At 38.0% G+C, this 106,066-nt stretch overlaps 10 protein-coding genes, 1 long non-coding RNA gene and 7 other non-coding genes across 26 annotated transcripts in view; 12 read left to right on the top strand and 6 right to left on the bottom strand.

Moving 5' to 3' along the window:
• The window catches only part of LOC136236799 (protocadherin Fat 4-like), a 5,716-nt gene extending 3,064 nt beyond the window's left edge, over positions 1–2,652 (top strand). The window contains exons 2-10 of the mRNA XM_066027032.1: positions 1–178; positions 228–316; positions 370–583; positions 632–888; positions 941–1,200; positions 1,796–1,935; positions 1,990–2,046; positions 2,099–2,216; positions 2,275–2,652. The exon at positions 1–178 is cut by the window's left edge and continues 92 nt beyond it. Of these exons, the coding sequence (XP_065883104.1) occupies positions 1–178; positions 228–316; positions 370–583; positions 632–888; positions 941–1,200; positions 1,796–1,935; positions 1,990–2,046; positions 2,099–2,216; positions 2,275–2,509 (1,548 nt within the window). The 3' untranslated portion in view covers positions 2,510–2,652. The remainder of the gene's footprint in view (positions 179–227; positions 317–369; positions 584–631; positions 889–940; positions 1,201–1,795; positions 1,936–1,989; positions 2,047–2,098; positions 2,217–2,274) is intronic.
• An 18,309-nt stretch (positions 2,653–20,961) lies between these two features.
• On the bottom strand, positions 20,962–31,272 carry LOC136236798 (tetratricopeptide repeat protein 21B-like). Its single transcript, XM_066027031.1, is given in 18 exon segments — positions 20,962–21,103; positions 21,165–21,232; positions 21,285–21,405; positions 21,461–21,520; positions 28,510–28,563; positions 28,612–28,686; positions 28,688–28,729; positions 28,779–28,868; positions 28,871–29,019; positions 29,122–29,246; positions 29,349–29,395; positions 29,397–29,539; positions 30,100–30,210; positions 30,398–30,414; positions 30,477–30,487; positions 30,566–30,749; positions 30,939–31,112; positions 31,158–31,272. Coding segments are annotated over 18 exon segments (1,659 nt in total). The 5' UTR covers positions 31,268–31,272; the 3' UTR covers positions 20,962–21,025.
• Positions 25,589–27,409, top strand: LOC136269133 (uncharacterized). Its single transcript, XM_066064614.1, has 5 exons — positions 25,589–25,727; positions 26,164–26,224; positions 26,378–26,496; positions 26,550–26,688; positions 26,750–27,409. Exons 1-5 carry the CDS (start codon positions 25,651–25,653, stop codon positions 27,275–27,277), a joined length of 924 nt encoding a protein of 307 aa, XP_065920686.1. The 5' UTR covers positions 25,589–25,650; the 3' UTR covers positions 27,278–27,409.
• A 658-nt stretch (positions 31,273–31,930) lies between the features above and the next one.
• Positions 31,931–33,767, top strand: LOC136269132 (uncharacterized). The gene is made up of 5 exons (XM_066064613.1): positions 31,931–32,080; positions 32,530–32,590; positions 32,671–32,789; positions 32,847–32,985; positions 33,050–33,767. The coding sequence occupies exons 1-5, from the start codon at positions 32,004–32,006 to the stop codon at positions 33,575–33,577; spliced, it is 924 nt and encodes a 307-aa protein (XP_065920685.1). The 5' UTR covers positions 31,931–32,003; the 3' UTR covers positions 33,578–33,767.
• A 3,667-nt stretch (positions 33,768–37,434) lies between these two features.
• On the bottom strand, positions 37,435–52,721 carry LOC136269123 (tetratricopeptide repeat protein 21B-like). Its single transcript, XM_066064598.1, has 33 exons — positions 52,618–52,721; positions 51,448–51,577; positions 51,284–51,394; positions 50,946–51,112; positions 50,788–50,882; positions 50,550–50,586; positions 50,340–50,497; positions 50,204–50,288; positions 50,056–50,154; positions 49,840–49,932; positions 49,510–49,609; positions 49,365–49,462; positions 49,178–49,306; positions 48,968–49,060; positions 48,410–48,539; positions 46,124–46,281; positions 41,321–41,441; positions 40,917–41,097; positions 40,699–40,872; positions 40,302–40,485; positions 39,989–40,142; positions 39,811–39,937; positions 39,553–39,721; positions 39,305–39,497; positions 39,058–39,208; positions 38,831–38,955; positions 38,489–38,727; positions 38,326–38,439; positions 38,224–38,277; positions 37,934–37,993; positions 37,758–37,878; positions 37,638–37,705; positions 37,435–37,576 (listed from the first exon to the last, which is right to left on the bottom strand). Exons 1-33 carry the CDS (start codon positions 52,642–52,644, stop codon positions 37,499–37,501), a joined length of 4,023 nt encoding a protein of 1,340 aa, XP_065920670.1. The 5' UTR covers positions 52,645–52,721; the 3' UTR covers positions 37,435–37,498.
• Positions 41,664–45,748, top strand: LOC136269134 (uncharacterized). The gene is made up of 5 exons (XM_066064615.1): positions 41,664–41,798; positions 42,626–42,686; positions 44,729–44,847; positions 44,904–45,042; positions 45,105–45,748. Exons 1-5 carry the CDS (start codon positions 41,725–41,727, stop codon positions 45,630–45,632), a joined length of 921 nt encoding a protein of 306 aa, XP_065920687.1. The 5' UTR covers positions 41,664–41,724; the 3' UTR covers positions 45,633–45,748.
• LOC136269124 (cytoplasmic dynein 2 intermediate chain 1-like) lies at positions 52,715–88,788 on the top strand. Of its 3 annotated transcripts, none has more exons than XM_066064600.1 (25): positions 52,715–52,853; positions 52,969–53,019; positions 53,123–53,181; positions 53,238–53,274; positions 53,609–53,764; positions 53,820–54,026; positions 54,185–54,243; positions 54,317–54,380; positions 54,772–54,969; positions 55,378–55,623; positions 55,806–55,919; positions 76,847–77,071; positions 77,433–77,562; positions 77,799–77,884; positions 77,930–78,003; positions 85,177–85,252; positions 85,335–85,525; positions 85,572–85,662; positions 86,448–86,499; positions 86,565–86,634; positions 86,686–86,843; positions 87,378–87,436; positions 87,488–87,654; positions 87,713–87,839; positions 88,527–88,788. In XM_066064600.1, the coding sequence occupies exons 1-25, from the start codon at positions 52,839–52,841 to the stop codon at positions 88,641–88,643; spliced, it is 2,829 nt and encodes a 942-aa protein (XP_065920672.1). In that variant the 5' UTR covers positions 52,715–52,838; the 3' UTR covers positions 88,644–88,788. The 3 variants fall into 3 exon arrangements, with proteins under 3 accessions (XP_065920672.1, XP_065920671.1, XP_065920673.1); XM_066064599.1 differs by having other exon boundaries at positions 53,817–54,026; XM_066064601.1 differs by lacking the exon at positions 52,969–53,019 and having other exon boundaries at positions 52,720–52,853; positions 53,817–54,026.
• On the top strand, positions 58,463–58,546 carry Trnay-gua (transfer RNA tyrosine (anticodon GUA)). The gene is given in 2 exon segments: positions 58,463–58,499; positions 58,511–58,546. It is a non-coding gene; the product is annotated as a tRNA-Tyr (tRNA).
• On the bottom strand, positions 58,661–58,744 carry Trnay-gua (transfer RNA tyrosine (anticodon GUA)). The gene is given in 2 exon segments: positions 58,661–58,696; positions 58,708–58,744. It is a non-coding gene; the product is annotated as a tRNA-Tyr (tRNA).
• On the top strand, positions 67,396–67,479 carry Trnay-gua (transfer RNA tyrosine (anticodon GUA)). Its single transcript is given in 2 exon segments — positions 67,396–67,432; positions 67,444–67,479. It is a non-coding gene; the product is annotated as a tRNA-Tyr (tRNA).
• On the top strand, positions 70,318–70,401 carry Trnay-gua (transfer RNA tyrosine (anticodon GUA)). The gene is given in 2 exon segments: positions 70,318–70,354; positions 70,366–70,401. It is a non-coding gene; the product is annotated as a tRNA-Tyr (tRNA).
• Positions 71,072–71,157, top strand: Trnay-gua (transfer RNA tyrosine (anticodon GUA)). Its single transcript is given in 2 exon segments — positions 71,072–71,108; positions 71,122–71,157. It is a non-coding gene; the product is annotated as a tRNA-Tyr (tRNA).
• On the top strand, positions 74,995–75,078 carry Trnay-gua (transfer RNA tyrosine (anticodon GUA)). The gene is given in 2 exon segments: positions 74,995–75,031; positions 75,043–75,078. It is a non-coding gene; the product is annotated as a tRNA-Tyr (tRNA).
• Trnay-gua (transfer RNA tyrosine (anticodon GUA)) lies at positions 76,030–76,113 on the top strand. The gene is given in 2 exon segments: positions 76,030–76,066; positions 76,078–76,113. It is a non-coding gene; the product is annotated as a tRNA-Tyr (tRNA).
• Positions 82,976–84,088, bottom strand: LOC136269143 (uncharacterized). The gene is made up of 3 exons (XR_010707233.1): positions 83,913–84,088; positions 83,730–83,856; positions 82,976–83,686 (listed from the first exon to the last, which is right to left on the bottom strand). It is a non-coding gene; the product is annotated as an uncharacterized lncRNA (long non-coding RNA).
• Positions 88,620–95,682, bottom strand: LOC136269127 (ataxin-7-like protein 3). 6 transcript variants are annotated; one of them, XM_066064605.1, is made up of 15 exons: positions 94,948–95,647; positions 94,810–94,900; positions 93,636–94,495; positions 93,435–93,451; positions 93,203–93,380; positions 92,495–92,574; positions 91,744–91,805; positions 91,591–91,692; positions 91,492–91,540; positions 91,419–91,444; positions 89,393–89,498; positions 89,221–89,269; positions 89,127–89,161; positions 89,049–89,076; positions 88,620–88,997 (listed from the first exon to the last, which is right to left on the bottom strand). In XM_066064605.1, exons 3-15 carry the CDS (start codon positions 93,863–93,865, stop codon positions 88,814–88,816), a joined length of 1,146 nt encoding a protein of 381 aa, XP_065920677.1. In that variant the 5' UTR covers positions 93,866–94,495; positions 94,810–94,900; positions 94,948–95,647; the 3' UTR covers positions 88,620–88,813. The 6 variants fall into 6 exon arrangements, 4 of the variants coding, with proteins under 4 accessions (XP_065920677.1, XP_065920679.1, XP_065920680.1 ...); XM_066064607.1 differs by having other exon boundaries at positions 89,127–89,158; XM_066064608.1 differs by having other exon boundaries at positions 91,744–91,790.
• A 116-nt stretch (positions 95,683–95,798) lies between these two features.
• Positions 95,799–98,517, bottom strand: LOC136269138 (protein AKTIP homolog). The gene is made up of 8 exons (XM_066064618.1): positions 98,300–98,517; positions 98,037–98,101; positions 97,884–97,984; positions 97,734–97,822; positions 97,586–97,684; positions 97,427–97,531; positions 96,048–96,108; positions 95,799–96,000 (listed from the first exon to the last, which is right to left on the bottom strand). Exons 1-8 carry the CDS (start codon positions 98,401–98,403, stop codon positions 95,890–95,892), a joined length of 735 nt encoding a protein of 244 aa, XP_065920690.1. The 5' UTR covers positions 98,404–98,517; the 3' UTR covers positions 95,799–95,889.
• LOC136269139 (uncharacterized) lies at positions 98,492–105,833 on the top strand. 2 transcript variants are annotated; one of them, XM_066064619.1, is made up of 8 exons: positions 98,492–98,583; positions 98,628–98,681; positions 102,402–102,464; positions 102,517–102,612; positions 102,664–102,738; positions 102,792–102,840; positions 104,131–104,284; positions 105,539–105,833. In XM_066064619.1, exons 1-8 carry the CDS (start codon positions 98,569–98,571, stop codon positions 105,699–105,701), a joined length of 669 nt encoding a protein of 222 aa, XP_065920691.1. In that variant the 5' UTR covers positions 98,492–98,568; the 3' UTR covers positions 105,702–105,833. The 2 variants fall into 2 exon arrangements, with proteins under 2 accessions (XP_065920691.1, XP_065920692.1); XM_066064620.1 differs by lacking the exon at positions 98,628–98,681 and having other exon boundaries at positions 98,513–98,583.
• The last annotated feature ends 233 nt before the right edge of the window (positions 105,834–106,066 follow it).

The raw sequence follows: 106,066 nt of genomic DNA, 5'->3' as shown, positions 1-106,066 counted from the left end.
CCAACAGTGACCTTCTTTTATGGTTCCAGTGAAGTTGAGCTTGACAGTCGGATCACACAAAGAGGACACTCCTTAACCATTAATACAGCACTACTAAGTGACAGTGGTGAATACTTCTGTGAGGCAGCAAACTCAGCTGGGACAGCTCGCTCAAATCCAACCACATTGGTTGTGTTTAGTAAGTATTTTACTAAATCACAATTTGTTTTATTACTATTAAACTACAGGTAGTGCTGAGGTAGTCACAACAAAAGTATTGTTAGATAATCCCGATGATCAAGGAGCCTGCCACGACTTGGATGTTCAAACGATAGAGGTATTAACAGGATGAACATATATGTGTATTGTTACTTTTAATATTCTGCTTAGAATATTTTGGAAGAAACAACTGAATATGAAGCAACAGTGGTTGGAGCTGAAGGAGATAATCTTTGTGACAGTGGACCATGTTATCCCAATCCATGCATAAATGATGGAAGGTGTTTCAGGAATGATAACGCAAGTGGTGGCTATGAGTGTACCTGTCCTGATACATTCACTGGAAGGAATTGTGATGTTGACATTGATGAATGTTCTGTGGAAGGTAAGTCTCCATCATTCAATGGTAGTAATATTGTCATTGATGTAACAGCTCCATGCATTGTGGGAACTTGTACAAACACTCTTGGAAGCTTTCAGTGCACATGTCCCAGTGGTAGGAGGGGGCACAGATGCCAGTATGATGTGAGATGTGACAATGACAGCCTCTGTACTGAAGGAGAGTGTGTGGAAACTCTCGCAGACATAGATGGATACATTTGTGATTCTACACCTGATGATATGGCTGCTACCATAAATTTAATGGCTGGAGTTACAGCAGACCAATTAGAAGAAGCAGTGTATGATTTGGTATGGTAAACATGTTAATGTAGTATCCATATAATACCAGTAATTTTTGTAGACTGATGCATTGCTACAACTGGCTGGTACAACATCTACTGACGTCTGTGAACCACGTTTTATTCCTGTCACTGATGGTAGCTCTGAGACACTCAAATTGATATGGGCATGTCCTGATAATACCACATCACCTTCACTGCAAGTAGAAGATCTAATTTGTAGCACATTGTTTACCAGCAACATTGTCACTAAATGTGTGTTCTCTAATGGACAAGATTCCACTCCCCCACCTACCTTCCCACCACCTTTGGATCCAACAGAGTATGTGAAACATTTGTTATTACCATATGTTGTGAACTAGATTTTATTGCATGTAAAATTCAAAGAGCTTTTAGAAATTGTCTTCTTCATATTGTTCTGTTGGGTTGTGACATACTAGAACACTTTTAGTAATACCAGGGCTGATTGCAGAAGTAATTCCTGATCCCAGGCATCTGGCAATCAAGTCGCCAGAAGTCTATGTTTTTTTCTGCTTTTTAATGAGCCAAGAATCTGGCTCATATTTTTTATGATCTAAGTTTGTAAAAAAATGCTGAGGTTTATATTTGTAAAATGATTGAAATGCTCTAATAGAATGTTCTACTAGAACAGTTTTCAAAATTTAGACCTCACAGAAAGATCATGTTTCTTGCACACCAATGCACTGTAGCTTGATATCCAGTGTCCCCTAACCTAAAAGGAAATCTCTCTCCTATGCCTTTGTGGGTCCCAGATGCTGTGTGTTCTCATGGGTACCTAGTAGGATGGTATGTAATCAATGTTGTGATATAGTCCGTCGAGCCACAATAGGTATATATTCCATCCATACATGTATGCCCTTAATATCATAATAATAACAATGTTCCTTCTCTCTCAGGGTGGTTGTGACATTCATAGTGCTAGATCCAGTCACCTCTGACCCATTAGATGGATCTGATGCATTAAAGGTTCTGGAAGAAGGAGAAACACTAGATGCTCTACAAAATGGAGGGTTTGATGCAGATAAATTCCAAGCAGGTTAAGAAGTACAAATGCATTTTATATTTGACTACTACAATTCATTTCTTATAGATGAAGACACTAGCCCTACAGGTGGAGGTGGAGACAATGATGGATCAAGTTCCAGTGGTGAGCCACAGCCCAAGTGACAAATTCATTTTATGATCTAATGTCTTCACAGGACTTGGTGTTGGTGCCATAGCTGGAATAGTAATCGCCTTATTAATTGTTGGAGCATTGGTCACTGTTGGGGTTGTAGCAGCACTTTATATTTATTACAAGAAACATGACACATATGGGTATGTACAGAGTAAAACATTTAATTTTAGTAGATATAACATGTTGTTGTTTATACAGAATAAATGAAACTAAAAATGTTACCACATGGCAACGTAACATGGAAGGTGGAGCAGTTGTGGAGAACCCTACGTTCCGCAGAAGTGTGATGATGGAGGACAGCTCAGCTAAAGTGTTCAATAACCCAGCCTATGAAGATGCACCAAACATCACCAAATTAGATGGTAACACCAAAGTGGCTGACCGAAGTGCTATCAACCGAATGTACTCTACAACTAGTGTGACAGATGAATGAGACAAATGACATAGTTACATATATAATGTTATAATTTTTACGTTGCATATAATTCATATTTCTGCAGGGCGGAAAACTAATGTACTTCATGTAAACTTTGTTTTGTAATATGTATGTGTATGTTTTCTACATTGTACTGATGATAAATATGGTCTATAATACAAGAAGCAGTGTAGTGCATGGAGGGGAGTTTGATGTTGATATTATTCTTTTTCTCTTCTTGTATTTCTGGGGAATTATAGATCCTTAAAACTAACTCTCTTACTGCTGTAAGAACTCTAAAAATGCAGTCAATTGGAATTTGGAGGAATCATATAGTTCAACATGCATGCGAAAGAACAAAAGAGTATATAGAAGTTTAACTCTGTTTATTTATAAATATATGCATGCACTGAGCTAATGTAGTGCTACATTAGCTCAGTACATAGTGTACCAATAGAAACTTCTACCATTCTGAAATCATATACATCAATGAAAAGTGGGAGTGTGTGGTAGCTAAAGCCTAGGAATGGAAGTAAATTGTAAATACAAGAGACAACATAACTATTGACATGTTCATAAAGCTAAAATTACAACCACAACAAAAATTGAAACCATATGCAACTGACATGTTTATTTTAACCTTGTCAATAGCTACTTTGCTCATTAACTCAACTGTTTCAAAAATTCAGATAGAAACTAAAAAAGTCCATCTACCCTTGCTGGATATCTACTTATCAACACCTCTGCCTCAATAACTACAATATTTTTTAGGAACGCATACATTATCTATGGTGGCAGATACTACAACATATACATGTGTCCAATGGTAGGTCCAACTACAGTATAAGACAAATGCCTCCCCTCTTCCATGTCATACTTTGTTACGATACATAGAGATTACAAGAGCAGTATACTGACTATACTTACAGTACTTTGTGTATCATTAGGAAACTGCAGGGATTGAAAGGTAACACGATGATATAGCCCAAATTCAAACTTACACAGACAACTACCCAACATGACCATTGTGATCACCATGCACAGACACCAAGCTGAGACTTCACTATTTTTACTCAGATAATAATGTGACAACAAATTTATGGTCTCTGTATACAATTTCTTCTTGTTATATCCTGTACCTTGGACTTAATTGCAGGACGTGTCCCTTCCCTTACCATGCAGCTTCAGGATCAAACTTTTAACCTAGATATTGTTTGCAATAGAAACATGATAAGTGACATGACATGAATATTTGCTTCGTTTAGAATTGATAAAAAGTGTATGTACTGTATAGCTAGAGCTAACATGCATTGGAGGTGTGTCTTTGTCTCATTGAACATAATAGTTAGAGGATCAGTCTTCAATTTCGTCCATCACTTCCATGAAGGATTCTCGATAGTGAACAGCATTGTCAACATCATATTCAGGATGGTGTCTAAATATAAATCAAAACAAAATCATAACATGGTAATAACGATGATATGAATACTGATACACAGCAATCTGAGCATTAATACATAAGTAACAAGTTCACAATCTTGAGAGGCCATTATGTGAATTTTGAGGAGGGTTTAACTTAGAATTATAGTCTGCACAAATAGCCATAATACTCAAGTCTTAACTGATCACTTGGTCTTCAATCATGTAACCCATAGTTATATGTCTGTATCAGCATATGTAGGTAAAGTGTGTATAGTTCAAAAGTCTTAAGAGTGTATACCGTGCTTGATGTGCATGAGGCTTGTGCTATTGTTATATTTGTAAATATATTCTTACATTTCACATATGGTAGCATTCTTCCTCATGCTATCATCAATTATGATGGAAATACCATTATCATACATGGGTGGTACACCATTGCTATCTTTAGTAGTATCAGGTTTGGGTCTGCAACATGAAGCAATCCTCTTTACCAACTCTTTGTATACCACCAACTGCATTACAACAAATGCCACTAAGGGAAGTGTTACTAAGACAATTGTAATGGCTGACACCACTCCTGAACCAAAGTTGCTAAAGAATGATATTACTGAAGCAAAAATCATTATGTACAAAACTATTCCATCAAAAATATTAAGAGTTTTGTTCTTATATGGCTTGACCATTAGGTACATCAATAGTAAGAGGGTACTTGTGGTGAGCAGTAAAATTTGGGTAGTGTAACTGTTGGAGGAAGTAATAACTATTATCAAAATTATCAGTAGCCGACAAATCATGTAAAAAGCTGCAAAGGACCTATACTTGTCTTTGTAGCATCCTTGAAATTGATCCAATAACGGCTTTAACCTAGTAAAGTTGATCCTTCGATTAAGGAATGGTTCGAGTAGAAGTAGAAGTGGTAGACCAATCACAATCACTATTGTACATAACACTGCCACAATGAAATATGGTAGATGACGACCATGACAGTACTCTATGTCTGGTGATAGGTAAGTGTAAACCTTATTCACATTATCAAATGTCAGTGATCTCAATAGCAGTAATGAAGTAGTTGCCACAGAGGTGTATGATAACAGCAAGAGAAAACATATAACATGGATAATTCCTCTACTTACAAATGATGAAAATCTGTAAGACATCCTTGCTAATAGACAGATTATTGCTATAACAGTTGTGACAGCAAGTGGATGTACATAATGAATGAACTGTTGGTCAATTCCACTCATTTCTTGTACGAAGCAGAGTTGTCCTAAAAACTGCGGGGTGATTTTAGCAATACTAGACATGATACTAATAGCAGTAAACAGTCCTTGTGATGCATACAAATTATGATCTAGTAAAATATCCAACATACTGTAATAGTATGTAATAGCATACAAATAGCCAATCCCGACATGATAATATGTCACAATGAACACTACTACAACCATCACTACTACAACTACAGCCATCCAGTATATCATTGATAAAGTGACTACCAGTATTGTCTGTCCAGTTGTACACTTATTAACACTGATGCATTCTGAAGAATCAAATGAGAGAGTATAGTCTTCTTCACAACTACCACAAGTAGTACCAGATCTGTGTGAACTACATTGGTTAGTTCTCACTGGTGAGAGCTGATAGAATCCATTAGTTTTTTCACAACATGTAAAATTGCAATAATTGTTAGGACAAACTGTGACAGTTGATTTACCATCAACAATACCAAACCAGTAGCCTCCTTTAATAGATGACGTACTACCGGAACAAGATATAATGTCATTATCATTATAACATACACAACTCTGAGTAGTGTTATCATAAATAAAACCAGGGTGACATGGTGATAGTTCTGCTATCAGTCCAACAGAAATTTCTGCCTCATTGTTAGTATATGATGTAATAATCATTGAGAAATTAATTTTATCAGAAATTTCTTTGCCTAATACACTAATGCCTTCAAATAGTTTACAAGTAATTGGGACAAATCTTGTACCATCAAGGTGGTGATGTTGACTTCCGCCACTTACTACAAAGTCCACTCCTCCAGCCGATTGATTATATAAGCTCAGTACACAGGCATCAATTTTAATATCTTGACCGAGCATTATATTAGGTACAAAGTAGGTATCGCAATCACCTATTGGTTTGGTAGCATCAACACAGGTCGCTGGGGCATGCAAAGCTAGGTGATGAGGAGGATTGTTGTGAACCACTGTTACTCCTACTATACTGCTGTTCAGACAAGTTTCATCACAGGACGATGCTACATCTACATAAACATCATCACCAATAAGAGCAGTATTCCTGATAAAATTAATGCCTCCATTGTAGGATAAAAGTTTGCTCTGGTTAGTTTGATTCAGTTTACCATAAATGGCTCCACCATGGAGAGTGGCATTGTTCTGGTGAAATGTGATATGCGATCCATTAGTGAATGTTAAGACAAAGTTATTCTCAAGATATACTGCTCCACCACTCTTACTAGCTAAATTATAATTGAATATGGCAGATGAATGAATTGTAAACTTTATACTTGACTGTCGGATGTTAATAGCTCCACCATCCATGGCTTGGTTATTATTAAAATTAACATTGGAGGTTCCTTTAAATAACACAAGTGAGCGTTCAGTACAAAACATGGCACTACCTTCAGTTGCTACATTGTTATCAAATGTCACTGTTGAATTTCCATCAAATGTTATACTACAATTGTCATGGGAGATAATAGCTCCACCTGTATTACTAGCTTTGTTACCTTTAAATGTAACCACTGTGTTGCCATTAAATGATGTATCAGAACTGCCCAGAGAAAATAGTACTCCTCCAGATGAAGCCTCATTGCCATTAAAAGTCACTAATGAGTTTCCGTGAAATACTGTGCTACAATTGTTTAAAGAAATAACTGCTCCACCTCTTTTACTAGCGTAATTATCTTCATATGTCACAATTGTGCTTCTGTTGAATAATATATTAGAAAATTGTTCTGAGAGGATAGCTCCAGCATGTATTGCTCTGTTATCAACAAATGTGACTTTTGAGTTACCATCAAATGTGATACTGCAATGCTTAAAAGAAGTGATAGCTCCACCAACTTCACTAGCACTATTACCTTTGTATGAAACTGTTGAGTTTCCATCAAACAATACATTAGAGTTTAGTTCAGAGTATACAACTCCCCCATATGTAGCACTATTGTTATTGAACATCACAACTGTGTTTCTGTAATATGATATGTCACAATTTTGTACAGCCATCAAGGCCCCACCATATACAGCTCTATTGTATGAGAAGGTGACTGTTGAGTTTCCATCAAATGATGTAAACGAGAAGCTTAAAATGTACATGCCTCCTCCTAGGTTAGCTCTGTTTTTATCAAATCTCACAGTAGTGTTTTTATCAAACTTGACACTGCAGTTCTTGTAAATAAGAACAGCTCCTCCATTTTGTTTGACAGCATTATCTTTGAATGTTACTCTTGAGTTTTCATCAAATGACATGAAACAGTTCCCATCAAGACGTATGGCTCCTCCATAGTTTGCGCTATTATCAGTAAATGTTACAAGTGAGCTTTCAACAAATGAGATATTGCAATTGTCATCTAAATTGAGACCTCCTCCAAGTTTATTGGCAATATTACCATTAAATGTCACTATAGTGTTTGCACCAAATAACATAATTGAATAATAACTAGAGTACACAGCTCCCCCATGTTTAGCTCTGTTGTTATTAAATGTCACATTTGAGGAACCATTAAATATTATATCACAGTGAGTATCAAAGCAGACTGCGCCACCAATGTCAGCTCTATTGTCAATAAATATTACAACTGAACTCTCTATAAAAGTGACATTAGAGTTGTCGTGGACACAAAATGCACCTCCATTTCCACTGGCGTAATTATCTGTAAATCTCACTTTTGATTTTCCATCAAATAACATATTAGAATATCGTTCAGACCATATAGCTCCTGCATTTATGGCAGTGTTGCCATTAAATATCACATTTGTGCTACCATAAAATACAATCACAGAAAAAATTGAAGAAGCCACCCCCCCTCCATTTGTGTCTGCCTTGTTTTTGCTGAAGGTCACCACTGTGTGTCCATTAAAATTGATAATACAGTCATATTGGGAATTAACTGCTCCTCCATTCTTGCTGGCACTGTTACCTCTAAAACTTACCACTGAGGTTCCATCAAATGATATTTCAGAATCACTTCTGGAGTATACAGCTCCTCCTCCAAACTCAGCTATGTTGTTAGTAAATGTCACGACTGTACTATCACCAAACAATAAAACTGAATGACTATAAGAACAGATGGCTCCTCCAAACTTAGCCTTATTGCCACTAAATGTTACCTTTGAGTTTTCATTAAATAAAGCACTGCAATTTTCACAGTATATAGCTCCACCTCGTGAACCAGCTTTGTTGCCTTGAAATGATACTACTGACTGTTCACCAAATGACACGATGGACTTGTTAAAAGAGAGAGCACCACCATGTGAACTTGCATTGTTGTTTTTAAAATGAATGAATGTGCTACCTTCAAAGCATATTTTGGAATGATTAAGAAAGATTGCTCCACCACTGGCATTTGCTAGATTGTTACAAAAGCTGAAGTTAGAATTGCCTTTAAAGAAAATAATCGAGTTGTTGCTAAAAAGTGCTGCCCCATCAGTTGCTATGTTATGTTCAAACAACACAACTCCCTTAAGATGCAGTGCAGTATTTGATATGTAAAGTGGTACTCCTTGGTTGTGACTAAATACAGAGTCTTCTACACTTAGAGGGTTGTTGGTTAGACTGTCAATGTAGACCACACTTTTAGCTGCTCCATTGTAAGAGAAGTTACAGTTATTAATGATCAACCCTAAATGTAAATCATTTTCAATTCCATTTGAATGATGTATCGCAATACCATGGCCTCTGGATTCAGCACTATCTGTAAAATTACACTTGTTAATAGACATGTTTCCTGACACTTTTGACAGTACAATAGCTTGTTCTATTGAGCGATGGAAGGAACAGTTTAGAATCACAATATTGGATGAACTATGAAACTCAATTCCTGGATAAGTTGACTCATTGTTTGAGCCACACTTCTCCCAATGAATATCTCTAATGGTTACATTGTTGCAGGAGACAAACTTTATTGCTCCAATGCCATTGCAACTCACAGTCGAATTTCCTTGTCCAATTATTGTGATGTTATCAAGACCTTCTAATTTCACCTTCAAAGACAGCACAGTACCTTCTGTAACAGTGACTATGGAATTGCTAGTGATATTAGTGATTGCAGCATTGAAACACTGAACACATTGATCATGATTTTCAGTTAAACAACAGGATAGTCCATCATTTTCACCATGTATGCCTGCAGCTTGGGTGCTGTTATCAACCCTACTCCTTAAAAATAGAGTTAGTAGAGCAATACTTATGATCCTCGACACTAGCATTATTACTCACATATTTCACAGTACCAGTCAAAGCACTATTTATAGCATAAGAAACCATATGATGAAAGCCACACCTGTCTATGTTTGTTATCACACAAAAACCATATGACAACAATGAAGACACAACCAAGCTATGCATTTGAGTACATGTACATATATAGTTCTTTAGTTTTATAAATTACTGTATGGAGGGAAACTTTGGTGCCATTAAAATTTGGCGAATGACCATGAATTCGCCAAATTTTTCCTTCTCCAAAGTTTTCCTCCGTACGGTAGGTTTACATTGGTACAATTTAAATCAAGTTAATTTACGAAGCAGATGAGGTAATTTGGTAAACAAAAAACAGTTGTGGTTAGGGTGTACGTATGCACAAAGTTATAGGCACATGATCATTTTCTGTCACCTTGACACGATGTTGGGACTACTCCAGCTTTCAGCTGCATGGTTCCTTTCCAACCCACTAAAGGCATTGCTGACCACTCCTGGCATATGAGAAAGGTATGTAGTATCTCAGTTTGTAACATAGGTGGTAAGCATTGTATTCATAAGTACTATATAGGTACGCATTATGCAATACACAAAAATCTAGTTAGATTTTGCAGCTAATCAATGGCTACAATATTGTTCACAGTTTTTTTCCGATAGTAATGACCGCTCCATTCACGGCAAGCAGTATTTTGCAGTGCAAATCTAATGCATATATGGCAGTGTAATAATTTATAGTGTGTGTTAAATCACCACCAGGTAATTCATTGGTACATATGTTTGAGGTTCAATGAGGTGTTTTCAATTCCTTCTGGTTTAAAACAGTTCATAATAAATAAAGGTGTCAAGTATGTGTGGGAGCCTACCAGTGCCGTCGACTGACTGCTCAGTTGGTATCTTCATCTTGCATGTTACAATTGTCAATAATCTCTGGCTGAAAGCATGTGCTTTTACACCTCACATTATCTGGAGCTTCAACCTCTGCCGGGTGACCTTCTAGAATTATTGTAAGATGGAAAAGTAAGACTAGTGTGCAGATCACGAAAACTATGGAAAATTCTACATACATACTGTAATCATGTCACCACATAAATATCTGTACTTCATGGTAAGTTAAGTATTTTAATTGATGGGAGTCCAACAATGAATTTTACAGCATTTTCTATGGACACATTCCTGGCCTAGAGTATAGAATGGTTCACAGACCCATCATTGAAATGTGTGAATAATTGTTTTGTAAGTAAATGTTTCCTATGTTTTTTAATATACTACAAAGTGCATATCACTACACCTAGGAGCCCCAAGCACATTATCAAATGACGAGAAACACTATTGACAACTTTCATCTGCATACATGCACATTGTTTGCTACTAGTAAAGCTATATACATACTGTTGGTCTTATAAAGTCATTTGTCTACATAGCTTACCAGCCATTTCTCTGACCACAGGAAAAGTTGTTAATCTCTTAATTGCTGTATTATGAACTTCCAAGTACTTGCGCTCAAGATCTTGGCGTAGCCAACACAGGGTTTTGTATTTCTTTTGGTAGATCATTTATGTATAGGTGGACCTAATACAGACCATTTGGGATACTATGCTGCTGGTAATATCAGACCAAGCAGAGAATGACCCATTTACAACTATTCTATTTGCAAGGAAGCATAATGCAATGTATAGGTTCATCTACTGGGTTATATTAGCAGCCTTCAGAGTTGAATGTCTTTATAAAGTAATATATTACATCTACATGTTGTAGTGTTCTAACCAATGATCTTGTTGCTTGCAAATACTAAGTAATGCACGTGCATGTAGAAGAAAACCATTCTACTCCTTTGACATTGTGTGGTTGGCAACATTATCTTAAATCAAAATATTGTGGATGTAAGATGATTAGTCGGTAATTACTGGGTTGATGATGATCTTCTTTCTTTTTGTAAATAGTTATACATTTGACACTTTCTGGTCTTGAAGAAGAACCCCTTAATTCTACGAATAATATTATGCAATAGAACATGATTAGATACAAATTCCCCTGCTGTCTCCTTAGTTAGAACAATGGACAAATTTCATAATAATGAAAAATTCAACTGTTGCCCCTAACATTTAACATTATTTGTAGGTGTCAATGTCTTAAGCCACCTCTCCAAGTTTAAAAAGGATAGCATATAAGTCATGAGATATGACATTTTGAAGTTGCAATTTTCCCATACATTGTCAATGAGAGGGGCAACAGTTGCCCCTTCTCAGTAATCACACAAATCATAGGATTCAAGGTGTAGTATCTATGGTCATACCTTATGACCTATATACACTATCCATTTAAAACTTGGAGAGATTATTGTTGACATTCACACCTACAAATTATGTAAAATTGAGATATATGTATTTTTGAATTTTGGTTTTTGCATACATTGAAATACCTCATTTTTGTGATTACCCAGAAGGGGCAACTGTAACCCTCTCACAAAGATATGTATGGGAAAACCACAAATTTCAAAATGTCATATCTTATGGTATGCAAATATATGCTATCCTTTCAAAATTTGGAGAAGTTACTTTAGACATTATCACCTAAAAATAATGGGAAATTTAGGTTGCTAGGGGCAATGGTTATTTCTATATGCTATAAAGCCTTATTATGGAATTTGTCTATTAAGTGCAACTTCTCTGTATGCATATTTTAAATATATACGGTTTGTAATTAGCTACATAGGCTAAAATAGGAAGTTAATTTGCATTGATAATCCTTTATAAAATTCCAGTAACGTTTCCCTACACTTGTATTCAAAATGTATGCATGTGACTGACACATGTAATATTGCATGGAGCAAAGATAAACTATATGTATGCACCACTGTTACACACTATATCATTAAAAAACTATTACACATAATATGAATGCTGTATCAATGTAGTGTGAACAATAGTTAGGCATGTAGTTGGCAAACAATGATAAATATTGTAATGCCTACACAAAAATCAGGATCAAGACACACGGTAGTGTGTCGTGCGGCCCAAGAAGCCGGCGCGCCACACCGTGAGTATATTGACAGGAAGAAAGAAAACGTCATTTTCACACTTTTGTATCTCGGTGATGGCTTATCCGATTGAAACCAAATTTGCTGCAGAGTTGCCCGCCAGCTAGGAGAGTCTACATTCCAAATTTAAAGCAAATCGCTCAAGCCATTTCCGAGATATGAGCGGCCAAAGTTTCGTTTTTTTTTCTTCGTTTTTTTTTTCTTCTTCTTCTTCTTCGTCTTTTCGCACACTTGCAAAAATTGCTATAAAACGCAAACGCGTGCTCCGATCGCCTTGAAATTTGGCACACAGAAAGGGAGTCCAAAGGCGCATCCTAGCATCAAATTTGGTGCACATCTGATGAATGGTTCAGGAGTTATGACCGATTATTCGCGTAAAACAAGATCGATTTGTTGTCACGCCTACAGGGTAAACCGCTTCATGGAATGAGCTGAAAATTGCTATGTAGATGGAGTAACCATCGTAGGAGTGCCTTTTGGTGGTTTGAAAGGAATCGAGATTAAGACCACGGAGATATGACACAAAACCCAACCTGTGTCATAATTACGCAATCGATTTTTAGTAATAAAAAAGTATTAGTTTTCACGCCTACTAGGCAAACCGCTAAGAGCAATGAGCTGAAAATCGGTGTATAACTGGAATAATCTTCATAAAAAGTCCTTGCAGTAGTATAGAAGAATTGGATTACAAACCACTGAGTTATGATTCGAAAGCCAACTCTGTGTAGCAAATGCGAGATCGAGATACTCTAATAGAACAGTCACCCTAATAGAGCATTCAGCTAATTTATTTACTCCATTATAGAATTCTATTACATTACAAGTTAATCTGTAGGGACTTCAGCTGCAAAAAGTTAATCTTATAGACAGTTCAGCAAGAAGCAAGTCACCCTGTGGAGAGCTAAGCTACAATTATATCACTGTAGAGATTCAGAACATTACAAGTCACACTGAAGAAAGTTCAGCTATAAACAAGTCATGCACCTGTAGAGAGTTCACCTACAATTAAATCACTCTCTAGAGAATTCAGCTACACACAAATCACTGTGCAGAGAGTTCAGCTACAAACAAATTATCCTGTAGAGAGATCAGCTACAAACAAAACACTTTGCAGAGAGTTCAGCTACAAACAAATCAATCTTTAGAGTGGTCAGCAACAAACAAATCAACTTGTTGAGAGATCAGCTAGAAACAAATCAACCTGCAGAGAGATCAGCTACAAACAAATCAGCTTGCAGAGAGATCAGTTACACACAAATCAACCTGTAGAGAGATAAGCTAGAAACAAATCACCCTGTAGAGAGTTCAGCTAAAACAAATCAACCTGCAGAGAGATCAGCTACAAACATACCACCTTATAGACAGTTCAGCTACAAACAAGTTACCCTGTAGAGAGATCGACTACAAACAAATCAACTTGCAGAGAGATCAGCTACACACAAATCAACTTGTAGAGAGATCAGCTAGAAACAAATCACCTTGTAGAGAGTTAAGCTACAAACAAATCAGTGTGCATGGAGATCAACTACAAACAAATCACCCTGTAGAGAGATCATCTAGGAACTAGACACAATGTAAGGAGTTCAGCTACAAGCAAATCACCCTTTAGAGAGTTCAGCGACAAACAAATCAACCTGCAGAGAGATCAGCTACAAACATACCACCTTATAGACAGTTCAGCTACAAACAAGTTACCCTGTAGAGAGATCGACTACAAACAAATCAACTTGCAGAGAGATCAGCTACACACAAATCAACTTGTAGAGAGATCAGCTAGAAACAAATCACCTTGTAGAGAGTTAAGCTACAAACAAATCAGTGTGCATGGAGATCAACTACAAACAAATCACCCTGTAGAGAGATCATCTAGGAACTAGACACAATGTAAGGAGTTCAGCTACAAACAAATCACCCTTTAGAGAGTTCAGCGACAAACAAATCAACCTGCAGAGAGATCAAATCATCTTATAGAGAGTTCAGCTACAAACAAATTGCCCTGTAGAGAGATCAGTTACAAACAAATCAACCTGCAGAGAGATCAGCTACACACAAATCAACTTGTAGAGAGATCAGCTACAAACAAATCACACTGTGGAGATCAGCTAGAAACTAGACACAATGTAAGAAGTTCAGCTACAAGCAAATCACCCTGTAGAGATTTCAGCTGCAAACAAATCACCCTGTAGAGAGATCAGGTAGAAACTAGACACCATGTAAAGAGTTCACCTATAGAAGAGATCACCTTATAGAGAGTTCAGCTACAAAGAAACCATCATGTAGAGAGTTCAGCTGCAAACAAATTACTCTGTATGGAGTTCAGCTAGAAAAAGTCACCTTGTAGAGAGTTCAGCTACAAAGAAACTGCCATGTAGAGAGTTCAGCCTCAAACAAATTACTGTGTAGAGAATTCAACAACAAGCAAATCGTCCTGTAGAGGGATCAGCTAGAAGAAGTTACCTTGTAGAGAGTTCAGCTACAAAGAAACCATCATGTAGAGAGTTCAGCTACAAAGAAAGCACCATGTAGAGAGTTTAGCTGCAAACAAATCACCTGTAGAGAGTTCAGCTAGAAACAAATCACGCTGTAGAGAGATCAGCTAGAAGAGGTCACCTTGGAGAGAGTTCAGCTACAAAGAAATCACCACCTAAAGAGTTCAGCTACAAAGAAATCACCCTGTAGAGAGTTCAGCTAGAAGAAGTCACCTTGTAGAGAGTTCAGCTACAAAGAAACCATCATGTAGAGAGTTCAGCTACAAAGAAAGCACCATGTAGCGAGTTTAGCTGCAAACAAATCACCTGTAGAGAGTTCAGCTAGAAACAAATCACCCTGTAGAGAGATCAGTTAGAAGAGGTCACCTTGTAGAGAGTTCAGCTACAAAGAAATCACCACCTAAAGAGTTCAGCTGCAAACAAATCACCCTGTAGGGATCAGCTAAAAGAAGTCACCTTGTAGAGAGTTCAGCTACAAAGAAACCATCATGTGGAGAGTTCAGCTACGAAGAAATCACCCTGTAGATAGTTCAGCTAGAAGAAGTCACCTTGTAGAGAGTTCAGCTACAAAGAAACCATCATGTAGAGAGTTCAGTTACAAAGAAACCACCATGGATGTAGAGAGTTTAGTTGCAAACAAATAACCTGCAGAGAGTTCAGCTAGAAACAAATCACCCTGTAGAGAAATCAGCTAGAAGAGGTCACCTTGTAGAGAGTTCAGCTACAAACAAATCACTCTGTAGAGAGTTCAGCTACAAAGAAACTGCCATGTAGAGATTTCAGCCTCAAACAAAACACCTTGTAGAGAATTCAACCACAACAAATCACCCTGTAGAGAAGAAGTTACCTTGTAGAGAGTTCAGCTACAAAGAAACCACCATGTAGGGAGTTGAGCTACAAAGAAACCACCATGTAGAGAGTTCAGCTAGAAACAAATCACCCCGTAGAGAGATCAGCTGGACGAAGTCACCTTGTAGAGAGTTCAGCTACAAAGAAACCATCATGTAGAGAGTTCAGCTACAAAGAAACCACCATGTAGAGAGTTTAGTTGCAAACAAATCACCCTGTAGAGAGAACAGCTACGTAGAAGAGGTCACCTTGTAAAGAGTTCAGCTACAAAGAAACCATCCTGTATATAGTTCAGCTACATTTCAAGTCACCCAGTAGAGAGATCATCTGCAAAAAATATCCTGTGGGGAATAATGGGCATGTAATTAATATGTATATAATTTGTATAATTACTAATAAAATCAAAAATAATTGAACTATTACAAATCTTCTTTAAGTTCTTTTCTTCTTCCTGTGGTAAAGAAAAAAACACATGGGTTAAGAAAGCCCCAAAGCCAGCCATAGGCCGGCTTTGCAGTATACAAATACAAAAAGAAGTGATATCTAATCAAAAACAGCCAAGCTGTAAAAAAAGGTGCGGCCCCCCCAAAAGGCCATGGTGAAAAAAGATGTGAAATCCAAGGAGGCGGCCAAGAAATGGCTGTGATGGTAGGTTAATGGTTACATTTTAATAATGACAATTCAGGTGAATTTGGTGCCAAGACCAAGCGGCACAAAATTCACTTGAATTGTCGTTATTAAAATGTAACCATTAACCTACCATCACAGCCATTTCTTGGCCGCCTCCTTGGATTTCACATCTTTTTTCACCATGGCCTTTTGGGGGGGCCGCACCTTTTTTTACAGCTTGGCTGTTTTTGATTAGATATGAATATTACATTATACAGCACTTAAATGGCTGTGTGGATATTAACCAGGAACTGCACTTATATAGATCAAAATGGTTTCAGTTTACAGGATGTATATAGTCACATAATTATGCACACACTAATTTATCCACCAGATATAATATGCACTAATCAGTATCTGTGTAGATTTTATACACATTTGTGCATCTATACATAGAGCATATGTACCTCTTATAGCTGTATTCCTATAGACCCTTGCTATTTTAAGCTATGTAAGTGTGTATAGAGAAAATTAAATTCTATTACTATAACAATTGTGTAATCATAAGATTTTATTTGTCTTGTTGGATGCCAGCTGCTATTCTAGTAAAGAGCAGGTGTGACTCACCGGACATGAGAAAAAGAAACAAGATAAGACTTATAGTAATTGTGACCAGATCTGCAAGAAACCTATATTATTTGTTTGCACATGGGAACTTAATCGCCAAATATTTTGAGTTAATGTATCTGTAACAATTTTTAATCTTATTCAATTTATGACACATTGCTAAACATTTACACTGCATACTGTTATGGCTCATTTAATAGTATTTCAGTATTGCACATATAATAATAACAGTTTCTAGCAGAACTTTATAGCCCTGGTTCGGCTATGTCACTACTGTATATATATTCTTATATGCAGCATAGTTATTTTTTCCCAGAGCTATTGATGCAGCCTGTAAATGAGTAAGGCCTTTGTTACTGGAGACTTTTGTGGAGCATAGTTTAACAGTATATAAATATGTATATGCATGTGGATCAGCATAGGCGGATCTAGGAGGCATTGTCAGGGGGGGCAAGAAGTTTTAATGTACAACAGTGTTTATTTCACTAAGAGGAATTCTAGTGCATAAGTTATATCTATATTCAGTTGTTTTTCAGTATAGCTGGATGAATGATAGACATGCAGTTTTAACACTGTAGTTAGAGAAAATTTTTTAAAATTAGACCTCCTTGGTTTGAATTTGGGAGCATTTTTGATAATATTTAGCTAACGAAGTGTATGCTTGCAATGCATATAAAGATTAGTTAGCCTATCTGAGATAAAACCTGTTTGATGGTAGTGTACTAATTAAATCAAAAATAAGGTATAGCTAGTATTGTTATAATGACATTAGAATTGTGACTGCATGTTCTATACTTCTATTAGAGTAGTGACTGCTCTATTAGAGTATCTCGATCTTATCACAAAAATTCAAACTTATTTGCCTCACTTTCTTTACAATGTACAGTATAACTTTAAAGTACATTTATAACTGTTCTCTTCTATTTGCCCATTGGCTTTTTATACTTCTTAATACAGTGTGAATGCACGATTCCAGTTTCTGGTATCAATATAGTACTGTGAGTCCAAGGGGGGCAAGAGAAGGGGCCATGCAGGGGGGCACAGCACCCCTTGTCCCCCCCCTCAGATCCGCCTATGCTGGATCAGATTGCCAGTGTACTCATTCATAACATTATTCAGATGGTTTGTATTGATAATAAGTTTGAAGGATGCAGGAAGAGAAACACAAAACTAGTATGGCTTTGGACAAGTCATAATATGAGACCACAGACATCTACTACCCTTTTGTAATTTCTGAAAATCATGACTCATTTGCATAAGTAAGAGGAATGCAGTAAGTATTTTTTGTGAAGTGTCATTCATTGTGTGTGCTATCATCACAATTTCTGAAATTGTGTGTCTAAACTTCACAATGACATTGTTGTACACCTATTCCTACGTATATACACAACTATGCAGGTTAATAAGAATCAATAAGATGTAACCTGCAGCACTAGAGTGTAAAAGCCTGGAAACAGGAATTCACATTATGCAGCCATTATGTACTTAAACACATATTTAAATTGTTTGCAAACGAAATCTAATCATTAGATCCTTCTAAAACAATCAACAATAAGCACGCACATTCTTTCTGTGGTTATACTTTATTCCTTAGCTTGCATGGTCTTGATCTAGTTGTTAGATTGGATGTACTAACAACTTTGAATGTCTTTTCAAACCAATAATTCCCTGGTGTATAAATGGGTGCAACCTCAGCCAGCATGTATGGGGTTTAAACAGTATATGAAACCAAAGTGGCAGCCTACATTACACATTGCTGGTCTGATTGCTATCAGCTGATGAGATATGCATAAATTATGATATAGCTATATATGTGGTTTATTAGAGTCTATAAAGTAAAAGTCTGGATTTTAGGGCTTTTTGTATGAGTTTACATCTGTAGGTATAATAGAAATACTAAGATTATAGTAGTACATTGAGTAAATTTATGTAAGTTATCCACTGCATTCATTGTATGTAGGCAGTGGATTCAGGAAGGAGTTATATAAGGTGGGATTGTTGGGCTACCCACCCTATAGCTACACAGTGATGTTTGAAGTACATAATGCATGCATTGGTATGCGTGCTATTCTAAGTGGTTTGGGAGCACAATTATGTCCGTATAGAAATCGACACTGCTGAGACTACATAGCATTAGTCTGGTAGACTGTATCATAGACAATTTAGGTTAGGAGGGTGGAGTATGCATACCCTATTTTCACCACTATTACATGGTATATAGCTACAGGCTGTAGTGATACTTGCATGTGCAAGTGAACTATCCAAATTCTTACTACTAATTTGGTTCCAAAACAATGATAATTATTATTTTGCATCAGTGACTCTAGTAAGAATGCCAAGTTTTCTCTTGTCGTAGTCATTAGTTCAATGATTGCATGATCCAAATTATAGTATATTAGTTGTGAGAATTTGGATACTTCATGCATGTACGTATGCTTCACTGAGCCAGTGATGCTATATGCTATACATTAGTGCATGAGGTATACTCCCAACTTAAGTATATAGAAATCAAAATACTGAGAGAAAATGCATGGTCTACTCCTTATGGATATGTTCCTGGACTTATTCAGAATAGCATGCACACTGCAGTGTATGCTTGTTGTGTATTTTGTATTTCAAACATCACTGTCTAGTGTTCGCCAAAGTTGATTCCCAACTTTTAGCTCCTTCCACTGGAACTGTTGGTCTGCATGTTTACTCGATCACACCATTAGAGCAGTTTTTCACACATTAGCTACATGGTTATTTTCTTTTGATCACCAAGTACTGCTGGCATGGCAGGTTGGACTCATGTAGATTTTATCTCCTGACACCAAATCTCTTTAGCATGTCATCATGTATTCCTGTGGTGGACAGAAAAAGCATTTGTCTGTAACATTGCAACAGCCAAAGCAGTAACCTGGTGGCTGCCATGCCTTGGTCTGATAATATGTGAAGCCTTTGGGAATGCATCAGCAGTACCAGATGATCATGAAGCAATTTCAGCTTGTGTTGGTGCATTGGTCCATCCATGCTGGATGCGTCCATGCATAGGTTACAGATCACTATGACACGCATAGTTCACAGGGATGCAGGCTTTAATAATTCAAATTGAGTTTTTGTAGTGCAGCCACACCTTTTGTGATGCCAGGCCAAGCTACACATATGTAACACTAGCTAGGTGATATTTATGTACAGGGAATTGAAATCATACCTTAGTGTACATGTGCAAAGCACACTAGCATCCAATTATCTACCTAGGGAATGTTCCCTCCTCCCAAAGAAGACATTTTCTGACCAAAAATGGTGTTCATCCGAACATTCTTTTCCATTATAATCGGACAATGCCCATTCATAATGCACTCAGAAAATTCACCCAGAAGCTGCATTCTCTGAAATTGTTTGTATGACAGCTCTATTAGGGTATCTTGATCTTTTCATTACTAGTGGGAAGCCTTAAATGTATGAAGCGGTTCCTAGCATGGGTAACATATAGGAAAAATCTGGTGCTTTTGTGTGGAACGTACACATTTCTTAAAAATTGGCCATTAAGCTGCCTGACTATCTAGAATTGATTCACAAACCCTTGCACATTCTTTAAGCACTGGACATCACTATAGGAAACCAACAAGATGAAGAAAATCAGCAAGCTTACATAGCATAATGTATTTTTTCTAGGATGAGCTGTCCTAATGCTCACAGCCTACTGTGGATCCTTACAGCTTTTATATTGCCAGGGTTCTGCTTACACTGGTCAGCAGTGGCCAAAGTGGTCAAGAAAAAAACCAATACTTACAACTTACAATTGGTAATAACTTACAATTGGTAATAACTTACAATTACAATTGGTAATAACTTACAATTATATTACCAACTTACAATTGGTAATATATCAATCTCTGATATATTTGTACTTCAAAACAATCAAAATATATTTGTTTCAGCCAATTTTGGCAGAATTTCTGGGCATGCAGAACCCTTGTCGGCATGCATGGCTTTGAACAACTGCATGATGATGATAATGACAGTTCATATGGTAAAAATAAATAATTACACTCTGCAGATAAAGGTAATTTATGCTCGTAATGCTAGTCTTGCCTTGTCCAAGATCTCCTTCCGGATTTTTGGATAGTTTGGATTAGCAGCCAGTATCTAATAACAAAAACATACATTAAAATGGCACACTTGCGCACAACAAACAGCAAATTCTTACCACATGACAGATATCTATTGCTTCAATGAATCTTTTAGCCTTGAGGTAGTTAAAAGCTAACTTGTAGCCTATAAAAAAGATAGTGCTATAATAATGGTGTTTATGTGTGTAGTGTGTTACCAATGTTAGGGCCAGTTTGGTAGCAATACCTCCATGCACTCTCATAGTGGTGTGCAGCATCTTGAAATGCTTGTTCTTTCTCAGAGATGTAGCCGATATACTCCCAGGCTTTGTAACATGACTGGATGATGATATTGTGATACATAAAACATCACACAAACACCCTATACACTAACCTTATTATAGTGTAGACATTTCTTTGCTAATAATTCATTAGCTAAATCATACTTCCCAGTCTGTTAAAGTTACAACAAAGAATATTATACACGTAAATATTGTACAACTGTTCACAAGCAGTACTCATCGGTATAGGGCCACAGTTACATCTGGGAACACAAAAACTGTGAGCTAAATAATAATCATTACATGCAAGGTGATGGTAAGTGAGATTTACTGCATTACACATTCTCCTAATTATATAATCTTATCACTCATCTGTATATAGATGTCTAACATTAGTGGCTAACTCTTCTCAAAATCATCTGCAAACTATGGCATCATTGTGAGTAACACACAACATGACAAAACACATACCGGTGTACTCATGGTAACTTTGATATTCTCTTCAACTGGTTACATGCTTTAGGAGTTTGTTTCAAGATCATGTGAGCAGTAGTGCAGGAATGAAATCTTTCTGTAACAACATAACTACCACATGAAACTGACCTGCTAACCTTTCCACTACCTATGCCAACAGATTTTTGCAGAGCTTGCTCAGCATCAGGTTTCTTTTTGGAGGCTAGTAGGGTGTGGCTGGACAGTACTTGTTGTCTTAATCTTGTAGTATTTGCCTTTGGTCTCAATTCTTTCATTGCCTAAAATAATATAGTTAACACTGTAGGCTTTCTCAATTAACTGACTTCTATGGTACGTATCAATAGCAAGGAAATATTTTTCTGGGAGGTGCACATTTCTTTTTACAATGCTGGAGCCTAACTATGTCATACAATAGCGGAAAAGTTAGTGTGTGGACAGTCCAAACACTAACACTAGCATGTGAAGCATGCTAGGAGAATCTGGGGGCATAAATTTTTGAAAACTAGATTCTCTGAAATTGAATCTGAGAGTGATTTTCAGAATAATAACATTGCTTGATTGCTGTGTTAGGGTGACAGCTCTATTAGGGTATCTTGATGTTGTAAGCACGCATCCAGTTGATTGCAGTTACGCTGTATAGAATATACACCGTAGCATGTTAATGTTCAATGAAATATTTTTGATCAGGAGGCTATAAGCTCCTCCACATACATTTTGACAGGGGCTATAGCCACCCTTGCCTCCCCCGCATTACAGCTCCTTCACAGCCCCTGCTAATCTATAAACTTAGCTATATATATCTACTAGATTATTGGACACAGATAGTTCCTCATAGTATAGTGGCACAACACACTTTCCATAAAAGTATGACTGAAACTTTCCACATAAGTAGTACTCTTCATTACATAAAGTTTTTTTTTGATATAGCGTCATCACAGATTTGACCTTGGTGACCTTTATGGTTATTTTCGCCAAGAAATTTGATCATTTCTATCTATCTATCTCCTTGAGGCATTAATCAACTTGTTAAAACATGGCCGGTACTAAAATAAAGATTTTCTTGAACGAAACAATTTGCATAGTTTTTATTTGAAGTTACTGAATAGGTGATTTCATTCCAAAGTTATGATCATTTATATTACCATGAATTTTGAGATAATTTACCTCCCCAAGGGCAAGTAAACTCAGAGAATTTTGCAGCTAATAAAAGCAATCATAACTTCAAAATGGAATTATGTACTTATTAACTTCAAATAAAACCAAGTTATTTCATTCAACAAGACCTTTACTTTGGGATGATGTCAATTAATGCCTCAGGGAGAAATGATCAAATTTCTGGGAAAAAATGGCCATAAAGGCCACCAAAGGTCAAATCTGCATGGCACTATATCAAAAAATACATCATGTATCATGAGGAATACTATTACGTGGGAAGTAGTTTCATGCTTTTATGAAAAGTACACAATTTGGCTAATTTTGGGGCTACACTACTATATCATGAATCACGGTAGTGGTTCATAATAGAGATCGCCTATGTTTTTCCAAAATCCTAATAAAACACTCTACTAAACACCACCTTAGAAACATTTTTCAACCTCAAAAGAAGCCTTAGAAGTTAATTTGGAAGAAGTTTTGGTCCACTAGCAAAGATGAAGTCAAAAAGACTGGATAAAAGTACTTTTTTTAAAGAACTGAAATTTGAGCCATTTTGTTCATCTTCTTCTTATTTTTCTTCTCACTGGGTACTTTTTTGGGATAAAAACTGCACAACTTTTCTTCCTATGTCTTTCTTCATGCCCATGACCTATTTTTAAATGTATAGTGCAATGTTAACATCCACTTTCAAGCAAATTTGCTTCTTTTAGGTTTGCTTTGCCATTGATCTTCTGACTTGGTCTCTGCAAGGGTAACCAACGTGTTAATACGTATTGATAAGTATCCAGTTTATTCACATTAACATGTTCATTTGGAAACCTTATCATTACCTACATTTTATTAACCACAGTATGTTATGAGCAGCAATGTTGTTGTGTACCAATAGGTACTTAACTAACTAAAGCCATACTACTGCTACCTACAGCATACATTGGTGTTTCTAACTACTAATGTACATGATGACTGATTTGATACTGAGTAACACCACCAGCACCTCTAATTAACATATCAGGTATCCGTATTTATAAAAAGTAAACAAACTAGTGTAAAAATAATTAAAACATGGGAATAGAGATCGTTGAAAAAGTAAAGAAACAAGAGTCAAACAAGCCAGCATGTTAAACGCACAGAGATCTCTATTTGGACTCAAATAAACATTTATACAGGAGCATTCTCAGTACCTAATTTAGGGAGAAACTACTGTTTTTTTCTTAGTTTCTACCATATCCATTGAGTCCAAATAGAGATCTCTGTGTGTTTTACATTCTGGCTTGTTTGACTCTTGTTTCTTTACTTTTTTCAGCGATCTCTATTCCCATGTTTTAATTTTTTAAAATTATTTTTACACTAGTACTATTAAGGCTCACATGCAGTCTTCACTAAAATTCTCAAATTGTATATGCAATGCATAATAATAAGGTATGCGTAACTAGTCATATACTAATGAGAATGATCAAGTAGAATTAAAAGCATAGTAGTGGTAGCAGTGAATCCCAGATGCAGAGGTCTGGAGGTAATGCATCAAAGAAATCTTTGAATGTATTTATAAACAGCATTATGAAGTTCAGGTTGTGTACCTGGAGCTATATCATTGAGCTATGCAAAGGAAACGATTATTGAACACGCTTATTCTTTTGATATAATAACCTCCTTGTTAAATAAGATAGTTACTTGTGCAGAAAACTAGCTTAGTAGTTGCCTATCTACATGACTATATACTTATATTCATATTCATATAGTGTCACACAACTCCAGACACATCATCAGTGATGCTGGCTGCTGTTGATAAAATATCTGTCCATGTGGCTGAGCTGGTTTTGATGTCTGTCCAGTTAGTACACAACAGAATGCGTTTAGAGCATATGCACAATCATAGATACCTTATAAGACACACACAAACACGCACTCATGCATGCAAACTCACATACCAGTGTGTATGCATGTGACATATACACTCATGCGTGTGCGTGCACACACGCGCACGCACACACACACATACAAGCACACACACATACACGCACACGCACACACACACACACGACACATGGCACACACACACACACACACACACACACACACACACAACACACACGCACACACACACACACACACACACACACACACCACACACTCACACACTCACACACACACACGACACATGGCACACACACACACACACACACACACACACACACACACACACACACACACACACACACACGGCACACTCATAGATTACACACGGTCAGTCAACTATGACCACAACCTTTTTTGATTATATTACAGACAAAGCAGTTGTAAGTTGTAAGGGTGCGAAAGCTTCCACATGTTACCAAGTTGTTTCTCCACCCTTGCCTTCAGTAAGCGATAAAAGGAACTGTTCTGCACCTAGTAGTGTTCATCACAACACTATACAATGATAGCTACGTAGGTGCAATAATAACAGCACTTAGTGAAAGTTAACAACACAAGAAGCAAATGTGTGGCTTTGTGTACACATGTATAGAAATAATATTACTGGGTTTCTACACACCACAATATTATTAGTCTATTTATGGTCTGTGAATATTATTTAAGGCACATTTGGTGAACAACCACCACTCTGCAATTATATTAGGATAACTATTAAATGTTCGTCATTGCATGGTACATACGTAGTTAACTATACAATTGAATGATGGAGCAGTCATGTTTGCTACTTGTTCTCTTCTCCCTTTGTGTCATGGTTGTTATTGTCACTTCACACCAACAGTGAGTTGTCTTCATTACTGATCAACTAGAGTCTTATAGAGGTCTTAGTTGTAAAACATTATTTCATCATTACCAATACATTAGTAATAAAATTTTCTTTACTACATAACTGTTAGAAAGTGTTAAGAGAAGAATAGTGAAATAGGATAGAAAAATATGTCTAGATTTTATATCTGCTTAGTTTATCTTAATTCTGTAATTTTGCTTAAATGTGTTATACTTAACTATGTAGCTAACTACTGCTACAGGAGCTGATTACTGATGATAGACTAAATGTATATATAACCTATACTATAGTCATCATAGTAATTCAGTAATTTAAATGTACTTAACATACTTAAAGTTTTAGATCTTCTAACAGAGTACACTCTATCTATTTAACAAAATACTCTACAGTCATAACAACATGGACATCATTACATACTTCTCTCTACAGGGATGATGACACACAACTTGCTACTCTTCACTACAATAGCCACACCTCCAACAGAACTAAGGTACTATCATAGTTGGTAAAGTCTGGTTGTTATGCATATAAAGTTTGGTGTTAAAATGACATTATACTAAACACAACTGAATGCCTCAAGATGCAAATAGTGTTTATTAATACTCTATGGTAGCTACCAGCAATTCTTGTTTCACCATTATAGCGTTCCCAACCTACTACTATCTGTAATACATCTACTGAGGGAGAAGCTATCTATGACACTACTACTACAACTGATCACATTGTCTGGGTCTGTAAGACTCATAAATGGATACCATTCCAGTAATATCACCTCTAACATGTCAATACTATATTCCTCCTCCTATTAACCACAGGTTGTCTCCGTACACTGGACTAACCAAAGACCTTGCTGCTCAATCCTGTAAAGAAATTAAACAACAATTAAGTGATAATTGTAATGAGCCTCCCACTAGTAAAGCCTACTGGATCAAGTACTATAAGCAGCCAAAAGAGGTATGTTAGCTGCTTCTCATCATCATCATCATCACTCACTCACTACATCTTCTAATAACAGGTCTACTGTGATATGAACTTGGATGGTGGAGGATGGACACTTGTATGGAAGAATTCATTCATGGACAACCTCCCACTATCTGACAACATGAGATATTACAGTGGATATTACAAGGATTGTACCAGTCCAGTTAATGGTGGGTGGTGTAACATTCCTGATAAGGCAAGCTTTAGTCCCACAGAGCAGATGATTGTAGCCTACCACAATACAACTCTAGTTTATGCATACAAGGGAATATTTAACCGCAATATCGACTATGACTGGAGTGGAGGAATTCTACTGAACTTTAAGATGATTGTGGACAAGTGTTCAGATAACAGTGGTGTTCAACCAGCTCCTGTTAATTATGTTCCTGGTATTTCATTTGATAAAATTTCACCATACGAATACTACAGCAATAGTGACACTATTGCTGGATCTCTAACTAGTCCCAATGATCGTCGTTGGGCAGACTGTGATCTACCATCGTCCATTTCAAGAGCAGCCACAAGAAATGTTCAGATGACAATGGCAATCTTTGTGCAGTAGTAAAAGTCAACTCGCACTACTGAACTAACAATGTGACAGACTGAAATGCTACTACAGAACTCTATTGCGCACATTATAGTTACTGTAGCACAATCTCATTGTAGCCTGTACAACAGTTGACTTCTCATTATTATACCCAGCAAGTATTCTAGATGGTGCTAATGATTAACAGTCTTCTAACACCTTCATGCAAGTGTCTGAGTCCTTGGTAATACATAATGCATTGTTTTTGGTACACAGCAAAGCTTGCCTATTCAGGTCACCCTATAATAATGTCACCAGTCTAATCTGGCACTGTGGTATAATCTCCAGTATAGTTCACCAAATTCTCACTGAAATATAACTTTGCAGGCAAGATCACGTATATACATACACTGTGGTTTTCAAACAGTTGGAGGTATTAAAAAAAAACAGCAGTGTAAAGGTCATATGCATGTGGGATGACAATGACAGTTCATATGGTAAAAATTATTATTATATGCCGCAGAAAAGTTAATTTATGCTCGTAATGCTAGTCTTGCTTTGTCCAAGATCTCCTTCCGGATTTTTGGATAGTTTGGATTAGCAGCCAGTATCTAATAACAAAAACATACATTAAGATGGCACACTTGCGCACAACAAACAGCAAATTCTTACCACATGACAGATATCTATTGCTTCAATGAATCTCTTAGCCTTGAGGTAGTTAAAAGCTAACTTGTAGCCTATTAAAAAAGACAGTGCTATAATAATGGTGTTTATGTGTGTAGTGTGTTACCAGATGTTAGAGCCAGTTTGGTAGCAATACTTCCATGCACTCTCATAGTGGTGTGCAGCATCTTGAAATGCTTGTTCTTTCTCAGAGATGTAGCTGATATACTCCCAGGCTTTGTAACATGACTGGATGATAATGATATTGGGATATGTAACACTACATCACACACACACACACCCTATACACTAACCTTATTATAGTGTAGACATTTCTTTGCTAACATTTCATTAGCTAAATCATACTTCCCAGTCTGTTAGTTAAAAAGTTACAACAAAGAATATGCAAGTAAATTGTACAACTGTTCACAAGCAGTACTCATCGAGATAGAGCCACAGTTACATCTAGGAACACAAAAACTGTGACCTAAATAATAAGTACATGCAAGGTAGCCATGTTTGGGAATGGCCACCATTGAATGGACTTCTAATACAGTGGCCGCTAAGTGCATTACACATTCTCCTTATATCATATCACTCACCTGTACATAGATGTCTGACAGTAGTAGCCAACTCTTCTCAAAATCATCTGCAAACTATATTTTGTATAACAAGAGTAACACACATCACGACAAAACACATACTGGTGTGCTCCATGGCAACTTTGATATTCTCTTCAACTGGTTACGTGCTTTAGGAGTTTGTTTCAAGATCATGTGAGTAGCTAGTAGCCATGCCAAGTAGTGCAGAAATGAAATCTTTCTGTAACAATTAAATTTCTCGTAATTACCACATGAAACTGCATACTAACCTCTCCACTAGCAATGTCGACAAATTGTTGCAGAGCTTGCTCAGCATCAGGTTTCTTTTTGGAGGCTAGTAGGGTGTAGCTGGACAGTATACTTGTTGTCTTAGTCTTGTAGTATTTGTTTTTGGTCTCAATTCTTTGATGAATCTCTCTGCAGTGTGTAGGGCCATCATGTCTGAGTCTTGTTTCTCAACTGCTGATGTGCTGTTGTGGTCCTCTTCTATCACTTTGAATGTCTCCCCTCCTTGGACCAGAACAAAGTATGATAAGGTAAATTTCCATTTTGCAAACAAAATAATGTTGTACACAATCTCATACACGTAGACAATATAGTCTGTGTACTCACCAACAGTCTCATTGTTAGGATTAAGGCAGATTTCTATCATGCTCATCAGAGCCTTCTCTCCCCATTCACTGTCCTTCCTTGACTGATTGAACTTCTATAGTGCTGTAGTGGGGTCACGTCTGTACCTATATATACATACAACCATCAACACAGACAGTCCTTACGCATTGTAGCTATTCAGTTGTAATAGCAATTCCCTTGTATGTGCTATATTGAGTATCACTCACCAATGGTATAGTCCCTGACAGTAGTTGTAGCCGGGATCATAGCTAGCCTCTTGATGAACTCTTCTCTGCAGCAGTCAGCAAGGGAATAGCATCATCAAGTTGTCCTGCTCTTCGTAACATCTCCACTAACTGAGCCAATGCCTTATAACAATCAGGAAGGTGACAGCATATAACATACACTTGAAGGAACACTGCACAAACTAATAATACATACCATTGGAGTATTATACACTGACTTACTTGGTTTTCTAGAAAGGATCTGTTTATAGTGAGCAATGGCATTTGTGTGATCATTGGAGTGGAATTTTAGTTCGGCTAACATCAATGTGGCATTATCATCATTGGGGAAGGTCTGTAGTACTGTCACTAACTCATGCTCAGCTGGCTTCAAGTTCTCCTGAGACATGTACAGTTTGGCTAGTGCCAAATGAGACTATACATAAATAACGTTATGATATAAATACTAAGGTGGCCATTTTCATTACCTCATAATGGTCGGAGTTGTGCAAGATGGCTTCACGATAGAAACGTCCGGCAGTCTCATAGTTTTGTTCTTGCAAAGCATGTTCGGCTATGTTAAAAGCTATGGTGGAAGCTACATTGTTCTGTTTTTGGATGGCTTCCGGTTGCTCCACACCCACTCGTTCAATAACACTGTATTAAAATAGGGACTCTAATATAAACTAACATAAGCAGTGTTCTGTTACACATGGTAATCTTCAAGTGTTTACCTGCTTGTTCTGCATATCACGAGCATTACTCAATGCTTTGAAGGCTTGTTGGTAGGACTCTAACTTCTGATATACTTTGGCCAGTAGCTGAAGACATTTGGTGTCTTCTATCAGAACTGACAACTGATTATCTAGAGTAATCATATAATAAACAGAACTATCATCTTGTAAACTATTTCACCTTCTGGGTGCTCCAGAGAAGACTGTAGAGTGCATACAGCCTTGCTATAATTACGTATTTTGAGGTAGAGATTGGCTAAGTCCAGTCTCAGTACATATTGTAATTGTCCATGTTAGTCTAGTGACTTTAATGCTGACTCATAATAGTTCGCAGCCTAGACAGTAAGAATAGTATCACATACATTGTATCTATGAATCAATTATGTATAAGTTTCACTGTGACACATTCTGCAGAAATTGAGTACAGTTCATTGACAATTTGACATAAAAGCACTTTATAACAGTTCAAGTATTTGGGTTGATCACCTTGTTGTAGTGGTGGGTACTCACAAGAGCTTGTCCTATTTTACTGGCCAGTATTTCCTCACGTGGGTTCTTCTTTAGAGCTGTCTCATACACTTATATGGCTTTGTCTGGTTCTTGTATGCTGATGTATGCATCACCTAACAATAAGGCACTCTGAGTGCCAGGCTGTTGGCTTGCCAACTCTCTGTACAGATATAACACAAATCACATATAGATTGATATACACAATCACACACATGTATGCATGTGCACACTTACACTACACATATACGTACGCACACGCTTAACTCCACTTATACATACATACAATATGAAGCCTTTATTGATTATTCTTACATGTAAAGATGACATTTAGTACATTTGTTTTGCCTACTTGTAACACTGAATGTACTGCTCTTTGTTCTTTTGGTGCTTGAGGAAGATGTCAGCCATCTTTTTTCTGGCCTGTGTGTAGTGAGGGTGATCAGGACCAACAGCTTTCAGGGCTGATAGGGCTTGTTCAATATTGCCACTGGCTATAGCCAGATCAGCATTTGCAATTGATATCCTAAACAGAATATTAAAATACTGTAATAGAATACATACTGCACACCTCATTCCTTGTGATGTGGCTTCAAACTTTTTGGCAGCCTCTTCCATTAGTTCTTTGGCTTCAGTTAGTCTGTTAAGTTGACAGTAAGCCTCACACAATTCCAGGTACATGGAAACTTCATCACTGATGCTCAATTTTTGTTGATAATATATCTGTCCATGTGGCCGAGCTTGTTTAATGTCTGTACAGTTAGCACACAACAGAGCGCATTTAGAGCATGTGCAACACACAACATCCCACATGCATCTCTAGTCTACAAAGAAAAGCCTAGAAATTCACATGCACATATACACGCATACATGCATGCACGCATGCACGTACGCTCGCTTGTACACACACACACACACACACACACACACACACACACACACACACACACACACACACACACACACACACACACACACACACACACACACACACACACACACACACACCTAGTCAGTCAACCATGACCACAATACTAACCAGTTTTCTTTGATTTTATTACATTTTATTACAGACAAGGCAGTTGTGAGGGTGCGGAAGGCTTCCACATGATTACCAAGCTGCTTATCCACTCTAGCCTTCAGTAAGGACTGCTCTGCACCTAACAGTGCACACCACAAGATTATAGTAAGTTCATTGTGCAATAAAAACCTTTGTGAAATTTGAAAACAACAACACAACAAGGCTTTGTGTACACATAAATTACTGGGCTTCTACACACCACAATATTATTGGTCTAATTAGTGGTCTGTGAATATTATTTAAGCACATTTGGTAAACAACCATCACTGCTGCGTTCATAATCTGGACGACTACTGTTCAAGTTGTTGGATGGTACATAGTTAACTATACAATTGAATGATGGAGCAGTCACATTTGCTACTTGTTCTCCTCACCGTTTGTGTTGTGGTTGTTATTGTCACTTCACATCAACAGTGAGTTTTCTTCATTATAGCTAATACTATAATTCAGTTTTACAGGATAGTTTAATAGTTGTAACTATATATGTACTAGTTATAATTCTTCAATATATAACTAATGGTGGAAAATGTGTTGAGAGTAGAGTACAGAAGTAGGAATTAACAGTATGAGGTAATCCTTCTTGAATCAGCACTTTAGCAAGCAATCTACTACCTTCATATCACTTATTCCATTAACTTGTAAAATGTGTTAGACACTATGTGCGTAGCTGGCTACAGCAGCTGATCATTAATGATAGACCAAAGAATGATATGTATGAATGCCAGTCTGATTATTCACAATTCACTATATCGGTATAATTAGAATTATTTTTTAAAATTTTAAGACTCCTATAAACACGCACAATACTCTAATAGAACAGTCACACAACATGGACACAAATTACTATCACTTCTCTCTGCAGGGATGATGACACACGGCTTGCTACTCTTCACTACAATAGTCATACTTACAAAAGAACTAAGGTACTGTTGTTATACACATACATTAAATAAAGATTCTAAAGGTTACTACCAACATTTCACATCCTATATCACAACTATAGCGTTCCCAACCAACTACTATCTGTAATACATCTACTGAGGGACAAGCTATCTATGATACTACTACTACAACTGATCACATTGTCTGGGTCTGTAAGACTCATAAATGGATCCCATTCCGGTAATATCACCTCTAACATATAAATACATGTATTTTTTTTCCTCCTATTAACCACAGGTTGTCTCCGTACACTGGACTAACCAAAGACCTCGCTGCTCAGTCCTGTAAAGAAATTAAACAAAAAGTAATTGATAACTGTAATACACCTCCTACCAGCAAAGCCTACTGGATAAACTACTATAAACAGCCAAAGCAGGTACATGTTAGCTACTTCTCATCATTTTCCTCACCCCATCACTCACTACATCTTCTAATAACAGGTCTACTGTGATATGACCTTGGATGGTGGAGGATGGACACTTGTATGGAAGAATTCATTCATGAACAACCTCCCACTATCTGACAACATGAGATATTACAGTGGATATTACAAGAATTGTACTAGTCCAGTTAATGGTGGATGGTGTAACATTCCTGACAAGGCAAGCTTTAGTCCCACAGAGCAGATGATTGTAGCCTACCACAACACAGCTATAGTCTACGCATACAAGGGAATATTTAACCGCAACATCGACTATGACTGGAGTGGGGGGATTCTACTGAACTTTAAGATGATTGTGGACAAGTGCACAAGCAAAAAAGGCATTCAGCCAGCCCCTTCTTACCTTTATATTCCTGGTATTACATTTGATAAAACATCACCATATGATTACTATCGCCATTGTGATACAATGTCTGGATCACTGACTAGTCCTAATGATTGTCGTTGGCATGATTGTCATCTACCATCATCCATTTCAGGAACACAAGAATTTGTTCAGATGACAATGGCAATCCTTGTGCGATAATTAAAACTGAGCTGAAGTACTGATTGGATGACTGCACAGTGCATAGCAGCAATATCTGTAGTATTTTTAAATAGTTATTATACAGAAACACTTGTTTTGAAATGTTATTAAATATACTGATAGTTTATGTTATAAATACACATTTACAAATGGCAAGGAAAACAAAACCTTGAAATACAGTCATATGAATTTTTACGTCACATCGTGTTCATCAGCAAGTGTATCATTAGCAACATCTAGAGGGATTTAATATATGTACAACTGAATCTGCAGATGCACACAGTGTACCCCATTGACAAGTTCATGTGAACCAGTGTATCATTCAATGCTTAAAAATATTTCATATGAGTCCAATGAGTATAGTAGTACAAAAGATCTATAGAGGGTTTGACAGGGTTTGATAGGTGCAGCATTGTAGTGGGTTATCCTGATTATCCAGGTCATAATCCGTCCTGTGGGTCACATCTGCTTTATTGAATACCTGGATCTGACCATGAGTGATAGTAATAAGCTCAATTGTACTGATGGAAATACAGTTGTATATACACAAGAATTTACATGGAACCATGCCCACTTTTGGGAATGTGTGTTGTTGTCTGTAGACATAATATGTGGAACCATGCAGTCCATGCTGACTATTATCGATACACTACATACATGGCATTGCTTCCACTTATTGAGTTGATGCACACCTCCATTTTAATTAACCCAGGTCACACCAAATATTTTGAGTTAATACATCTGTAGCAATTTGTAATCTTATTCAATTTATGACACATTGCTAAACATTCACATTGCATACTGTTATGGTTCATTTAATAGTATTTCAGCATTGCACATAATAATAACAGCTTCTAGCAGAACTTTAGCCCCGTATATTCTTATATGCAGCACAGTTATTTTTTCCCAAAATTGATGCAGCCTGTAAATGAATAAGGCCTTTGTTACTGAAGACTTTTGTGGAGCATATAGTTTAACAGTTATATAGCTGACACAAATATGTATACACATGTGGATCAGATTACCAGTGTACTCATTCATAGCATGTTCATTCTTCAGATGATTTGTATAGCTCAATGGTAATAAGTTTGAAGGATGCAGGAAGAGAAACACAAAACTAGTATGGCTTTGGACAGGTCATAATGTGAGACTGCAGACATCTGTTTCCCTTTTGTAATTTCTGGAAATCATGGCTCATTTGTAAAACAATCAACAATAAGCACGCACATTCCTTCTGTGGTTATACTTTATTCCTTAGCTTGCATGGTCTTGATCTAGTTGTTAGATTGGATGTACTAACAACTTTGAATGTCTTTTCAAACCAATAATTCCCTGGTGTATAAATGGGTGCAACCTCAGCCAGCATGTATGGGGTTTAAACAGTATATGAAACCAAAGTGGTAGTCTACAGTACACATTGCTGGTCTGATTGCTATCAGCTGATGAGATATGCATAAATTATGATATAGCTATATATGTGGTTAATTAGAGTCTATAAAGTAAAGTCTGGATTTGAGGGTTTTTCGTATGAGTTTACATCTGTAGGTATAATAGAAATACTCTATTTGGCTATAAGTAAGAGTCTATTTGGCTATAAGTAAGAGTATAGTAGTACATTGAGTAAATTTATGTAAGTTATCCACTGCATTCATTGTATGTAGTTAAGTGGCAGTGGATTCAGGAAGGAGCTATATAAGGTGGGATTGTTGGGCTATCCACCCTACACAGTGATGTTTGAAGCACACAATGCATACATTGGTATGCGTGCTATTCTAAGTGGTTTGGGAGCACAATTATATCTGTAAAGAAATTGACACTGCTGAAACTATACATAGCATTAGTCTGGTAGACTGTATCATAGACAATTCATTTTTCACTACTGTTATTTAAAGACTTAAGGGACCATCCATAATTTTCAGTCTTTATGCAAGCATCAAAGAGTACTCTTTTTTCTAATCCCCTCCCTCCTTCACAAAGCATACTGTATAAATGTTGATACTATGTACAGTATATACATGATGATTATTCATCATTTTATAACCATACGTGTGATTTAACCCCCTCCCCCTAGCGTACTCTTGCGTAAAGGCTGAAAATAATGGATGACCCCTAAAATAATATAATAGTTCTATTAAGAGTGATTAACAATTATTTTAACACTATTAGGTTATGAGAGTGGAGTATGCATACCCTATTTTCATCACTAATGCTTGGTATATAGCTACAGGCTGTAGTGATACTTGCATGTACAAGTGAACTATACAAATTCTTACCACTAATTTGGTTCCAAAACAATGATAATTATTATTATTTTGCGTCAGTGACTACAGTAAGTTTCTCTTGCCATAGCCATCAGTTCAATGATTGCATGATCCAAATTATAGTATATTAGTTGTGAGAATTTAGATACTTCATGCATGTATGCTTCACTGAGCTAGTAATGCTATATACTATACATTAGTGCATGAGGTATACTCCCAACTTAAGTATATAGAAATCAAAATACTGAGAGAAAATGCATGGTCTACTCCTTATGGATATGTTCCTGGACTTATTCAGAATAGCATGCACACTGCAGTGCATGCTTGTTGTGTATTTTGTATTTCAAACATCACTGTCTAGTGTTCGCCAAAGTTGATTCCCAACTTTTAGCTCCTTCCACTGGAACTGTTGGTCTGCATGTTTATTCGATCACACCATTAGAGCAGTTTTTCACACATTAGCTACATGGTTATTTGCTTTTGATCACCAAGCACTGCTGGCATGGCAGGTTGGACTCATATAGATTTTATCTCCTGACACCAAATCTCCTTAGCATGTCATCATGTATTCCTGTGGTGGACAGAAAAAGCATTTGTCTGTAACATTGCAACAGTCAAAGCAGTAACCTGGTGGCTGCCATGCCTTGGTCTGATAATATGTGAAGCCTTTGGGAATGCATCAGCAGTACCAGATGATCATGAAGCAATTTCAGCTTGTGTTGGTGCATTGGTCCATCCATGCTGGATGCGTGCATGCATAGGTTACAGATCACTATGACACACATAGTTCACAGGGATGCAGGCTTTAATAATTCAAATTGAGTTTTTGTAGTGCAGCCACACCTTTTGTGATGCCAGGCCAAGCTACACATATGTAACACTAGCTAGGTGATATTTATGTACAGGGAATTGAAAGCATACCTTAGTGTACACGTGCAAAGCACACTAGCATCCAATTACCTACCTAGGGGATGTTCCCTCCTCCCAAAGAAGACATTTTCTGACTAAAAATGGTGTTCGTCCGAACATTTTCCATTTTGATTGGACATAATGTCCATTCATAATGCACTCAGAAAATTCACCCAGAAGTTGCATTCTCTGAAATTGTTTGTATAACAGCTCTATTAGGGTATCTTGATCTTTTCATTGCTAGTGGGAAGCCTTAAATGTATGAGGCGGTTCCTAGCATGGGTAACATATAGGAAAAATCTGGTGCTTTTATCTAGAATGTACACATTTCTTCAAAATTGGCCATTAAGCTGCCTGACTATCTAGAAGTGATTCACAAACCCTTGCACATTTTATAAGTACTGGACATCAGTATAGGAAACCAACAAGATGAAGAAAATCAGCAAGCTTTCATAGCATAATGTATTTTTTATAGGATGAGCTGTCCTAATGCTCACAGCCTACTGTGGATCCTTACAGCTTTTATACTGCCAGGATTCTGCTTACACTGGTCAGCAGTGGCCAAAGTGGCCATGAAAAAACCAATACTTACATCAATATATCTTTGTTTCAGCCAATTTCGGCCACCACTCAGAATTTCTGGGCATGCAGAACCCTTGTCGGCATGCATGGCTTTGAACAACTGCATGATGATGATAATGACAGTTCATATAGTAAAAATAAATAATTACACTCTGCAGATAAAGGTAATTTATGCTCGTAATGCTAGTCTTGCCTTGTCCAAGATCTCCTTCCGGATTTTTGGATAGTTTGGATTAGCAGCCAGTATCTAATAACAAAAACATACATTAAAATGGCACACTTGCGCACAACAAACAGCAAATTCTTACCACATGACAGATATCTATTGCTTCAATGAATCTTTTAGCCTTGAGGTAGTTAAAAGCTAACTTGTAGCCTATAAAAAAGATAGTGCTATAATAATGGTGTTTATGTGTGTAGTGTGTTACCAATGTTAGGGCCAGTTTGGTAGCAATACCTCCATGCACTCTCATAGTGGTGTGCAGCATCTTGAAATGCTTGTTCTTTCTCAGAGATGTAGCCGATATACTCCCAGGCTTTGTAACATGACTGGATGATGATATTGTGATACATAAAACATCACACAAACACCCTATACACTAACCTTATTATAGTGTAGACATTTCTTTGCTAATAGTTCATTAGCTAAATCATACTTCCCAGTCTGTTAAAAGTTACAACAAAGAATACTATACACGTAAATATTGTACAACTGTTCACAAGCAGTACTCATCGGGATAGGGCCACAGTTACATCTAGGAACACAAAAACTGTGACCTAAATAATAAGTACACCTGCAAGGTAGCCATGTTTGGGAATGGCCACCATTAAATGGACTTCTAATACAGTGGCCGCTAAGTGCATTACACATTCTCCTTATATCTTATCACTCACCTGTATATAGATGTCTGACAATAGTAGCCAACTCTTCTCAAAATCATCTGCAAACTATATTTTGTATAACAAGAGTAACACACATCACGACAAAACACATACTGGTGTGCTCCATGGCAACTTTGATATTCTCTTCAACTGGTTACGTGCTTTAGGAGTTTGTTTCAAGATCATGTGAGCGGTAGCCATGCCAAGTAGTGCAGGAATGAAATCTTTCTGTAACAATTAAACTTCTTGTAATTACCACATGAAACTGCATACTAACCTCTCCACTAGCTATGTCAACAAATTTTTGCAGAGCATGCTCAGCATCAGGTTTCTTTTTGGAGGCTAGTAGGGTGTAGCTGGACAGTACTTGTTGTCTTAGTCTTGTAGTATTTGTTTTTGGTCTCAATTCTTTGATGAATCTCTCTGCAGTATGTAGGGCCATCATGTCTGAGTCTTGTTTCTCAACTGCTGATGTGCTGTTGTGGTCCTCTTCTATTGCCTTGAATGTCTCCCCTCCTGTAGCGGACCAGAACAAAGTATGATAAGGCAAATTTACCAATTTGCAAACAAAATAATGTTGTACACAATCTCACATAGACAATATAATCTGTGTACTCACCAACAGTCTCATTGTCAGGATTAAGGCAGATTTCTATCATGTTCATCAGAGCCTTCTCTCCCCATTCACTGTCCTTCCTTGACTGATTGAACTTCTGTAGTGCTGTAGTGGGGTCACTTCTGTACCTATATATACATACAACCATCAACACAGACAGCCCTTACGCATTGTAGCTATTCAGTTGTAATAGCAATTCCCTTGTATGTGCTATTTTGAGTATCACTCACCAATGGTATAGTCCCTGACAGTAGTTGTAGCCGGGATCATAGCTAGCTCTTGATGAACTCTTCTCTGCAGCAGTCAGCAAGGGAATAGCATCATCAAGTTGTCCTGCTCTTCGTAACATCTCCACTAACTGAGCCAATGCCTTATAACAGTCTGGAAGGTGACAGTATATAACATACATACAGTGCTTGAAGGAATAACTGCACAAACTAATAATACATACCATTGGAGTATTACACACTGACTTACTTGGTTTTCTAGAAAGGATCTGTTTATAGTGAGCAATGGCATTTGTGTAATCATTGGAGTGGAATTTTAGTTCGGCTAACATCAGTGTGGCATTATTATCATTGGGGAAGGTCTGTAGTACTGTCACTAACTCATGCTCAGCTGGCTTCAAGTTCTCCTGAGACATGTACAGTTTGGCTAGTGCCAAATGAGACTATACATAAATAACATTATTATATAAATACTAAGGTGGCCATTTTCATCATCACCTCATAATGGTCGGAGTTGTGTAAGATGGCTTCACGATAGAAACGTTCGGCAGTCTCATAGTTTTGTTCTTGCAGTGCTTGTTCGGCCATGTTAAATGCTATGGTGGAAGCTACATTGTTCTGTTCTTGGACAGCTTCTGGTTGCTCCACTCCTACTCGCTTAAGAACACTACGACAAAGAGGACTTCTTTAATACAAACTATCACAAGTAATACACTCTGTTCTTTTGCACTATGTAAGCTTCAAGTGTTCACCTACTTGTTCTGCATATCACGAGCGTTACTCAATGCTTTGAAGGCTTGTTGGGAGGACTCTAACTTCTGATATACTTTGGCCAGTAGCTGAAGACATTTGGTGTCTTCTATCAGAACTGACAACTGATTATCTAGAGTAATCATATAATAAAACAGAACTACCATCTTGTGATCTATTTCACCTTCTGGGTGCTCCAGAGAAGACTGTAGAGTGCGTTCAGCCTTGCTATAATTACGTATTTTGAGGTAGAGATTGGCTAAGTCCAGTCTCAGTACATATTGTAACTGTCCATGTTGGTCTAGTGACTTTAATGCCGATTCATAATAGTTCACAGCCTAGACAGTGAGAATAGTATCACATACATTGAATAAACTATATAAAAGTTTCACTGTGTGATACATTCTGTGTGCAGAAATTGAGTGCAGTTCAATAATAGATTGACAATTTGACATTAAAACACTCTATAACAGACTTTAAGTATTTGGGTTGATCACCTTGTTGTAGTGGTGGGTCCTCACAAGAGCTTGTCCTATTTTACTGGCCAGTGTTGCCCCACGTGGGTTCTTCTTTAGAGCTGTCTCATACACTTCTATGGCTTTGTCTGGTTCTTGTATGCTGATGTAAGCATCACCCAACAATAAGGCACTCTGAGTGCCAGGCTGTTGGCTTGCCAACTCTCTGAACAGATATAACACAAATCACATATTGATTGAGATATACACAATCGCACACATGTGCACACTTACACTACGCATATAGGTACACACACACACGCACGCACGCACACACACACACACACACTCGACTCCACTTATACATACATAAAATATGAAGCCTTTACTGATTATTCTTACATGTAAAGATGACATTTAGCACATTTGTTTTGCCTACTTGTAACACTGAATGTACTGCTCTTTGTTCTTCTGGTGCTTGAGGAAGATGTCAGCCATCTTTTTTCTGGCCTGTGTGTAGTGAGGATGATCAGGACCAACAGCTTTCAGGGCTGATAGGGCTTGTTCAATATTGCCACTGGCTATAGCCAGATCAGCATTTGCAATTGATATCCTAAACAGAATATTAAATACTGTAATAGAACACATACTGCACACCTCATTCCTTGTGATGTGGCTTCAAACTTTTTGGCAGCCTCTTCCATTAGTTCTTTGGCTTCAATTAGTCTGTTAAGTTGACAGTAAGCCTCACACAATTCCAGGTACACAGACACTTCATCACTAATGCTCAACTGTTGTTGATAATATATCTGTCCATGTGGCCGAGCTTGTTTGATGTCTGTAGGGTTAGCACACAACAGAGTGTGTTTAGAGCATGTGCAATACACATCACACATACACACATATGTATGCATGTACCCCGCACCCCCCCACCCCCCACACACACACACTTGGCAGCTGCCCACAGTACAGTGAACCGTGATGGCGCATGCACGCACACACACACACGCACATGCACACACACACACACCTAGATAGTCAACCATGACCACAATACTAACCAGTTTTCTTTGATTTTATTACAGACAAGGCAGTTGTGAGGGTGCGAAAGGCTTCCACATGATTACCAAGCTGCTTCTCCACTCTAGCCTTCAGTAAGTGATAGAATGGACTGCTCTGCACCTAAAAATGTATACCATAACACACTACAGTGATAGGTGCACGGTGCAACAACAACAATACACTGTGTAATAAACAACACAATGTGGTTTTCTACACCATGTGAATTTCTAGGCTTCTACATGCACCACAATATCATTAGTTCAGTGTGGTTTGTGAATATCATTTAAGCACATTTCATAAACAACCATCACTACTGCATTCACACATAAGTGGATGTTCTACGTAGCTAAAGTTTATGCTATAGCTGAAACTAATGGTACATGGTTAACTATACAATTGAGTAATGGAACAGTCATGTTTGCTATTTGTTCTCTTCTCCCTTTGTGTTGTGGTTGTTACTGTCACTTCACATCAACAGTGAGTTTTCTCATTACTGATTAACTAGTTATACTACAACTCAGTCTTACAGGGTAGTCTAATAGTTGTAGTAACAGTAATAGTTCTTTACTGTATATCAACTAATGGCGGAAAAGTGTTGAAAGAAGAAGCAGTGAACTATGAATTAATAGTACGAATCATCCTTCAATCCATCTTGAATCAGTACCTTTAGCAAACAAATCTAGAGCCTTCAGTTTGAGTTCATTATAAATGTCAAGCGTATTGTACACTACCACAGCTAACTACAGCAGCTGGCCATGAAGCAGTCTGGGGGGTCAATGGTTTCCAGAAGTTTAAAATCGAAAATATGAACAAGGTTGAATTACTTTAATAAAACTGTCACTAGAGTTTGAAGTATTCGTAACTAAAGGGATAGGTATAATGCACCTTTAGTGATGAGACCATATGGATTACGTCTTTCTACCACAAAACTATTTGAAATTGCTGTGGGTAAAGTAACACGAGGAGTTCAGAGCTGACCACTTTCACTAGGAGTACTTGACCTTGTGCTAGCTGAGCTCATTGATTTACTAGTTGATTACAGTATTTGTCTAGCACTTTTAACATCTCAGTGCTTGGGTGGTGGTAAACTCAGGTACAGTATAAGCTTTTCTGCCTTAGAGTTGGAAACCAGTCAGTAAATTTTCTAGAATCGACCCTGAACCAAAGAATATGCATGTATGTCAGTATGGTTATTGATAATCACTGTACTAGTATTTCAAATTATTCTTAATAGAACATACACAATACTCTAACAGAACGGACACAAAAACATGAACATTAATTACTATCATTTCTCTCTACAGGGATGATGACACACAACTTGCTACTCATCACTACAATAGCCACACCTCCAACAGAACTAAGGTACTATAAAGTCTGGTTGTTGGGCACATGTGCTTACAATGACCAGAGGAAAGCAACTGTCAAAACGGTACTACTTTTTTTCATTAAACACATACGTTTAATAACCATGCAAAGTCAGGTGCCAGCCACATAATTATGTATATAGATTTAATTCATGATACAGCTATTGTAATGAGAGGAGCATGGTTGTGGTGTATCTGGTAAGTGAACTTCTTCATACAGGCACAGAGCAAGTAATGCAGCAAGTCATTCATCAAATATCAGGGGCAGAGAACATAGGGGGAGGGGGGGGGGGGGAAGTCATGTGGGGTGGTTGCCATTTAAAAGTCATCTACACTTTAAAATGCAAATCACGCCAATACTAGGGGGTCTGGGGGCATGTCCTCACAGAAAAAAAATTGAAATTTTAATGCATATTTAAGAATAGCTTGAATCTGAGAGTTTTCAGTGGAACATTAGGATGCTCTATGATAACTATCATTATAAGATACTGTACAAGTAGATACATCAGTAAACGAAGGCATTTCAGAAAGACTCATGCACTTGATTTATGGATAGATATATCTGTTAATGGAGACAGATTGGATAAATTACATAACTTATATGTTTCTGCTAAACGATCTATTGGAGTAGTTAGGTGACTGCTCTATTAGAGTATCTTGATCTCCTGCACTCCAATACTGATTTACGTAATATTCATAACCTGTAGCACAAATCCTAGACAAAGTTGACTAATGAGTGAAGAGGTACAATAGTTGCTGCACTTAGCCTATGAGCATGGGAAAACTGGGAAGGGGGAGGGGAAGGCCCCTCCACTCTTCAAAGTGAGGAGGTGGTTGCCCCCCCATTTCTCTGCACCTGTCAAATATATAGTAGCAGAGTGTATAATAAACCCCCTTCTATTGTTTTTACAACTGAGTTATGTAGCTAGCTAGCTAATTACATATGAGGCTAGCAAATTTTTACATGCTAATCTCATTGTTCCGTGTGCATGGCTTAGACGCAGATAGTTTTTGCATTTGCGTTTATCAGTATTAGAGATGCTGCACGAAGTGGTAGCCTTCATGAGAACCAGATGGTAATAGACAACAAGTAAAGACTTGAAAGGCATACAAACTTCCGGTTTGAACTATTTGATAGAGCAGCCTTTCGTCTCTTTGTGTACCAAGTTGTAAGTAAATCACACCAGCATTGTGGGCTAAACTGCAAACCTCATCGTTTGCCATTCCTTGATCACCAGTACGTATTATTAAACTGTAGTACTTCACTCAATGACCAATTTTCGAACAGTTTGCACATTCCAATGAATTACTCACTAGGAAATTACCTTGCCACTTTGAGGTTTCTATGACTACCAGATAACAGTCTACAACCAAAATTTTACGGAGACTGAATGCACTGTTCATGAGTTATTCAAGTTTGACTGAAACAATGGTTGTGATAGGTGCTACCGTTTTGTTCATAACTTGAAGTCTCCTTGCTCGATTTACTTAAAACTTGAAACTCAGGAAGAACAAAGATCACTCTATTAAAAGATCCAAACTGGAAGTATGTGTGTAGTTGTGGTGAGAAGTTACAGGTGCTTGTTAAAATAATTGTAATTTTGTTCGTTTCGTGCTTCCGCGTATCCACTATGCACCAGAGCCTCTGGAGTGCTTTACCAAAAGAAACTACCAAAGGACACTATTGTAAATGTTGTATTGTTGGCAGTAAGTGTTTAGTTAGCCTTTATTCATCTTCATCCGTTGTATAGCTTGCTTAGTGTATTAAGACGTACCGTCTGATAATAGGTGACTTATGCTAATAGGCTTAGTTTTTTTACTCAATCTTGCATGATTCAATGTAACCACAAGTAATAAAGAACACAAATGGATGGGTTTAGTACATATGATGTAGCATGATTAGATAATCCTGAAAACTACTTCTTCAACCAATCAGCAATGATTAGAAATGAGTAAGCAAGTAGTATGTATTTACATGTGCTGACAACCAGACTCTAAGGTAACTACAACACTTCACTACATCCTATATCACCATTATAGCGTTCCCAACCTACCACACCCTGTACTACCTCTAGTGAGGGACAAGCTATCTATGATACTACTACTACAACTAATCACATTGTCTGGGTCTGTAAGACTCATAAATGGATACCATTCCAGTAATATCACCTCTAACATGTCAATACTAATACATTCCTCCTCCTATTAACCACAGGTTATCTCCATACACTGGATTAACTAAATATCTTGCTGCTCAATCCTGTAAAGAAATTAAACAGCAAGTAATTGATAACTGTAATGAGCCTCCCACTAGCAAAATTTACTGGGTCAACTACTATAAGCAACCAAAGCAGGTATGTTAGCTGTTTCTCATCATCTTCCTCACCCCATCACTCACTATATCTTCTACTAACAGGTCTACTGTGATATGAACTTGGATGGTGGAGGATGGACACTTGTATGGAAGAATTCATTCATGGACAACCTCCCACTATCTGACAACATGACACATTACAGTGGATATTACAAGAATTGTACTAGTCTAGTTGATGGTGGATGGTGTAACATTCCTGATAAGGCAAGCTTTAGTCCCACAGAGCAGATGATTGTAGCCTACTACAACACAGCTATAGTCTATGCATACAAGAGAATATTTAACCGCAACATCGACTATGACTGGAGTGGAGGAATTCTACTGAACTTTACGATGATTGTGGATGAGTGCACAAGTAGTAATGGTGTCCAACCAGCTCCTGCAATTGATCAAATTACTGGCATTACATTTGACAAGAGAACACCATATGATTATACTAGCAATTGTGACACACTGTTTGGACCACTGACTAATCCTGGTGACTGTCGCTGGGGGGACTGTGACCTACCATCATCTATTTCAGAAACACAAGAATTTGTACAGATGACAATGGCAATCTTTGTTCGCTAACTAAACTAAGTCTAACTTGTAGCACAGTTTATGTTGATTGAGTAATAGTAGGAGCAAGCAGTTGTAGATCTGTTATATTGGTTTAAAATTAGTCCTTGGTTAGTGCGTGAAGTGCAAACAGCACATTGTTTTACATGAATATAAGCCAAAACAACCAAGGGTATGAAAAAGGGTGTGGCCTGTAAGTAAGACAGCAAAGTTGATGACCAACAATTGTCAATCAATAATGAAAGTCTTGCTGTCCAGCAGCATCACTTGACCAATTATACAGCCGGTTTTCTAGGGCCAGTATAACAGCCATTGTCTTTATCATCAATTTCATCATTGTGGCAATTATGATAATATTGGGTTACTGTAATTTCAATAATAGGGGAATTGTTTCCATTCACTATCCCGGTGTTACAATATAAATGAGATACTACCCACCCTAGCTTGGGATAGTAATACACAATCAAATTCATGGTCACACACTGACAGACATACAAACATACATCGAAGCTGTGACTGAGAGCCTTCTCCAGAGAGGACTCTGCCATTTTTGGGGCCTTCATGTGAAGGCAAATCTCAGCCATTAGTAAGTGACCATCACAGAAACCATCATGTTGGTCTAGGCATCTCTGCAACACTCCCTGAGCAGACTCCAGATTGCCTAAAAGGAATAGAGAACAAAAAAAAATATATGTGATATTTTCTATAACAAGTATAAAGAAACATTAGAAATTCTATATTTGAGTAGGGATAGAAATAAGCAAGGAAACAATACACCTACAGTTATACTAGTGGACATTTACTTCCTACTTCAGTCATATAGCTGCAGGCACAGGCCCGTAGCCAGGGGGGGTTCAGGGAGTTCTGAAGAACTGCCCTCTTGGAAAAAAGGTCCACAATTTCAGTAAAAAGGTCCATAATTTAACCCAAAAGGTTCACAATTTTAGTATACAAGTCCAAATTTTCAAGAGCAAAAGTCCATTAGCTACAGTTTACTAGATACCACTAATAAAAAGCTAAATTAAGTGCTCCGAGTAACTCATTCAGTGCTTGTATTAAATGCATTGCAAGATCGAGATACTCTAATAGAGCAGTCAACCGCTCTAATAGAACAATCACTCTAATAGAACAGTCACAATTACATTTTCTTTTAAAAGCTACTTAAGTTACATGTAGATTGTCTAAACCGAGCTTTCATTAAAATATAAGATTTTGGTGGACAAGTCTCTCCATGCAGAGCCCACGAATAGCATCCATGCTTCAACTCCATGCAATGTGTAAATTTCATTGTTTAAAACACTCTTTGTTCTGCTTCACTGCCCCTGTTGATCATGGCAGAGTGCTCAATCTTTCCAATTCTTATTCACTGTGACATTCCAATATATTATATTTAGACACATGCATGTGCAGATGGTATAATTATTATAGTAGCAGTAGAGATATTTTTCCAGATGTCATCCATACAGCTGGTCTTCAGCTTACCTAACAAAATTGTTATTTTTATTGACTGAAATGCTACTAAATCCAACCTTTTAGAATCTATTTTCAAAAATTTTCCTGGGGGGGGGGGGGGGGGGCATGCCCCCAGACCCCCCTAGTTTCAGCATGCTTTGCATGCTGGGTGCGCACACCATAATATAATCTGAATCATGTCATATAAAAAGGTCCACTTTTCTTCTAAAAGAACCTACCCAGATAAAAGTCTGGCTACGGCCCTGAGGTATAGATGACCTCCTTGTTTTTTATTTATTAAATTTCTAATATTTCCTTATATATACTTGTTTGTTTACTGGTGAACGACACATACCACATCAAAGGGGAAAAAACAACAACGCACTACCCAACTATCAATTACTGAAAAACGTTGTTTCTAATTCGTTTTGTTTTCAGCTTTATTAAATGCCCCAGCCAATCAATCCAGTCACTACGGAAATTGTGCAAACGCATGTCCTGACTATTAATTAGTTGTAAGCAAATGGCTATTTTGCTTTTCTCCAGGTATGTTCTACCCGTTATACAGCATTACAAACAAAGAATAGTACAAGAAGGGCCTCTGGAATCAATCCACTCACTATAGAAATTACAGGTGATTCTCGTAACAGCCAGCTTGCAGTGAAGTCACAGCGTGTTACCACAAAGCAACGCCTTTGAGGCAGTGAAGAAAGAAATTGGACACAAAGGAGGACGAAGGTAAGTCCACGATGCATGCATTGTAGTTGCTGCGGTTGGTGAAAAGGCACCTTGGGCCAAAGCAACATCGAACAGTGAAGAAATTAATTCCAAGCATTAGCCATAGTTGAGTTGTGCTTGGCTGAAGGCATCAGATAGTAGAAAATTCAGTTAAATAATAGAACTTGTTGGAAGGGTTTGGCCATGGGGTTGCTCTAAAAGCATATTGGGTTTGTTTATGCTTAACCAATATCACCAAGCTGTTTTGAAGGAAAAGTGAGGCTGATTTTTTGGGTAATATTGAAGGGCAAGAAACCCAAACCTCCATGATCCCTACTATACAGTACATCTCCAATGAACATGTAAGATTTTTGAACAAGACACTTTAGCAGAATGCAGAAACTATACTTCACCATAATAAGGTAGTTTTGAGTAATACCACACTCTTTAAAACTAGTATTAGTGTTTCATCAGGGTAGTCAGATTCTCATGCAACCACTGTTGTCTAATTACAAGTAGCCATTTTGATATAAGTCATGGAGGATCCTTTGAATTCCATAGAATACTCAAAACAAATTATGAAAAACCCTTAATGGACTGATCACACACTATTCACTCACCAGACAAGTAAGTGATCTTGGTTAGCAGGTACTGAACATCAATCAGTCCTGGAGTGAACTTCATCAATGGCTCCAGTACATAGTTACATCTCTTCAATACCATAGGTACTGCACTGCCAGGTGGACCAGGCTGTACACAATTATATTATCTGGTGAAACAATGGTGGCTTAATTATTGTCTTTAATTGCTTTGCTCTTACATGATTTTTGGAAATATCTTAATTGTGATGAAAATTTCAGTGTAACTAGTAATTGAGGCACACATGACTGCTCTACTAGGCTATTAGAGTATCTCAATTTTTAAATTCTATTCACTCAAATTCATTAAATTTGTAAATGCCTCAATGGTAACAACACCACTATAAAAAAAGTACATTGTTAGTGTTCTACACTTCCAGCACTGCCCAAAATGATTGCTATGTTGGTAGTGGTTGCTTTTATTAGAGTTGTGTGCAACAATCTGTAATGGTTTGAAGCTACTAAATGGTCCCCAGGGGTTCAGATAATTGAGTTGGTAGAGTATACAGTGTGTGCAGGTATAATTCTGCAGTATCGCACCTCAGTAGGAGCATATCCCAGCATGATACGTGTAACCTGTATCAACAAGTCTGGATCCAGTAACTTGAAGTATTGAATACCAAATGGCTGCCCCTATAGAGTAACAAAAACAATGCCGTGAATGATTGCATACCTACGTGTTATATGATGGAGTTTAATTCAGAAATGCAATAATAATTAAGGGATTTATTTATGAGTGGTACTACACACCTTAAGGACAGCAAAATGAACGTCAACCGCTTCTTGCAGCAAGGTCATCACTGGATTGTCTGATGAATCACCAAGTGATGAAGCCTTATTTCTTTTTTGTGCTAGCAGTGCACTCACATACAGTAACTCCTAGTGAGACAAGACAAACAAAATGTTCAAAGAGGCCTAAAATATTAGAATAACTAACGGTGTTCTTGCCAATGGATGACTGTATCTCAGTGAGAAACTCAATTTGTTGTTCAGCCTCATCCAATTTGCCATCCATGACTTGCCAGTATATGATACCTGTCACCATTAGAAGGTAAACTGAATACCACAACTACTATACTTACCAGACAGGGCTGGTACACTAGTCTCATCCAACTGAAAGGCTTTTTCATAAGTTTGTACAGACTCTCGAGAATTTCCTTGCAACTTGAGCACATGAGCTAACTACAGGAAATAAAACTATTACCTCAATTGTTCACATTGATGTTGGTGTGTGCAACTAAACTATACATGCATGTGTATTGATGAGTGTGTGTGTGTGTGTGTGTGTGTGTGTGTGTGTGTGTGTGTGTGTGTGTGTGTGTGTGTGTGTGTGTGTGTGTGTGTGTGTGTGTGTGTGTGTGTGTGTGTGCGCGCACTAAATATTGTTTGTGTCAGTATAAGTTACCACACACCTCAGTGACATACACTGCATTGGTAGGTGCCAACTGTATGGCCCTCTCCAATAAGGTAGATGTCTGTTGTAGGACTATAGAACTCCTCCCACACTATCAATAAGAAGTTACTATTATAACTGAAACCCAAAAAAAACCAACAATATGTAGTTCAATGATCAGATCATATCCATGGATCAGAAACTAAACTTACTAATCAACACCGTACCTACTCACCAGTCTAGTAAAGGCCAATGACATATCATAGTACAAGTGATGGTTGCTGGGTTCAAACCTGTCCAGCAAGCTCAACAGCTCTCCAAGTTTAACAGATGCCTATAAGCACACACATGACACAACCAAATGTAACCACATGTCAATATACCTGTGAATAGTCACCCTCTTGGGCTAGGAAACTTAGAGCAATGACTCTAATTGCTTCAATACAGTTAGTATCTGCTTGAAGGCATCTGATAATGAATGGGTGTGGCTAGCTGAACATGCATGTCAGCCACACCTACCTATGTGCAGTCTCCACAGCTTGCTCCCAATCCTGCAGCGTTAGCTGGACATGTGTTTTGACCAATAGTGTTGGGAGACAGTCCGGATAACTTGCTATCGCCTGATTGACTACTTCAAGGGCATGGCTGAAGTGACATCTTGAAACATAGTATTGCACCTGCAAGATGATTAGTGGGTGGGGCTGCACATGGCTAACAATATCAACAAACCTTTCCCAAGAGACCATCCAGGGGCTGACGTTGAGTACTAGTATGAATTGCACAAAATCAATGCATATGGAATAAAAAATTGTAGGGGCAAACTGTTCACAGTGAAAAAGAAATTAGTGAATGGTTCAATACAATAAATATTGAACATACTATTTTATTGACTTGGTAAAGATCATAAACACAAAAAAATGTTCTTCATAGAAAATGTGCTGTTATATCAGTCAACAGATGTACGTACTTTATTGACAATGCTTCTTCAAAGTATTTCATTGACTTCTTCACAGCACTTTCTCGGCCACAAGTTAAGTCTATCCAGCCGTGAAGGATTAGTGACTACAATGAAGTTAGGCTGATTCATAGTGCATTATTGCGTGCGTGCGAGTGCCAAAAACACACCTCTACACTTTTGGTGGACATCTTCAGAGCACGTTCAACATACTCCCTAGCCTTGTCATGTTTTCCTGACAGCCACAAGTACATTCCAGCCAGGTAGAGTGCCCGTTCACCACATGTCTGTCGTTCTGTCTTTACCTTCTTCTCCAAAGCATGTACGGTGTCCTTGTCTATAGGGAATTAAAATACAAGTAGCCAGATGTTGTTCATTTTTAGTGGGACATGACCCAATGAAAAAGAAATTAAACGGTTTGGCTATGTGAATTACTAATACTGGTCTTTATAAATAGACAGACATATTGACATTTACAACACAGCATACACACAAACACTATACACACCTACAGTTTTGCACTTTTTATGAGCATATACTAGTAACATTGCAGAGCACAAGACAGTGTCTCGCTTGTCTTGAATTGTCTCCAACTCCCTCATTGCTTCTGATATGGAGTCTACAAAGGGAAATGGTCAACCAAAGCTGTATTTATCAGTGGCTATCCCTTACTCTCCATGGCTAGGGAGTATGCCCGCCAAAATGTCAACTCTGAGTCTGCTCCGGACTTCTGTTCACATTCTAATACCAACTGTTGTATGTGATGGTAGTACTTCTTTCTAGCATAGTAATGAATGATGGCCTGCCATGGAAACAGCAGTATATAAACACACACAAACCAAAGTTTTCAACTACCATATATACAGTCACTACCCAGTTGGGAGTTGACTGGATTAGCTGTGCACTACTAAGGTACTATGAGCAAGAATTTCTATTATGAACTCTTGCTATGAGTCAATCCTTCTGGATACAGGACTACAACCTCACAGAAGTGAAAGTATGGGCACTTCAAGAGTGAATTCTCACCTGAAGTCCCCACCCAACATTAGGTCCCTAATAACACAGCTGGGAAGACTGGAGCAATTCAAGTACAGATAGCTCAAGGAATACTACTATAGCAAAACTTGGCATTACAGCTGTACCAAGTAATAACTTGCCACTACCAGACCAGTCTCAAGGCTGGTACACTTACCACTTGCCTGTGCTGCCTACCCACACTGGGCACTACTCAGGTGCTGGGAGTCAGCACAGGTAAATCATTCTGGGAGTAACCCATAGTTGGCTGTGCCATGTCTCACAAGTGAAAGTGTGGGTACCTAAAGTCCCACCTGGTCCTTGACCCACTATGGACAGTTGGCATTTGCTTCCCAGGGTACCCATTGATGTCACAGCTGGGTGGGCTGTCACCGGATTCCCATTTAGACTGGAGCAGTGAGTGTGCGCGCACACACGCACAAGCCTATGGCAGACATGCAAAACACAGCTATTGCCACCCAACAAATCAGCACTGGGGTGCCTGTACACCACTCAGGCACTTGAATCTTGCACAGACAAATCCTCCTGGGGCAGGACAGGACGAATGTCCAGGTCTTATGGAGAAAGTAAGTAAGACAAAAGACAGCTGGGAATTTGCTTCCCCAGCTTGGCATAATGTTGAACCTTGATTACCAGACCGATGCTCTAGTCTAGCTATGCTGCCTCACACAACACACTGGCTGCGTACTCCATTTTGGAAAATTTTGTGTTTACATCATGCTCATTAATTAGAATACACTATATCTATGACTACAGAATGCTCTAGACTGTTATTACTAACAGAACGTTACACACTACAGTCATTACCAGATTGCAATTGTTGTCCGCTGACATGTTTTATTTCTGTAGCACCAAGGGGCAAGCTCTTAGCAACAAGGTATCAAAAATAACACCATCACTCACGGCTGTCACGAATTATAAAAATTATTTTGGATAGCGGTATCATAATTTTTAGTGTGACTCAGCCAAGCACAAGGCAGAAATGATCGTGTACGCTTAAACCCGTTGAGATACGAATTCCATTACCGATGCCTGGGAAGGAGGTAAGCGTTGATTGTAGTTTTGTGCGCATATCTGGTATATAAGACTTGGGGCTCTATCCCGGGCTCGATCCTAATTTTAATACCACGTCAAGTAAAAAAACACTGTGTATTATAGAGGAGCAAAGAGGACACCTGGGGTGAAAAGGAATTGCAGAAATATGTGAAGGTCGGGTTTATATGCACAGCTATGATCTGTGCATGGTGCTGTCAGCTTGTTTTAAGAGTTCATATTTTGTACTTGAAAAATTCTCCTTTCATTTTTGCATTAGAGCAAGGGAGGTTCCAGGTCTACTAGAGATGAACATAGTAAGGCCAAGGAATCTTCAAGGTGTGTGCATAGATTGCTAGTTATTGTATCAAATTAACATGCTTACTCGTACGCAGTTCATCAAAGAAGCCTGCTGCAGAGCATCAGTCATCTGTAAGCATGTGTAATGTTTGTGTATGTGTATGTGTTTGTATATGCAGCCTGAGGATGTGTAATACTTTACAGATTCTGATATTTGCAAGATTGTGTGTCTCTTACTGCCATACTTATGGAACCTTATTTAAGTAATGCCAACTTTTTTTTTAGTACATTGAGAAGCATCACTTTGGTTCCAACCATCAGTGCTTGGTTGCACTACTCTAGAGTATAAAATTATACAATTGTCAATAAACATCACATCTAGTCACATCTAGATGGGGAGGTCATGAATGTCAGAGTTTTTTTGTTGAATACTGATGAGTGCTTGTTGGTGATTTCTTTTTGATAGTCGGTCAAGCATCGTTCCTCATCATCATCGAAAGGGGCAGAGGCTACTACTTCTACTGTCCATAAGCCTGATGCTTCCAAGGACTCAAAGAGCAGGAAGCCACCTACTTCTTCAGCTACCCAAAAAGGAGACGAACGCCATCGTTCTAAAGAGACAGTAAGCATCTTAGTCTTAAAAGTGTATGTAATATGGCAACATTTTATACTAGCAGGATCGAGATAAAAAGAGTAGCAGTCATCAGAAGAAGCCAGAGGAATCGTCATCAAGCCGACGAAGCAGCAGTAAGCCCCCCAGGGCAGAAGAAGCAAAGACAAGTAATTCCAGTAGTAAGACTGCTAGCAAGACAGCCAGTCACAGCAAGGACAAGGACAAAAAGCCTGAAAAAACCTCAAGCAAACCTAAAGAAAGATCTTCAAAAGTTCGTAACAAATTTGTTTGTCCATGTACGTGTCTGTCTGTCCACATATCTGTCTATCTGTTTTTCTGTCTATCTGTTTGTTTATCTGTCTGTGTTTCTGCATCTTGTCAACTGCTCAGTCTTTTATGTGTGCTCAGTCTTTTATGTGTGCACAATAGAGTCATGGCAAGTCAGGTGCCACAAAGCAAAAGATCAAGGTGTCAGAAAATCCTCCACAGTAAGATCATTATATACACATAACACTTAGCACATTGTTTGCCTTTACCTGTGTTCCCTCCTTATCATTTCAGGAAGGTAGTCGCTGCCAGTGCCAGTGTACCATCAGAAGAGACCCTAACAGATACACACTCTCAGGTAAGCACAACAATTGTGCAGTGACAGTGTATGTATCATTACTAGTATTTGCAATGCCATAACTTCATTGTTACTGGTACAGACTTTAAATATAGTATATTGTTTTATTCAATGGATAACATTTTGTAATCACTTATTGTCACTTGTAAATGTTTAATTTATAACCCTCAAAAGACATACAAACAAAATGCAAACTTTATTGGAATTGTCTTCTGCTTACTATATTCACATGATGTAATGCCCATTTATGTCATGTATGTACATAAACATAACAGAGAGAAAAAAAGTTATGGCTAAATTATATCATGTGTGAGATCCCCTTGGGGATTCCCCCAATGTTTCTTCCACTATAAAATATGCCATTATATCATTATCAATGGTGTCACACTAGGTGGCCGTCCAGCCTATGATAGAGGTGACTAAAGCTGAGGATGATGATGGAGATATAGCAGAAGAGTACAACTATGATCAAGAGGAATTTGATGATTACGAGGATGAAGACTTTGATTCTGTATCATCGTCTTCTTCATCTCACAGTTTCAAGTCACCACCTGCCCCCAGTGAAACTGACCGTCTGGACCTGATGCAGGTAATGTCAACTGAAATTGCATCTCAAACGCTATACATTGTATATAAAGCATTTTGCAAGGCTGGATCAAAGTGTGCGTGTATTTTTGCAGGAGGTCTAGGTGCTGTGTGGGATAATATGTATTGTCTTATCCAGTTGTACTGTCTCGGCTGGGAGATAATTTTGATAAAAAGATTATCTAGATACCTATTGTAAATAAGATAATAAATTTGCTTACTGAGATAATAGTAGTAAAACTTCGTAATTATCGAGATAAAATGGTTGTCTCTTATCGAGATATAGGTTTTACTGTTATCGCACAGCCCAAATTATCTCATCACAATGCTAAGTAATAAAAGTATAGCATATTTTTCATGAAATTTTCTCTGCCACTAACTGATTTCTTTCTTCTCTTCCATGCTTTTGTAGGTTTTACAAGCCATTGAAGCTGAGAACCAACAACTTGTAGTGTCTGAAGAGACAACACCATCAGCACTACTTCAGGCATCACCTGATACTACTACAGGCAGCCCTGCCCACAAGAGTGATGAATCAGCTACACCCTCTGTGTCATCAACAAAACTGCACACTTCACGATCAATAGTGAATTTTGTAGCTGCTAAACAGCAGGCTATCAGTAAGAAGGCAGCTGCTAAGACTAAGAAAAGAGGAGAGGTATATATTTTGTATCTATGTGTGAATGTTTTTGTGTGTGCGTGTGTGTGTGTGTGTGTGTGTGATGAAACAAAAACAGCTGTTTTAACAGCTAGTACATAAAATGTATGTTCCATTGATACTGTGTGCGTTGTGTGTGTGATGTGATAATGTTCATGACATCTAATGTATTATTGTTACAGGAGCTATTGAGGCTGATTGAGTTAGACATTGTAGTATTCAACATATTAGATATGCCACCGTTGTCAGAGTATGAGCTGTACATGAGAAACTTTGGGTCAGAAGACACTCGACAGGTACACATAGTTAAGAGTTATCACTAAGCATCTGTTGTCATCACCTTTGGAAGGACCTATGATCCTCTTTCAAAATGCTTTGTGCTTTCATTCAGTTTTGTGGTGGCCTAAGGGGGAATATTTTTGAGGTTGAGTAATGTTGCAATTAAAATTTTGTGGATTTGCAAACAATCCCAATGTAGTATATATTAGTGCTGAGCGATACTGCCATTTTAGTATCACGATCGATACTGAAGCCACTATTCACGATACTGAATAGTTCACGATACTTATGAATAAGTTAATCATAGCTGCTGCTACATACTGTATTACTCAGCATTCCTGCAGGAAGTCCTTATAGGTGATAGTAAACTAGCCACTATCATTCTTGTTTACAGTAACAGTTATTGTAACACATGCTTTGAGGTTATGTTGTGGTGTTCACACCTCTCTGCAGAGGAAACCAGGTGGGTGGACTTTATCACTTACAAGGATTCTTGGCCTAGTACTGCATAGCAAATGAATTTTTAATGACAGCAATGTACAGACATGGTATCACGATAGTTAATAACAAAATATCGTGATATCGATACTTTTAAATTATTCGCGATATATCGCTAAAACGGTAGTATCGCTCAGCCCTAGTATATATGGAGGTCTAAGGATAAAATTTTCACTGTTAGCCCCAAAAGCCTTGAAATCAACAAAATTTTCTCACTTGAAACATTTTAGCTATACAGTACAGTCACAAGGATACCAAACCTCTTGGGATCATCTGGGGTTTGTTTGGGTAGCTAAAGTTTGTGTGGATTTGCATGTCAACTATTCTAATAAAGCTGGTTTTCAGCAGTTTTTACTTGTTGTTCAGGTTTAGTAATGTGTGATACATATTGAACAATGAATATTGTGATACTCTAGCTATATCACGGTACCGATATGCAGGGGAGGTAGGACCAGCAAACAATGGGGCCTCAAAGATTCTCAATAGATTTCAGCGCTTCACATAAACTCAAGGTTGTGTACTTTGTTTTGTACAAGCTCCTGTATTTCTTAGTGAAAAATCATTTTTGTGTGCTTAACAGTGGCTCTTTCAAAACAAAGTACATTTCTTGAAGTGAGAAGTACGCAGAAGGAATTTTAAGTTTGATCTTAAATAGTGGTGAAACAAGGGGTGGCTTACACCTGCATATAAACTAGTGGCTCTAATTCGGTCATGGGTAGCATGGGTAGCTGTAGACTGACTGAATTAGGGATTAAATGTCCACTAGTATATTTGCAGGTGTAGGCTTGTTTCACGGCTATCGTCTTAAAATTAGTGCTCTGTGATATATCGGTAATACCGTTTATCATGATAAATTATCATAATCATTTATCATATCGTGACAGCGTTTGATAACCGATATATCGAAATACCGGTTTATTGATGAATACCGGCATAGGATTGCTTTTAACCCAGCCTTTGGTGTTTAATTATCCAATCTGTTGATGGTTTAGCAGATACACACTAAACAAAAACTTGAGGTTGTCACATTACAACACATGCTTACTTGTACTGAACTGTATATTTTTCTGGTTTTTGGGATGATACCACTTCATACTAGGCCCAAGAAATGATGTAATTGTTACAATGACATGTTAACTATATACCGATATACCATGATATTTTCCTGTTACTAATACCGTGTATTCTAATTTCAATACCGCCGAGCTCTACTTAAAATTCCTACTTAATTGTTTGTTTACCTTTTTTTTCAGTATTTGATAGTTTAGATGAAAACATTAAATATGGCACCATTCTTTCTTAAGTCTTCAATTCAAGCCCATGGCCTTTGCCATTATTGAGATACACTTGTCTGACAATTTGTTAGTCAACATAAAATTCCACTAAAATATATTACAGTTTCTTAGCAACTTACTGGTAGTGTTTCAGGTCATACTGAAGGCACTTTTGGGCTTGGTTATACCTGACCAATATACTGCCAAGATGCCATCAAAATATGGTAAGACTGGTTTCTGGTCAATATTTTGTGTGAGAAAACAAGTGAAATTCCAAATTGTCATGTAACTGGCATGCAACGCTCCTATAGAAGGTCTGGTTTTGTGCAATTAAACAGCATAGCTGGGTTGTTTTCCTAGACTGTTATAACACTGCAGTGAAGTAATGGCTGGTACTAAACTATGAAAATTATTGGCCGCCAACATGCGTAATTAGCCTACTATGATCGTCTGGCTTTGTACATTACAAAAGAGTTACTGGTTTCCTGAACTTTTTAATCTTGTTATATAACAGTGTAGTAGGTAGTGGTGATTGAACTTGAGCTTTTTAAAATTTCTAAATGTGAGTTTCAAGTTATTTATAAGGTATCCTAAGATAATCTAAATGTTTTCACCGCAATATTTTGCACTAATACTACTCTAATAAGGCTCACAGTTGATACAGAATACTCTAATTGTATAGTCACTATTGCTGTTTAGCATATGGATTACTTGGTGTTATGAATGATTTCCAATATGTTTAGCTTCAGGGTACACAAGACCAGTGCTAAAGATGTTAGTATGTCCATCCCTTAATAGCTCAGTTGGTAGAGCAGTGGGCTGTAGTGTGTGTAGTAATCCATAGGTCGCTGGTTCAAATCTGGCTCAAGGGATTGTTTTTGTCTTTTACATTCATGATTTTTTTGTGCTTCTCATCTTCATTAAGTACGTAACAGTTCACAGAATCAAAACAAAATATAATAAACAAGAAACAAAAAAAAAGTAAATCCCTTGAGCCGGATTTGAACCAGCAACCTATCGATTACTACACACACTACAGTCCACCTCTCTACCAACTGAGCTATCAAGGGATACTTAAAGGTTATGTTAATTCATTAATTATTAATATTTGTACCTTAACTATCCCATGTAAGCAAGTGTGGAGGAAAGGTACTTCGCTAAAGTAATTACAGAAGCACATATACCAAAATTAAAAAAAAAATTCTAAATGTGAGCTAGGCTAGAGGCTAAATGATGCATCACACAATGTATATTTTAATTTGCAACTCATTTGTGGTAGGGTTTTAAGCAAATATCTATCCCTTTCTTAATCTTTCATCTCAGAGCTATCATGCATGCTAAATGTTAGGGGCATGGTTTCTTTTTTGTTTGTAATGAAATCAACCATAATTGTACAGTACAGTAGTACTGTATATTAGGGATCAATACCTTCATGGCACCTTGGCAGTATTGGTCAAGCCCGAAAATGTCTTCAGCAATACCCAATAGGCTTCTGCAGAAGTACTGACTGACTTCCTGACTGTGTGCTTAGATAAAGGGCTTATTAACAATAGAAATCCCTTCAGCTGGATTTGTACCAGTGACCTATGGATTATTACACATACTACAGTCAGTGCCAACTGAACTATCAAGGGATGGGCACTTGAAGTTATTATTTATGAAGAAGAAAAATGTTTGTACCTTGATCATTTCACATACACAACTAAGGTCCTCTCTATCTTGCCTTGGACTCACACAGCATTTCTTAATGATTCTTTGGTGATACCGTATAGAGGGAAACTTTGGCGGGGGACAACTTTGGTGACAAATTTGGTGATTTTGCTACAAATTTGCCAGCCAATTACTCGTAGTGTCTCAGATTAGCAACTTCATAGCTAAACATTGAGCTTGAATTTGCCAAAGTTTATTTCACCAAGTGCAATTTAGCTTGCTATTCGCCAAAGTTTCCCTCTATGCAGTATTGACTATATCATGTCATAGGTCAGTACACTGTAACTACCTTATCATTGTTTAATACATTGATTCAGTAAGGAAGTCACATTTGTATAATGTATTCTTAGCAACACTTAAGTCTTGTCGGTTCTCTGAGGTGTTTTTGCTTGTATACGTACTTTTTATGTGGTATTTCATGTGAGCCTTAGCATTGACAATTTAATTCACAGGAGATGTTAGATTGGGCATTGAACAAGCTCCAAGCATTGTACTGTGTTGTAAAACCGTTTGAGTTTCTGGTGAAGTTAATATAAATCATGATTTGGTACATAATTTTTTATCAAAATAGTCAAGTATGTATTATGTAAACAGAATGATGATACTAGTACACTACTTTATTACTGTGCATCCATGTTTTACTTTCAACAAAACGGGTTTTATGCAATTTGTTGCAGCCACCATAATTGATAGCCTGGCAAACTGTGTTGTATAGGCTGGTATATTCAATGCCATTCATCACCTCTTGTAACCTGTGGATTCTATACCTTTCTCAGGTCGTTTCTTATTGGTCTGGTGACCCAAAATCTAACTATTTGCTGAAATTTATCTTTACAACAACAATCAACTGTACAAGAATTGAGTACACTTATTGACAGCATATACAGCAACAGCAAGCTCAAGTTATCTGCTACTTTAACTAGAGTTGCAATAGATCAGTAGGTTTGTTAGCAGCTGAAGTGACATTACTGATCTGTGATGTCGTTTTATCAAGTTGTTGTTTAGCATCCTTTAGATCCTTTATCTGTTGATGTAACTGCGGTAACAATTGGTTAATAATCTGTTCTGCTGTCGGGTGTCTCTTGTCTTGTACAAATGCCCAAATTGAATGGAGAACGTTTGCTGATGACTTGACTGGTGCAATGGTGCTTGGTGGAGTGTCCAGAGAATCCAGATAGTTGATCCATGTCATTTGACTGACTGTACTAACACACAGGGTAGCACACACCCCTGCCACACCCTTCCAGTGTACCTGTAATTCTTTAATGGAATCTTGTAAACGATCCATTAGAGGGACTACTTGATTTTCCACAATGCTGTTCACCTTACGATCCAGGTCCCTGTTTAAATGCCGTAGACCAGCTGTTGCAATTACTATAGAGGATGTTCCAAGTAATATTCCGATTGATGATAGGATATCAGATATGCCACAGTCAAGCATACCCTTTATCCCATGTGCTGCTACTACACCTCCACCAAGCTGATAACAATACTTAGTAGCTCTTTTAATCTCTTCAGACTGATTGTAACTGTTAATATCATCAGCTATTTCCTCCAATGACTCCACTGCTAGTTTCATATCTGTGATCAGTCTGCTAATTGCTTTACTACACTGTCTGAGTGGTCCATCTTTAGCTTGTAACCTTTTCACTAATCCTTCAAGTAGGACAGGATCTAAGGTTGTAGGAGTAACTTCCATTAAGGATCCTTCACTCTGAGTGATGGAGTCAGTTGGTCTACAACTATTTATACATCGAGTGTAGTGGATGGTGTTGCACCATCAACACTTCTTGGTGTTCTAACTGGCTTCTACTGGGCTGGTGAAATCTATCATGACCTCCTTTGTTTCAAAAGTGTGCTGATAGTGTCATTGTCTTGTCATCATCTTTGTACCTTTTGTTCCAATAGTTTGTGGGTTGTTGTCAGACTGTTAGAACCAGAGGAGCACTCTTAAGCTCTAAGCACTACCTAAATATATTACTCTTAATTGCATTGTTTTACTTGGTATTTCATGTGACCCTCAATAGTCGCAATACAAAACTGAAAAGTGATGGGGTTCGCTAGGGTTCATTAAATATTCAGAACGTACTTCACGTAATGTAGTTTGGTTTTGTACAGATCACTTGAATTCTGGGTGAAATTAATAAGTCACGATTTGGTGTATTCAACTTTACCAGTACGTATTGTGTACATGGAACAATGATGATCCACTGCATTAAACTGAGATCGGCTTATTACCCTCCTCAACACAATGATTTTTGTGTAATTTGTTTTAGTGACGCTTAGAGCGCACTCCCAACCTCAAAACTTAGAGATCATCACTTCTTTAGTCTTAGCTTCTGTTCTGGCCATTCTGCTGTCGATCTATAAAGCACTAAAAGTTCATAAACTCTTTTGACGAGTAGAACATGAACTCCTTTGTATTAATGCATCTTCTTTTACCTACTGTAATAGTGTCACGGACTAACTTAACTATTACATAATGTATCTTAGGCCTATTATATTTAGTGTATGATGTAATGTAGATCACGTGTGTATTAGTGAACAATATAGACGTGTTGCTGGCTTAGTTCTATCCGTCAAGGGTGAAGTAATCCTCCAGTTGATCCATGCAGACGAGCTGCTACTATCACTGCCAACCCCTCATAAATAACTATCCCTGGAGTGGTGGTCATGAACCAAAGATTGTAAGTATCCTCTCATGTAGTACTCAAAAGGGTTGGTTATATCAAGCAGTTTGTGATCTCATAGTTCAACCTCAACATCTACATGTGTGTGAATTCAAGAAATGGTCACAAGCCTTACTGCCACTGTAGGTGTTTAGATTGCCAAGTGAGGCAGTGCTTCTTCATGTGGTTGTTAAATGTTGTATCAGGTGCAATGAGCTGTTACAAAACTGTCTAGTACCTACCCACCTTGTCGTATGCCTTATCACATGCTGTCTTGGTGAAGTTTTTTGGTATATGCAGAGATGGGGTAACGCATTACGTAATATAACGCGTTACATAATATATATTACAATTTGCGAGTTGAAGTAATATAACGTATTACTTTGCGAAATGCATGCAATATAACTTAAGTTACTTTTAGAAACTATTAACTCGTTACTAGTAACGAACAAAGTAATAATATTATGTAACGAGCAAGGTAACGAGTAGCAATCAGCGCGGTGTAACAAGTAATACTATGAGCAACAATGCATTACAAATGGCTTTTATACTGCTATTTACTATCCATTAAACTACACAGTGATCCATTACCTCAATCCATTAACCTTTCACCTATATTAAAAGATGCTGCCTTGTCCATTGGACTGATGCGTACCACGTGACCACATAGACCATTGCTATTAATGCCCACCGTCTGTGTGAAAACATGTGGTTTGCATGCATATATGCTGAAGTGTTAATTTAATTCATAATTGAAGTTACTTGCATTCAGTAACTTTAATATTTACAGCTAATAATATTAAGTTACATTTCACAAGTAACTTAATATGTAATAATATTAAGTTACATTTTATTTTAAGTAATATATAACTGTAATATCATCATAGGAAACAAAATTAGGCAAAAGTTAAGTAAATTATGAACTCTTGATATAAGACTGCTTCTAGTAATGTGAATATACAGTGGATCTTCACACTTTTAGTTAACTGAATCCAGAAAATGATTCTTCTATTATAGTAGTATGTGTTCTATTAGAATATAGTCAAAATTCAGTTGTTTGAGATACATTTAAGGTGATTTTCACACAACTTCAGAGATTAGCAGTTTTCTGAACACTAGGTATAGTCCAGGGTTTGGATAATTAACTGAGGTTCCACTGTATATCAAACTTATTACCAGTGCTTTTGTAGAATCTCCATTGCCATGCAATATCATCAAGACTTGATTGCCATGCCTATAATGTGTAACTGTTGATTGCATAATTTATTAATGAGTTTGGTGTGTTGTTCTGTTTCTGTTTGCCGGTGAAGGTAATAGCTAGGGCTGAGCGATTAATTGTACTACTTTCAAGATTTTAGGATGCAACATATCATGATTATGATAACTATCATGGTGTTACAACTCACATGCTTCAATGGCATCCTGTATGCACAACTTTGTTTGAATTATTCATTTTAACAATACACCATGACATTGTGTCCAACTTTTCAACACAATTAAGGCCATATATAGGTAGTTATAGTTTAATACAAACAACATAATGAATAATAGCATCCTTAGAAATTCAACAGAACCTGTCTTATAATTAGTAGTGTAGACTTCTTTTCTGGAACAAGTTCTTCCACAACAGTATGCTCCGCCATTTTGAATTTACTAATATGCATTTGCATGTGATGTCACAACATCACAATTCATATCAATATCATGATGTTCAGAAACAGTCATGATTAATCCCCACAATCGATGTAATTTCCCAGCCCTAGTAATACCCTCCTGCAGAATTGTCGACGTGTCATTTTATAGACTAATAATGTACTTGAAATATTTATTCAATGCATCTTACACAGTCACTCAATGAAAACAATGTGCTTATATTATATGTGAAAGAAGATCGTGAAGAAGGAGATAATGTGTTGCCACCAAATCATAGCAGTTCAAAACACATTACCATTTTTTAGGATCGTTGCTGTTAGCTATGTAATAACACTAGTAGATACCACACAAGGAGAGGCACAAGGCATACTATGTTGGAAAAACTGAGCAGAATTGTTCTGGGAACATAGTAAACTGCCCCTGAATGACTACCTCCACATTGTCTTTACCATCACCGCAACCTCAGCCACAGCACAACTATCAAAGCTCTCCTGTTGATGACCCAATCTCTTTGAAACCATAGTACTCAGGTGTGGCTCAACTTCCATTACTTCATACGATATGCAAAAAAATGTCAGTCGAAAATTGCATAATAGTTGACTTGTATAATTTTGGATTGTGACAATCTGCAACAACTTTAAACTCTACTGTATGGTAGCATGCAAGGTTATCTATTACAACTCTAAAAATGACATGTCACACAGTTAAACTAAACAGCTATTACCTTAGTATAATTAAACAGTTATAGTAGTTAGTATCACTGCTGTTTTAAGTCTTCAAATTTCTCTGTCAAAAAGCAAATTTTTCTCTTTTGCTACAACTTTTAGTAGTTGTTCCAAAATCTTGACATGATTTAACTGCTGTTTTAACCCTGTTGGCAACCATTAGACTTCTCTCTCCCATGCAGTGAGACATAAATTGAGCCAATATGTTGCCAATGAGTTAGCAGCTGTGACTGTAGTGTCAAGGGAACACAAGTACTGATACTCAGCTACACATGTTGATTCATCAACTGTAGTAACATGTAATGCAGTTGGTGTAATATTCCAGAGTTTTTGCAAGTCCATGTTGGATGAGTCTATTTGCTTCACTTGTGGAGCCATTGCATATTCCACCCATTTTGTCTGCTCACTATCCAGTTGTGTTTCAACTTGACGTATAATTTCTTTTCCTAGTGCCATATTTACCAATCCTAGGATTGTTAGACCCAATGATAGGCCTACTACATGATAGAGTAACAGGAATGCTGCCCCTAATATTATTGTTACACTTCCAGCTACCTGAATGCTATACTGTCAGACCTTGCAGCTTTGACAGACTTGTTAATATCATCAACTATTCTCTCTAGTAACTCCACTGCTAATTCAATGTTTGACATCAGTCTCCTGATTGCTGTAATAATACCATCATCAGTGTAGGATGTTTCTGCAAACTCTTCAAGTAGAACAGGATCTTTACTAGCTGCCATTAGGGCAACTCCTTCAGCTGACTAATGAAGTCACAACTATTTTACATGTATGATGTACTATCAACACCTCTTTGTATTCTAGCTGACTGGGATTGGCAGAAGATTAGGATTCACCATTGTGCAAAAAGTGCTGATCGAGTCATTGAATAGTTTTTAAAATTATTCAACAGAATATTCTACTATCAAGAGTATATAATAGGGAGGGAATACTATGTAACTGCCAAACATCACTAAATATAATGGTGGTTTTGATAATTATGGGATAAAGCATAGGGATTAAATTTGCACTTCAGGAGATGATCTTCTTGTTTCAGTACTTTATATTGTAGCAATCTGTACTATCAAGAGTAAATAATAGAGAGGCCTCAAGAGTAGATAATAGTAATAGGGCCTCTCTATTATTCACTCTTGGTAGTAGTATAGTGAAATGGACAATGATAAGAAACAGGAAACTAATACAGAAAATAAAACAAATTGCTTAAACCAATGACCTATTTATATTGTTGCTACTCACACTACAGCTCACCCCTCTGCTAATCGAGCTATAAAAGGATAGACACTTCCATCTTATTACCAAGGTGCCATGCAGGGGTGTAGGAATGATTTTCAGAATGTGTGGGCCATTAACAATCAACCACAAACTGATCAAAATCCATGCAGACCCATTGATAGTGTTCCTGCAGCTCAGTTCATACATGCATTTACATAAAGTAGCCGTGGAGCATGTTATCACTTACAACTACACTGCATAACTATATCTCTTCACTCCCTATTCTGCTTCTCATATGAAAATATATGATTATTCTATGTAAATAGGAAATTTGTGAGGGCCATGTCCTCCCTGCCTCCCCCCCTCCAGTTATGGTGCCATGAAGGTATTGTGAAGCTGGTCTAATTATTACAGTGCTATGATTATGAGAACTTGTACTATTTGAATCTGCTGTGCTGATCTCTAGTACACCTGTATACTCAATCTGGAATGCCTTGATCAATTTCTTTCTGTTCTTCTAGCCAATCTTATGTAGTTTCTTTTATGCAGTTGTTAGATAACATTTAACTCACACAGGATTATTATAACAACTGAAAAGCAGTAATACAATAACAATACAGAATATATATATAGGTACAAAATTAATAGTTAAGGTTTTTTTTTTACTGTTTGACATTGCTTCAGCCTGACAGGTGCCTTTTGGCATGCCACAGTATGTACCATAGGAGGTCCGACATGCACACGTGAGCGCATATTTTTTGTACAGGGAAGCTATTTCATGGGGTTATCAACCAAAACTACGCGCTGATCGAACTCTTTTCTTATGCTTAATTCAATGATGCAATCAACCCCATTCAACCCCAGTGGTTCAGTTTCGATATACACAACCTATTGGAAGAGCCGTGATTTGATGAATAACTAGCCATATGAAATAAAGCCAAGCAGCAAGTTGGGAAGAGAAAACCAGTGAAAATCAACTGCACAAGTGTCTAAGTAGCTTTGCAGTTCACCAAATCTTGTCTATGGATTCATTTTCCGCGAATTTACCATTTGAAGAATGCAATTACTGCGAATTATTTATTTTCAACAGTGCTTAGTTTTTGTCGGACCTCCTCTGAGTATGTACAATGCCCACATCATGGACTTACCTTTGTCCTCCTTTGTGTCCCATTTCTTTTTGCTAACAGCCCAAGGTGTCAATTCATGGTAGCACAATGGCTTCCCGGCTACATATGTAACAGGAATCATCTGTATTTTCTGTGGAGACTGGATTGATTGCAGAGGCGCTTCTCCTACTGTTCTTCATTTGTAACGGGCTGTAGCTGAAAGCAAATCATAATGCCATTTCACTTTCCAGTCAGTAATTGATGACTAGGGCATGCAATCAGATGAAAACATTAACTCAGATGCCTTTCTTTCTTATGATGTGGCATGCACGGGTTCACCAGTGATAATAAACAAGTATAAGAAAAAAATAGGAATTTTTAAGTTCGATTAGAGATCATAGAAGCAAAGGAAATCACCTACACCTGGAGATATACTAGTGGACATTTAATCCCTAATTCAGTCTATAGCCACCCATGACTGAAGTAGGGATTAAACGTCCACTAGTACATATATCCACAGGTGTAGGCAACCTCCCTTGTTTCCCTGCTTTTTCTATGATCCATAATCCAACTTAAGCTTCCTAATTTTTCCTTATAGTTGTAAATAATGAACTAAAGTAACCATCCCTTGATAGCTCAGTTGGTAGAGCGGTGGACTGTAGTGTGTGTAGTAATCCATAGGTCGCTGGTTCAAATCCGGCTCAAGGGATTTACTTTTGTCTGTTCTCCTTCTTTTGTTGACAAATATATATATATTTTGTTGCACTTAATTGTTAACTTTTTATCATACAGTACAGTGGTACTGTATATTAGGGATCATGAAAAACTGGGCTGTTCCAGCCAAACCCCTAAAACCAGCCTCAATTTCCCTTCATGACAGCTTGGTAGCATTGGTTAGGCACAGCCAAACATAAAAAAGTTTTCAGACCAACCCCAAACCCTTCCAAGAAGTTTTTATGGAATTTAAAAAAAAAATCCAATGGAACAGAATTTTATGCTAACTGACTGACTAACTGACTGATGCCTCCAGCCAAGCATAACTCAACAATGGATAAGGCTACAGGCATGATTTCTTCACTATTCGACATCACTTCATCCCAAGGTGTGCCTTTTCGCCAACTGCAGTACATCCAATACATGTATCATGGACTTGCCTTTGTCCTCCTTTGCATTCCAGTTCTTTTCACTGACAATACAAGGTGTTGATTCGCGATAGCGTGATGTGGTTTCCCTGTGGCTGTGTTGGCTAATTGCCTGTATTTTCTGTAGTGACTGGATTGATTGCAGAGACGCTTCTTGTACTTTTCTTGATTTGTAATGCTGTGTAATGGGCTGAAATAGGTGAAAGCAAAGCATAATGTGGCCACTTCAATTCCAGTAGTTGGAGCTTGCAAATCGTCCATATTTTTTGTGGTGACTGGATTGATTGTAGAGGTGCTTTTCCTACTGTTTTTCATTTGTAGTGCTGTATAACAGGATGAACATAGCTGAAAGCGAAGTGTAATGGCCTGCTTCACTCTCAAGTCAGTAATTGATAGATGTGGTGCGCGTCCAGGCAAAAAAAATTTTCTGGTGCCATCCTTTCTTTTGATGTGGTAAGCATGAATTCACCAGTTATAATAATGTTACAAAAAAGTAAGCAAACAAGTATAAGGAAAAATAGGAATTTTAAGTTTGATTAGGGATCATAGTAGGGAAACAAGGGAGGTTGCCTACACCTGCAGATACTAGTATTTAAAAAAATATATTATAAATTTAAAAATGAAGTAGGGATCTATGCAACAAAAGTAGTGAAAAAAGAGATGAATGATGGTATTACAGCATAGCTCATTGGGAAAGTCCCTTACTTTGGCATTGAGCAAAATAATTGTTATAGCTAATGTGCCAAAGTAGGGACTTTCCCTCTGAGCTATGCTGTAATACCATCATTCATCTCTTGTTTCACTACTTTTTGTTGCATAGATCCCTGCTTCATTTTTAAATTAACATTAAAAAAAAAACAACTAGTTTTAGTTTTTTTTGTTGTAGCACAACTAGCTACAATGTAACTTGTGACTGTTGTATTAGAGTATATCTCGAGTCAGCCAAGTGGTGTGCAGCTAGCTAAATCAATAAGGGATGCGGTCATCTTGTTTACTGTTAAGTAAACAGCTAGACTGGTTAAGAGGTATGGTCTCCGTACTCTTTCGCTATTAGTCCACCTAGATCTTTAATTGATGGGTGAACCTATCACGAACGGGATCCCAATCGCGAACTTGCAGATATCTAGCTAGTATATCTCTTACAGTAGTGCCGGGACTGAAGCACTTCTGAAATCCAGCTCTGAAATAATTCCGTGGAATCTATATTATGTTACTGAAAGAAAGTGTTGATATGGAAAATTAACGCATTGATATGGTTTCATTGGATGAATAAGAAGACAAGTAGCCTGATTGAAGATGAAAGAAAAGACAAGACACAGAGGGCCTACACTTGACGAAACCCCAAAAGGCACATCCCACTGGTTAGTTTGTTATTGTGGCGTAAATGGTGGCTGTGTGCTACTTCGTTTGGCCTCTAGCCTTGTGACTGTTGTCAGTGAGGCAGTGAGGCAGTGAAGCAGTAGTGAGAATGAAATTCGAGTTTTGGCAATTTAAAAAAAATTATATCCGGCTACCAGTAAGTGTTTTGTTGTAATTGATGTAAGTGTTGTGAGTTGTAAGTGTTTTTTTGTTTTAATGCTGTTTTATGTATTATATGAACTAGTACTATTCCATAAAGGTGATTTTCGTGGCATAAAATGTCCCTAGAATGATTTTTAAAGGCAGAAGTTTGGGTGGCGCATGAAAGTTTCACCGCGATCCCTACTTAAACGGTACTACCATCCGTTTGATACTTGTGTACATTTTTAATCCCTAATTTTTCCTTATACTTGTAACATACGTAAGTAAGTAGTATATTTGAATTAATAGAGTGTATTAACCTAATGTACTGATGTGCTACACACGTTACTGATAAAGAAGTGGCTTAGTTTCAACTGTACTTTGCTTGCTACACATGGAGTAAAGTACACAAAACTTTTGATTGTTATCATTGCCTGTAGAATCATTTTTAAATGAAAGCAGTGTGAAACAACAAATGATGCATCCATAATGTACCCTATGTATACCTTCTGTGGTGTGTGATAAGACCTGTACCTGGCATCTAAATTAAGTTGCATTAGGCATGGTTGCAATTATCTGAGGGAATCAGGTACAGTAGTTGGTAAGTTAGTCAAGAAAAAATGATAACGTTTTGAATCATTTACAAGCCTGCATCTTTCAAATACGATCAATCCCACCAAGTCTAGTTGTAATAGCTTTTAAAACTGGTGTGTGTGTGGTTGATAGATTTTGGAGGGAAAAAGCAAACCTTTGTGATCCAATACTAACATTGGTGTGTGCTGGTTGTTACAAACCTTTGTGATGCCAACTAATGTACTTGATACTGGGTATGTCTCCTGCATTATTGAGCATGCACAAATCTTATTCCTCATAAATAATGAACTAAGCAATATTGAAGTGTTCATCCCTTGATAGCTCAGTTGGTAGAGCGGTGGACTGTAGTGTGTGTAGTAATCCATAGGTCGCTGGTTCAAATCCGGCTCAAGGGATGGTTTTTTTTTCCATTCTGTGTTTTGTACTTTTTAATATGATAGAGAAGTGCAGTTTATCCCTAAATGAGTATTGTGTTTTCCTTAAATGATCTACTGGGTCAGAGCCATGTGAAGTCATTTTTAGCTTTCCTACAGTGCTTGTGAAGTTAGTTTTGCATACTTGTGGGATTTTGTTTTTATTCCATTATATAGCATGCAATAATATGATAACTGATTTGTGATATACATGGATTGTCCCTATATCTGCAATAAGCATTGCATTCCAAAGTAGAACCTTCCGTATAGTTATCTTCTTTTACCAGTTAGTTGTGGTGAACACAAATGTCAGAGCTTGATTGAAATGTTTACTACAGGCCAAGAAAGCTGACAACTTTCTTTATTCTCATTTGTTGCTGGTAGACAAGCCAGTTGTGGGTGCATGAGTGGTTTAAGAATGCTGATGTCATGTATCTTCATTTTAGAGTAGTTTAGACCAGTTGCACAGTGGAAGACCAATCTTTTGAATATCTTGATTGCTACACACACTATAGCCCACCGTTCTACTAAACTGACTATCAAGGGGTTAACACTCTTTAGAAATTCAGAAGACAGTACCTATAATTGCATGAATAGTGGCTTAGAATGATTGAAGCCATGTATATTATGAATTCTACATGTGACCATCCATCCCTTGATAGCTCATTTGGTAGAGCAGTGGACTGTAGTGTGTGTGTGTGTATCCATAGGTTGCTGGTTAAAATCCAGCTCAAGGGATTGTTTTTTTTTTCTTTTTTTGTTTCTTTTCTACTGTTCAAAGCCAAAGAGTATATAATGGGGAAAGGGTGTTGAACTACACTATATGCTGTGAAAAATGACTTCATAAAGTAAGCCGCATACCTTTGTGTCTTCTTGTAACTCTGACCGCTGTTGATTGCCCAGATGGCTGAAACTCCATCTAGACATGTCACTTTTGCTAGCAGAATTGTCCAAGGCAAGAGATGGCAACTATAATGATTACTTGGATAATGAAGACGTCGCATGCGAAGTTGATTTTCCTGATGACCAAAGTAGCTACAGTGCACATGGGAGCTGGTAGCATCTGTCTAGTTTTTTAAAATGGTTAAGTGATTGTTCTGCTGAAGAATGTATATTTAGCATATCATACAGTATGATAGTATTGTATATTAGGGACATCGAAGGTGTGGGGGTGATCCGTGATATAATATAACCCAAAAACCTGCCACGATTTTTCCTCACATCGACATGACAGTATTGGTTGGGTAAAACCAAGCACAAAAGTGTCTTCAAACCGACCCAAAATGTTTGCGTCAAGTTGCTACAGAATTTAGAAAAAAAATTATTCAACAGAATTTTCTACTGCCTGCCTGCCTGCCTGATGCCTTCAGTCAAGCGTAGCGGAAATTTGGCTACAGCTACAGCCCTAATTTTTCACAGAAACGTTTCTAGTTTGCTTAAGAAAAAACCTTTGGTATATTGATAAGCATACAATGCTTGCGCTATTGTCTTACCTTTTATCCTTCTTTACCATGGCCATCAGTCAAGGTTCTACCGCTGAGTGTTAATAGACTACAGTACGGCTTCCATACCAGTGTATATTGCATCAAACTATTCGAATGCACGTGATCGCCAGTTGCACCAGAAACACACGCGTACGTGACTCGCTGTTGATATCGATCAGAGAGAGCAACTCACGGCGAACTTTATAGCAATGTGTAAGTCAATAAATATAGTTTATTTAGTAACAATGTTAAACTGAGTCGGTCCTGCTTTACAGATTATTTGGGTCTTACCCCACGGAAAAGGGGAGAAGACCATCATGATTATGATGAATGTGTACAACAAAAAAGAGACAAGTATGTGAATCCTCAGACTAACGTGTGACCACAGATCTAATCTACACAGTAGTTGCTAAATTAAATGTGGACGTGTTACTACACATCATAGCGTAGCTCTGCTTCTTTCATGAGCCACGCCCACTTACATAAATTACTGTCTGTAGACATATGGTAGCCACGTGCATTCATCAGTGTGTAGGTATGCACGAATCCACGTCCACTTACGTACATTACTGTCTGTAGACATATGGTAGCCACGCCCATTCATCAGTCTGTAGGTATGCACGAATCCACGTCCATTATTGTCTGCAGGCTTATGTAGAGCCACACCCACTGATCAGTTGTTATTGTATGAGTCATAATCTAGTATAATAGTGCTGTGAGTAACTCAGCATATATTTAGTAGTCATGAGCTTGCAAAAAAAACTTCACAAACAAGTATAAGAAAAAATTTGGAATTTTAAATTAGATTAGGGACAGTGTATAATGCTGCAATAAAAAGTACTGAAACAAGCTGGATCGGAGTAGTACGTAATGTCCAAATACTGTAAAACAATAAGAAGTGAATATCCCTACTGTGCAATGTACTACTCCGATCCAGCTGTTTCAGTACTTTTTATTGCAGCATTATACACTGTCCCTAATCTAATTTACAATTCCATTTTTTTTCTTATACTTGTTTTAATGTGGTGCAGTTTGTTACTATACCAAAGTGTACATAGTAGGGATCATTAAAGTTTGCACATTTCTGATCCAAAAATATCACCCAAAGACCAACTTCCTTACTTTCATGATCCGTGTAGTAGATGGGAAGTATTGCTGAGGCAGAATGACTTTTGAAATTTGTAACTCCCTTAAGCCAGTTTTGAACCAGTGACCTATGGATTACTACACACACTACAGTCCACCACTCTACCAACTAGGAATGGACCACTTCAATGTTGTTCAGCTTCACTCTTTAGCATGCAGTACGGTACTAGTATATTAGAGATCATGGAAGTTTGGATTTTTCTGGCCAAATTATCACCCAAAAACCAACTTCACAATATTATCCTCGTTGATTTGTGGTAGTGCAATAACTCCCATACATAAACGGGTATCATCTGTATTTTCCGTGGTGACTGGATTGATTGCAGAGGTGCCTCTCCTACTGTTCTACATTTGTAATGCTGTGAAACAGGCTGAACATAGCTAAAATCAAAGCATAATGGCCACTTCCTAGACCACTTTAGTAATTGATAGTTGGGCATGCGAATTGTCCATATTTTTCATGGTGATTGGATTGATTGCAGATCGTTAGTAACGCTGTGTAACGGGCTGAACACAGCTGATAGTGAAACATAATGGCCACTTCACTTTTGAGTCAGTAATTGATAGCTGGGGCACATGTTCAGATGAAAACATTAACTCTGGTACCATCCTTTTTTTGGATGCGGCATGAGTGGGTTCACCAGTCATAATAATGTTACATAAAAACTGAACAAACAGGTATAAGGAACAATTAGGAATTTTAAGTTTGATTAGCGGATCATAGGGATTAATTGTCTACTAGTATATCGGCAGGTATAGTCACCTCCCTTGTTTCCCTACTTTTTTTTATAATTCCTTAAAATTCTTATATAGGTACCTGTGGTAGTCTATAGACTATAGCACTACAGTATATAATATATTTGTTAAATACATGGTCGTCTTCCCTCAAAGTTATGCATGTTTTGTTGTTGTTAAACAAGAAATGTGATTTCAGTTTATTTGATTTTGTGAGATTGTCTTGGGATATGTGTGTGTGTATGTGTGTGTGTGTGTGTGTGTGTGTGTGTGTGTGTGTGTGTGTGTGTGTGTGTGTGTGTGTGTGTGTGTTTACCATATTGTCTCGAATTACGGCTCTGGCGTTTATTTCTTTCAAGCAACTTTTTACCCCGGCTACTAAACAAGACCGGCGACTATACAAGACCGGTGTTTATATAGCTGCAGCACATGTTGCTGTCAGACCTTCAGTGCTGGTCACTGTAAAGCGCTAATAACAATTATAACAATAACAATATACCTGATCAGCATTCACGAGTCAACTTCATACCTTGGTGTTGTACTCTCCTGGACTCTCCTTGATGTTTCCCTCAGCATATTTCACAGATTCAAGCTTAAAAGGAACTCTATAAAACGTTATTCACTTCATCGTTTATAACACTGTCTGGAATTGTTAAAAATAATGACTGCACTAGATGTTTATTTGAGACCAGGTGTTATTTGAAACCCGGCGTTTATTTTTGTTATGATGCTGTATACCCCGGTGACTAAACAGGACCAGGAATTTATACGAGACCGGCCGTAATTCAAGGCAATATGGTATGTGGGTAGTGTAGTAAAGTGTGCAGTGCGTGTGTAGTGTAGTGTAGTGTAATTCAGTATGTGTGCGCTCAGCTGTATACAGTAATGCTGGGTCTGTACAACAGTACAGTAAAAGAAATTAATTCTTTATGTATGTGGACATGTCAACGCATGGAACTTAAAGTTAACAATTAAAAGAAGGCAATTCTGTGTGCTCAAACAAACAATAGTAGAACCTGTCTTAGTGGCCTCCCTAGTTGGCAGGCCATCTCTCTACACCAATTTTAAAAGTTCCAAATTGATTCACTTGTCTAAAGGCAGTTGCCTGCCTAGGTCTGCACAAATGTTACCCAAAGAGGCGAGTCAGGTTTTTATATCAATGAACATGTTTGTTATAAAGAGCAAAATCAAGTAGTGCTGGAGTGTCTATCCCTTGATAGCTCAGTTGGTAGAGCGGTGGACTGTAGTGTGTGTAGTAATCCATAGGTCGCTGGTTCAAATCCGGCTCAAGGGATTTTTATTTTATTTGTTATTTTTAAATCTGCAAATTTTCACTATTCTGGTCTCCCTGGTTCTGATCTCTCACTAGTTTTTGTTACCACAACGTACACATGTTAATCAATAAGGATAGCGTAAACTAATAAAACAACAATGAATGATAAAATTAAAATCTCTTGAGCCAGATTTGGATTTGAATTGGCATCCTAAGGATTACGACACACACTACAATCCACCACTCTACCAACTGAGCTGGATGGACCTATTTTGAGTGCCTATCTTTGTTCTTTACAAAACTATAGGGCATTCAGAATAAAAACAAATAAGAGAATAACTCAGAATAAAGAGTACTATATAGTGGGGTTTTCTTTCAAAGGGGGAAAATTTTGTGATTTTTGCAGATTGACAGCTATTCATGAAAAATTTCCCCTAGAAATTTGTACTCAAAGCATTTGTCTTAATCACTCAATCCAAAAGGCATTACTGTAATACTTTAAGCATGAAGATACTGTGTTGCTGCAAAATCCCAGTGGTTTGCTGGTTGGAACAGCACTATCTTCTAGAATTGTTGCTGTTAGTAATGCTAGTTGATATGGCGTGAGGGATAGATACCTTCATGGAAAACCAAAGGAAAATCAGAAGAGGGGAGGATTATTTTGGGGACGTGGTATTCTACGGATTACCACCAGTGACCGCCATCATCTTTTTTCAGCCATCACCACAAACACATTGGCCACAGCGTAATTATAGCTATCATGCGTATTAAAGCTCTACTGGTGACCCAATTGTAGTGGTACAGTGTGTATACCTGTCTCTACTTCAAATGACTAGCATGCAAAAAATTTCCCCCTAAAAGGGTGATTTGCGAAAAATTTCCACCTCAAAAATTTTGATTGATCCACAAAAATATTTACATTCGAAAATGCAGTAGAAATATAATGTATTCAATCTTGGTTGACATGTCAGTCCTTTGATAGCTCAGTTGGTAGAGCGGTGGACTGTAGTGTGTATAGTAATCCACAGGTCGCTGGTTCAAATCCGGCTCAAGAGAGTTTTTCTTTTTCATTCATACAGTTGTTTATGATGTACACCCCTGTGCTGGATAAAGATACAAAGTGCTAATATCAACCCTTGAGCCGTTTTTGAACCAGCAATCTACATGTATGGGCTACGGATAATTTCAATACTGTTCTTTTGTATATGGTTTTGTTTGAAGCTTACAAATACTACAAGGTTGTTGTGTTCTTGATGTTTGTAAGCATCTGGATTTACTAAGATCTGTATTCATCTAGTGATGTGCGATAATAAGTTTGCAACTATATCGACTAATCACGATAATTGCATCACGATATGATAGTTATCACGGTAGTAAATCCAAATGATAAGATGCGTAATGTAGCACTAATTTTACTTATTCTTTATGAACACAGGTAAAGGCACATCCTGTATACCCGAATGTATATACATATGTCATGCCATAATACAGCAAAGTTCAATCACAGAAAACAATTAGAATACATAATTGAATAAACAAATGAATGCTTAAATTGTTCGAGTAATTCTGGCAAGGTAAGAATGTCTAATATTGGTGCTCACAATAATCACAAGCTATTATCATATTGCGATAATGAACCACTGCAATACAATTATCACACTATCGATATTATTGCACATCACTATATTCATCTCTATTGATCTCTTTTATGCATCATCCTCTAACTGTTGTTTAAGTCTGTTTAGACCTTATAACATCGTTCTTTATTTTACCATACACTACACCACAGGTGTCCTGTCAGACTGGAGAAGACAGTACTGCTAGGGAGGCACAGACAGATGGCATCACAACAATGGATCGGTGGGTACAGTGGCCTCCAGAAGACCTCAAGGGGTGGGGCTGTGACAACAAGGACGACGATGATGACATCACAACCAGTAATGATGTAACCAACAATCTACTATCTGATAAGGATGCTATGGGGCTGACTAGATTTCTGCAGAGTGCTAGTCAAGTAAGCCAGCTTAATCCTCCACATGGATCCCTAAATTTAGACTCTTTACTTGGCAAGACTCCTGTGTATTACACAACAATTGTAAAGAGGATGGTCGTACATATGTGAAATGGCACAAGTTGATGTAATCATTTAGAATCCTGTGGTCAAACAAGTGTCCTGTATTTCATAGTGCAGCGAAATTGCTGCATAGTAATGGATCAAAGTATCTTACGTACCTTATTAAGTAGGCAGGTCACTTTGTACACAAATGACACATTAATTTTGGAAATTTTCATGTTTAAGTGACCTTATTACACAGTGACCTAAGTAAGTCAGTTTCAGTGTGCTAATGTCAAGTGTGGTTGTTGTTTCTTGTCAGGTCATGTGTGTTCTACTGGCGGAGAACATCCAACAATTTGGAGCCAAGGATCAACAAGTCAACATCACTGAACAACTTTCCTTTAGTGCTGGCTGTGTTAGGGTGCCTTCCACACAGTCATTTCTAGCTGGTGAGAGTGGTATGTGTGTATTAAGGAACTGACACTAATCACAGAATAATTTAATGTGGGTTATGGATAATTTGAAAAATGTGACTTGTGCATGGATATGATCATGCACGTTCCTGGTATTATCAAGATGACATACAAGTTGTCAGTTGCTTGCTCACGTACATGGCTTTCTTAAATTTAGGCAATTTAAAATAATTTGTTGTCTAAGTATACATACTTGATGATTATTCTCATAGGTCGTCATGCCAACAGCCTCCATTTCTCTCAAAGCCATGGTAATTTGTTGTTAACTGGATTCACGTCACATCCAAAAACTAAAGCTGTGAGCTCATTTCATGTGAGCCAGTGTTTTATTCGAATACCATAGCAACATGAAGGAGGACTACAGTCCAAGGGAATAGTTTGTGTATGGAATACTGGGGACCTGTCTCAACCGTTGAAGTGAGTTCAAAGTTGCTGTGTTATAAGATGTGCTCGCAGCTGGTGTGGTCAATTCTAGTATGTAACCCAGTCTTCGAAAAGGGTCTTATAGCCTTTTCAACTGCATGTACTTGGCAACCTGTAACTTGACTTGTGAATGTGGTATCACCCTGAAATTTAGTCTCCTTATATCCCTAACATAGCACTATGGTTTGATGTAATATGAAGGTGATAGGTTGAAAACGTGAGGAGTTATGATTAGTCAAACTTGACAATTTGGAAAGGCTATAAGATCCCTTTTCGCAGACCGGGTCACATATTGTTTTTGTCTAACAGGGTAATGGGATCATATGTATGTTTAGAAATGCATAAGTATGTATCTACACACTATCTTTTTGTTGCTGTTACATATTATTCTGTTGACTTGCATGACAGGCATAATATTTTTTTGCAACACTATATGATATGGCTACTACAAGATAGCAAGAGTAGTTCATTGAAGCCCTGCTTGTAAATGAATAGGCTTCCAACTAATTCACTTACAGTATATGAACACTTTTGGATAGCATCCTAATGGTTACAACGATAATACTATAGTGTGTGTAGTAGAGTTCTACAGCTAGTAGCTCAGTGTGTCACATTGTTAGTTCAGTAGTGTGAGATGACTGTGACTAGCGCACAAAGATTGTCATTGTCATCTGAACACCACGTTGTGTTTCTGAAATGGATGATGGTAGGTGGCAGTCCCACCAGCGACGTTCAATAGGACTAGTCAGTGATCCAGCAAGTGTGTTATGATTACCGTAATAGTCATATGGTGTTCTCTTGTCAAATGTAATACCAGGAACACTGTCAGCCGCAGGAGCTGGCTGGACACCAGTGCTAGCTGTGCACTCATCTACGATCATTATAAAGTTCAGTAGAATTCCTCCACTCCAGTCATAGTCAATGTTGCGGTTGAATATTCCCTTGTATGCATAGACTAGATCTGTGTCGTGGTAGGCTACGATCATCTGTTCTGTGGGACTAAAGTTTGCCTTGTCAGGAATGTTACACCATCCACCATTAACTGGACTAATACAATGCTTATAATATCCACTGTAATATCTCATGTTGTCAGATAGTGGGAGGTTGTCCATGAATGAATTCTTCCATACAAGTGTCCATCCTCCACCATCCAAGTTCATATCACAATAGACCTGTTAGTAGAAGATGTAGTGAGTGATGGAGTGAGGAAGATGATGAGAAGTAGCTAACATACCTGTTTATCCTTTACCCAGTAGACTGTACTGATGGGAGGCTTATTACAGTTATCAATCAATTGTTGTTTAATTTCTTTACAGGATTGAGCAGCAAGGTCTTTGGTTAGTCCAGTGTACGGAGACAACCTGTGGTTAATAGGAGGAGGAATATATTAGTATTGACATGTTAGAGGTGATATTACTGGAATGGTATCCATTTATGAGTCTTACAGACCCAGACAATGTGATTAGTTGTAGTAGTAGTATCATAGATAGCTTGTCCCTCACTAGAGGTAGTACAGGGTGTGGTAGGTTGGGAACGCTGTAGTAGTGAGGTAGTAGTGATATAGGATGTAGTGAAGTGTTGTAGTTACCTTAGTTCTGTTGGAGGTGTGGCCATTGTTATTGTAGTGACGAGTAGCAAGTTGTGTGTCATCATCCCTGTATAGAGAAGTGACAGTGGTTAGTGTCCATGTTGTTTTGAGTGTTCTATTAGAGTATTTTGTTTAAGTGGTGTGTGGCTCTATTAGAAGTCATTAAATACTTATAATTATTCTAAATACATTTTAAATACTATATTCTGTGATGACTTAACCAGACTGGTATGCATTCATATTATTCTTTGATCTACTTATAATCCTATTTCACTGCTTCTTGTCTCAATACTTTTCTACCATATAGTTATGTAGTAAAGAATTGTTGCTAGCTATTACTAGTATATTGGTAGTGATAATGATGTACAATTTTAAAACTATCCTGTAAGACTGAGTTATAGTTGATTAGTAATGAGACAACTCACTGTTGATGTGAAGTGACTAGAAGAGTAGAGAATAGTGAGAACAACAACAGCAGAACTAGTGAATATGACCAGTCCATTGTTCACAACACGACAACTTCTGTGCTATAGTCAGAAATAGACTAGTGTCTAGGAATGTGACATGAATATCAGCGAGTGGTTATCCCATTGTGTTAGGATAGGTACACACCAATGTTAGTGATGTGAGTGTAGGATAGTGTGACTTATACAACATCTGTTGTGCCTTCCTGTGTGGATATTTTAATGGTCTTGGTTATGCACAGAAAGATATAATTTTGTTGCCTTTCTGTTGCATAGAATTACTTGTATAACTGTCTTTTGTATGTGTAAGTTTGGTCCTTACTATAAATATCTGGTTTGTACAAAAATGTGTTAGTAAGAAACATGACCACCTTAGTGAGATATTCACTCTTGGGTTAAAACATTGTTAGAATATCACCTCTTCATTTGAAAGTCTTGCTTTGCACAACATTATTATAAGTGTCCTTATACCATGTCACTAAGACTGTAATCTTGTGCTACATCACCCAGTTGTGGATTTGTAATACAAGTTGACCAGCTGGAATCAGAAAGGTACTCCTTCCAATAATTTGGTGTCTCTCTATTATCTGTTTTGATGGCTCTGTAATGATTTCATGCTTCTAGTGCTAATAGTGAGGTAAAGCAAAAGTAAAACTAAGCCCAATCAAGCTTTCAGATTGACCTGAAATGCTTTCAACAAGTTGCTACGGAATTTTAAAAATAATTTATTTAATGGAATCTTCTACTGACTGACTGCCTGATGCCTTCAGACAAGCGTAAATTGATAATGGCTAAGGCTGTGAGCTTGATTTTTCATTGTTTGACGTCACTTCGGCCCAACTGGTGCCTTTTGGCATACCGCAGTACATACAATGCATTCTTCATGGATTTACCAGTATCCTCCTTTATCTTTGCTGACAGTGAAAAGTGTCGATTTGGTGGTAGCACGTGATGGCTTCCCTTCGTAACGGAAACTGTCCGTAGTGGCTCTTTTGATTGCAGAGGTGCTTTTCGAACAGTTCTTGATTCGTACTGCTGTGTAACGGGTTGAACATAGCAGACAACGAAACATAATGGATACTTCACTTTTCAGACAATAAGTAATATAACTGGAGCACGCGGCACCATTTCTTTTGGTATGCATGGAATATGTAACAAGATACTTTTAAAAAGTAATTGCCCCAACACTGTATATAGCTTTGTGTACACTATACTTGGCTGTATAGCCAGCTCCTACAGCAGTCAATCACCATAAACATTCTATCTGAATACTAGTACTCAATTGAATCATTCGTGAATGCTCTGGTTGGCTACATCAGTTGGGAAATAAGCACTACTACGCTTCATTGGATCCAAAATGTGGTGTATGCGTGGTTTGGGTCTACGCCGAATCATTCCTTTATGTGATGCTCTAAGACCAACATGTTTAAAAAGCGTACAGGTGAATTTACTCCCCTAGTGTACTCTGTACTCTTGCTAAAACGCTGAAAATAATGGATGATCCCTTACTATATTGCTTTTTTGATAGCCAAGGTGTTTTTGCACATGATTTCATTCATTTTTGTGAGTATCATATAGTACCCAAGATAGTCAGAGAAGTATGACTTAACATTTTATGTGAGATAAAGTAATAGCTACCTTATCCAAGCAATTGTGTGATAGCTCAGTCAAAAAGTAGTCAATTTACTTGAATAAATGATGCTCATATATATGAAGATCTGCTAAATCATTCTAATAAAGCAAACACTACATCAGGCACATGCAGAACCTTCAATTCTCCTTACCAACTCTACTTATCACTACCAACTGTACAACTGTCAGAAGGTTGGCAAGGAGGCAGTCACTCAATGAAATATTCCAAAATCTATTATTGGCACAGAACAATGTAGAAACCAGAACTTCCAGAACAGGTTGAAATGAACTTCAACTATGTTTTATTACTTTAATATACATGGTAGTTGCATGTAGTTTTACTTGCATAATTGGCATGAACAGTATGGTATTTATATAGTAGTGTTTACTGTTTAGAATGTATTTTACTGTATATTTAATAGACTATATTACTTTTCTATTATCATCAATGTTGCAGGCTGAATAATCACAAACCTGAGTACAAATCACATTCTAATTCAAGCCAGCACCACGAACCCAACACTGTAATCAGTATTAATAATATGGTCACACTGCTTCTAGAGTATGCGGCTTGGTACACTATCCCACTTTATTGTTTCTGGTAGAATTGTAGACTTCACAGATGTGTATAAGCATTACACCATACTATAGAGCTGCACATTAGGGCACCTAGCATTTAGTATAAAGGGAGTGAATGTTCTGTCTACCAATTTGGAAGCAAGCAGATGAAACATGCAATATTATACTTTGAATGGGAGGATCAAAGTACTGCCGTGTACTGTATTTTCCATACAGTGCCAATTAGCTGAATAACTGAGTCAGTTATGTAGATATTGGGGGCAAATACAGTACAGTTATTCAGAACAATTATGTAAAGAAAATAACCCCACTCAGACAGCATGGTTGATCATGTGTGTGACATTGTAAATTGCTAAAACTATCCAGCCTAATCCTACCAGTTGGTTCTATGACTAGAAATGGACACTTACTGATAGTTTGATTCCAGAAAACTGAAGCGGTTTGGACACACAAGATGAATGCTCTGAGCAAGAAGACCAGGAAGTACAGTATAACATTTAAAGCATCACCTATGCTTGTGTATACAAAAAAATACAGCGCTTGGGGTGTCTCAAGGCAATACAGCACTCAGCTTTGCCTCATGCTGTATTAGTCTCTTGACATGCCTTCTCATGCTGTACTTTCTGTACACATGCATGGTGGTGCTTTAACCACATATAACTAAATGCATTAGCCATAAGTACAATCAATATTTTATGCTCTGATTACTATTTGTAAAGTGTAGATGACATTAATGAATATGATACTATGACTGCTCAGCTGTGACTAGTTGTACAACTAGTAACTACAACGGGATTGCATTCTAATGGTTACAACAATAATAGAGTTCTACAGCTAGTAGTTCAGTGTGTCTTATTGTTAGTTCGGTAGTGTGAGTTGACTGTGACTAGCGCACAAAGATTGCCATCGTCATCTGAACATTTCTTTTGGATGCTGAAATGGATGATGGCAAATTGCAATCCCACCAACGACAATCAGAAGGACTCGTCAGTGATCCAGAAAGTGTATTATGGTTACTACGATAGTTATATGGCGAGAGCTTGTCAAATGAAATACCAGGAATATGATTGATTGTAGGGGCTGGCTGGACACCATTTTGTATTGTGCACTTATCCACAATCATTTTAAAGTTCAGTAGAATTCCTCCACTCCAGTCATAGTCGATGTTGCGGTTAAATATTCCCTTGTATGCATAGACTATAGCTGTGTTGTGGTAGGCTACAATCATCTGCTCTGTTGGACTAAATCTTGCCTTGTCAGGAATGTTACACTATCCACCATTAACTGGACTGGTACAATCCTTGTAATATCGACTGTAATATCTCATGTTGTCAGATAGTGGGAGGTTGTCCATGAATGAATTCTTCCATACAAGTGTCCATCCTCCACCATCCAAGTTCATATCACAGTAGACCTGTTGGTGAGGTAAGGAAGATGATGAGAAGCAGCTAACATACCTGCTTATCCTTGACCCAGTAGACTGTACTGATGGAAGGCTTATTACAGTTATCAATCAATTGTTGTTTAATTTCTTTACAGGATTGAGCAGCAAGGTCTTTGGTTAGTCCAGTGTATGGAGACAACCTGTGGTTAATAGGAGGAGGAATATATTAGTATTTACATGTTAGAGGTGATATTACTGGAATGGTATCCATTTATGAGTCTTACAGACCCAGACAATGTGATTAGTTGTAGTAGTAGTATCATAGATAGCTTGTCCCTCACTAGAGGTAGTACAGGGTGTGGTAGGTTGGGAACGCTGTAGTAGTGAGGTAGTAGTGATATAGGATGTAGTGAAGTGTTGTAGTTACCTTAGTTCTGTTGGAGGTGTGGCCATTGTTTTTGTAGTGACGAGTAGCAAGTTGTGTGTCATCATCCCTGTAGAGAGAAGTGATAGTAATTAATATCCATGTTTTTGTGACTGTTCAGTTTTTTGAGTATTTTGCTTAAGGTGCTCATATTGGGGTTTGCAATTTCTCACAAAAAAATTTTTTTTTTTGACCAGAAACCAGCCTCACAATACCTTCATTAGTATTAGTTAGGTAGACTCAAGTCCGAAACTATCTTTAGAGTGGCCTATAACACCACATCAAAGGAAAGAATGGCACCAGACTTATGAGACTATATAAGTGTACAACAAAACGTGTGCCCCTCTACTAGTTACTAATAAGCTATGTAGCTGTTTTGCATAGTTATCTGCCTGTTACCTAGTCCTACCCACAGAGAACAATACATGAAGCTAGCCTAGAAATAAATTTGCTTACTTTAACTGTACATACATACATATTATTCTTTGGTCTACAAAAGCATTCCTATTTCACTGCTTCTTGTCTCACACTTTTCTACCATTAGTTGTTTGATAAAAGAATTGTTACTAGCAGTGATGATGATGTAGTTACAACTAACAGACTATCCTGTAAGACTAAGTTAGTATAACTAATAAGATGACTTACTGTTGATGTGAAGAAACAAGAAGGGTAGAGAGTAGGGAGAATAGCAGTAGCAGAACTAGTGAAGACGACCAGTCCATTCTCTGTCACTGTAAAACAAAAATCACCACTACCAAACTTTAAGAATGTGTTATAGCAATGTTCTGTCAGTATATGGGTGGTAACACACTTGATGTTCTACTTGTTTTTTATGGTTCATCAAATTTCACTACTAAGCTATACATTCTTTACTTGTTCACATCATTAAACAGGCATAGTCCTTGTTGTGTCTTGTATTTTATTGCAAGTGCTATTCTGCAGCAGTGGCAGTACTACTTTAAAGCTGTCATACAAAGGAGCATGATAATTAACTGCAGCAGTAGTGTAGTATGGCTAAAAGTTGAATGTCAAGGGACCAGAATTATCACAGTTTTAATTTCAGGAGTGAACCTGGTACTTGTACTTTTTTTTGCAGTGTGCTGATATCAGAGCCCCACCCATCTTGCTGCTGTTTCAGTCCACTCAAGGCCTCACTGGTGTTTGCAGGAAGTGTAAGCAACTGTATTATACACTTACTGAATTATTCTACACACAGAAACATTTTTCATCTTATAATCACATCTCCCCACACAGGATGATGGTTCTGTAGTGTTGTGGGACCTCCGAGAGCCAGTGTCCATGCACACACACCAAGTGATCCAGCAGTCAGCCAAATACAGTTGGACTCCTCGAGTACCAACCTTCATCACAGCAGGACTGTCTTCTTACCATAGTGTACCTATATGTTCCATCAGTCCACTGTCTGTACAGGAAGATCAGTTGAGGTAGTGGGGGGTACCTGCTGGTTTATTGCGTTGGTGTATGTGTTAGGTATTCTAGCAAGTCCCCTGTGACTGAGGACAATCAGGGATTGTCATTTCAAGTGGCAACTTTAGATCATTCAGGAAGACTCAACATATGGGTGTGTATTGTGTGTGTAGTATGTGTGTGTGTTGTGTGTGTAGTGTAGTGTAGTGAGTGTGTGTAGTGTAGTATAGTGTATGTGTGAGTGTAGTGTAGTGTGTGCGTGTGTCTGTGGTGTGTGTGTAGTGTACTGTGTAGTGTAGTGTATGTGTGTGTATGTGTGTAGTGTTGTGTGTGTAGTGTACTGTGTAGTGTAGTGTGTGTGTAGTGTATGTGTGTTGTGTGTGTAGTGTAGTGTGTGTGTAGTGTAATGTGTGTTGTGTGTATAGTGTATGTGTGTAGTGTATGTGTGTAGTGTAGTGTAGTGTAGTGTAGTATAGTGTGTGTGTGTGTGGTATGTGTGTAGTGTAGTGTGTGTGTAGTGTAGTGTGTGTGTGTGTGTGTGTGTGTGTGTGTGTGTGTGTGTAGTGTTGTGTGTAGTGTGTGTGTAGTGTTGTGTGTGTGTGTGTGTGTAATGTGTGTGTGTGTGTAGTGTGTGTGTAATGTAGTGTGTAGTGTGTGTGTGTGTGTGTGTGTGTGTGTGTGTGTGTAGTGTTGTGTGTAGTGTGTGTGTAGTGTTGTGTGTGTGTGTGTGTGTGTAATGTGTGTGTGTGTGTGTGTAGTGTGTGTGTAATGTAGTGTGTAGTGTGTGTGTAGTGTGTGTGTGTGTGTGTGTGTGTGTGTGTGTGTGTGTGTGTGTGTGTGTGTGTGTGTGTGTGTGTGTGTGTGTGTGTGTGTGTGTGTGTGTGTGTGGTGCGTGTGTTGAGTGTGTTTGTAGTGTAATGTTCTTTTTTATACATGTAGGTGATAGTAGAAGTTAACAATCCTGATCCTTCTGGTTCTGAGGGTGATCTTGGTTAGTCATTGTTGTATATGTAATGGGTGCAGCAAGTCAATCACTCACATCTTAATCCCTTATAGGGTTAGCTCCTGGAGGTCGAGTGAAACTTGTACGAACTGCCACTGTCTTAGCTTCATCATTTCTCCCACGGTAACAATGACACACGTCACAACACTAGCAAATACAACCATCTTTTTACAGTTCCTCCACCATCGATGATAGAGATGTTCTCTTCACTGCAATGGCATTCCATCCTCACAATGCTAACCACTGCTATATTGGCTGTGATGAGGGGGCAGTATTGCACACTATCAGATATGGCAAGAGATCAATTCCATCTCAATACACTAGTGAATTAGGTAATACATTCTTACCACATGATGGAAAAATTATGTGATATATCTGTACTTCGCCAGATGGGCATCATTTTACTACACCAAACCACTTTTGTGCAAAATATAAAGCTATTTTTTGTAGACAGCAATTTTGCTACTGTTCCTTATCAAGGTTATTATTGTTGTAACTAATTTACCAAATATTTCCTTCTGGCAAATTTTACTCATACATTTACACATTTTTTGGATGAGAAGTTTATTTTTGATTACCCCACTATGCAGTGACACCTCGCTTGAACCTTGTTTGCATTGTTAGAGTTGCCACAAAACCATGTAAATTTGAAGTTTAAAAATGGACTGTCAGCCGTGATCAGTCAGTCACCTTGATCAGTCAGTCACCTTGGTTAAAAATCAAGAATACTGGTGTGTGGGTGGTAATGCTCTCTGTTGTAAGTTGGTGGAAAACTTTACAAAGAGCAGACAATACTAAATCCATGAACTTCTTTTGTATCAAAATTGGTATGCATTGCATCTTTATTTACTGCGCTTCTTTTTTAGGAAATATTACAAAAGTTACATCAATTAGTTTTTCTCCTTGGCAAACCGATCACTTTCTTGTAAGTTGATTTCTTTTTCCTGCACGCTCGCATCATCTTACTATTCTACAGGTTGGCTGTCTTGATGGCAGTATAAGATTACACCACATCCACCGAGAGAAGCCATTACTGTGCTGGACACAATCAACACAAGGTGCAGCAGTTCAATGGCTTCATTGGTCCAACCATCGACCAGCTGTCTTCATGGTGGTAGATGACACTTCCCGATTGTGGGTGTGGTCAGTATTATCCACCCTGAGGCTAGGGTGATTGTGATTACATCACATCTTGTTTTAGGGACTTGTTGACATTTGATAGTGGACCAGTGATGGAGTCCAATGTGTGTGGAGGAATGACGGGTAGCAAGTCAACTCTCATGTACTGTTCTCTGTCACATAATGCTACTGGCTGGAAACCTCGACTGGTTAGTGTGTACAATACTGTGGGCTAGTGTATACATTAGTGAGATACTTTTCTCTACATGGAGCTTATCAATTAGAGACTGCTTCTCTAATTACCACGCACTGTGTGTGCAAGAGTACTGTTAAAGATTGAAATACTCTAATACAGCAATCATGTTACCCTTGACCGTCATGTGTACCTCATGTACTAGCTTTTGAAATCCCCTCAATATCTTGAGACTTCATGACTATAGTGTTACCATTTGCCACAGTAACTGTCTGGCAATATCTTTATTTACTAAATTACCAGAATCAAACCATGTGTACAGAAGGCACCGTCAGGCTGTGAAGTGACATCCTTGGCGACACAGTCACCTGTAACCTTAGCCATTATTGAGTTGCACTTGTCTGAAGGCATCAGACAGGCAGTTAAGCCAACAGAAGATTCTGTTAAATGGTTTGTTTTTTTAATTCATAGCAATTTGTTGGAAGTTTTTAACTGCTCTGAAGACACTTTTGGATTTAATTCTACCTCACCAATACCACCAAGAACTGGCTGGTTTCTGGTCATTACTTTTTTTTGTAAAATTAATATACAGTACAGTAGTACTGTATAATAAAAAGGAGACAATTAGTATTATTGTCTAGCTATAATAGGACTGAATATAACCCTGCTACATCCACCACAAAAATCAGTTTATTGTTTACAGGTAATATCCTACAGTGATGGCAGCTGTGAAATACACTACCTCAATCAGTATCTCTCAAAACAACAAGAAAATGAAGAGCAAAGATTTGCTGACTTACTCAACTCAATAATTTATTAGTGTCACACTAACACAGGTCAACAATATAATAAAGTTCATGTACAATAAATTAATAAGAATACAAAATTAACTATAATAAAGTATACATGTGCGATAAACAAAATACACCATTTTTTATATAATAATATGTACAAGTCTTTTGTCATACCGGTAGATTGGGCGGTACTATTTCAGAATATTGGCATATCAGTGTAAGCCTTAGAAATGGGACGCTTGTTTGCTGGTTGCTTCTTTGATTTAGACTTTTTACTTGATGACAATGTTTTTGCCAAGTCATGGTGTGGTCTGGATTTCTTGCTGCCAGATTTCTTTCCCTTTCCGGAGGGCTGTCCACCATTACGAGGGGACCATGACCTAGTGAAGTACCACGTACAACAACATTACATTCATACCCTGAAACCAAACCTCCGCTTGTCTCCTGAATCCCCCATATCTGCAAACAATATGATATCACTTATGGTTTTATTGTGATGATGGACATACCTAGTTCATCTTGGCTTAGAGAATGACTTGAGCTGCTATTGTGTATGTGAAAGTCTTAGAGTATTTACAACAGTTAAGGTGGTACACTACATACTTGTCTAGTTTGGATTTCTTGCTGGGTGGCTCTACATCATTAGACGAGTCTACACAGTAATGATAGTAATAAGGATGTAGGACATTACAGAAGTTGTTTTGTAGACTAATAAAAGTACTACTGTATAATACTCATGCAGGAAAAGTAACTTAGCAGTGATGCATAAACATACCCATGAGTGTCATTCGTACTCTTCTCTTCTGCTCCTCGGTATGTTGGGGACAGTTCATTGAACGAGTACACAACCTCTTAGTTCTCTCAGAGATGACACCACACATCTGAAATGTTGTATACAGTCAGGACAAACAGTATAGTTTCACAAATACTGCACACATTGCAAATTTTCGAGGTGTGTAATTTTCGAGGATTGACGAGTTTTGTGGATTACTCATTTTTCACTCGGGCTATCTGGATAGGGCTAGTCTTAATATAATAGATATTTATGAGGATGAAAAATTTGCGGACAGCTAAGCAACCATGAAAATCACATCCGTCAAAAATCTGTTTGTATACAGTATGTCTAAACAGAACTGATATGGGGAAGGTGGCCAAAATGGACAATATGCATTACATGTATAGACTTGTAACTATGTACTCAACAGTGTAGTAGACCCAAACCACTACCATGTAGGTATAAGAAAACACCAGATCTCTGCTAATAAAATTCCTTGATTTAGATCAATAGAGCAGCTGCCAGATACCAGATTATGAGTTAGTTAAAACCTTTTGCAGGTGAGGAAAAATCAGGGTGCATATTTCAAATTCCAGGTAGATGTTATCAGTGATATATACATGCTGCCATAACTGACTTGCTGATGGAATAATCCCCACCCCCTATGTACTAGAGAGGAGTCTTGAGGTGCAAATTCTCATCAGTCACCAGCTTGATCATATAAGTAGCATCAAGGCCATTCTGGATTAGCTGTTTGCCAGCTATTGACTTTATGTTTTACATGGGGGAGTAATTTATGCAGACATCAAATGTGACTCAGTCTGGGAAAAGCAGTTTTAAAAGCATCGAGAAATGCCAGTTTTAAGTATTTAGTGTGTTGTAGCTCGCCAATGGTTGAAGCTATGTGAACCAAATTTTCACACGTTTTATACCAATTCTTTACCTTCCAGAGCATCCACCGTGCAAGTAGCCAACAGCTAAGTTTCCCGCCATTTTAAAGTTTTAAACCGAGGTTGACTGTATCAGGTGAGCTCCAAAAGGGGAGGGAGGCGGGTAGACCTGTGTCAAATATGCCAGCATAATAAAAAGCATAATAGGCTGGAGTGCTATGCCAGCATAATGCTGGAATATTAGGTGGATATTTCAAACTATGGAGCTTAGTTCCATGAAAATAGATCAATACTCCCTAATAGAGCAGTCAGTGGAAACTGCAATAGAGCACTCAAATGCATTGTACATAGCTCCTTAGATCGTTACTCTCTAATAGAACAGTCATTTTATAGTAAAATGCTCTATTAAGAGCATTCGCTGATTAATGATAATCATCACAAATGTTGCTAACTTAGGAGCATAATGCAAGCATAATAGGAACACTGAAAGAGCAATTGGTGAAAATTTAGGGAAATTCCTGAAAGCATTTTGAACAAATTTTTGAGCATATTTGATCAGGCCTAGAGGTGGGGGCCCAAAAGAAGGGCAAAAGGCTGTTTAAAAAATTGAAAAGGAAGGTGTAGGGATGAATTAGGTCAACTTATGGGCCATTCAGGTATCAAAACTGGCTATAATGAAAGGAAATTTACAGCACAAGTTTTTATTCAACACTATGGAGCTGTACAGCCACATACAGCCACCCCTTGGCTGACCAGAGTTCCATTAAGGCCCCACACCGCACGTACGGATTGACACTGGGCTTGGGAAAAACAGCCAGCAAAAGCGGACCACTCCAGTCTAGCTGATTTTGAGTGTGAAATTAGATAGTTTATTCGTGTAGCTTTGTGTTCTTGGTGAAAAATCAAAACTGCTGACATGGGTGATAATACCGGTTTCTCCAGATTCAGTCACAAATAAAGTAGTTATCTGGGCATTTAAGTGCAGAGTTTGTAAAAAAGGAACAGTTGAATTACGAGAAATTTAAACTTGTGAGCCCCCTATAGATAGATACCCAAGGTCATGACAGTGTGCAGATAACCAAAAATCTACTGCTTGTCTGGTGTTTTTTGAAATACACGTTCTCAGATATACCAACCTCTTGTAAAGTCGCTCTCTTTTGATCTACAACAACATGGAGAACATACACACACAAGTATACCATAGCTTACCACTAGACAGTGACTTGAAGTAGTCCACAGTGTATACCACATTAGCAGGCTGTGAAATGTATGTAGCATGTGAAGGACACTTGACTGTTATGTCAGTACCTTAGAAGTTGTAGCTGTAGTTGAAGAAGACGATTCACTATTAGCAGGGCTGATTGATCTCTCAGTTGACTTTGCACTCTTAACCAGCAAACTAGAACTGGGCTGTGTGTATGGTAGGAGGATGTCAAGAGGCTATTTGATGTTATGCCTTACTCTGTCAGGTAGCTTCATCTCTTTCTTGGATTTTGACTTACTGTTGCCTACACAATACAAGACTGATATAGTACAGTACAACTTAAATCAGGTCACCCATCTAAACTGGGCAATGAAAAACATCTCCAAATGTGTCAAAAGGACTCTAATGCAACCAAGAGTATGAAGTCTTGATGTAACTACTTGTTTAAATAAGGGCATCCTATAGGTGAAAGAAATAGGCAGGCCCCTTGGCTTGATATCTGCACCTTGTACAGACGAGTGCCTAACTGGAAAAGTTTGATACTACAGTAAAACACTTCCTTTCTTAAGTGGCCTTCTGGTTATCTCCTTACACAAGGTGATTTATTAACATTGTAATGTGTGGCTAACCCTATGTGAAAGGCAGGTGTTTATCACAAGCCAGGGAGACCTATATACATGAAAGAATAAGCAAACTTAAGAGCGTAGAAGAAGCTTACTTTCAATATGACCAAAATATTCTCTTGGTATGACCCTATTTCTAACTTACTGGCCGACATCAAGGTTTGTTTTTTTTTTTAACTCACAAAAAGTATTATTGTAGGGCTTATTTCTTAGCTGCATATCACATTGCGACAAAAGTATGTTTGTGAGAGCTTTAAAATAAATTAGCACTGAAATGTTAGGGTGAATAGGTTAACATATCTTTTAAGATCAAGAAATTTTTGATGATGTGTTCTGCACACCCTCTGGTGCCAACTGAAATGACAACTAACAAAACAAAACTCACTCTTCTTCTCAGGGACGGGGAACACCCACTCTTCCCCTTCGTTATCATCATCATCATCCTCACTGTCAACAATGTTCGGTCTGGTGAAATGAGACAAACAAGAACTGATACTAAAAATAAACTCCACAAGTACATGGCTATAAACTATTTGGAGACAAATTTTAGCCGTGTCCATAGTTTTACTAAATTCACACAAACTTCTATCCTTTTTTAGGGTTCAGTGCTTTAAGTACATGCATCACCAAAAAAAAACCAAACATAATAATAAGCCAAAGCTTCAAAGTGTTGATTTGACAACAGATAATTGTTTCACGTAAATCATACCACCAAAAGAAATGGTGGGGCATGGAGTGGAACATCTATAATCTGACACTGTTTGCCATACCAATAGAAATTTCACTTCTGCCTTGAAAAGTATTTCTACCTTGACAATCTTACTAATCTAAGTTGACTGGCACAACTATTTTTGTCCCGATGCGTGTTGGAAGGTTTCAGTGTGTCATAACATGCAGCAGAAAAGCTTGACACAGAAACCATACTAAACTGCAACCAACTAACCAACCAGATAGACAAGCAGCAGCCAACCAAATTTACAAGGAAAAGACAAACAAGTCATGATCACTAGAAGTAGGTCGGCATTGGATAACACAGCTTAGAGTAATGTGGATGTCACTGATTTCCCAAACTATACACCACCACGTAACTCACTTTTTGTTATTTACTCTTCTACTGCTGTTACGGCCCATGCCAAGGCACTTCTCCAGGTGAGGAGCAAACTTGGATGTTCCTAACACTCGCTCACACTTTGGACATGTACATTCCACAAACTTCTTAACATCTTGAAGTGTGTTACCAAACACGTCCAGTGACTTGTCTTCCACAATAGCTACACACATGGAAAAATTGTAAACCCCACTTGCTCAGTAAAGTGTTTGCATACCATGGTTCTCAAAGGCCCTGTAACATAAAGTATACCACAAATTAAATATTACAAAACATACGCAGACAACATTTTAACATTACACCGCTACAAATATTGTTCTTTATGAACAATAATTACGGTGTTTTCCCTGATACAGAATCCCTACAAGCTCTAAACCAGCCTTCAAACCACACATAACAAAGAGTGACAAAATCTCACGTTTCTTCTGGGTAGCAGTATTCGAAATATCCCAATTTAACGGCCCGATGTAATTCGAAATATACTTCTAACGCTATCTCTTCCACCATGTCGTTGAAAAACAACTCCATCTTCAAAGTCTTGACGCGCAGTAAGTTATTGTTTTTAATGTGCGCTAAAAATACGTGCAATTTTTTTACTAGTTGTAACATAATGTGAACAAATTTTGTATATGAGATGCATGTGGACATTTAGACACATTCTACAAACAAACTAGTTAGTTAGCTACTTATATCTTTGCATGTATGGTGTCAGGACATTTGGAATTGGTTTAAGTTGGTCCTTCAGCAGATCAGGGTCTTTAGACATCCACACACCATCATCAGATCTAGCTGAGGTGACTTTGTTGAATTGAATCAAATCAATAGCTTCATAGTTTGGTGTTATCATCACACTAAAGTTTGAACTCTCTATTTTGACCCAGCAGCCACTGCATAGGGAGCTCGCAGCTTTGTGGACTAAATACTGTAATCTCCAGTGACTGATTCCCACACAGTGGGTAAACGTCTCTATGATTTCAACTTGATAGGGACGTAGTGTGAAACTACCCACTTCCATCCAAGAGACAAATCCTCTTTCATTTGGTCGTGACTTTTGCAATATCTTCATTTGATTGGCAGGTCCTGTAACAACCAGTGGACTGTGAATGTCTTGGTCACTTCTTGAGAACGACATCTCTTCAGTGTCTGTACTGGTAGGGATTGGTGATAATGGCATCGTTGGTTTGATGGTGGGTGTGGAGTCATTGTATGTGGCTAATTTGACAACTCTGCTCATCATGTTGGATAGGCTATCCAGAGTGTGGGACTGAGATTTTGTCACTACAGAAATGTACAATTGCAAAATAGTCACACACGTAAACACACAAATTACCACCACTGGGGTAGCTGTGCACCAGTCTGGTGCTAGAATTAATGCAGGAAATCCTCCTGGGGCAGGAATAGTAGTTCACAAAACTGTGCCATGTACCTGATTTACCCTAAAGTTCTACAACACCAACATTGCTTCCTAAGCATTTGATGCAGCTGGAAACCTAGTGCAGTCAATGTCCGTAACTGCCATGTCTCATTACGTGTACGCACAACACAACACACACATTACATCCAACACACAGACACACACTGCACTTTCTTACTGTATGTAGATTCATTGTTTTCATACAAAGACATGTCTAGTGTAGTTGAAGTTTCTGACTCTGGAAACTCCAAATATTCATCCTCATTCATCTAGTGTGTGTAAACAATTACAGCCATATTGACTTGAAAGAACTGACCAGAAATTGTAGTTGTCGTCTTTTCATTTTTAATACTCCTTCAATCCTTTCTTTGGATTGTAACAAGGTAGATTTTTCAGGACGTAATAACGATGCGGTTTTCACTTTGAATTTTGATGCACACGTATCACTGGTGATTGATTTTGCTTGAGTTCCATCCGCACTGTGTATTGTTGGCTGTGTATCAAGCTGTGGAGTGACTGGTAGTGGATGAGGTGTAGACCTGTAGCTAAGCATGGAAAAAGATTTTCTTTGCTGTACAATTTGCTGGCATGTGTCACATGGCTGAAAAGAGTGAGTACGCTTGAGCAAGTTACGCTTTTTGATTCGATGCTGTGATGTACTGTCATTAACAGGATTTATCAGTTCTCTTGAGTCTTCACCTTCCATGGGTCCCACGGCCGACTGATTGAACTTCAAAGGAAATAATTTAGAGGAATCATTCAAATGCTCTCTTATGGGTGCATGTTTTGCACTTTTCAAGATAATTTTGTTATGTTTGCTCAAACTTTTGTCACCTACAGCATCAATTTCATACCAAACACAGTCTATTTCAAAAAAGGACAGTGAACACACACACACACTCTGTATACCTTTTGATTGTCCACTGGTAGCTCTAGGATCTGTTCCTATGATTCCCAATGGTGGGGAATGTGCTACAACTGGTAAGTTTGTCTGCTGTTTTACTATATACTCTCCCCACTTGGAATACAGACATGGCACACCAGTTAACATGTCCTCATCGCCCAACACAACTGCAATACTAAGATACTACCATCGAGAGTTCACTTTATAAACCCTCCCACCTACTTAACACCTCCTCTCCTCCATGTGGCTATAAGGGCTTCATATCACGACATACCCCAAACATATTTTCAATGGAATTACTAAATCACATTACCCAATTGAAAATTATTTTTATACTGTGATGCATAAGTCATATCACAGTTTATCTTTGCTGAATGGTTGAGTAGTTCCCTTTTTTACCCAAGATAGACCAGACACTTGAGCGTTGGCTGGTTCTTCCTGATCCTCTTCAGCTGTGTCTAAAAACTAGCAAAAGTGTGTGTTGATGAAAATGTGCTTATCAATTAGTTTACCTCTGGCTCGAAGATCATTGTCCTTGCAGCCTTCATAACATCTGTGTTCCACTCAGCAAACCTGTATAAGAACATAAAACAGACTCATTACAAAGAAATTACCAACTGTAGCACTGAGTATTATAACTATTTAAAGGACAGAGTAGAAATCTACTTTTCAATGTAGTATTGCACAACTCCACAAATGCATAGTATTACACTACACCACACCACACACACACAGACACACATACTCCTCTTCTTCGCTGCCTGGCCATGTGACCTTTCAAATAGGAAGGGACAGACAACAGCAAAACTGTAGTGTACACCTAGTTTACAGGTCATGGTGCAGCTGCATGGAAACCAGAGTACCTATTGGAGTTCCAGCAACACCAAGTCATGTCTGTTCTAAGTGCAGATGTAAGATGTTATCATCTTCTGGGAGGCTTGCAAAACAGGTTGTGTGTGCCAAGTGATGCCGTCTGGTGGCATCCCTGGGTTCAATCCAACCTCATGATTGTTGCCAGATTAGCCAGCTAATAGCCGTTGCTTAGGGGTCACCATGAGGAAATGCTGGCTAACATTATGTTAAAAAACACCCAATTACACACAACACACACCTGTACACACACACCTGTACACACACACCTGTACACACACACACAAAGCAAAAAAAAGCAAAGCCTATGGCAGCCGTACGAAACACAGCTATTGCTGCCCAGCGAACCAGCACTGGGATGCCTGTGTACCACTCAGGTGCTTGAGCCTTGTGCAGGCAAATCCCCAGGGCTAGTAACCCGCAGGAGGACTGTCCAGGTCTCATGGAGAGAGGTCGCAGAATCCAAAGTTCCACAACGACCTCAACACCGCTAAGCGAGACAAGGACAGTTGGACATTTGCTTCCCCAGTAAACACCAGGTACCCATTGATGTTACAGCTGGGTGGGCTGCTTCCCCAGTTGACACCAGGCCATCAGGCCCCCATTAACAGCCGGGTAGACTGGAGCAATGTGAGTAAAGTTTCTTGCTCAAAGAAACAGCAACAACACCAAAGTGGCGTAACTGGGAATCGAACCTGGGACCTCTCGATCACCAGGCAGATGCACTAACCACTTGGCCATGCTGCCTCACAACAGACACACGTGCGCACACACACACAAACACACCTGAAATACTTTTATCAGTGCACATAATTGATAGTTAGATACTTGGTATTGACAATTTTGCTGAAAATATTTTATTACCAAAATCTTTAGCCATGGGTCACATACCTAAATTGTTTATGGGTAGCATTCCCATTTTCTCAAGATAATTGACTGAAATTTAGTTTATCACTTCAAATTTTTAACCACACAGAGCTTATATAACCTACAGTACATGTATGCATATACACATACTTACTTGATGCTATGTGGATCATGGACATTGGGAGCAAGTACTTCCTGTTTACAACGTTCGATACTCTGTTTCACTCTAGCTTGATACTCATCCTGATCACTATTATAACTAACCAAACAAAACACAAACTTTAAGATACAAGTTCAATAAACAGTAACTCACAGCTTGGCAGCCTCCACATTCAGGGGATCCCTTGTTTCAACATTATAAAATATTCCTTGAGCATATGCCAGTAAATGATAAAGAAAATCTACACCACGCCTGTGATCAAGCTGTCACATTAGTAAACTATCTACTAGACACCACTCACCTCCATATTGGAAACTCTCTACGGATATCCAACTCACCTGTTTCACAATTCACAACAGGGTGGAATACACCAGCTTGAAAATCAAACTCCTGCAGTTAAAATACAGTACTGGTGTAGCAATGTAGCTACATATATGGCCCACAGTCTTACTGGGCAACCATCATCCGGATATCCTTTTGAAACTGTCAGTGTGAACTTATAAATAGCACCTTGGTAGACCCCTGATCTGATGAAGATAAGCCCGTACCACACTACCAAAGATTGACAGAATTGCATGGATTTTTGTACATCATTATGGCTTACTATGTGATGTTTGGCCAGACGGTAACACATATACTCCTGGGATAGAGTGGCGCTGTAGTTGTGCACTAAATGAAGATATTCCATAGCAGTTAAATATATTAATTCACATGATGATGTGTGTTAGAATTGTAACTGTCCTGCTTCAATGTTGTTTTGTGCTTTATGTAGTTGTTCATGTAGACTACGAACGACTTATGTCAATTTACCAAGAGGGTTAAGAACCAATAGTCTTTACTAACAGTATTTTTTGTTGCTTCACTTACTACTCTGACATCAATGAGTACTCGTAGCGGATCTGACAGAAGAAATTGTGACCATCAATATCATCTTCGTCCAGATTGTCTACATTACCGTATGCCATTGTCATCTTGCCATTATGAGTCAACAGGTTATAAACTAGACGATAAATGACCTTGCTCGTCTGCTTTATACTAATTCAAACCCACAATATAAACATTTATTCGCTCTAGAGATTACTGAATATTTGTCCGGAAATGTTTGTAATCTCTATTATAAGTTCACGTGATTGACAATGGCAAGAGATATGGTTAGTTGTGTAAATAACTATTGCTTGTTATTATTGCTTCACAGAATGCTGTGATATTACGAGGATGGCTTGAGATAAAAGTCGCGCAAGCTCAGAAGGTAACGATCGAGTATAGCGCAATCTGACTTGTGTATGCTCTCCGCACTTTTGCATGTGCTATCTGCAAGGGGTAGTTACTAGTCAGTCTAATGTTATTCTTGTGGAACCTTTTGTGACCTGGATCAGATAGACTCAAGCCATCAAGAGGCTAAGTCAAGAGATCAAGAAGAAGGTCCCTCGAAGAGACAATCAAGCACACAAATACCTTGCAAGCAAATCAAAGTGACCATTCTGTGATGAAATCACACTATACATAATCAAAAATCTTGAATCTTAGTTGTAAATGGTTTTACAGAGTGACTACCCCTTGATCTTTGCGAGTTGAGGTGTGACTGCATGGTGAGGTAGGGTTAAGGCAATAATCCATACTTGGTGTTGGGGTTTGGAGCATTGCCAGCATCTGTGATAAGGATTGTGTGTGTGTGTGTGTGTGTGTGTGTGTGTGTGTGTGTGTGTGTGTGTGTGTGTGTGTGTGTGTGTGTGTGTGTGTGTGTGTGTGTGTGTGTGTGTGTGTGTGTGTGTGTGTGTGTGTGTGTGTGTGTGTGTGTGTGTGTGTGTGTGTGTGTGTGTGTGTGTGTGTGTGTGTGTGTGTGTGTGTGTGTGTGTGTGTGTGTGTGTGTGTGTGTGTGTGTGTGTGTGTGTGTGTGTGTGTGTGTGTGTGTGTGTGTGTGTGTGTGTGTGTGTGTGTGTGTGTGTGTGTGTGTGTGTGTGTGTGTGTGTGTGTGTGGTGAGTTAGACCCTGGAAGGTGAACGTAAAAGACAAAGCTTTTACAAGGTGTTGACCGCAAGTCAAGGAGTGAGTGTAGTATGTGTGTAAAGTATTTGTAGTGTACCATTGATTCCATGGAATCCCCAGCCGTCTTTGGGATGGAGTCAAAATTGGTACAGTCTAAACTTACAATAATTATTAAAAAGCTTATGGTGGGCTCATTTCACCCCTGTTTCAAAATCATCTGGAACCACTCCCCCAGCACCTCTGCATGTGTTAAGTGGGATCTCACCTAAATGTAATTATTAGTGTCTCATCCCTGCCTGAATTGATAACTACTTTAAGGATATTTTGCACCATATCAGGGGTGGTGGAGTAGGCCAAAGAGCCAACTTTGACAGTGAAATTTATACTGTGAAATTTGAAATATATATCAGATATGGTTGTTATTCTTGAGGTCTGAGAGCTTGCCCCCAGGTAAAATTTCATATTTTAAAAACCCTAAGAGCCTATTTTAGGGTATTTTACTATCTTTAGAGAAATAAATTAAGTAACTACTTGCAGCTTTAAAGGAAATGTAAAAGTGACTCTTCTATTAGAGTGGTTGATTGTTTTAATAGATTAGCTGAATGTTCTATTAGAGTATCTCAATTTTCAATACTTATGCTAAAATCTAATAATAATAAATTAAATCCCAGTGCGTGGGAATATCAAAGCGCCGCGCTGGGTTATAACTACCATACAGCTAGACAGAGCGGTGCTGCTACTGTACGATATATTAGTTATCACCCAGTGATAACTAACTTATCACCCTGTTGCGGAGCCACTCAGTCTCATTCGTGACATAATAATAACCACGAATGGCATTGTTTACCAATGGAACAAAGAGCCAAATAAGGAAATATTGATACAAAGCACACCAATACAGACAGCACTTAAACTAGCTAGAAAACTGTTAATCCTTTACACAGTAACACTACAAGTTACCAATACGATAGTTTAACAAATGTCAAGAATAGTCCGTGACGATTTTCGCTCCAGCAATTACTCCCAATGGTCACTATGGTGAAGAACTAACTTCCTCTAGCTTCATCGTTCTATCTCGGACTACGGTAGCCACTTGTTGGTCTTTATTTTCTCTTGCACACCACGCGACACCACCATACCAACTTCTGACGAAGGCGAATCGTACCTAGAACCGCTGCTTTGTAACACAGCCCTTCGCTACAGTTTGTAGGCAGTATGTAAAGTCTCTCTTGTAGCTACGAAGTAGAATCTCCACACAATTCAGACGAAATCTTGAGCACAGTGACAGGAACTTAAACCGGAATTTAATTTATTATCCGTAAACTTCTGCGCACTCCCGCGCACTGGGATATAAAATAGTTATATCCCGTATACTCGGATGATATCATTGTTATTACACTCGTCCTCGGCTCCGCCTCGGACTCATGTAATAACAATGATATCACCCTCGTAATGGGATATAACTATAACATATTAGCCATTATTTGCTATATTACATGCAGTAGGGGCTGGGCTGGGCTGTCCATAACTGATCATGCCTCAGAATAAAAGCCTGGATCCATGTATGCACATGTTTGTGTTTGTAGTAGTAGTAGTAGTTGTTGTGTAGAAGTATGTTCATTGAGCAATTTGAAGTTCCAGATGGGCAACAGCATCATCAGGTAACACATGACTACACAGTACTGCTTTGTGTGGTGACTTATGAGTCAAGTATTGTTTTGGGCTACTTTGGTTTTGCAAAGGCTTAGTGTGTATTGATGTTTGCGCAAGTTACAGAGTCGATGTCACTGATATAGGTGGTCATTTAGAAGCTACCATTTGTCATTCCTGGGAGCTAGGATACCCACTCTATCCCTTGTGTGCATGTGTGACAATGCCGCTGATGGACTATCCTTCTTCTAACTGTATATCCCTCAGAGCTATTCTTTAACAGTGACTATAGCAACAGTAGCCAGCACACTATCACTACACTACTTAAGGTGGTGATTACCTCACAATTTCTGGTGTTGAAGGATATTTAAAAATTCAGTTGTGAATGCATTTGGAGAGCTACACTAAAGTAAACACCGTTATATTGTAGACCAGCTCTTCCTCTATCTACATGCTGATTTGTACGGCTGTTAGATGTTGAACAATGACGCTATAGAGCCGATTATAGGAGCATGCAAAATACTTTTGGCTTCAGTTTACACAAAGCTTGTTGCACACTACGACGGGGTAAAATGTGGAATCTATTCTTTAGCAGCATAAGCAGGGCGTAATCAAACAACTTCGGCCTATGTCAGGCTGGAACATAGCTATTGGATTTTGAAGTCCTTTTGGCCACTGTGAAGGGACCTAAAACCTGCTGTAACATTTACGGTCAGTACAAAAATCTTTTTCTTGACATGCGGCCTTGCTACAAATACCAATGACTTATTTTACAATAATACAGAGGTCTCCCTCACTAGTATACAAGAAAAAACTAATGCAGAAAGTTGTACTAACACTTTAGCATATCATACTAAAACCACAAATGACATATGCTGCCAAAGTTTCGTGCGAAATACCCGAATCCCCGTGAACAAAGGTTCTAAACTACTCTACTTACTTTAGTGAATGTCTTCTTTAATAATACTCACACAACAGTAACAAATTTCTTCTTATTACAAGGCAATGGGCCTTAGTATGTGTAACTTCCATTTTAATTATTACGTAGACACTAATCACATGATGCAATTAACGAACTTTTGTGGCGGTACATATGGCTTCATTTGAAATAGCTTCAAAACTGCAACTTCCAGGTAACCGCTACCTTAAATAGGAATATGTTTTGTGGTTGATTGTTCTATCAGAGTTGTTTACTGCTCTATTAGTGCCACAAATTTGTCATGCCTATCATTTCCATACACACAATGTTACAGTTATCTGAACATCAGGTAGTCTCCACGGGTTCAGATAACTGTAAAGTATCCACTATACATTGTGATTTCAATTGTGACAGACTTGGCGTAAACGGTGGTGCTTACTACGAGACACGTCACTTGGATACTACAAAAGTGACAATGTAAGATTTCATATGGTAACATAACTAATAAACTTATAGACACATTGAGTAGGATACAAATCCAGTTGGTACAATATTTGCGGAGGACATTCTGGAAGTTAAAGAGTTAGAAGTAGCTACTACCAATGAAGAGTCTCAAAAAGACAAGGTTGAGTTATAGTTTGTAGTAGGGAGTGATTGTACCACATTAATTTGCTAGACACATGGTCACTTGTTTGAAGTTCATTGTCGCAATGGTAACTACCAATTCATTGCAACTACAGTAGAGGCAAGGGTGAGTATGGTACATTAGCAGTGTGTGTATGGATTGTGTTGGGCCTTTATTAGAATGAGTGGGTCTCTAACTTGAGGAGTTTGCTGATCAATAAGACTACAAGTAATATTTGTTTTTTACCATGTAGTTGTTGCTTATTGTGATGTACATGTGCATTTATATATATATATATATATTTTGTCTTATGCAATGAGTGACATTCAGTTAGAATTTGTAGTGCCCACACCTTCATTCATGAAACATGGCACTGCCTCCTGTGGGTACCTCAGTGTATTCTTGTTCCTAAAAGGACTTGCCTTATACCAGGGGTGGTGGAGGAGGTCAAAGAGTGAGGGGGGCAGGCCAGCTATAAGTTGAAGACCAAAAAAAAAAAAAGGTCACAACCTGCTGACAATAGCTGCTCTCCACCAATTACATCTCCTTATTTATAACTACACATATGTAGCTAAGTAATTTGCTACACTGCTTCTCTGAATACTGTGACTGCTCTATTAGAGTATCCAGATCCTGACTGTTCTATTAGAGTATCTCGATCTTTTCTTGCAAACAGTGTCCCAAAAAAGTGGGGGGGCCATGCCCCCCCCCGTCTCCACCGCCTATACCTTATACTGCTCCTCATACCTGAGCAATGCACACAATTTTTTCAGGTTCAGATAAAGAGCCAACGTATTGTGTTGATATCACAAGTCTGATTTGTTATCATGCCTACTATCTAAATTGCTCACTAAAGTTAGCTGAATATCCTCAGACCATGCAAGATACTTTGCAGTTGCAAGTTAAATTTGTTATCATGCGTGCGCCCACTTCCCAAACTACCCTAAAAAACTTGATGAATTTTTTGCAGACCTTGGCAAGTTCTCATCAAGGTACAAACTTTTATTATGTGAATGAAAAGTCATGGAATTATTGTGAGAAAACCAAACATACGTGTAAGTGATGGTTGTGGTGCTCTAATGGAGCAGTCATATATTCCAAGTATTATAAAGTTACCAAAACATATTACACAAGTCTTGAGAGCACTTCTGCTATACACATGTTAAAAGTAAGTAAATAACAAAAAGCAAGCTCCAAAGTCAACTTGCATAGCTGCCGGGCTTTGGAGCTTGTAAATACAAAAATATAATCCAAAACAGCAAAACTGTTAATAGAGTGCTATTATAAACTGGTTTGAAAAAGGCTGCAATGATATTAATGTCAATTAAATTGTTGCAAAATTTGATGCATATTGCAGCTATTCTTGGCCACCATCCTTTGATATCACATCTTTTTTTTCAAATCATCCTGTTATTTGATGGCTGCACTCCCGCACTCTTTTCACAGTTTGGCTGTTGTGGCTTTACCGGCTAACAGTTGTTACTTTTCTGTTTGTAAGTGAACTATTTATTACTATAGTGGGTGATGTAGTGACTGGAGATCTAGTTCAGTACTGTACTGTGGAGAGTATTCTTGGTCGTGGTATTAGGGTGAGTGGGCCGGACATCAACACTGTTTTGTTGGCACAGCTCAGTGTTGGGGCTAACAAGAAGTCAAATGATAACAGAGGATGGTAAGATGTGTATGTCAGTTTGGATATGGAATCTATGTGGCATGCTGGCATACTTTATGTAGTACGTAGTTCATAATTACACTTGTGAATGCAGTGTAATTATTATTTGATTTAGATTACATCAGCTAGTCGAATTCTTGCCTTGGTCAATATCATTTTGGTATTGTGTGTTTTCAGTGGGGAAGGTACTAGTCTGATAATCATTCTTATAATATTGTGTTTCTTATTATAAGAACTGTGCATGCAGTAGTTATAGATGTGGTGTATTTATATTACTCCATACCATACTGCAGTGCAGTACTATTTAAAGAGTTTCATCCTTTTATTTTAATTGCACTGCACCCTTGAGGGTGTTCCCAACACAAGGATATTGATTTCACTAGCTTTTACAGGAGCTCAGGTGAACGTGAATAGACTATAGTGAACATGTTATGTAAGTTAATGAAAAGGTAACATTACAAGGCACTAGCTCAGTAGTAGGTAGATTTACAAAAGTATAGTAATGCATCAAAGAGTAGTACTACAGTGGGGCACTATTTGCAAGGTTTTTATTTTCGCATTTGACATTTTGGAAATATAATTTTTGAAAGTCATTTTAGGAAGTGCAAGCCCCGTGTATGTTTTTGTATTAATTGATTTTAGAGTACTTACGTAATGACAAACAAACACTTTTGGAGTACCTTCAATGTATGTTCATAGTTGACTAATACTTGATCATGTGTTCAACCATTAATTTTCTAAGTTTTACCATACTGTATTCAAGCCTGGGTGTTTATTTCCTGTAAGTGATACTGTATTGGACTCAGTACTAAAATACCCCGGTGTCAATTCAGGTACAAGCATTATTTTGTTTCTTAGTGGTGACAACATGTACTTATTTAATTGGCTTATGATTTTGGAATCTTCACTTTCAACAATGAAGCATGAGATGAAGCATATTTACCAGCATACAGACTCTTAGCATAACATGCATCTCTGGTGTTTTATTAGTTTAGACCTGACATACAAGGGGGGCACAGCATGAAGATTATTGTATGGCTGTAGTATAAAGTAGAAGTTCAGGAGGTCTGGGGACTGGGAGTCCAACCATTAAATGGATTTTTGCAATTTGAAAACTTGGCACTCAAGTGTTTAAGCTGACCCATGCAGGCATGTATTAGCCCATGTATGAATCTGTGTCCAGCTTTAAACTTGGTAAATAATGCTGAGGGTTGTCTGGCCTGTGATTGTAACTTTCTTTGTGTGGATTCATAGGTTTGCAGATGTTTTTGTACCGCAAAGTGTGATACTAAACTTGTTTAGTCAACATCAGTGGCAGTTGGTCAACATGTTCCATACAACATCAATTGTTCCAGGCAATAGGGAACCTGTATTGTCCGATATGATAATCTTCTCCAAATCTGTCAAGCTTGGTTAATAACCCTATTGTATGGTTACTTTTGTAGAATTTGTATGGATTGGACTTTAGAGTATTTTCATTTGTACATGCATACTCTGTAATAGTAAGAGTCATTTTTAAATTCAATAAGAAGAATTGTAGTATACTGAATAGCATGTGGTAGTGACACTGCATTCGAATATCGTTGTAATATTGTGATAGTATTTGGTTGAACCCTTAATGAAATAATGCAGCTCTGTAACTTCGGTAAACAAAATTAATTGCCGAGCGCCTTAGTGTGAGGCAAGTAATCTTGAACTTTCTATATAATTTATTTATTGTAGTTGTGTTTGTCTGCAATGGAAATGGTGATGGGTGTAGCTGTGTGTTTGATGTAATGTGGT

The sequence above is a fragment of the Dysidea avara genome, chromosome 10 (assembly GCF_963678975.1).
Source record: "Dysidea avara chromosome 10, odDysAvar1.4, whole genome shotgun sequence".
NCBI classification, from domain to species: Eukaryota; Metazoa; Porifera; class Demospongiae; order Dictyoceratida; family Dysideidae; genus Dysidea; species Dysidea avara.
This window is presented reverse-complemented; position numbering and strand designations above follow the sequence as displayed.

What these genes read in the sequence shown, in the direction of transcription:
- LOC136269132 (XM_066064613.1), top strand. Translation starts at nt 32,004, where the DNA reads ATGATGGAGCAGTCACATTTGCTACTTGTTCTCCTCACCGTTTGTGTT. An exon ending in CATAAATGGATCCCATTCCG is followed by an intron (nt 32,790 to 32,846) that starts GTAATATCACCT and finishes TATTAACCACAG; the next exon opens with GTTGTCTCCGTACACTGGAC. An exon ending in ACTATAAACAGCCAAAGCAG is followed by an intron (nt 32,986 to 33,049) that starts GTACATGTTAGC and finishes TTCTAATAACAG; the next exon opens with GTCTACTGTGATATGACCTT.
- LOC136269124 (XM_066064599.1), top strand. An exon ending in AGACTAAGAAAAGAGGAGAG is followed by an intron (nt 55,624 to 55,805) that starts GTATATATTTTG and finishes TTATTGTTACAG; the next exon opens with GAGCTATTGAGGCTGATTGA. An exon ending in CACTGGTGTTTGCAGGAAGT is followed by an intron (nt 85,253 to 85,334) that starts GTAAGCAACTGT and finishes CTCCCCACACAG; the next exon opens with GATGATGGTTCTGTAGTGTT.
- LOC136269127 (XM_066064606.1), bottom strand. Translation starts at nt 93,865, where the DNA reads ATGTCCACATGCATCTCATATACAAAATTTGTTCACATTATGTTACAA. An exon ending in CTACAGCTACAACTTCTAAG is followed by an intron (nt 91,541 to 91,590) that starts GTACTGACATAA and finishes TACATTTCACAG; the next exon opens with CCTGCTAATGTGGTATACAC. An exon ending in AAGAAATCCAAACTAGACAA is followed by an intron (nt 89,162 to 89,220) that starts GTATGTAGTGTA and finishes CATACACAATAG; the next exon opens with CAGCTCAAGTCATTCTCTAA.
- LOC136269134 (XM_066064615.1), top strand. Translation starts at nt 41,725, where the DNA reads ATGGAACAGTCATGTTTGCTATTTGTTCTCTTCTCCCTTTGTGTTGTG. An exon ending in ACTGTCACTTCACATCAACA is followed by an intron (nt 41,799 to 42,625) that starts GTGAGTTTTCTC and finishes TTCTCTCTACAG; the next exon opens with GGATGATGACACACAACTTG. An exon ending in ACTATAAGCAACCAAAGCAG is followed by an intron (nt 45,043 to 45,104) that starts GTATGTTAGCTG and finishes TTCTACTAACAG; the next exon opens with GTCTACTGTGATATGAACTT.
- LOC136269138 (XM_066064618.1), bottom strand. Translation starts at nt 98,403, where the DNA reads ATGACAATGGCATACGGTAATGTAGACAATCTGGACGAAGATGATATT. An exon ending in TACTCATTGATGTCAGAGTA is followed by an intron (nt 98,102 to 98,299) that starts GTAAGTGAAGCA and finishes ATCTTCATTTAG; the next exon opens with TGCACAACTACAGCGCCACT. An exon ending in ATCCGGATGATGGTTGCCCA is followed by an intron (nt 97,823 to 97,883) that starts GTAAGACTGTGG and finishes TTTTAACTGCAG; the next exon opens with GAGTTTGATTTTCAAGCTGG.
- LOC136269139 (XM_066064619.1), top strand. An exon ending in AAGAGTCTCAAAAAGACAAG is followed by an intron (nt 102,613 to 102,663) that starts GTTGAGTTATAG and finishes TTAATTTGCTAG; the next exon opens with ACACATGGTCACTTGTTTGA. An exon ending in CAACTACAGTAGAGGCAAGG is followed by an intron (nt 102,739 to 102,791) that starts GTGAGTATGGTA and finishes GGCCTTTATTAG; the next exon opens with AATGAGTGGGTCTCTAACTT.
- LOC136269133 (XM_066064614.1), top strand. Translation starts at nt 25,651, where the DNA reads ATGATGGAGCAGTCATGTTTGCTACTTGTTCTCTTCTCCCTTTGTGTC. An exon ending in CATAAATGGATACCATTCCA is followed by an intron (nt 26,497 to 26,549) that starts GTAATATCACCT and finishes TATTAACCACAG; the next exon opens with GTTGTCTCCGTACACTGGAC. An exon ending in ACTATAAGCAGCCAAAAGAG is followed by an intron (nt 26,689 to 26,749) that starts GTATGTTAGCTG and finishes TTCTAATAACAG; the next exon opens with GTCTACTGTGATATGAACTT.
- LOC136269123 (XM_066064598.1), bottom strand. Translation starts at nt 52,644, where the DNA reads ATGTCAGCGGACAACAATTGCAATCTG. An exon ending in AAGAGGGTGACTATTCACAG is followed by an intron (nt 50,155 to 50,203) that starts GTATATTGACAT and finishes GTGTGCTTATAG; the next exon opens with GCATCTGTTAAACTTGGAGA. An exon ending in GCCACATCACAAGGAATGAG is followed by an intron (nt 40,873 to 40,916) that starts GTGTGCAGTATG and finishes TATTCTGTTTAG; the next exon opens with GATATCAATTGCAAATGCTG.